The following is a 131,127-nucleotide window of genomic DNA, read 5'->3' as shown; positions in this document are numbered from 1 at the left end:
GTCCGACCATAGTTTGTAAAAGGCGGGTAAGAAAAGGTTCGAATGCCCGAACATACACAATCAAAAGAGGGAGCGGAGGTGTTTCACTGCAAGAAGGTGTGAATGTCCGAGCATAGTTTGTAAAAAGTGGGTAAGAAAAGGTTCGAATGCCAGAACATACACCATCAAAAGAGGGAGCGGAGGTGTTCCGCTGTAAGAAGGTGTGAATGTCCGACCATAGTTGGTAAAAAGCGGGTAAGAAAAGGCTAAAATACCCAACTCTACACAATCAATAGCGGGAGCGGAGTTGTTCGGCTAAAAGAAGGTATGAAAGTCCGACCATGGTTTGTAAAAAGCGGGTAAGAAAAGGTTCGAATGCCAAAATATACACCATCAAAAGCGGAAGCCGAGGTGTTCGGCTGCAAGTAGGTGTGAATGTCAGATCATAATTTGTAAAAAGCTGATGAGAAAGGTGTGAATGACCAACAATAATTGCTGAAAAATGTGTTAGAAAAGGTAAGAATGCCGGACCATTCATCATCAAAAGCGGGAGAAGAGGATTTCGGCTGCAAGAAGCTGTGAATGTCCAGTCATAATAACTCAAAAACGGGTAAGAAAAGGTAGTATTGCCAGACCATAAATGATCAAAACAGGGAGCGGAGGTGTTCCGCTGTAAGAAGGTGTGAATGTCCCACCATAATTGGTAAAAAGCGGGTAAGAAAAGGTTAAAATATCCGACTGTACACAATCAATAGCGGGAGCGGAGTTGTTTGGCTACTAAAAGGTGTGAAAGTCCGACCATGGTTTGTAAAAAGCGGGTAAGAAAAGTTGCGAATGCCGGACAATGTATGATCAAAAGAGGGAACGGAGGTTTTCGGCTGCAAGAAGGTCTAAATGTCCAACCATAATTTGTAAAAACCGGGGAAGAAAAGGCTCGGAAGCCCGACTATACACCATCAAAAGCGGGAGCGGAGGTGTTCAGCTGCAAGAAGGTCTGAATGTCCATCAATAATTGCTAGAAAACATGAAAAAAAATGTTCGAATATCCAACCGCACATGATCATAAGTGGGAGAGGAGGTGTTCAGCTGCAAGAAGGTGTGAATGTCCACCCATAATTCCTCAAAAATGGGTAAAAAAAAAAGGTGCGAATGCCCAACCATACATCATCAAAAGCAGGACTGGATGTGTTCGGCTACAAGAAGGTTTGAATGTCCGAGCATAGTTTGTAAAAAGCGGGTAAGAAAAGGTTCGAATGCCCGAACCTACACCATCAAAAGAGGGAGCGGAGGTGTTCCGCCATAAGAAGGTGTGAATGTCCGACCGTAGTTGGTAAAAAGCGGGTAAGAAAAGGTTAAAATACCCGACTGTACACAATCAATAGCGGGAAGGGATGTGTTCGGCTACAAGAAAGTGTGAAAGTCCAACCATGTTTTGTAAAAAGTGGTTAAGAAAAGGTGCGAATGCCCGACAATGTATGATCAAAAGAGGGAGCGAAGGTTTTCGGCTGCAAGAAGGTCTGAATGTCCAACCATAATTTGTAAAAACCGGGGAAGAAAAGGCTCGAAAGCCCGACTATACACCATCAAAAGCGGGAGCAGAGGTGTTCAGCTTCAAGAAGGTCTCAATGTCCATCAATAATTGCTAGAAAACATGAAAGAAAATTTTCGAATATCAAACCGCCCATGATCATATGCGGGAGAGGACGTGTTCAGCTGCAAGATGGTGTGAATGTCCACCCATAATTGCTGAAAAATGGGTAAAAAAAGGTGCGAATGCCCAACCATACAACATCAAAAGCAGGTGTGAATGTCAGATCATAATTTGCAAAAACCTGATGAGAAATGGTGAGAATGCCCGACTATACACCATCAAATGCGGGAGCGGAGGTGTTCGGCTGTGAGTAGGTGTGAATGTCCGAACATACTTGCTGAAAAATATGACAAAGCAGTTTTCACTTGGTTTGAGTGAAGGAATTCATTTTATATCAAAATCCGAAAATGTGTAGAACTCGTAGAAATAAGTTTATTCTCGGATTCCTAAAGGTTTAGTGTTGTTCTTTGGTATACTGCAAAGTAATACTTTCTATTTTGTTGAAACCGATTCAGACATGGATAAATATGAAGGACAAAGCAGTTTTAACTTGGTTTGAGTGAAGGAATTCATTTTATATCAAAATCCGAAATTGTGTAGAACTGGTGAAAAGAAGCTTATTCTTGGATTCCTAAAGGTTTAGTGTTGTTCTTTGGTATACTGCAAAGTAATACTTTCTATTTTGTTGAAACCAATTCAGACATGGATAAATATGAAGGACAAAGCAGTTTTAACTTGGTTTGAGTGAAGGAATTCATTTTATATCAAAATCCGAAATTGTGTAGAACTGGTGATAAGAAGCTTATTTTCGGATTCCTAAAGGTTTAGTGTTGTTCTTTGGTATACTGCAAAGTACAACGTTCTTTTTTGTTTAAAGCTATTTAGACATGAATAAATATGAAGGACAAAGCAGTTTTAACTTGGTTTGAGTGAAGGAATTCATTTTATATCAAAATCCGAAATTGTGTAGAACTGGTGAAAAGAAGCTTATTCTCGGATTCCTAAAGGTTTAGTGTTGTTCTTTGGTATACTGCAAAGTAATACTTTCTTTTTTGTTGAAACCTATTCAGACATGGATAAATATTAAGGACAAAGCAGTTTTAACTTGGTTTGAGTGAAGGAATTCATTTTATATCAAAATCCGAAATTGTGTAGAACTGGTGAAAAGAAGCTTATTCTCGGATTCCTAAAGGTTTGGTGTTGTTCTTTGGTATACTGCAAAGTAATACTTTCTTTTTTGTTGAAACCTATTCAGACATGGATACATATTAAGGACAAAGCAGTTTTAACTTAATCGGTTTCAACAAAATAGAAAGTATTACTTTGCAGTATACCAAAGAACAACACTAAACCTTTAGGAATCCGAGAATAAACTTATTTCTACGAGTTCTACACAATTTCGGATTTTGATATAAAATGAATTCCTTCACTCAAACCAAGTGAAAACTGCTTTGTCATATTTTTCAGCAAGTATGGTCGGACATTCACACCTACTCACAGCCGAACACCTCCGCTCCCGCATTTGATGGTGTATAGTCGGGCATTCTCACCATTTAGGTTTAAGGTTTAGTGTTGTTCTTTGGTATACTGCAAAGTAATACTTTCTTTTTTGTTGAAACCTATTCAGACATGGATAAATATTAAGGACAAAGCAGTTTTAACTTGGTTTGAGTGAAGGAATTCATTTTATATCAAAATCCGAAATTGTGTAGAACTGGTGATAAGAAGCTTATTTTCGGATTCCTAAAGGTTTAGTGTTGTTCTTTGGTATACTGCAAAGTACAACGTTCTTTTTTGTTTAAAGCTATTTAGACATGAATAAATATGAAGGACAAAGCAGTTTTAACTTGGTTTGAGTGAAGGAATTCATTTTATATCAAAATCCGAAATTGTGTAAAACTGGTGAAAAGAAGCTTATTCTCGGATTCCTAAAGGTTTAGTGTTGTTCTTTGGTATACTGCAAAGTAATACTTTCTTTTTTGTTGAAACCTATTCAGACATGGATAAATATTAAGGACAAAGCAGTTTTAACTTGGTTTGAGTGAAGGAATTCATTTTATATCAAAATCCGAAATTGTGTAGAACTGGTGAAAAGAAGCTTATTCTCGGATTCCTAAAGGTTTAGTGTTGTTCTTTGGTATACTGCAAAGTAATACTTTCTTTTTTGTTGAAACCTATTCAGACATGGATAAATATTAAGGACAAAGCAGTTTTAACTTAATCGGTTTCAACAAAATAGAAAGTATTACTTTGCAGTATACCAAAGAACAACACTAAACCTTTAGGAATCCGAGAATAAACTTATTTCCACGAGTTCTACACAATTTCGGATATCTATATAAAATGAAATCCTTCACTCAAACCAAGTGAAAACTGCTTTGTCATATTTTTCAGCAAGTATGGTCGGACATTCACACCTACTCACAGCCGAACACCTCCGCTGCCGCATTTGATGGTGTATAGTCGGGCATTCTCACCATTTCTCATCAGGTTTTTGCAAATTATGATCTGACATTCACACCTGCTTTTGATGATGTATGGTTGGGCATTCGCACCTTTTTTTACCCATTTTTCAGGAATTATGGGTGGACATTCACACCTTCTTGCAGCTGAACACCTCCTCTCCCGCATATGATCATGTGCGGTTTGATATTCGAAAATTTTCTTTCATGTTTTTTAGCAATTATTGATGGACATTGAGACCTTCTTGCAGCTGAACACCTCTGCTCCCGCTTTTGATGGTGTATAGTCGGGCTTCCGAGCCTTTTCTTCCCCGGTTTTTACAAATTATGGTTGGACATTCAGACCTTCTTGCAGCCGAAAACCTCCGCTCCCTCTTTTGATCATACATTGTCGGGCATTCACACCTTTTCTTAACCGCTTTTTACAAAACATGGTCTGACTTTCACACCTTCTTGTAGCCGAACACATCCCTTCCCGCTATTGATTGTGTACAGACGGCCATTTTAACCTTTTCTTACCCGCTTTTTACCAACTACGGTCGGACATTCACACCTTCTTATGGCGGAAAACCTCCGCTCCCTCTTTTGATGGTGTATGTTCGGGCATTCGAACCTTTTCTTACCCGCTTTTAACAAACTATGCTCGGACATTCAAACCTTCTTGTGGCTGAACACATCCACTTCTGCTTTTTATGATGTATAGTTGGGCATTCACACCTTTTCTTACCCATTTTTCAGTAATTATTGGTTGGAAATTCAGACCTTGCAGCCGAACACCTCCGCTCCCTCTTTTGATCATACATTGTCGGGCATTCGCACCTTGTCTTACCCGCGTTTTACAAAACATGGTCTGACTTTCACACCTTCTTGTAGCCGAACAACTCCGCTCCCGCTAATGATTGTGTAGAGTCGGGTATTTTAACCTTTTCTTACCCGCTTTTTACCAATTATGGTCGGACTTTCACACCGTCTTACAGCGGAACACCTCCGCTCCCTCTTTTGATGGTGTATGTTCGGGCATTCGAACTTTTTCTTACCCACTTTTTACTAACTATGGTCGGACATTCAAACCTTCTTGTAGCAGAACACATCCACTTCTTCTTTTGATGATGTATGGTTGGGCATTCGCACCTTTTCTTACCCATTTTTCAGGAATTATGGGTGGACATTCACACCTACTTGCAGTCGAACAGCTCTGCTCCCACTTTTGATTATGTTTGGTTGGATATTCGAACCTTTTCTTAACTGCTTTTTACAAACTTTGGTCGGACGTTCACACCTTCTTGCAGCCGAACACCTCCGTTTCCGCTTTTGATGGTATATATTCGGGCATTCGAACCTTTTCTTACCCGCTTTTTACCAACTATGGTCGGACATTCGCACCATCTTACAGCGGAACACCTCCGCTCCCTCTTTTGATGGTGTATTTTCGGGCATTCGCACCTTTTCTTACCCGCTTTTTACAAACTATGGTTGGACATTCAAACCTTCTTGTAGCCGAAAACCTCCACTCCCTCTTTTGATTATACATTGTCGGGCATTCGCACCTTTTCTTACCCGCTTTTTACAAACTATGCTCGGACATTCAAACCTTCTTGTAGCCAAACACATCCACTCCTGCTTTTGTTGATGTATGGTTGGGCATTCGAACCTACTTGTTGCCCGCTTTTCATTAATTATGGGTGGACATTCACACCTACTTGCAGCCGAACACCTCGGCTTCCGCTTTTGATGGTGTGTATTTTTGCATTCGAACCTTTTCTTACCCGCTTTTTACAAACCATGGTCGGACTTTCACACCTTCTTTTAGCCGAACAACTCCGCTCCCGCTATTGATTGTGTAGAGTTGGGTATTTTAACCTTTTCTTACCCGCTTTTTACCAACTATGGTCGGACATTCACACCTTCTTACAGCGGAAAACCTCCGCTCCCTCTTTTGATGGTGTATGTTCTGGCATTCGAACCTTTTCTTACCCACTTTTTACAAACTATGCTCGGACATTCACACCTTCTTGCAGCGAAACACCTCCGCTCCCTCTTTTGATTGTGTATGTTCGGGCATTCAAACCTTTTCTTACCCGCCTTTTACAAACTATGGTCGGACATTCAAACCTTCTTGTGGCCGAACACATCCACTTCTGCTTGTGATGATGTATAGTTGGGCATTCACACCTTTTCTTACCCATTTCTCAGTAATTATTGGTGGACATTCAGACCTTCTTGCAGCTGAACACCTCTGCTCCCGCTTTTGATGGTGTATAGTCGGGCTTTCGAGGCTTTTCTTCAACGGTGTTTACAAATTATGGTTGGAAATTCAGACCTTGCAGCCGAACACCTCCGCTCCCTCTTTTGATCATACATTGTCGGGCATTCGCACCTTGTCTTACCCGCGTTTTACAAACCATGGTCGGACTTTCACACCTTCTTGTAGCCGAACAACTCCGCTCCCGCTATTGATTGTGTACAGTCGGGTATTTTAACCTTTTCTTACCCGCTTTTTACCAATTATGGTCGGACATTCACACCGTCTTACAGCGGAACACCTCCGCTCCCAATTTTGATGGTGTATGTTCGAGCATTCGAACTTTTTCTTACCCACTTTTTACAAGCTATGGTCGGACATTCAAACCTTCTTGTAGCAGAACACATCCACTTCTTCTTTTGATGATGTATGGTTGGGCATTCGCACCTTTTCTTACCCATTTTTCAGGAATTATGGGTGGAAATTCACACCTACTTGCAGTCGAACAGCTCTGCTCCCACTTTTGATTATGTTTGGTTGGATATTCGAACCTTTTCTTAACTGCTTTTTACAAACTTTGGTCGGACGTTCACACCTTCTTGCAGCCGAACACCTCCGCTTCCGCTTATGATGGTATATATTCGGGCATTCGAACCTTTTCTTACCCGCTTTTTACCAACTATGGTCGGACATTCGCACCATCTTACAGCGGAACACCTCCGCTCCGTCTTTTGATGGTGTATTTTCGGGCATTCGCACCTTTTCTTACCCGCTTTTTACAAACTATGGTTGGACATTCAAACCTTCTTGTAGCCGAAAACCTCCACTCCCTCTTTTGATCATACATTGTCGGGCATTCGCACCTTTTCTTACCCGCTTTTTACAAACTATGCTCGGACATTCAAACCTTCTTGTAGCCAAACACATCCACTCCTGCTTTTGTTGATGTATGGTTGGGCATTCGAACCTACCTGTTGCCCGCTTTTCATTAATTATGGGTGGACATTCAGACATACTTGCAGCCGAACACCTCTGCTTCCGCTTTTGATGGTGTATATTTTTGCATTCGAACCTTTTCTTACCCGCTTTTTACAAACCATGGTCGGACTTTCACACCTTCTTTTAGCCGAACAACTCCGCTCCCGCTATTGATTGTGTAGAGTCGGGTATTTTAACCTTTTCTTACCCGCTTTTTACCAACTATGGTTGGACATTCACACCTTCTTACAGCGGAACACCTCCGCTCCCTCTTTTGATGGTGTATGTTCGGGCATTCGAACCTTTTCTTACCCGCTTTTTACAAACTATGCTTGGACATTCACACCTTCTTGCAGCGAAACACCTCCGCTCCCTCTTTTGATTGTGTATGTTCGGGCATTCAAACCTTTTCTTACCCGCCTTTTACAAACTATGGTCGGACATTCAAACCTTCTTGTGGCCGAACACATCCACTTCTGCTTTTGATGATGTATAGTTGGGCATTCACACCTCTTCTTACCCATTTTTCAGTAATTATTGGTGGACATTCAGACCTTCTTGCAGCTGAACACCTCTGCTCCCGCTTTTGATGGTGTATAGTCGGGCTTTCGAGGCTTTTCTTCAACGGTGTTTACAAATTATGGTTGGAAATTCAGACCTTGGAGCCGAACACCTCCGCTCCCTCTTTTGATCATACATTGTCGGACATTCGCACCTTGTCTTACCCGCGTTTTACAAACCATGGTCGGACATTCACAGCTTCCTCTCCACCATACTTGTATGGTGGGATAGTCACACCCACTTGCATCCGAAGACCTCCGCCCCCACTTTTGTTGATATTTAGTCGGTCATTCGCACCTTACCCGCTTTTGGCAAACTATGGCCTTCTTGCAGCCAAAAACCTCTGATCTCGCTTTTGATGATGTAAGGTTGGGCATTCAGACCTTGCTTCACCTGCTTTTCACCAAATATAGTCGGACATTCACACCTTCTTGCAGCCGAACACTTCCGCTCCACCTTTTAGTTTTCTATGGGGCATTCACACCTTTTTTTTCACCGCATTTTATAAAAACACCACAGGAACACCGTATTGAGGCTTTGTTCTGACCGCTCATTCGGTGTCGCGTTTCTTTCAAGCAATTCTCCTGGTTAGCCCGCACTCGGCTCGCTCCCAGAGCCGTGTTAAAGTCTACTTCGCATTCACTCTCTTTTCTCAGCAGACTAAAAGAAAGTTTCATCTTGGGCTCCCTGAAACTTCCATCCTGCACCGCTGTTTGCTTTTTCACAAGAGCAGAGGAGAGCGCACCGTTCCCAGGGGCACTACAGTACCGGGTCGATGCTTGGAGTGAATGGAGCAAGCTCCTTTTTCAACTCCTATTGATACAAATCCATTTAATATGTAGTCCTCGCATAGAGGACACATCAGACATTAAACTGATAAGAACAGATACTACACTTGATCTTAGCCAAAAGGCCGAGAAGCGATAACTGTCCACTGGTTCACGTCCGAGGGCCCTTCCTGGCACAATGCGCACTTGTAGCGGTGTTCTTTTTATGGCCATAGTGTCACTTTGCACCTCGGCCCACCCGCTGCACTGAGCACTCTTCAGCCCTTTTAAATGGTATAACTTTACACTACCGCACGCTCCAGCGAGCACCATTCAAGCAACAACTTTGCACTCCAGCTTCGAACATTGGCACAGTCGCAACAAGTAAGGCGACTCTACTCAGAGAAGTCACTCTGCACAGTAACAAGATTTCTTTTGCACAGACAGAAAGGGCTTCATCCGCAAAGGTAAAGCCTGCCAAAAATAGAAACAACTCATTAGTGCTGCTCAACGTTGTACTTTGCAGTAAAAGAAAGAGCAAATCTAAAGATTCAGGAATCCGAGAATAAGCTTACTTCCATGAGTTCTTCACGATTTCGGATTTTGCTATAAAATGAATTCCTTCACTCAAACTAAATTAAAACTGCTAAACCGCTAATCTGTTACATGCAAGGCAGATGTCAAATTCACCGAAATAGGATCTAAGGGTATTTGGCCAATCGAGCTGTAGCAGCTTCGGTAAAAGAGTATAAGTTGAAGAGTTTGTGAATAAAGGTGTGCGCACACATAGTGAGTTGTAGGAAAATAGGCAGGGAGCAATGCCGGCTGGGGTATAGGTTCTTGTATGTTGTCTGACTGTTTGATTTGAATGTGTTGTGTAAGTGTCCTGTTGAATGTTACATGTTTGGGCTTTGACACGCTTCACTGTGGTTGTTAACTGTGTGGTGTGTCCTGAAATGTTATATGTTTGGGCTGTGTGACATGCTTAATGCTTTTCAGTAGCAACCCACTTATTCATATATAGCAACTGACAACATAAGAAGTCCGGACATACTTTGATAGTAGTTGTAGAAGTATCCTTATTGATAATAGATAAACTAATTCATAGTGATAGAACAGTAGATGAACAGGTGCCTGCACGTCTCATGAAAATAAAATGGGTGTATGATTGCTGACGGCAGAGCAATACTGCCAAACTTATGAGTTCTTGTGGCAAACTTGATTCAGTGTCTTGACGTGTATACGCTGTTTCGCTGACTTGTCACAAGAAACAAAGTGTGTTTGATAAGATCCGACCATTTTATTACGGGAGGATCAGTATGTATGGATTCTGATGTGACTGATAAACTGATAAACGCCCTGGCACACAATCAAAAAAAAAAAAAGAGAGAGCGGTTTTGTGTCCCCACAGTCCATAATGTAGAAAAGAGAGAAAAAAGCCTTTCTGATTTGTTGTGTGTGCTCACAGTGCAGAGTGTAGAGAAAAGAGAGAAAAGAAAGCCGTTTTGGTGTCACGGGTGTTGTGACTTACACACACACATTTCTGAATTGAGAAAGGAAATTATTTTAGAGGAAGCACTAGAGTTTAGATCCCACATTTGTTGATAGGCATTCATTTAATTTTTCTTTTAATCAGTTTTAAAGTGAATACTAACTGAGAAATGAAAAAGGTGAAGAGTTTAGAAGCTTGGTTCAAGAGCAAAACTTGGTTTATGATCAGCTGAGTCTCTAAACAGAACAGCAAAGGGCTTCATCGAACATTTAAAAAAGATTCAGATTGTTAGAATATCCAGAATTTATAGGAATGGTGGTGATTACTCTTATTTTCTAGAATGGAAATAACTGCACCATGTCTGTTTTATGAATTTAAGGGGCTAAAAAGTTTTGTTCTCGTTTTTCTATGATTAACCGAATGTATGTGAGAGTCCAAACAGACAGAAGGGTTACGGCCGAGCGCTGGACCTTCCAAAAAAGATGAGACAGGCTGGACCCGTACCATACTAGTTAAGGCCTGCCTGTGGATAACAGGTTCTTTAAACTCTCACACACACAAACTCACACACGTTCGCACACATACACCCATACACACACACATTCTTGAACTTGCTGCAAGATTAAACCTTTGCATTAACTGACTCCAGCAACTCTGAGTCTCATTGAGAGACTTTTCTCAACAATTGGGTCCTCAAACCAGATCTCAACGTTTTTTCCGCTGTCCAGGGTCGGAGCTGAAACCGTGCACGGGGGATTCCAGTACTCCTAATGAAAGACCCCCTGCTGAATTGCGGTAATTAGGGGCCAGTGTCCACTGAAAGGGGGAAAAAGGGACGAGATCGTACTTTTGAATCAATGGCCAGAAGCCATTGGCAGTGCAGGCATCAACAATAATGGTGTTATTTCACCCATTAACACTTAAGGTACCTCATGCAGTGGCTGTGATATGGTTACTTAACAAAATATCTTTACCAGACATCTCTCCTACATAACAGTTCTTCTTTCACAGCCACACCTTGTTGTCGAGAGATGTGCTACACTTAATCCATCCACACTGCTACCTACCCCACAGATGGAAAGCCTCATGATTGCATGTCAGAAATAACCATCAGTGTTTTACCCAGGCCAGACTTAACTGATATACATTATGAAAATGCAGAAATAACTATATTTATTCAACAGATCAAGGAAAAAAACCCTGATGGCACAAATGCTACAGGATTTGCAGTAGTAACAGAAACTGAAGTTTTCTTAAAACAACCACTACCAAAAAATTACTCTATTCAAGCAGTCGTATTTGGTAGCTTTAACTGAAGCTTGTAAATTAAATAACAAAAAGGTTGTTAACGTTTACACTGACAGTCAGTATGCCTTCTCAACTGTACATGTGTTAAAACAGCATTGGAAAAACAGGTATGTTGACATCCACAGCTAAATGTATAAACTACAAATATTTTAGCATTATTAGATGTTATTCAATTGCCATCTACAATAGACTCGTATGAATGACCGGAAGGAAAACCATACTGCCAAAGAATTTGTTTAAATATGCTGCAGTATTGAGCCACGGACCATGTCATGTCTCAACAGGAGGGATGGAAGCAATAATGAACCAGGTTTTTACAGCATATGGTTTTACTAATTATTAAAAACATTTTTTTAGAATAAATAAATGAATAAAGTTTTGTCTAGCAGGTCAAATATGTGCAAAATACATTCCACAGGGCAATCTAAGACCAAAACGAAGATAATTCCCTAAGCCAGTGTATCTTTTTCAACATATTTGTTTGGATTTCATTATTTCATTATTTTGTAGATTTCATTGAACTAAATTAATGTTAAGGGAAACAATTCTGCTCAGTGACAACAGAGGTTTTTACCAAATGGTCTGAAATATTTCCATATGCACAAGCAGATGCACTCTCAGTAGCAAAATCACGCGTAAAATAACTCATTTCTAGATTTGAAATTCCTGAAAAGATCTTCAGTGATAATTTGACACACTTTGTAAACAATGTCATTTCACTGATGGCAAAGAACTTAAAATAGACCTTAGAAACCACTTTGATATAGAAGGTTTCGCTAACACATTGGAATTGTTTTACTATTTACATATGCATGTGCAGTGAAGAATTGCTTGCTGCTGATAAATGCAAAGAAGAACAGCTTACACATAAATGCTCACATATAGGCTGCTGAATGCAATGAAGACCTGCTTATCCAGTAAAGTTCAATGTCAATGTGTAATATTCAATTAGGATTTGCAAAACAGTGAAGTTAAACAATGAATGGGTCCATAGTCGGTATGAGAAGACTACAGGAATATTTACCTGGGTGTACGTTCAAACAGAGATGAGAAAATTGCGATAAATTATTGTTTGTTTGTTTGTTAGTATGTATATGAATGTTATGTGTATAAACTGTGTTGAGTTGTAGTTACTCAGTAGTGTCTCAGTGAAACAACCGACGGGGGAAGCCTTGCGGTGACAACAAAAGCAGTGTTTTACTGATCAGTCAAGTTGCTCCAGTGTACTCCATACAAACTGGTTGGCTACTGAAGGGATAGAAAATGGGGAATACTTGTTTTAAAGCAAACAAGGAATTAGATGGGAAAAATACATGTTTTAACGGGACCCAGACAATATTAAATACGCAGACAGATGGGAGAAGAAGTGTAGTTTTGTAGGAAATCACAAAATTATTACATAAAATTAGTGAAATCAATTGAAGAATGCCTTTCTGAAGAGCTGTTTACCACAGATGAGCAGCTTTGCGACCAAGCACATTGTAGATCGCTTTACTGCCAAAATGATCTAGTTTAATGGATTGGTTTAGACATGCATAACAGCATTTTAAGAACAAAGAGAGAAACAAAAAGGGACAACGCTTCATGGTGGAAGGTGATGTATAAATAACTGTGTATATGATGAAGGAGAGACCATTTGAGCAGCACAGCCATTTCGCAGCACAGGGACAGCAGTCCAAGTTAAAGGATCTCCCATGTGGTATCACCTGTCACACTGTGTCAAGGCATCAAAAGAAGAAAAAATCACCAAACTCAAGGACAAAGAGACGAAGACTCCGGTGAACGAAGAGAGAGGACTTACAAACCAGAAATACAAAAGGATGCTCGATATCAAGATCCAGAAGAAGAGGCTAACAATGCCAAAAACACTTACGATGCTGGGAATGATGCCAGCAATGAACAGAGAAGAAGATTCAGTGTCATCAATCTGCAACACGTGCCTCTAATGAGGGGGTGAATATAGAATCCTCAACGATTACAACGTCTCTGGGAACTGTGACAACAACAAGGTTTAAACCATTTTGATATATATTGTAACCTATTGGCTAAGGAATAGTGCTGAAAATGAGGTAAATCTAATCCACCACTGTCCTTGGTCTTCTGTAGGGTTTTTAAACTAATACGTGGTGGTTTGTTTTTCCACAGAAATTTGGAGATGCATGAATCTAGTGACTTAAACCAAGTAGCAGATGGTTTTATGGGGATCATTGAGAACAAATAGTTAACTTTTGGTAGTATCATCATTTTAATGGTTGTAACTCTCCCCATAAGTGATATAGGTAAGGACTTCCAACGAGAGAGATCGTCCTCTACTCTCTTTACTAATTGCACATAATCCATCTGTACTTATCAGTTTAATATGTGATTTGTCTATGCAAGGACTACATATTAAATGGATTTTTATCAATAGGAGTTGAAAAAGGAGCTTGCTCCGTTCACTCCAAGCATCGACCCGGTACTGCAGTGCCGCTGGGAACGGTGCGCTCTCCTCTGCTCTTGTGAAAAAGCTAACAGCGGTGCAGGATGGAAGTTTCTTTTAGTCTGCTGAGAAAAGAGAGTGAATGCGAAGTAGACTTTAACACGGCTCTGGGAGCGAGCCGAGTGCGGGCTAACCAGGAGAAATGCTTGAAAGAAACGCGACACCGAATGAGCGGTCAGAACAAAGCCTCAATACGGTGTTCCTGTGGTGTTTTTATAAAATGCGGTGAAAATAAAGGTGTGAATGCCCCGTAGAAAACTAAAAGGTGGAGCGGAAGTGTTCGGCTGCAAGAAGGTGTGAATGTCCGACTATATTTGGTGAAAAGCAGGTGAAGCAAGGTCTGAATGCCCAACCTTACATCATCAAAAGCGAGATCAGAGGTTTTTGGCTGCAAGAAGGCCATAGTTTGCCAAAAGCGGGTAAGGTGCGAATGACCGACTAAATATCAACAAAAGTGGGGGCGGAGGTCTTCGGATGCAAGTGGGTGTGAATATCCCACCATACAAGTATGGTGGAGAGGAAGCTGTGAATGGCCGACCATAGTTTGCAAAAAGCGGGTGAGAAAAGGTGCGAATGTCCAACCATACATGATCGAAACAGGGAGCGGAGGTATTTGGCTGCGACAAGGTGTGAATGTCCACCCATAATTAATGAAAAGTGGGCAACAAGTAGGTTCGAATGCCATACCATACATCATCAAAAGCAGGAGTGGATGTGTTCGGCTACAAGAAGGTTTGAATGTCCGAGCATAGTTTGTAAAAAGCGGGTAAGAAAAGGTTCGAATGCCCGAACATACACCATCAAAAGAGGGAGCGGAGGTGTTCCGCTGTAAGACGGTGTGAATGTCCGACCATAGTTGGTAAAAAGTGGGTATGAAAAGGTGCGAATGCCCAAATTCGGCTGCAAAAAACTGTGTTCGGCTGCAAAAAGGTGTGAATGTTCGACTAAATATCAACAAAAGTGGGGGCGGAGATCTTCGGATGCAAGTGGGTGTGAATATCCCACCATACATGTATGGTGGAGAGGAAGCTGTGATTGGCCGACCATAGTTTGCAAAAAGCGGGTGAGAAAAGGTGCGAATGTCCAACCATACATGATCAAAACAGGGAGCGGAGGTGTTTGGCTGTGACAAGGTGTGAATGTCCACCCATAATTAATGAAAAGCGGGCAACAAGTAGGTTCGAATGCCCAACCATACATCAACAAAAGCAGGAGTGGATGTGTTTGGCTACAAGAAGGTTTGAATGTCCGATCATAGTTTGTAAAAAGCGGGTAAGAAAAGGTGCGAATGCCCGACAAAGTATGATCAAAAGAGGGAGTGGAGGTTTTCGGCTACAAGAAGGTTTGAATGTACGACCATAGTTTGTAAAAAGCGGGTAAGAAAAGGTGCGAATGCCCGAACATACACCATCAAAAGAGGGAGCGGAGGTGTTACACTTGAAAGACGGTGTGAATGTCCGACCATAGTTGGTAAAAAGTGGGTAAGAAAAGGTTCGAATGCCCGAATATATACCATCAAAAGCGGAAGCGGAGGTGTTCGGCTGCAAGAAGGTGTGAACGTCCGACCAAAGTTTGTAAAAAGCAGTTAAGAAAAGGTTCGAATATCCAACCAAACATAATCAAAAGTGGGAGCAGAGCTGTTCGACTGCAAGTAGGTGTGAATATCCACCCATAATTCCTGAAAAATGGGTAAGAAAAGGTGCGAATGCCCAACCATACATCATCAAAAGAAGAAGTGGATGTGTTCTGCTACAAGAAGGTTTGAATGTCCAACCATAGTTTGTAAAAAGCGGGTAAGAAAAAGTTCGAATGCCCGAACATACACCATCAAAAGAGGGAGCGGAGGTGTTCCGCTGTAAGATGCTGCGAATGTCCGACCATAGTTGGTAAAAAGCGGGTAAGAAAAGGTTAAAAAACCGGACTGTACACAATCAATAGCGGGAGCGGAGTTGTTCGGCTACAAGAAGGTGTGAAAGTCCGACCATGGTTTGTAAAAAGCGGGTAAGACAAGGTGCGAATGCCCGACAATGTATGATCAAAAGAGGGAGCGGAGTTGTTCGGCTGCAAGGTCTGAATTTCCAACCATAATTTGTAAACACCGTTGAAGAAAAGGCTCGAAAGCCCGACTATACACCATCAAAAGCGGGAGCGGAGGTTTTCAGCTGCAAGAAGGTCTGAATGTCCACCAATAATTACTGAAAAATGGGTAAGAAAAGGTGTGAATGCCCAACTATACATCATCACAAGCAGAAGTGGATGTGTTCGGCCACAAGAAGGTTTGAATGTCCGACCATAGTTTGTAAAAGGCGGGTAAGAAAAGGTTCGAATGCCCGAACATACACAATCAAAAGAGGGAGCGGAGGTGTTTCACTGCAAGAAGGTGTGAATGTCCGAGCATAGTTTGTAAAAAGTGGGTAAGAAAAGGTTCGAATGCCAGAACATACACCATCAAAAGAGGGAGCGGAGGTGTTCCGCTGTAAGAAGGTGTGAATGTCCGACCATAGTTGGTAAAAAGCGGGTAAGAAAAGGCTAAAATACCCAACTCTACACAATCAATAGCGGGAGCGGAGTTGTTCGGCTAAAAGAAGGTATGAAAGTCCGACCATGGTTTGTAAAAAGCGGGTAAGAAAAGGTTCGAATGCCAAAATATACACCATCAAAAGCGGAAGCCGAGGTGTTCGGCTGCAAGTAGGTGTGAATGTCAGATCATAATTTGTAAAAAGCTGATGAGAAAGGTGTGAATGACCGACAATAATTGCTGAAAAATGTGTTAGAAAAGGTAAGAATGCCGGACCATTCTACATCAAAAGCGGGAGAAGAGGTGTTCGGCTGCAAGAAGCTGTGAATGTCCAGCCATAATAACTCAAAAACGGGTAAGAAAAGGTAGTATTGCCAGACCATAAATGATCAAAACAGGGAGCGGAGGTGTTCCGCTGTAAGAAGGTGTGAATGTCCCACCATAATTGGTAAAAAGCGGGTAAGAAAAGGTTAAAATACCAGATTGTACACAATCAATAGCGGGAGCGGAGTTGTTTGGCTACTAAAAGGTGTGAAAGTCCGACCATGGTTTGTAAAAAGCGGGTAAGAAAAGGTGCGAATGCCGGACAATGTATGATCAAAAGAGGGAACGGAGGTTTTCGGCTGCAAGAAGGTCTAAATGTCCAACCATAATTTGTAAAAACCGGGGAAGAAAAGGCTCGGAAGCCCGACTATACACCATCAAAAGCGGGAGCGGAGGTGTTCAGCTGCAAGAAGGTCTGAATGTCCATCAATAATTGCTAGAAAACATGAAAAAAAATGTTCGAATATCCAACCGCACATGATCATAAGTAGGAGAGGAGGTGTTCAGCTGCAAGAAGGTGTGAATGTCCACCCATAATTCCTTAAACATGGGTAAAAAAAAAAGGTGCGAATGCCCAACCATACATCATCAAAAGCAGGACTGGATGTGTTCGGCTACAAGAAGGTTTGAATGTCCGAGCATAGTTTGTAAAAAGCGGGTAAGAAAAGGTTCGAATGCCCGAACCTACACCATCAAAAGAGGGAGCGGAGGTTTTCGGCTGCAAGAAGGTCTGAATGTCCAACGATAATTTGTAAAAACCGGGGAAGAAAAGGCTCGAAAGCCCAACTATACACCATCAAAAGCGGGAGCAGAGGTGTTCAGCTGCAAGAAGGTCTCAATGTCCATCACTAATTGCTAGAAAACATGAAAGAAAATTTTTCGAATATCAAACCGCACATGATCATATGCGGGAGAGGAGGTGTTCAGCTGTAAGATGGTGTGAATGTCCACCCATAATTCCTGAAAAATGGGTAAAAAAAGGTGCGAATGCCCAACCATACAACATCAAAAGCAGGTGTGAATGTCATCATAATTTGCAAAAACCTGATGAGAAATGGTGAGAATGCCCGACTATACACCATCAAATGCGGGAGCGGAGGTGTTCGGCTGTGAGTAGGTGTGAATGTCCGACCATACTTGCTGAAAAATATGACAAAGCAGTTTTCACTTGGTTTGAGTGAAGGAATTCATTTTATATCAAAATCCGAAATTGTGTAGAACTCGTGGAAATAAGTTTATTCTCGGATTCCTAAAGGTTTAGTGTTGTTCTTTGGTATACTGCAAAGTAATACTTTCTATTTTTTGAAACCGATTCAGACATGGATAAATATGAAGGACAAAGCAGTTTTAACTTGGTTTGAGTGAAGGAATTCATTTTATATCAAAATCCGAAATTGTGTAGAACTCGTGGAAATAAGTTTATTCTCGGATTCCTAAAGGTTTAGTGTTGTTCTTTGGTATACTGCAAAGTAATACTTTCTATTTTGTTGAAACCGATTCAGACATGGATAAATATGAAGGACAAAGCAGTTTTAACTTGGTTTGAGTGAAGGAATTCATTTTATATCAAAATCCAAAATTGTGTAGAACTGGTGAAAAGAAGCTTATTCTCGGATTCCTAAAGGTTTAGTGTTGTTCTTTGGTATACTGCAAAGTAATACTTTCTATTTTGTTGAAACCAATTCAGACATGGATAAATATGAAGGACAAAGCAGTTTTAACTTGGTTTGAGTGAAGGAATTCATTTTATATCAAAATCCGAAATTGTGTAGAACTGGTGATAAGAAGCTTATTCTCGGATTCCTAAAGTTTTAGTGTTGTTCTTTGGTATACTGCAAAGTAATACTTTCTTTTTTGTTGAAACCTATTCAGACATGGATAAATATTAAGGACAAAGCAGTTTTAACTTGGTTTGAGTGAAGGAATTCATTTTATATCAAAATCCGAAATTGTGTAGAACTGGTGATAAGAAGCTTATTCTCGGATTCCTAAAGGTTTAGTGTTGTTCTTTGGTATGCTGCAAATTAATACTTTCTTTTTTATTGAAACCTATTCAGACATGGATAAATATGAAGGACAAAGCAGTTTTAACTTGGTTTGAGTGAAGGAATTAATTTTATATCAAAATCCGAAATTGTGTAGAACTGGTGATAAGAAGCTTATTCTCGGATTCCTGAAAAGGTTTAGAGTTGTTCTTTCCTATCCTGCAAAGTACAACGTTCTTTTTTGTTTAAAGCTATTTAGACATGAATAAATATGAAGGACAAAGCAGTTTTAACTTGGTTTGAGTGAAGGAATTCATTTTATATCAAAATCCGAAATTGTGTAGAACTCGTGAAAAGAAGATTATTCTCGGATTCCTAAAGGTTTAGTGTTGTTCTTTCCTATCCTGCAAAGTACAACGTTCTTTTTTGTTTAAAGCTATTATGACATGGATAAATATGAAGGACAAAGCAGTTTTAACTTAATCGGTTTCAACAAAATAGAAAGTATTACTTTGCAGTATACCAAAGAACAACACTAAACCTTTAGGAATCCGAGAATAAACTTATTTCCACGAGTTCTACACAATTTCGGATTTTGATATAAAATGAATTCTTTCACTCAAACCAAGTGAAAACTGCTTTGTCATATTTTTCAGCAAGTATGGTCGGACATTCACACCTACTCACAGCCGAAAACCTCCGCTCCCGCATTTGATGGTGTATAGTCGGGCATTCTCACCATTTCTCATCAGGTTTTTGCAAATTATGATCTGACATTCACACCTGCTTTTGATGATGTATGGTTGGGCATTCGCACCTTTTTTTTTACCCATTTTTGAGGAATTATGGGTGGACATTCACACCTTCTTGCAGCTAAACACCTCCGCTCCCACTTATGATCATGTGCGGTTTGATATTCGAAAATTTTCTTTCATGTTTTCTAGCAATTATTGATGGACATTTCAGACCTTCTTGCAGCTGAACCCCTCTGCTCCCGCTTTTGATGGTGTATAGTCGGGCTTTCAAGCCTTTTCTTCCCCGGTTTTTACAAATTATGGTCGGACATTCACACCTTCTTATGGCGGAACACCTCCGCTCCCTCTATTGATGGTGTATGTTTGGGCATTCGAACCTTTTCTTACCCGCTTTTTACAAACTATGGTCGGACATTCAAACCTTCTTGTTGCCGAACACATCCAGTTCTGCTTTTGAGGATGTATGGTCGGACTTTCACACCTTTTAGTAGCCAAACAACTCCGCTCCCGCTATTGATTGTGTACAGTCGGGTATTTTAACCTTTTCTTACCCGCTTTTTACCAATTATGGTCGGACATTCACACCTTCTTACAGCGGAACACCTCCGCTCCCTGTTTTGATCATTTATGGTCTGGCAATACTACCTTTTCTTACCCGTTTTTGAGTAATTATGGCTGGACATTCACAGCTTCTTGCATCCGAACACCTCTTCTCTGCTTTTGATGATGAATAGTCCGGCATTCTTACCTCTTCTAACACATTTTTCAGTAATTATTGTCGGTCATTCACACCTTTCTCATCAGCTTTTTGCAAATTATGATCTGACATTCACACCTACTTGCAGCCGAACACCTCGGCTTCCGTTTTTGATGGTGTATATTTTGGCATTCGAACCTTTTCTTACCCACTTTTTACAAACTATGCTCGGACATTCACACCTTCTTGCAGCGAAACACCTCCGCTCCCTCTTTTGATTGTGTATGTTCGGGCATTCGAACCTTTTCTTACCCGCTTTTTACAAACTATGGTCGGACATTCAAACCTTCTTGTGGCCGAACACATCCACTTCTGCTTTTGATGATGTATAGTTGGGCATTCACACCTTTTCTTACCCATTTTTCAGTAATTATTGGTGGACATTCAGACCTTCTTGCAGCTGAACCCCTCTGCTCCCGCTTTTGATGGTGTATAGTCGGGCTTTCGAGGCTTTTCTTCAACGGTGTTTACAAATTATGGTTGGAAAATCAGACCTTGCAGCCGAACACCTCCGCTCCCTCTTTTGATCATACATTGTCGGGCATTCGCACCTTGTCTTACCCGCGTTTTACAAACCATGGTCGGACTTTCACACCTTCTTGTAGCCGAACAACTCCGCTCCCGCTATTGATTGTGTACAGTTGGGTATTTTAACCTTTTCTTACCCGCTTTTTACCAATTATGGTCCGACTTTCACACCGTCTTACAGCGGAACACCTCCGCTCCCTCTTTTGATGGTGTATGTTCGGGCATTCGAACTTTTTCTTACCCACTTTTTACAAACTATGGTCGGACATTCAAACCTTCTTGTAGCAGAACACATCCACTTCTTCTTTTGATGATGTATGGTTGGGCATTCGCACCTTTTCTTACCCATTTTTCAGGAATTATGGGTGGACATTCACACCTATTTGCAGTCGAACAGCTCTGCTCCCACTTTTGATTATGTTTGGTTGGATATTCGAACCTTTTCTTAACTGCTTTTTACAAACTTTGGTCGGACGTTCACACCTTCTTGCAGCCGAACACCTCCGTTTCCGCTTTTGATGGTATATATTCAGGCATTCGAACCTTTTCTTACCCGCTTTTTACCAACTATGGTCGGACATTCGCACCATCTTACAGCGGAACACCTCCGCTCCCTCTTTTGATGGTGTATGTTCGGGCATTCGCACCTTTTCTTACCCGCTTTTTACAAACTATGGTTGGACATTCAAACCTTCTTGTAGCCGAAAACCTCCACTCCCTCTTTTGATCATACATTGTCGGGCATTCGCACCTTTTCTTACCCGCTTTCTACAAACTATGCTCGGACATTCAAACCCTCTTGTAGCCAAACACATCCACTCCTGCTTTTGTTGATGTATGGTTGGGCTTTCGAACCTACTTGTTGCCCGCTTTTCATTAATTATGGGTGGACATTCAGACCTACTTGCAGCCGAACACCTCGGCTTCCGCTTTTGATGGTGTATATTCTGGCATTCGAACCTTTTCTTACCCACTTTTTACAAACTATGCTCGGACATTCACACCTTCTTGCAGCGAAACACCTCCGCTCCCTCTTTTGATTGTGTATGTTCGGGCATTCAAACCTTTTCTTACCCGCCTTTTACAAACTATGGTCGGACATTCAAACCTTAATGTGGCCGAACACATCCACTTCTGCTTTTGATGATGTATAGTTGGGCATTCACACCTTTTCTTACCCATTTTTCAGTAATTATTGGTGGACATTCAGACCTTCTTGCAGCTGAACACCTCTGCTCCCGCTTTTGATGGTGTATAGTCGGGCTTTCGAGGCTTTTCTTCAACGGTGTTTACAAATTATGGTTGGAAATTCAGACCTTGCAGCCGAACACCTCCGCTCCCTCTTTTGATCATACATTGTCGGACATTCGCACCTTGTCTTACCCGCGTTTTACAAACCATGGTCGGACATTCACAGCTTCCTCTCCACCATACTTGTATGGTGGGATATTCACACCCACTTGCATCCGAAGACCTCCGCCCCCACTTTTGTTGATATTTAGTCGGTCATTCACACCTTACCCGTTTTCTTGCAGCCAAACACCTCTGATCTCGCTTTTGATGATGTAAGATTGGGCATTCAGACCTTGCTTTTCCTGCTTTTCACCAACTATAGACGGACATTCACACCTTCTTGCAGCCGAACACTTCCGCTCCACCTTTTAGGTTTCTATCACACCTTTTTTTTCACCGCATTTTATAGATTATGGTTGGAAATTCTCAACCACTCATCCGAAGACCTCTCCTCCCGCTTTTGTTAATATATTTGAACTTTAGTCAGACATTCACACCTACTTGCAGCCGAACACCACCTCTCTAGCTTTTGATGATGTATGGTCCGGCATTCCTACCGTTTCTAACACATTTTTCAGCAATTATGGTAGGACATTCACACCTTCTTCCAGCTGAACACCTCCTCTCCCACTTATGATCATATGCAGATTGATTTTCGAAAATTTTCTTTCATGTTTTCTAGCAATTAATGATGGACATTTAGACCTTCTTGCAGCTGAATACCTCCGCTCCCGCTTTTGATCATACATTGTCAGGCATTCGAACCTTGTCTTACAAACTTTAGTCAAACATTCACACCTTTTTGCAGCCGAACACAGTTTTTTTCAGCCGATTTTGGGCATTCGAACCTTTTCATACCCACTTTTTACCAACTATGGTCGGACATTCAAACCTTCTTGTAGCCGAACACATCCAGTCCTGCTTTTGATGATGTATGTTCAGGCATTAGAACCTTTTCTTACCCGCTTTTTACAAACTATGCTCGGACATTCAAACCTTCTTGTAGCCGAACACATCCACTCCTGCTTTTGATGATGTATGGTTGGGCATTCGAACCTACTTGTTGCCCGCTTTTCATTAATTATGGGTGGACATTCACACCTTGTCGCAGCCAAACACCTCCGCTCCCTCAAAAATCAAAACGATCATGTATGGTTGGACATTCGCACCTTTTCTCACCCGCTTTTTGCAAACTATGGTCGGCCATTCACAGCTTCCTCTCCACCATACTTCTATGGTGGGATATTCACACCCACTTGCATCCGAAGACCTCCGCCCCCACTTTTGTTGATATTTAGTCGGTCATTCGCACCTTACCCACTTTTGGCAAACTATGGCCTTCTTGCAGCCAAAAACCTCTGATCTCGCTTTTGATGATGTAAGGTTGGGCATTCAGACCTTGCTTCACCTGCTTTTCACCAAATATAGTCGGACATTCACACCTTCTTGCAGCCGAACACTTCCGCTCCACCTTTTAGTTTTCTATGGGGCATTCACACCTTTTTTTTCACCGCATTTTATAAAAACACCACAGGAACACCGTATTGAGGCTTTGTTCTGACCGCTCATTCGGTGTCGCGTTTCTTTCAAGCAATTCTCCTGGTTAGCCCGCACTCGGCTCGCTCCCAGAACCGTGTTAAAGTCTACTTCGCATTCACTCTCTTTTCTCAGCAGACTAAAAGAAAGTTTCATCTTGGGCTCCCTGAAACTTCCATCCTGCACCGCTGTTTGCTTTTTCACAAGAGCAGAGGAGAGCGCACCGTTCCCAGGGGCACTACAGTACCGGGTCGATGCTTGGAGTGAACGGAGCAAGCTCCTTTTTCAACTCCTATTGATACAAATCCATTTAATATGTAGTCCTCGCATAGAGGACACATCAGACATTAAACTAATAAGAACAGATACTACACTTGATCTTAGCCAAAAGGCCGAGAAGCGATAACTGTCCGCTGGTTCACGTCCGAGGGCCCTTCCTGGCACAATGCGCACTTGTAGCGGTGTTCTTTTTATGGCCATAGTGTCACTTTGCACCTCGGCCCACCCGCTGCACTGAGCACTCTTCAGCCCTTTTAAATGGTATAACTTTACACTACCGCACGCTCCAGCGAGCACCATTCAAGCAACAACTTTGCACTCCAGCTTCGAACATTGGCACAGTCGCAACAAGTAAGGTGACTCTACTCAGAGAAGTCACTCTGCACAGTAACAAGATTTCTTTTGCACAGACAGAAAGGGCTTCATCCGCAAAGGTAAAGCCTGCCAAAAATAGAAACAACTCATTAGTGCTGCTCAACGTTGTACTTTGCAGTAAAAGAAAGAGCAAATCTAAAGATTCAGGAATCCGAGAATAAGCTTACTTCCATGAGTTCTTCACGATTTCGGATTTTGCTATAAAATGAATTCCTTCACTCAAACTAAATTAAAACTGCTAAACCGCTAATCTGTTACATGCAAGGCAGATGTCAAATTCACCGAAATAGGATCTAAGGGTATTTGGCCAATCGAGCTGTAGCAGCTTCGGTAAAAGAGTATAAGTTGAAGAGTTTGTGAATAAAGGTGTGCGCACACATAGTGAGTTGTAGGAAAAAAGGCAGGGAGCAATGCCGGCTGGGGTATAGGTTCTTGTATGTTGTCTGACTGTTTGATTTGAATGTGTTGTGTAAGTGTCCTGTTGAATGTTACATGTTTGGGCTTTGACACGCTTCACTGTGGTTGTTAACTGTGTGGTGTGTCCTGAAATGTTATATGTTTGGGCTGTGTGACATGCTTAATGCTTTTCAGTAGCAACCCACTTATTCATATATAGCAACTGACAACATAAGAAGTCCGGACATACTTTGATAGTAGTTGTAGAAGTATCCTTATTGATAATAGATAAACTAATTCATAGTGATAGAACAGTAGATGAACAGGTGCCTGCACATGTCTCATGAAAATAAAATGGGTGTATGATTGCTGACGGCAGAGCAATACTGCCAAACTTATGAGTTCTTGTGGCAAACTTGATTCAGTGTCTTGACGTGTATACGCTGTTTCGCTGACTTGTCACAAGAAACAAAGTGTGTTTGATAAGATCCGACCATTTTATTACGGGAGGATCAGTATGTATGGATTCTGATGTGACTGATAAACTCATTCGTATCTTAAGCATAATCTAATACGTGAGACAACGCCCTGGCACACAATCAAAAAAAAAAAAAAGAGAGAGCGGTTTTGTGTCCCCACAGTCCATAATGTAGAAAAGAGAGAAAAAAGCCTTTCTGATTTGTTTTGTGTGCTCACAGTGCAGAGTGTAGAGAAAAGAGAGAAAAGAAAGCCGTTTTGGTGTCACGGGTGTTGTGACTTACACACACACATTTCTGAATTGAGAAAGGAAATTATTTTAGAGGAAGCACTAGAGTTTAGATCCCACATTTGTTGATAGGCATTCATTTAATTTTTCTTTTAATCAGTTTTAAAGTGAATACTAACTGAGAAATGAAAAAGGTGAAGAGTTTAGAAGCTTGGTTGAAGAGCAAAACTTGGTTTATGATCAGCTGAGTCTCTAAACAGAACAGCAAAGGGCTTCATCGAACATTTAAAAAAGATTCAGATTGTTAGAATATCCAGAATTTATAGGAATGGTGGTGATTACTCTTATTTTCTAGAATGGAAATAACTGCACCATGTCTGTTTTATGAATTTAAGGGGCTAAAAAGTTTTGTTCTCGTTTTTCTATGATTAACCGAATGTATGTGAGAGTCCAAACAGACAGAAGGGTTACGGCCGAGCGCTGGATCTTCCAAAAAAGATGAGACAGGCTGGACCCGTGCCATACTAGTTAAGGCCTGCCTGTGGATAACAGGTTCTTTAAACTCTCACACACACAAACTCACACACGTTCGCACACATACACCCATACACACACACATTCTTGAACTTGCTGCATGATTAAACCTTTGCATTAACTGACTCCAGCAACTCTGAGTCTCATTGAGAGACTTTTCTCAACAATTGGGTCCTCAAACCAGATCTCAACGTTTTTTCCGCTGTCCAGGGTCGGAGCTGAAACCGTGCACGGGGGAGTCCAGTACTCCTAATGAAAGACCCCCTGCTGAATTGCGGTAATTAGGGGCCAGTGTCCACTGAAAGGGGGAAAAAGGGACGAGATCGTACTTTTGAATCAATGGCCAGAAGCCATTGGCAGTGCAGGCATCAACAATAATGGTGTTATTTCACCCATTAACACTTAAGGTACCTCATGCAGTGGCTGTGATATGGTTACTTAACAAAATATCTTTACCAGACATCTCTTCTACATAACAGTTCTTCTTTCACAGCCACACCTTGTTGTCGAGAGATGTGCTACACTTAATCCATCCACACTGCTACCTACCCCACAGATGGAAAGCCAGAAATAACCATCAGTGTTTTACCCAGGCCAGACTTAACTGATATACGTTATGAAAATGCAGAAATAACTATATTTATTCAACAGATCAAGGAAAAAAACCCTGATGGCACAAATGCTACAGGATTTGCAGTAGTAACAGAAACTGAAGCTTTCTTAAAACAACCACTACCAAAAAATTACTCTGTTCAAGCAGTCGAATTGGTAGCTTTAACTGAAGCTTGTAAATTAAATAACAAAAAGGTTGTTAACGTTTACACTGACAGTCAGTATGCCTTCTCAACTGTACATGTGTTAACACAGCATTGGAAAAACAGGTATGTTGACATCCACAGCTAAATGTATAAACTACAAATATTTTAGCATTATTAGATGTTATTCAATTGCCATCTACAATAGACTCGTATGAATGACCGGAAGGAAAACCATACTGCCAAAGAATTTGTTTAAATATGCTGCAGTATTGAGCCACGGACCATGTCATGTCTCAACAGGAGGGATGGAAGCAATAATGAACCAGGTTTTTACAGCATATGGTTTTACTAATTATTAAAAACATTTTTTTAGAATAAATAAATGAATAAAGTTTTGTCTAGCAGGTCAAATATGTGCAAAATACATTCCACAGGGCAATCTAAGACCAAAACGAAGATAATTCCCTAAGCCAGTGTATCTTTTTCAACATATTTGTTTGGATTTCATTATTTCATTATTTTGTAGATTTCATTGAACTAAATTAATGTTAAGGGAAACGATTCTGCTCAGTGACAACAGAGGTTTTTACCAAATGGTCTGAAATATTTCCATGTGCACAAGCAGATGCACTCTCAGTAGCAAAATCACGCGTAAAATAACTCATTTCTAGATTTGAAATTCCTGAAAAGATCTTCAGTGATAATTTGACACACTTTGTAAACAATGTCATCTCACTGATGGCAAAGAACTTAAAATAGACCTTAGAAACCACTGTGATATAGAAGGTTTCGCTAACACATTGGAATTGTTTTACTATTTACATATGCATGTGCAGTGAAGAATTGCTTGCTGCTGATAAATGCAAAGAAGAACAGCTTACACATAAATGCTCACATATAGGCTGCTGAATGCAATGAAGACCTGCTTATCCAGTAAAGTTCAATGTCAATGTGTAATATTCAATTAGGATTTGCAAAACAGTGAAGTTAAACAATGAATGGGTCCATAGTCGGTATGAGAAGACTACAGGAATATTTACCTGGGTGTACGTTCAAACAGAGATGAGAAAATTGCGATAAATTATTGTTTGTTTGTTTGTTAGTATGTATATGAATGTTATGTGTATAAACTGTGTTGAGTTGTAGTTACTCAGTAGTGTCTCAGTGAAACAACCGACGGGGGAAGCCTTGCGGTGACAACAAAAGCAGTGTTTTACTGATCAGTCAAGTTGCTCCAGTGTACTCCATACAAACTGGTTGGCTACTGAAGGGATAGAAAATGGGGAATACTTGTTTTAAAGCAAACAAGGAATTAGATGGGAAAAATACATGTTTTAACGGGACCCAGACAATATTAAATACTCAGACAGATGGGAGAAGAAGTGTAGTTTTGTAGGAAATCACAAAATTATTACATAAAATGAGTGAAATCAATTGAAGAATGCCTTTCTGAAGAGCTGTTTACCACAGATGAGCAGCTTTGCGACCAAGCACATTGTAGATCGCTTTACTGCCAAAATGATCTAGTTTAATGGATTGGTTTAGACATTTATAACAGCATTTTAAGAACAAAGAGAGAAACAAAAAGGGACAACGCTTCATGGTGGAAGGTGATGTATAAATAACTGTGTATATGATGAAGGAGAGACCATTTGAGCAGCACAGCCATTTCGCAGCACAGGGACAGCAGTCCAAGTTAAAGGATCTCCCATGTGGTATCACCTGTCACACTGTGTCAAGGCATCAAAAGAAGAAAAAATCACCAAACTCAAGGACAAAGAGACGAAGACTCCGGTGAACGAAGAGAGAGGACTTACAAACCAGAAATACAAAAGGATGCTCGATATCAAGATCCAGAAGAAGAGGCTAACAATGCCACGAACACTTACGATGCTGGGAATGATGCCAGCAATGAACAGAGAAGAAGATTCAGTGTCATCAATCTGCAACACGTGCCTCTAATGAGGGGGTGAATATAGAATCCTCAACGATTACAACGTCTCTGGGAACTGTGACAACAACAAGGTTTAAACCATTTTGATATATATTGTAACCTATTGGCTAAGGAATAGTGCTGAAAATGAGGTAAATCTAATCCACCACTGTCCTTGGTCTTCTGTAGGGTTTTTAAACTAATACGTGGTGGTTTGTTTTTCCACAGAAATTTGGAGATGCATGAATCTAGTGACTTAAACCAAGTAGCAGATGGTTTTATGGGGATCATTGAGAACAAATAGTTAACTTTTGGTAGTATCATCATTTTAATGGTTGTAACTCTCCCCATAAGTGATATAGGTAAGGACTTCCAACGAGAGAGATCGTCCTCTACTCTCTTTACTAATTGCACATAATCCATCTGTACTTATCAGTTTAATATGTGATATGTCTATGCAAGGACTACATATTAAATGGATTTTTATCAATAGGAGTTGAAAAAGGAGCTTGCTCCGTTCACTCCAAGCATCGACCCGGTACTGCAGTGCCGCTGGGAACGGTGCGCTCTCCTCTGCTCTTGTGAAAAAGCTAACAGCGGTGCAGGATGGAAGTTTCTTTTAGTCTGCTGAGAAAAGAGAGTGAATGCGAAGTAGACTTTAACACGGCTCTGGGAGCGAGCCGAGTGCGGGCTAACCAGGAGAAATGCTTGAAAGAAACGCGACACCGAATGAGCGGTCAGAACAAAGCCTCAATACGGTGTTCCTGTGGTGTTTTTATAAAATGCGGTGAAAATAAAGGTGTGAATGCCCCATAGAAAACTAAAAGGTGGAGCGGAAGGGTTCGGCTGCAAGAAGGTGTGAATGTCCGACTATATTTGGTGAAAAGCAGGTGAAGCAAGGTCTGAATGCCCAACCTTACATCATCAAAAGCGAGATCAGAGGTTTTTGGCTGCAAGAAGGCCATAGTTTGCCAAAAGCGGGTAAGGTGCGAATGACCGACTAAATATCAACAAAAGTGGGGGCGGAGGTCTTCGGATGCAAGTGGGTGTGAATATCCCTCCATACAAGTATGGTGGAGAGGAAGCTGTGAATGGCCGACCATAGTTTGCAAAAAGCGGGTGAGAAAAGGTGCGAATGTCCAACCATACATGATCGAAACAGGGAGCGGAGGTGTTTGGCTGCGACAAGGTGTGAATGTCCACCCATAATTAATGAAAAGCGGGCAACAAGTAGGTTCGAATGCCATACCATACATCATCAAAAGCAGGAGTGGATGTGTTCGGCTACAAGAAGGTTTGAATGTCCGAGCATAGTTTGTAAAAAGCGGGTAAGAAAAGGTTCGAATGCCCGAACATACACCATCAAAAGAGGGAGCGGAGGTGTTCCGCTGTAAGACGGTGTGAATGTCCGACCATAGTTGGTAAAAAGTGGGTATGAAAAGGTGCGAATGCCCAAATTCGGCTGCAAAAAACTGTGTTCGGCTGCAAAAAGGTGTGAATGTTCGACTAAAGTTTGTAAAAAGCGGGTAAGACAAGGTGCGAATGCCTGACAATGTATGATCAAAAGCGGGAGCGGAGGTGTTCAGCTGCAAGAAGGTCTAAATGTCCATAATTAATTGCTAGAAAACATGAAAGAAAATTTTCGAAAATCAATCCGCACATGATCATAAGTGGGAGAGGAGGTGTTCAGCTGCAAGAAGGTGTGAATATCCTACCATAATTGCTGAAAAATGTGTTAGAAACGGTAAGAATCCCGGACCATACCTCATCAAAAGCTAGAGAGGTGGTGTTCGGCTACAAGTAGGTGTGAATGTCTGACTAAAGTTCAAATATATTAACAAAAGCGGGAGGAGAGGTCTTCGGATGAGTGGTTGAGAATTTCCAACCATAATCTATAAAATGCGGTGAAAAAAAAGGTGTGATAGAAACCTAAAAGGTGGAGCGGAAGTGTTCGGCTGCAAGAAGGTGTGAATGTCCATCTATAGTTGGTGAAAAGCAGGAAAAGCAAGGTCTGAATGCCCAATCTTACATCATCAAAAGCGAGATCAGAGGTTTTTGGCGGCAAGAAAACGGGTAAGGAGTGAATGACCGACTAAATATCAACAAAAGTGGGGGCGGAGATCTTCGGATGCAAGTGGGTGTGAATATCCCACCATACAAGTATGGTGGAGAGGAAGCTGTGAATGGCCGACCATAGTTTGCAAAAAGCGGGTGAGAAAAGGTGCGAATGTCCAACCATACATGATCAAAACAGGGAGCGGAGGTGTTTGGCTGTGACAAGGTGTGAATGTCCACCCATAATTAATGAAAAGCGGGCAACAAGTAGGTTCGAATGCCCAACCATACATCAACAAAAGCAGGAGTGGATGTGTTTGGCTACAAGAAGGTTTCAATGTCCGAGCATAGTTTGTAAAAAGCGGGTAAGAAAAGGTGCGAATGCCCGACAAAGTATGATCAAAAGAGGGAGAGGAGGTTTTCGGCTACAAGAAGGTTTGAATGTACGACCATAGTTTGTAAAAAGCGGGTAAGAAAAGGTGCGAATGCCCGAACATACACCATCAAAAGAGGGAGCGGAGGTGTTACACTTGAAAGACGGTGTGAATGTACGACCATAGTTTGTAAAAAGCGGGTAAGAAAAGGTGCGAATGCCCGAACATACACCATCAAAAGAGGGAGCGGAGGTGTTACACTTGAAAGACGGTGTGAATGTCCGACCATAGTTGGTAAAAAGTGGGTAAGAAAAGGTTCGAATGCCCGAATATATACCATCAAAAGCGGAAGCGGAGGTGTTCGGCTGCAAGAAGGTGTGAACGTCCGACCAAAGTTTGTAAAAAGCAGTTAAGAAAAGGTTCGAATATCCAACCAAACATAATCAAAAGCGGGAGCAGAGCTGTTCGACTGCAAGTAGGTGTGAATATCCACCCATAATTCCTGAAAAATGGGTAAGAAAAGGTGCGAATGCCCAACCATACATCATCAAAAGAAGAAGTGGATGTGTTCGGCCACAAGAAGGTTTGAATGTCCGACCATAGTTTGTAAAAGGCGGGTAAGAAAAGGTTCGAATAACCGAACATACACAATCAAAAGAGGGAGCGGAGGTGTTTCACTGCAAGAAGGTTTGAATGTCCGAGCATAGTTTGTAAAAAGTGGGTAAGAAAAGGTTCGAATGCCAGAACATACACCATCAAAAGAGGGAGCGGAGGTGTTCCGCTGTAAGAAGGTGTGAATGTCCGACCATAGTTGGTAAAAAGCGGGTAAGAAAAGGCTAAAATACCCAACTCTACACAATCAATAGCGGGAGCGGAGTTGTTCGGCTAAAAGAAGGTATGAAAGTCCGACCATGGTTTGTAAAAAGCGGGTAAGAAAAGGTTCGAATGCCAAAATATACACCATCAAAAGCGGAAGCCGAGGTGTTCGGCTGCAAGTAGGTGTGAATGTCAGATCATAATTTGTAAAAAGCTGATGAGAAAGGTGTGAATGACCGACAATAATTGCTGAAAAATGTGTTAGAAAAGGTAAGAATGCCGGACCATTCATCATCAAAAGCGGGAGAAGAGGTGTTCGGCTGCAAGAAGCTGTGAATGTCCAGCCATAATAACTCAAAAACGGGTAAGAAAAGGTAGTATTGCCAGACCATAAATGATCAAAACAGGGAGCGGAGGTGTTCCGCTGTAAGAAGGTGTGAATGTCCCACCATAATTGGTAAAAAGCGGGTAAGAAAAGGTTAAAATACCCGACTGTACACAATCAATAGCGGGAGCGGAGTTGTTTGGCTACTAAAAGGTGTGAAAGTCCGACCATGGTTTGTAAAAAGTGGTTAAGAAAAGGTGCGAATGCCCAACAATGTATGATCAAAAGAGGGAGCGGAGGTTGCCCGAACATACACCATCAAAAGAGGGAGCGGAGGTGTTCCGCTGTAAGATGCTGCGAATGTCCGACCATAGTTGGTAAAAAGCGGGTAAGAAAAGGTTAAAAAACCGGACTGTACACAATCAATAGCGGGAGCGGAGTTGCTCGGCTACAAGAAGGTGTGAAAGTCCGACCATGGTTTGTAAAAAGCGGGTAAGACAAGGTGCGAATGCCCGACAATGTATCAAAAGAGGGAGCGGAGTTGTTCAGCTGCAAGGTCTGAATTTCCAACCATAATTTGTAAACACCGTTGAAGAAAAGGCTCGAAAGCCCGACTATACACCATCAAAAGCGGCAGCGGAGGTGTTCAGCTGCAAGAAGGTCTGAATGTCCACCAATAATTACTGAAAAATGGGTAAGAAAAGGTGTGAATGCCCAACTATACATCATCACAAGCAGAAGTGGATGTGTTCGGCCACAAGAAGGTTTGAATGTCCGACCATAGTTTGTAAAAGTATACCAGAGACCAACACTAAACCTTTAGGAATCCGAGAATAAACTTATTTCCACGAGTTCTACACAATTTCGGATTTTGATATAAAATGAATTCCTTCACTCAAACCAAGTTAAAACTGCTTTTTCCTTGATATTTATCCATGTCTGAATCGGTTTCAACAAAATAAAAAGTATTACTTTGCAGTATACCAAAGAACAACACTAAACCTTTAGGAATCCGAGAATAAACTTATTTCTACGAGTTCTACACAATTTCGGATTTCTATATAAAATGAAATCCTTCACTCAAACCAAGTGAAAACTGCTTTGTCATATTTTTCAGCAAGTATGGTCGGACATTCACACCTACTCACAGCCGAACACCTCCGCTCCCGCATTTGATGGTGTATAGTCGGGCATTCTCACCATTTCTCATCAGGTTTTTGCAAATTATGATCTGATATTCACACCTGCTTTTGATGATGTATGGTTGGGCATTCGCACCTTTTTTTACCCATTTTTCAGGAATTATGGGTGGAAATTCACACCTTCTTGCAGCTGAACACCTCCTCTCCCGCATATGATCATGTGCGGTTTGATATTCGAAAATTTTCTTTCATGTTTTTTAGCAATTATTGATGGACATTGAGACCTTCTTGCAGCTGAACACCTCTGCTCCCGCTTTTGATGGTGTATAGTCGGGCTTCCGAGCCTTTTCTTCCCCGGTTTTTACAAATTATGGTTGGACATTCAGACCTTCTTGCAGCCGAAAACCTCCGCTCCCTCTTTTGATCATACATTGTCGGGCATTCACACCTTTTCTTAACCGCTTTTTACAAAACATGGTCGGACTTTCACGCATTCTTGTAGCCGAACACATCCCTTCCCGCTATTGATTGTGTACAGACGGCCATTTTAACCTTTTCTTACCCGCTTTTTACCAACTACGGTCGGACATTCACACCTTCTTATGGCGGAACACCTCCGTTCCCTCTTTTGATGGTGTATGTTCGGGCATTCGAACCTTTTCTTACCCGCTTTTAACAAACTATGCTCGGACATTCAAACCTTGTAGCCGAACACATCCAGTCCTGCTTTTGATGATGTATGGTTGGGCATTCGCACCTTTTTTTTTTACCCATTTTTGAGGAATTATGGGTGGACATTCACACCTTCTTGCAGCTAAACACCTCCGCTCCCACTTATGATCATGTGCGGTTTGATATTCAAAAATTTTCTTTCATGTTTTCTAGCAATTATTGATGGACATTCAGACCTTCTTGCAGCTGAACCCCTCTGCTCCCGCTTTTGATGGTGTATAGTCGGGCTTTCGAGCCTTTTCTTCCCCGGTTTTTACAAATTATGGTTGGACATTCAGACCTTCTTTTAGCCGAAAACCTCCGCTCCCTCTTTTGATCATACATTGTCGGGCATTCGCACCTTTTCTTACCCGCTATTTACAAAACATGGTCGGACTTTCACACCTTCTTGTAGCCGAACACATTCGCTCCCGCTATTGATTGTGTACAGTCGGGTATTTTAACCTTTTCTTACCCACTTTTTAGCAACTACGGTCGGACATCCACACCTTCTTATGGCGGAACACCTCCGCTCCCTCTTTTGATGGTGTATGTTTGGGCATTCGAACTTTTTCTTACCCGCTTTTTACAAACTATGGTCGGACATTCAAACCTTCTTGTGGCTGAACACATACACTTCTGCTTTTTATGATGTATAGTTGGGCATTCACACCTTTTCTTACCCATTTTTCAGTAATTATTGGTTGGAAATTCAGACCTTGCAGCCGAACACATCCGCTCCCTCTTTTGATCATACATTGTCGGGCATTCGCACCTTGTCTTACCCGCGTTTTACAAACCATGGTCGGACTTTCACACCTTCTTGTAGCCGAACAACTCCGCTCCCGCTATTGATTGTGTAGAGTCGGGTATTTTAACCTTTTCTTACCCGCTTTTTACCAATTATGGTCGGACTTTCACACCGTCTTACAGCGGAACACCTCCGCTCCCTCTTTTGATGGTGTATGTTCGGGCATTCGAACTTTTTCTTACCCACTTTTTACAAACTATGGTCGGACATTCAAACCTTCTTGTAGCAGAACACATCCACTTCTTCTTTTGATGATGTATGGTTGGGCATTCGCACCTTTTCTTACCCATTTTTCAGGAATTATGGGTGGAAATTCACACCTACTTGCAGTCGAACAGCTCTGCTCCCACTTTTGATTATGTTTGGTTGGATATTCGAACCTTTTCTTAACTGCTTTTTACAAACTTTGGTCGGACGTTCACACCTTCTTGCAGCCGAACACCTCCGCTTCCGCTTATGATGGTATATATTCGGGCATTCGAACCTTTTCTTACCCGCTTTTTACCAACTATGGTCGGACATTCGCACCATCTTACAGCGGAACACCTCCGCTTCCTCTTTTGATGGTGTATTTTCGGGCATTCGCACCTTTTCTTACCCGCTTTTTACAAACTATGGTTGGACATTCAAACCTTCTTGTAGCCGAAAACCTCCACTCCCTCTTTTGATCATACATTGTCGGGCATTCGCACCTTTTCTTACCCGCTTTTTACAAACTATGCTCGGACATTCAAAGCTTCTTGTAGCCAAACACATCCACTCCTGCTTTTGTTGATGTATGGTTGGGCATTCGAACCTACTTGTTGCCCGCTTTTCATTAATTATGGGTGGACATTCAGACCTACTTGCAGCCGAACACCTCCGCTCCCTCTTTTGATCATACATTGTCGGGCATTCACACCTTTTCTTAACCGCTTTTTACAAAACATGGTCGGACTGTCACGCATTCTTGTAGCCGAACACATCCCTTCCCGCTATTGATTGTGTACAGACGGCCATTTTAACCTTTTCTTACCCGCTTTTTACCAACTACGGTCGGACATTCACACCTTCTTATGGCGGAACACCTCCGTTCCCTCTTTTGATGGTGTATGTTCGGGCATTCGAACCTTTTCTTACCCGCTTTTAACAAACTATGCTCGGACATTCAAACCTTGTAGCCGAACACATCCAGTCCTGCTTTTGATGATGTATGGTTGGGCATTCGCACCTTTTTTTTTTACCCATTTTTGAGGAATTATGGGTGGACATTCACACCTTCTTGCAGCTAAACACCTCCGCTCCCACTTATGATCATGTGCGGTTTGATATTCAAAAATTTTCTTTCATGTTTTCTAGCAATTATTGATGGACATTCAGACCTTCTTGCAGCTGAACCCCTCTGCTCCCGCTTTTGATGGTGTATAGTCGGGCTTTCGAGCCTTTTCTTCCCCGGTTTTTACAAATTATGGTTGGACATTCAGACCTTCTTTTAGCCGAAAACCTCCGCTCCCTCTTTTGATCATACATTGTCGGGCATTCGCACCTTTTCTTACCCGCTATTTACAAAACATGGTCGGACTTTCACACCTTCTTGTAGCCGAACACATTCGCTCCCGCTATTGATTGTGTACAGTCGGGTATTTTAACCTTTTCTTACCCACTTTTTAGCAACTACGGTCGGACATCCACACCTTCTTATGGCGGAACACCTCCGCTCCCTCTTTTGATGGTGTATGTTTGGGCATTCGAACCTTTTCTTACCCGCTTTTTACAAACTATGGTCGGACATTCAAACCTTCTTGTGGCTGAACACATACACTTCTGCTTTTTATGATGTATAGTTGGGCATTCACACCTTTTCTTACCCATTTTTCAGTAATTATTGGTTGGAAATTCAGACCTTGCAGCCGAACACATCCGCTCCCTCTTTTGATCATACATTGTCGGGCATTCGCACCTTGTCTTACCCGCGTTTTACAAACCATGGTCGGACTTTCACACCTTCTTGTAGCCGAACAACTCCGCTCCCGCTATTGATTGTGTAGAGTCGGGTATTTTAACCTTTTCTTACCCGCTTTTTACCAATTATGGTCGGACTTTCACACCGTCTTACAGCGGAACACCTCCGCTCCCTCTTTTGATGGTGTATGTTCGGGCATTCGAACTTTTTCTTACCCACTTTTTACAAACTATGGTCGGACATTCAAACCTTCTTGTAGCAGAACACATCCACTTCTTCTTTTGATGATGTATGGTTGGGCATTCGCACCTTTTCTTACCCATTTTTCAGGAATTATGGGTGGAAATTCACATCTACTTGCAGTCGAACAGCTCTGCTCCCACTTTTGATTATGTTTGGTTGGATATTCGAACCTTTTCTTAACTGCTTTTTACAAACTTTGGTCGGACGTTCACACCTTCTTGCAGCCGAACACCTCCGCTTCCGCTTATGATGGTATATATTCGGGCATTCGAACCTTTTCTTACCCGCTTTTTACCAACTATGGTCGGACATTCGCACCATCTTACAGCGGAACACCTCCGCTTCCTCTTTTGATGGTGTATTTTCGGGCATTCGCACCTTTTCTTACCCGCTTTTTACAAACTATGGTTGGACATTCAAACCTTCTTGTAGCCGAAAACCTCCACTCCCTCTTTTGATCATACATTGTCGGGCATTCGCACCTTTTCTTACCCGCTTTTTACAAACTATGCTCGGACATTCAAAGCTTCTTGTAGCCAAACACATCCACTCCTGCTTTTGTTGATGTATGGTTGGGCATTCGAACCTACTTGTTGCCCGCTTTTCATTAATTATGGGTGGACATTCAGACCTACTTGCAGCCGAACACCTCGGCTTCCGCTTTTGATGGTGTATATTTTTGCATTCGAACCTTTTCTTACCCGCTTTTTACAAACCATGGTCGGACTTTCACACCTTCTTTTAGCCGAACAACTCCGCTCCCGCTATTGATTGTGTAGAGTCGGGTATTTTAACCTTTTCTTACCCGCTTTTTACAAACTATGCTCGGACATTCACACCTTCTTGCAGCGAAACACCTCCGCTCCCTCTTTTGATTGTGTATGTTCGGGCATTCAAACCTTTTCTTACCCGCCTTTTACAAACTATGGTCGGACATTCAAACCTTCTTGTGGCCGAACACATCCACTTCTGCATTTGATGATGTATAGTTGGGCATTCACACCTCTTCTTACCCATTTTTCAGTAATTATTGGTGGACATTCAGACCTTCTTGCAGCTGAACACCTCTGCTCCCGCTTTTGATGGTGTATAGTCGGGCTTTCGAGGCTTTTCTTCAACGGTGTTTACAAATTATGGTTGGAAATTCAGACCTTACAGCCGAACACCTCCGCTCCCTCTTTTGATCATACATTGTCGGACATTCGCACCTTGTCTTACCCGCGTTTTACAAACCATGGTCGGACATTCACAGCTTCCTCTCCACCATACTTGTATGGTGGGATATTCACACCCACTTGCATCCGAAGACCTCCGCCCCCACTTTTGTTGATATTTAGTCGGTCATTCACACCTTACCCGTTTTCTTGCAGCCAAACACCTCTGATCTCGCTTTTGATGATGTAAGATTGGGCATTCAGACCTTGCTTTTCCTGCTTTTCACCAACTATAGACGGACATTCACACCTTCTTGCAGCCGAACACTTCCGCTCCACCTTTTAGGTTTCTATCACACCTTTTTTTTCACCGCATTTTATAGATTATGGTTGGAAATTCTCAACCACTCATCCGAAGACCTCTCCTCCCGCTTTTGTTAATATATTTGAACTTTAGTCAGACATTCACACCTACTTGCAGCCGAACACCACCTCTCTAGCTTTTGATGATGTATGGTCCGGCATTCTTACCGTTTCTAACACATTTTTCAGCAATTATGGTAGGACATTCACACCTTCTTGCAGCTGAACACCTCCTCTCCCACTTATGATCATGTGCAGATTGATTTTCGAAAATTTTCTTTCATGTTTTCTAGCAATTAATGATGGACATTTAGACCTTCTTGCAGCTGAACACCTCCGCTCCCGCTTTTGATCATACATTGTCAGGCATTCGAACCTTGTCTTACAAACTTTAGTCAAACATTCACACCTTTTTGCAGCCGAACACAGTTTTTTTCAGCCGAACTTGGGCATTCGAACCTTTTCATACCCACTTTTTACCAACTATGGTCGGACATTCAAACTTTCTTGTAGCTGAACACTTCCAGTCCTGCTTTTGATGATGTATGTTCAGGCATTCGAACCTTTTCTTACCAGCTTTTTACAAACTATGCTCGGACATTCAAACCTTCTTGTAGCCGAACACATCCACTCCTGCTTTTGATGATGTATGGTTGGGCATTCGAACCTACTTGTTGCCCGCTTTTCATTAATTATGGGTGGACATTCACACCTTGTCGCAGCCAAACACCTCCGCTCCCTGTTTTGATCATGTATGATTGGACATTCGCACCTTTTCTCACCCGCTTTTTGCAAACTATGGTCGGCCATTCACAGCTTCCTCTCCACCATACTTCTATGGTGGGATATTCACACCCACTTGCATCCGAAGACCTCCGCCCCCACTTTTGTTGATATTTAGTCGGTCATTCGCACCTTACCCACTTTTGGCAAACTATGGCCTTCTTGCAGCCAAAAACCTCTGATCTCGCTTTTGATGATGTAAGGTTGGGCATTCAGACCTTGCTTCACCTGCTTTTCACCAAATATAGTCGGACATTCACACCTTCTTGCAGCCGAACACTTCCGCTCCACCTTTTAGTTTTCTATGGGGCATTCACACCTTTTTTTTCACCGCAGTTTATAAAAACACCACAGGAACACCGTATTGAGGCTTTGTTCTGACCGCTCATTCGGTGTCGCGTTTCTTTCAAGCAATTCTCCTGGTTAGCCAGCACTCGGCTCGCTCCCAGAGCCGTGTTAAAGTCTACTTCGCATTCACTCTCTTTTCTCAGCAGACTAAAAGAAAGTTTCATCTTGGGCTCCCTGAAACTTCCATCCTGCACCGCTGTTTGCTTTTTCACAAGAGCAGAGGAGAGCGCACCATTCCCAGGGGCACTACAGTACCGGGTCGATGCTTGGAGTGAACGGAGCAAGCTCCTTTTTCAACTCCTATTGATACAAATCCATTTAATATGTAGTCCTCGCATAGAGGACACATCAGACATTAAACTGATAAGAACAGATACTACACTTGATCTTAGCCAAAAGGCCGAGAAGCGATAACTGTCCACTGGTTCACGTCCGAGGGCCCTTCCTGGCACAATGCGCACTTGTAGCGGTGTTCTTTTTATGGCCATAGTGTCACTTTGCACCTCGGCCCACCCGCTGCACTGAGCACTCTTCAGCCCTTTTAAATGGTATAACTTTACACTACCGCACGCTCCAGCGAGCACCATTCAAGCAACAACTTTGCACTCCAGCTTCGAACATTGGCACAGTCGCAACAAGTAAGGCGACTCTACTCAGAGAAGTCACTCTGCACAGTAACAAGATTTCTTTTGCACAGACAGAAAGGGCTTCATCCGCAAAGGTAAAGCCTGCCAAAAATAGAAACAACTCATTAGTGCTGCTCAACGTTGTACTTTGCAGTAAAAGAAAGAGCAAATCTAAAGATTCAGGAATCCGAGAATAAGCTTACTTCCATGAGTTCTTCACGATTTCGGATTTTGCTATAAAATGAATTCCTTCACTCAAACTAAATTAAAACTGCTAAACCGCTAATCTGTTACATGCAAGGCAGATGTCAAATTCACCGAAATAGGATCTAAGGGTATTTGGCCAATCGAGCTGTAGCAGCTTCGGTAAAAGAGTATAAGTTGAAGAGTTTGTGAATAAAGGTGTGCGCACACATAGTGAGTTGTAGGAAAATAGGCAGGGAGCAATGCCGGCTGGGGTATAGGTTCTTGTATGTTGTCTGACTGTTTGATTTGAATGTGTTGTGTAAGTGTCCTGTTGAATGTTACATGTTTGGGCTTTGACACGCTTCACTGTGGTTGTTAACTGTGTGGTGTGTCCTGAAATGTTATATGTTTGGGCTGTGTGACATGCTTAATGCTTTTCAGTAGCAACCCACTTATTCATATATAGCAACATAAGAAGTCCGGACATACTTTGATAGTAGTTGTAGAAGTATCCTTATTGATAATAGATAAACTAATTCATAGTGATAGAACAGTAGATGAACAGGTGCCTGCACATGTCTCATGAAAATAAAATGGGTGTATGATTGCTGACGGCAGAGCAATACTGCCAAACTTATGAGTTCTTGTGGCAAACTTGATTCAGTGTCTTGACGTGTATACGCTGTTTCGCTGACTTGTCACAAGAAACAAAGTGTGTTTGATAAGATCCGACCATTTTATTACGGGAGGATCAGTATGTATGGATTCTGATGTGACTGATAAACTCATTCGTATCTTAAGCATAATCTAATACGTGAGACAACGCCCTGGCACACAATCAAAAAAAAAAAAAGAGAGAGCGGTTTTGTGTCCCCACAGTCCATAATGTAGAAAAGAGAGAAAAAAGCCTTTCTGATTTGTTGTGTGTGCTCACAGTGCAGAGTGTAGAGAAAAGAGAGAAAAGAAAGCCGTTTTGGTGTCACGGGTGTTGTGACTTACACACACACATTTCTGAATTGAGAAAGGAAATTATTTTAGAGGAAGCACTAGAGTTTAGATCCCACATTTGTTGATAGGCATTCATTTAATTTTTCTTTTAATCAGTTTTAAAGTGAATACTAACTGAGAAATGAAAAAGGTGAAGAGTTTAGAAGCTTGGTTCAAGAGCAAAACTTGGTTTATGATCAGCTGAGTCTCTAAACAGAACAGCAAAGGGCTTCATCGAACATTTAAAAAAGATTCAGATTGTTAGAATATCCAGAATTTATAGGAATGGTGGTGATTACTCTTATTTTCTAGAATGGAAATAACTGCACCATGTCTGTTTTATGAATTTAAGGGGCTAAAAAGTTTTGTTCTCGTTTTTCTATGATTAACCGAATGTATGTGAGAGTCCAAACAGACAGAAGGGTTACGGCCGAGCGCTGGACCTTCCAAAAAAGATGAGACAGGCTGGACCCGTGCCATACTAGTTAAGGCCTGCCTGTGGATAACAGGTTCTTTAAACTCTCACACACACAAACTCACACACGTTCGCACACATACACCCATACACACACACATTCTTGAACTTGCTGCAAGATTAAACCTTTGCATTAACTGACTCCAGCAACTCTGAGTCTCATTGAGAGACTTTTCTCAACAATTGGGTCCTCAAACCAGATCTCAACGTTTTTTCCGCTGTCCAGGGTCGGAGCTGAAACCGTGCACAGGGGAGTCCAGTACTCCTAATGAAAGACCCCCTGCTGAATTGCGGTAATTAGGGGCCAGTGTCCACTGAAAGGGGAAAAAGGGACGAGATCGTACTTTTGAATCAATGGCCAGAAGCCATTGGCAGTGCAGGCATCAACAATAATGGTGTTATTTCACCCATTAACACTTAAGGTACCTCATGCAGTGGCTGTGATATGGTTACTTAACAAAATATCTTTACCAGACATCTCTCCTACATAACAGTTCTTCTTTCACAGCCACACCTTGTTGTCGAGAGATGTGCTACACTTAATCCATCCACACTGCTACCTACCCCACAGATGGAAAGCCTCATGATTGCATGTCAGAAATAACCATCAGTGTTTTACCCAGGCCAGACTTAACTGATATACATTATGAAAATGCAGAAATAACTATATTTATTCAACAGATCAAGGAAAAAAACCCTGATGGCACAAATGCTACAGGATTTGCAGTAGTAACAGAAACTGAAGTTTTCTTAAAACAACCACTACCAAAAAATTACTCTGTTCAAGCAGTCGAATTGGTAGCTTTAACTGAAGCTTGTAAATTAAATAACAAAAAGGTTGTTAACGTTTACACTGACAGTCAGTATGCCTTCTCAACTGTACATGTGTTAATACAGCATTGGAAAAACAGGTATGTTGACATCCACAGCTAAATGTATAAACTACAAATATTTTAGCATTATTAGATGTTATTCAATTGCCATCTACAATAGACTCGTATGAATGACCGGAAGGAAAACCATACTGCCAAAGAATTTGTTTAAATATGCAGCAGTATTGAGCCACGGACCATGTCATGTCTCAACAGGAGGGATGGAAGCAATAATGAACCAGGTTTTTACAGCATATGGTTTTACTAATTATTAAAAACATTTTTTTAGAATAAATAAATGAATAAAGTTTTGTCTAGCAGGTCAAATATGTGCAAAATACATTCCACAGGGCAATCTAAGACCAAAACGAAGATAATTCCCTAAGCCAGTGTATCTTTTTCAACATATTTGTTTGGATTTCATTATTTCATTATTTTGTAGATTTCATTGAACTAAATTAATGTTAAGGGAAACGATTCTGCTCAGTGACAACAGAGGTTTTTACCAAATGGTCTGAAATATTTCCATGTGCACAAGCAGATGCACTCTCAGTAGCAAAATCACGCGTAAAATAACTCATTTCTAGATTTGAAATTCCTGAAAAGATCTTCAGTGATAATTTGACACACTTTGTAAACAATGTCATCTCACTGATGGCAAAGAACTTAAAATAGACCTTAGAAACCACTGTGATATAGAAGGTTTCGCTAACACATTGGAATTGTTTTACTATTTACATATGCATGTGCAGTGAAGAATTGCTTGCTGCTGATAAATGCAAAGAAGAACAGCTTACACATAAATGCTCACATATAGGCTGCTGAATGCAATGAAGACCTGCTTATCCAGTAAAGTTCAATGTCAATGTGTAATATTCAATTAGGATTTGCAAAACAGTGAAGTTAAACAATGAATGGGTCCATAGTCGGTATGAGAAGACTACAGGAATATTTACCTGGGTGTACGTTCAAACAGAGATGAGAAAATTGCGATAAATTATTGTTTGTTTGTTTGTTAGTATGTATATGAATGTTATGTGTATAAACTGTGTTGAGTTGTAGTTACTCAGTAGTGTCTCAGTGAAACAACCGACGGGGGAAGCCTTGCGGTGACAACAAAAGCAGTGTTTTACTGATCAGTCAAGTTGCTCCAGTGTACTCCATACAAACTGGTTGGCTGCTGAAGGGATAGAAAATGGGGAATACTTGTTTTAAAGCAAACAAGGAATTAGATGGGAAAAATACATGTTTTAACGGGACCCAGACAATATTAAATACTCAGACAGATGGGAGAAGAAGTGTAGTTTTGTAGGAAATCACAAAATTATTACATAAAATTAGTGAAATCAATTGAAGAATGCCTTTCTGAAGAGCTGTTTACCACAGATGAGCAGCTTTGCGACCAAGCACATTGTAGATCGCTTTACTGCCAAAATGATCTAGTTTAATGGATTGGTTTAGACATGCATAACAGCATTTTAAGAACAAAGAGAGAAACAAAAAGGGACAACGCTTCATGGTGGAAGGTGATGTATAAATAACTGTGTATATGATGAAGGAGAGACCATTTGAGCAGCACAGCCATTTCGCAGCACAGGGACAGCAGTCCAAGTTAAAGGATCTCCCATGTGGTATCACCTGTCACACTGTGTCAAGGCATCAAAAGAAGAAAAAATCACCAAACTCAAGGACAAAGAGACGAAGACTCCGGTGAACGAAGAGAGAGGACTTACAAACCAGAAATACAAAAGGATGCTCGATATCAAGATCCAGAAGAAGAGGCTAACAATGCCACGAACACTTACGATGCTGGGAATGATGCCAGCAATGAACAGAGAAGAAGATTCAGTGTCATCAATCTGCAACACGTGCCTCTAATGAGGGGGTGAATATAGAATCCTCAACGATTACAACGTCTCTGGGAACTGTGACAACAACAAGGTTTAAACCATTTTGATATATATTGTAACCTATTGGCTAAGGAATAGTGCTGAAAATGAGGTAAATCTAATCCACCACTGTCCTTGGTCTTCTGTAGGGTTTTTAAACTAATACGTGGTGGTTTGTTTTTCCACAGAAATTTGGAGATGCATGAATCTAGTGACTTAAACCAAGTAGCAGATGGTTTTATGGGGATCATTGAGAACAAATAGTTAACTTTTGGTAGTATCATCATTTTAATGGTTGTAACTCTCCCCATAAGTGATATAGGTAAGGACTTCCAACGAGAGAGATCGTCCTCTACTCTCTTTACTAATTGCACATAATCCATCTGTACTTATCAGTTTAATATGTGATATGTCTATGCAAGGACTACATATTAAATGGATTTTTATCAATAGGAGTTGAAAAAGGAGCTTGCTCCGTTCACTCCAAGCATCGACCCGGTACTGCAGTGCCGCTGGGAACGGTGCGCTCTCCTCTGCTCTTGTGAAAAAGCTAACAGCGGTGCAGGATGGAAGTTTCTTTTAGTCTGCTGAGAAAAGAGAGTGAATGCGAAGTAGACTTTAACACGGCTCTGGGAGCGAGCCGAGTGCGGGCTAACCAGGAGAAATGCTTGAAAGAAACGCGACACCGAATGAGCGGTCAGAACAAAGCCTCAATACGGTGTTCCTGTGGTGTTTTTATAAAATGCGGTGAAAATAAAGGTGTGAATGCCCCATAGAAAACTAAAAGGTGGAGCGGAAGTGTTCGGCTGCAAGAAGGTGTGAATGTCCGACTATATTTGGTGAAAAGCAGGTGAAGCAAGGTCTGAATGCCCAACCTTACATCATCAAAAGCGAGATCAGAGGTTTTTGGCTGCAAGAAGGCCATAGTTTGCCAAAAGCGGGTAAGGTGCGAATGACCGACTAAATATCAACAAAAGTGGGGGCGGAGGTCTTCGGATGCAAGTGGGTGTGAATATCCCACCATACAAGTATGGTGGAGAGGAAGCTGTGAATGGCCGACCATAGTTTGCAAAAAGCGGGTGAGAAAAGGTGCGAATGTCCAACCATACATGATCGAAACAGGGAGCGGAGGTGTTTGGCTGCGACAAGGTGTGAATGTCCACCCATAATTAATGAAAAGCGGGCAACAAGTAGGTTCGAATGCCATACCATACATCATCAAAAGCAGGAGTGGATGTGTTCGGCTACAAGAAGGTTTGAATGTCCGAGCATAGTTTGTAAAAAGCGGGTAAGAAAAGGTTCGAATGCCCGAACATACACCATCAAAAGAGGGAGCGGAGGTGTTCCGCTGTAAGACGGTGTGAATGTCCGAACATAGTTGGTAAAAAGTGGGTATGAAAAGGTGCGAATGCCCAAATTCGGCTGCAAAAAACTGTGTTCGGCTGCAAAAAGGTGTGAATGTTCGACTAAAGTTTGTAAAAAGCGGGTAAGACAAGGTGCGAATGCCTGACAATGTATGATCAAAAGCGGGAGCGGAGGTGTTCAGCTGCAAGAAGGTCTAAATGTCCATAATTAATTGCTAGAAAACATGAAAGAAAATTTTCGAAAATCAATCCGCACATGATCATAAGTGGGAGAGGAGGTGTTCAGCTGCAAGAAGGTGTGAATATCCTACCATAATTGCTGAAAAATGTGTTAGAAACGGTAAGAATCCCGGACCATACCTCATCAAAAGCTAGAGAGGTGGTGTTCGGCTACAAGTAGGTGTGAATATCTGACTAAAGTTCAAATATATTAACAAAAGCGGGAGGAGAGGTCTTCGGATGAGTGGTTGAGAATTTCCAACCATAATCTATAAAATGCGGTGAAAAAAAAGGTGTGATAGAAACCTAAAAGGTGGAGCGGAAGTGTTCGGCTGCAAGAAGGTGTGAATGTCCATCTATAGTTGGTGAAAAGCAGGAAAAGCAAGGTCTGAATGCCCAATCTTACATCATCAAAAGCGAGATCAGAGGTGTTTGGCGGCAAGAAAACGGGTAAGGTGTGAATGACCGACTAAATATCAACAAAAGTGGGGGCGGAGAGCTTCGGATGCAAGTGGGTGTGAATATCCCACCATACAAGCTGTGATTGGCCGACCATAGTTTGCAAAAAGTGGGTGAGAAAAGGTGCGAATGTCCAACCATACATGATCAAAACAGGGAGCGGAGGTGTTTGGCTGTGACAAGGTGTGAATGTCCACCCATAATTAATGAAAAGCGGGCAACAAGTAGGTTCGAATGCCCAACCATACATCAACAAAAGCAGGAGTGGATGTGTTTGGCTACAAGAAGGTTTGAATGTCCGAGCATAGTTTGTAAAAAGCGGGTAAGAAAAGGTGCGAATGCCCGACAAAGTATGATCAAAAGAGGGAGTGGAGGTTTTCGGCTACAAGAAGGTTTGAATGTACGACCATAGTTTGTAAAAAGCGGGTAAGAAAAGGTGCGAATGCCCGAACATACACCATCAAAAGAGGGAGCAGAGGTGTTACACTTGAAAGACGGTGTGAATGTCCGACCATAGTTGGTAAAAAGTGGGTAAGAAAAGGTTCGAATGCCCGAATATATACCATCAAAAGCGAAAGCGGAGGTGTTCGGCTGCAAGAAGGTGTGAACGTCCGACCAAAGTTTGTAAAAAGCAGTTAAGAAAAGGTTCGAATATCCAACCAAACATAATCAAAAGTGGGAGCAGAGCTGTTCGACTGCAAGTAGGTGTGAATATCCACCCATAATTCCTGAAAAATGGGTAAGAAAAGGTGCGAATGCCCAACCATACATCATCAAAAGAAGAAGTGGATGTGTTCTGCTACAAGAAGGTTTGAATGTCCGAGCATAGTTTGTAAAAAGTGGGTAAGAAAAGGTTCGAATGCCAAAATATACACCATCAAAAGCGGAAGCCGAGGTGTTCGGCTGCAAGTAGGTTTGAATGTCAGATCATAATTTGTAAAAAGCTGATGAGAAAGGTGTGAATGACCGACAATAATTGCTGAAAAATGTGTTAGAAAAGGTAAGAATGCCGGACCATTCATCATCAAAAGCGGGAGAAGAGGTGTTCGGCTGCAAGAAGCTGTGAATGTCCAGCCATAATAACTCAAAAACGGGTAAGAAAAGGTAGTATTGCCAGACCATAAATGATCAAAACAGGGAGCGGAGGTGTTCCGCTGTAAGAAGGTGTGAATGTCCCACCATAATTGGTAAAAAGCGGGTAAGAAAAGGTTAAAATACCCGACTGTACACAATCAATAGCGGGAGCGGAGTTGTTTGGCTACTAAAAGGTGTGAAAGTCCGACCATGGTTTGTAAAAAGCGGGTAAGAAAAGGTGCGAATGCCGGACAATGTATGATCAAAAGAGGGAACGGAGGTTTTCGGCTGCAAGAAGGTCTAAATGTCCAACCATAATTTGTAAAAACCGGGGAAGAAAAGGCTCGGAAGCCCGACTATACACCATCAAAAGCGGGAGCGGAGGTGTTCAGCTGCAAGAAGGTCTGAATGTCCATCAATAATTGCTAGAAAACATGAAAAAAAATGTTCGAATATCCAACCGCACATGATCATAAGTGGGAGAGGAGGTGTTCAGCTGCAAGAAGGTGTGAATGTCCACCCATAATTCCTCAAAAATGGGTAAATAAAAGGTGCGAATGCCCAACCATATATCATCAAAAGCAGGACTGGATGTGTTCGGCTACAAGAAGGTTTGAATGTCCGAGCATAGTTTGTAAAAAGCGGGTAAGAAAAGGTTCGAATGCCCGAACCTACACCATCAAAAGAGGGAGCGGAGGTGTTCCGCCATAAGAAGGTGTGAATATCCGACCGTAGTTGGTAAAAAGCGGGTAAGAAAAGGTTAAAATACCCGACTGTACACAATCAATAGCGGGAAGGGATGTGTTCGGCTACAAGAAAGTGTGAAAGTCCAACCATGTTTTGTAAAAAGTGGTTAAGAAAAGGTGCGAATGCCCGACAATGTATGATCAAAAGAGGGAGCGGAGGTTTTCGGCTGCAAGAAGGTCTGAATGTCCAACGATAATTTGTAAAAACTGGGGAAGAAAAGGCTCGAAAGCCCAACTATACACCATCAAAAGCGGGAGCAGAGGTGTTCAGCTGCAAGAAGGTCTCAATGTCCATCAATAATTGCTAGAAAACATGAAAGAAAATTTTTCGAATATCAAACCGCACATGATCATATGCGGGAGAGGAGGTGTTCAGCTGTAAGATGGTGTGAATGTCCACCCATAATTCCTGAAAAATGGGTAAAAAAAGGTGCGAATGCCCAACCATACAACATCAAAAGCAGGTGTGAATGTCATCATAATTTGCAAAAACCTGATGAGAAATGGTGAGAATGCCCGACTATACACCATCAAATGCGGGAGCGGAGGTGTTCGGCTGTGAGTAGGTGTGAATGTCCGACCATACTTGCTGAAAAATATGACAAAGCAGTTTTCACTTGGTTTGAGTGAAGGAATTCATTTTATATCAAAATCCGAAATTGTGTAGAACTCGTGGAAATAAGTTTATTCTCAGATTCCTAAAGGTTTAGTGTTGTTCTTTGGTATACTGCAAAGTAATACTTTCTATTTTGTTGAAACCCATTCAGACATGGATAAATATGAAGGACAAAGCAGTTTTAACTTGGTTTGAGTGAAGGAATTCATTTTATATCAAAATCCGAAATTGTGTAGAACTGGTGATAAGAAGCTTATTCTCGGATTCCTAAAGGTTTAGTGTTGTTCTTTGGTATACTGCAAATTAATACTTTCTTTTTTGTTGAAACCTATTCAGACATGGATAAATATGAAGGACAAAGCAGTTTTAACTTGGTTTGAGTGAAGGAATTCATTTTATATCAAAATCCGAAATTGTGTAGCTGGTGATAAGAAGCTTATTCTGGGATTCCTGAAAAGGTTTAGAGTTGCTCTTTCCTATCCTGCAAAGTACAACGTTCTTTTTTGTTTAAAGCTATTTAGACATGAATAAATATGAAGGACAAAGCAGTTTTAACTTGGTTTGAGTGAAGGAATTCATTTTATATCAAAATCCGAAATTGTGTAGAACTGGCGATAAGAAGCTTATTCTCGGACTCCTAAAGGTTTAGTGTTGTTCTTTGGTATACTGCAAAGTAATACTTTCTTTTTTGTTGAAACCTATTCAGACATGGATAAATATTAAGGACAAAGCAGTTTTAACTTGGTTTGAGTGAAGGAATTCATTTATATCAAAATCCGAAATTGTGTAGAACTGGTGATAAGAAGCTTATTCTCGGATTCCTAAAGGTTTAGTGTTGTTCTTTGGTATACTGCAAATTAATACTTTCTTTTTTCTTGAAACCTATTCAGACATGGATAAATATGAAGGACAAAGCAGTTTTAACTTGGTTTGAGTGAAGGAATTCATTTTATATCAAAATCCGAAATTGTGTAGAACTGGTGATAAGAAGCTTATTCTCGGATTCCTGAAAAGGTTTAGAGTTGTTCTTTCCTATCCTGCAAAGTACAACGTTCTTTTTTGTTGAAACCTATTCAGACATGAATAAATATTAAGGACAAAGCAGTTTTAACTTGGTTTGAGTGAAGGAATTCATTTTATATCAAAATCCGAAATTGTGTAGAACTGGTGATAAGAAGCTTATTTTCGGATTCCTAAAGGTTTAGTGTTGTTCTTTGGTATACTGCAAAGTAATACTTTCTTTTTTGTTGAAACCTATTCAGACATGGATAAATATGAAGGACAAAAGCAGTTTTAACTTGGTTTGAGTGAACGAATTCATTTTATATCAAAATCCGAAATTGTGTAGAACTCGTCAATCGACGCTTATTCTCGGATTCCTGAAAAGGTTTAGAGTTGTTCTTTCCTATCCTGCAAAGTACAACGTTCTTTTTTGTTTAAAGCTATTTAGACATGAATAAATATGAAGGACAAAGAACTTGGTTTGAGTGAAGGAATTCATTTTATATCAAAATCCGAAATTGTGTAGAACTCGTGAAAAGAAGATTATTCTCGGATTCCTAAAGGTTTAGTGTTGTTCTTTCCTATCCTGCAAAGTACAACGTTCTTTTTTGTTTAAAGCTATTATGACAATTAGCAATTCTCCTGGTTAGCCCGCACTCGGCTCGCTCCCAGAACTGTGTTAAAGTCTACTTCGCATTCACTCTCTTTTCTCAGCAGACTAAAAGAAAGTTTCATCTTGGGCTCCCTGAAACTTCGATCCTGCACCGTTGTTTGCTTTTTCACAAGAGCAGAGGAGAGCGCACCGTTCCCAGGGGCACTACAGTACCGGGTCGATGCTTGGAGTGAACGGAGCAAGCTCCTTTTACAACTCCTATTGATACAAATCCATTTAATATGTAGTCCTCGCATAGAGGACACATCAGACATTAAACTAATAAGAACAGATACTACACTTGATCTTAGCCAAAAGGCCGAGAAGCGATAACTGTCCACTGGTTCACGTCTGAGGGCCCTTCCTGGCACAATGCGCACTTGTAGCGGTGTTCTTTTTATGGCCATAGTTTCACTTTGCACCTCGGCCCACCCGCTGCACTGAGCACTCTTCAGCCCTTTTAAATGGTATAACTTTACACTACCGCACGCTCCAGCGAGCACCATTCAAGCAACAACTTTGCACTCCAGCTTCGAACATTGGCACAGTCGCAACAAGTAAGGCGACTCTACTCAGAGAAGTCACTCTGCACAGTAACAAGATTTCTTTTGCACAGACAGAAAGGGCTTCATCCGCAAAGGTAAAGCCTGCCAAAAATAGAAACAACTCATTAGTGCTGCTCAACGTTGTACTTTGCAGTAAAAGAAAGAGCAAATCTAAAGATTCAGGAATCCGAGAATAAGCTTACTTCCATGAGTTCTTCACGATTTCGGATTTTGCTATAAAATGAATTCCTTCACTCAAACTAAATTAAAACTGCTAAACCGCTAATCTGTTACATGCAAGGCAGATGTCAAATTCTCCGAAATAGGATCTAAGGGTATTTGGCCAATCGAGCTGTAGCAGCTTCGGTAATAGAGTATAAGTTGAAGAGTTTGTGAATAAAGGTGTGCGCACACATAGTGAGTTGTAGGAAAATAGGCAGGGAGCAATGCCGGCTGGGGTATAGGTTCTTGTATGTTGTCTGACTGTTTGATTTGAATGTGTTGTGTAAGTGTCCTGTTGAATGTTACATGTTTGGGCTTTGACACGCTTCACTGTGGTTGTTAACTGTGTGGTGTGTCCTGAAATGTTATATGTTTGGGCTGTGTGACATGCTTAATGCTTTTCAGTAGCAACCCACTTATTGATATATAGCAACTGACAACATAAGAAGTCCGGACATACTTTGATAGTAGTTGTAGAAGTATCCTTATTGATAATAGATAAACTAATTCATAGTGATAGAACAGTAGATGAACAGGTGCCTGCACATGTCTCATGAAAATAAAATGGGTGTATGATTGCTGACGGCAGAGCAATACTGCCAAACTTATGAGTTCTTGTGGCAAACTTGATTCAGTGTCTTGACGTGTATACGCTGTTTCGCTGACTTGTCACAAGAAACAAAGTATGTTTGATAAGATCCGACCATTTTATTACGGGAGGATCAGTATGTATGGATTCTGATGTGACTGATAAACTCATTCGTATCTTAAGCATAATCTAATACGTGAGACAACGCCCTGGCACACAATCAAAAAAAAAAAAAAGAGAGAGCGGTTTTGTGTCCCCACAGTCCATAATGTAGAAAAGAGAGAAAAAAGCCTTTCTGATTTGTTGTGTGTGCTCACAGTGCAGAGTGTAGAGAAAAGAGAGAAAAGAAAGCCGTTTTGGTGTCACGGGTGTTGTGACTTACACACACACATTTCTGAATTGAGAAAGGAAATTATTTTAGAGGAAGCACTAGAGTTTAGATCCCACATTTGTTGATAGGCATTCATTTAATTTTTCTTTTAATCAGTTTTAAAGTGAATACTAACTGAGAAATGAAAAAGGTGAAGAGTTTAGAAGCTTGGTTCAAGAGCAAAACTTGGTTTATGATCAGCTGAGTCTCTAAACAGAACAGCAAAGGGCTTCATCGAACATTTAAAAAAGATTCAGATTGTTAGAATATCCAGAATTTATAGGAATGGTGGTGATTACTCTTATTTTCTAGAATGGAAATAACTGCACCATGTCTGTTTTATGAATTTAAGGGGCTAAAAAGTTTTGTTCTCGTTTTTCTATGATTAACCGAATGTATGTGAGAGTCCAAACAGACAGAAGGGTTACGGCCGAGCGCTGGACCTTCCAAAAAAGATGAGACAGGCTGGACCCGTGCCATACTAGTTAAGGCCTGCCTGTGGATAACAGGTTCTTTAAACTCTCACACACACAAACTCACACACGTTCGCACACATACACCCATACACACACACATTCTTGAACTTGCTGCAAGATTAAACCTTTGCATTAACTGACTCCAGCAACTCTGAGTCTCATTGAGAGACTTTTCTCAACAATTGGGTCCTCAAACCAGATCTCAACGTTTTTTCCGCTGTCCAGGGTCGGAGCTGAAACCGTGCACGGGGGAGTCCAGTACTCCTAATGAAAGACCCCCTGCTGAATTGCGGTAATTAGGGGCCAGTGTCCACTGAAAGGGGGAAAAAGGGACGAGATCGTACTTTTGAATCAATGGCCAGAAGCCATTGGCAGTGCAGGCATCAACAATAATGGTGTTATTTCACCCATTAACACTTAAGGTACCTCATGCAGTGGCTGTGATATGGTTACTTAACAAAATATCTTTACCAGACATCTCTTCTACATAACAGTTCTTCTTTCACAGCCACACCTTGTTGTCGAGAGATGTGCTACACTTAATCCATCCACACTGCTACCTACCCCACAGATGGAAAGCCAGAAATAACCATCAGTGTTTTACCCAGGCCAGACTTAACTGATATACGTTATGAAAATGCAGAAATAACTATATTTATTCAACAGATCAAGGAAAAAAACCCTGATGGCACAAATGCTACAGGATTTGCAGTAGTAACAGAAACTGAAGTTTTCTTAAAACAACCACTACCAAAAAATTACTCTGTTCAAGCAGTCGAATTGGTAGCTTTAACTGAAGCTTGTAAATTAAATAACAAAAAGGTTGTTAACGTTTACACTGACAGTCAGTATGCCTTCTCAACTGTACATGTGTTAACACAGCATTGGAAAAACAGGTATGTTGACATCCACAGCTAAATGTATAAACTACAAATATTTTAGCATTATTAGATGTTATTCAATTGCCATCTACAATAGACTCGTATGAATGACCGGAAGGAAAACCATACTGCCAAAGAATTTGTTTAAATATGCTGCAGTATTGAGCCACGGACCATGTCATGTTTCAACAGGAGGGATGGAAGCAATAATGAACCAGGTTTTTACAGCATATGGTTTTACTAATTATTAAAAACATTTTTTTAGAATAAATAAATGAATAAAGTTTTGTCTAGCAGGTCAAATATGTGCAAAATACATTCCACAGGGCAATCTAAGACCAAAACGAAGATAATTCCCTAAGCCAGTGTATCTTTTTCAACATATTTGTTTGGATTTCATTATTTCATTATTTTGTAGATTTCATTGAACTAAATTAATGTTAAGGGAAATGATTCTGCTCAGTGACAACAGAGGTTTTTACCAAATGGTCTGAAATATTTCCATGTGCACAAGCAGATGCACTCTCAGTAGCAAAATCACGCGTAAAATAACTCATTTCTAGATTTGAAATTCCTGAAAAGATCTTCAGTGATAATTTGACACACTTTGTAAACAATGTCATCTCACTGATGGCAAAGAACTTAAAATAGACCTTAGAAACCACTGTGATATAGAAGGTTTCGCTAACACATTGGAATTGTTTTACTATTTACATATGCATGTGCAGTGAAGAATTGCTTGCTGCTGATAAATGCAAAGAAGAACAGCTTACACATAAATGCTCACATATAGGCTGCTGAATGCAATGAAGACCTGCTTATCCAGTAAAGTTCAATGTCAATGTGTAATATTCAATTAGGATTTGCAAAACAGTGAAGTTAAACAATGAATGGGTCCATAGTCGGTATGAGAAGACTACAGGAATATTTACCTGGGTGTACGTTCAAACAGAGATGAGAAAATTGCGATAAATTATTGTTTGTTTGTTTGTTAGTATGTATATGAATGTTATGTGTATAAACTGTGTTGAGTTGTAGTTACTCAGTAGTGTCTCAGTGAAACAACCGACGGGGGAAGCCTTGCGGTGACAACAAAAGCAGTGTTTTACTGATCAGTCAAGTTGCTCCAGTGTACTCCATACAAACAGGTTGGCTACTGAAGGGATAGAAAATGGGGAATACTTGTTTTAAAGCAAACAAGGAATTAGATGGGAAAAATACATGTTTTAACGGGACCCAGACAATATTAAATACTCAGACAGATGGGAGAAGAAGTGTAGTTTTGTAGGAAATCACAAAATTATTACATAAAATGAGTGAAATCAATTGAAGAATGCCTTTCTGAAGAGCTGATTACCACAGATGAGCAGCTTTGCGACCAAGCACATTGTAGATCGCTTTACTGCCAAAATGATCTAGTTTAATGGATTGGTTTAGACATTTATAACAGCATTTTAAGAACAAAGAGAGAAACAAAAAGGGACAACGCTTCATGGTGGAAGGTGATGTATAAATAACTGTGTATATGATGAAGGAGAGACCATTTGAGCAGCACAGCCATTTCGCAGCACAGGGACAGCAGTCCAAGTTAAAGGATCTCCCATGTGGTATCACCTGTCACACTGTGTCAAGGCATCAAAAGAAGAAAAAATCACCAAACTCAAGGACAAAGAGACGAAGACTCCGGTGAACGAAGAGAGAGGACTTACAAACCAGAAATACAAAAGGATGCTCGATATCAAGATCCAGAAGAAGAGGCTAACAATGCCACGAACACTTACGATGCTGGGAATGATGCCAGCAATGAACAGAGAAGAAGATTCAGTGTCATCAATCTGCAACACGTGCCTCTAATGAGGGGGTGAATATAGAATCCTCAACGATTACAACGTCTCTGGGAACTGTGACAACAACAAGGTTTAAACCATTTTGATATATATTGTAACCTATTGGCTAAGGAATAGTGCTGAAAATGAGGTAAATCTAATCCACCACTGTCCTTGGTCTTCTGTAGGGTTTTTAAACTAATACGTGGTGGTTTGTTTTTCCACAGAAATTTGGAGATGCATGAATCTAGTGACTTAAACCAAGTAGCAGATGGTTTTATGGGGATCATTGAGAACAAATAGTTAACTTTTGGTAGTATCATCATTTTAATGGTTGTAACTCTCCCCATAAGTGATATAGGTAAGGACTTCCAACGAGAGAGATCGTCCTCTACTCTCTTTACTAATTGCACATAATCCATCTGTACTTATCAGTTTAATATGTGATATGTCTATGCAAGGACTACATATTAAATGGATTTTTATCAATAGGAGTTGAAAAAGGAGCTTGCTCCGTTCACTCCAAGCATCGACCCGGTACTGCAGTGCCGCTGGGAACGGTGCGCTCTCCTCTGCTCTTGTGAAAAAGCTAACAGCGGTGCAGGATGGAAGTTTCTTTTAGTCTGCTGAGAAAAGAGAGTGAATGCGAAGTAGACTTTAACACGGCTCTGGGAGCGAGCCGAGTGCGGGCTAACCAGGAGAAATGCTTGAAAGAAACGCGACACCGAATGAGCGGTCAGAACAAAGCCTCAATACGGTGTTCCTGTGGTGTTTTTATAAAATGCGGTGAAAATAAAGGTGTGAATGCCCCATAGAAAACTAAAAGGTGGAGCGGAAGTGTTCGGCTGCAAGAAGGTGTGAATGTCCGACTATATTTGGTGAAAAGCAGGTGAAGCAAGGTCTGAATGCCCAACCTTACATCATCAAAAGCGAGATCAGAGGTTTTTGGCTGCAAGAAGGCCATAGTTTGCCAAAAGCGGGTAAGGTGCGAATGACCGACTAAATATCAACAAAAGTGGGGGCGGAGGTCTTCGGATGCAAGTGGGTGTGAATATCCCACCATACAAGTATGGTGGAGAGGAAGCTGTGAATGGCCGACCATAGTTTGCAAAAAGCGGGTGAGAAAAGGTGCGAATGTCCAACCATACATGATCGAAACAGGGTGTTTGGCTGCGACAAGGTGTGAATGTCCACCCATAATTAATGAAAAGCGGGCAACAAGTAGGTTCGAATGCCATACCATACATCATCAAAAGCAGGAGTGGATGTGTTCGGCTACAAGAAGGTTTGAATGTCCGAGCATAGTTTGTAAAAAGCGGGTAAGAAAAGGTTCGAATGCCCGAACATACACCATCAAAAGAGGGAGCGGAGGTGTTCCGCTGTAAGACGGTGTGAATGTCCGACCATAGTTGGTAAAAAGTGGGTATGAAAAGGTGCGAATGCCCAAATTCGGCTGCAAAAAACTGTGTTCGGCTGCAAAAAGGTGTGAATGTTCGACTAAAGTTTGTAAAAAGCGGGTAAGACAAGGTGCGAATGCCTGACAATGTATTATCAAAAGCGGGAGCGGAGGTGTTCAGCTGCAAGAAGGTCTAAATGTCCATAATTAATTGCTAGAAAACATGAAAGAAAATTTTCGAAAATCAATCCGCACATGATCAAAAGCTAGAGAGGTGGTGTTCGGCTACAAGTAGGTGTGAATGTCTGACTAAAGTTCAAATATATTAACAAAAGCGGGAGGAGAGGTCTTCGGATGAGTGGTTGAGAATTTCCAACCATAATCTATAAAATGCGGTGAAAAAAAAGGTGTGATAGAAACCTAAAAGGTGGAGCGGAAGTGTTCGGCTGCAAGAAGGTGTGAATGTCCATCTATAGTTGGTGAAAAGCAGGAAAAGCAAGGTCTGAATGCCCAATCTTACATCATCAAAAGCGAGATCAGAGGTGTTTGGCGGCAAGAAAACGGGTAAGGTGTGAATGACCGACTAAATATCAACAAAAGTGGGGGCGGAGATCTTCGGATGCAAGTGGGTGTGAATATCCCACCATACAAGTATGGTGGAGAGGAAGCTGTGAATGGCCGACCATAGTTTGCAAAAAGCGGGTGAGAAAAGGTGCGAATGTCCAACCATACATGATCAAAACAGGGAGCGGAGGTGTTTGAGTGTGACAAGGTGTGAATGTCCACCCATAATTAATGAAAAGCGGGCAACAAGTAGGTTCGAATGCCCAACCATACATCAATAAAAGCAGGAGTGGATGTGTTTGGCTACAAGAAGGTTTGAATGTCCGAGCATAGTTTGTAAAAAGCGGGTAAGAAAAGGTGCGAATGCCCGACAAAGTATGATCAAAAGAGGGAGTTGAGGTTTTCGGCTACAAGAAGGTTTGAATGTACGACCATAGTTTGTAAAAAGCGGGTAAGAAAAGGTGCGAATGCCCGAACATACACCATTAAAAGAGGGAGCGGAGGCGTTACACTTGAAAGACGGTGTGAATGTCCGACCATAGTTGGTAAAAAGTGGGTAAGAAAAGGTTCGAATGCCCGAATATATACCATCAAAAGCGGAAGCGGAGGTGTTCGGCTGCAAGAAGGTGTGAACGTCCGACCAAAGTTTGTAAAAAGCAGTTAAGAAAAGGTTCGAATATCCAACCAAACATAATCAAAAGTGGGAGCAGAGCTGTTCGACTGCAAGTAGGTGTGAATATCCACCCATAATTCCTGAAAAATGGGTAAGAAAAGGTGCGAATGCCCAACCATACATCATCAAAAGAAGAAGTGGATGTGTTCTGCAACAAGAAGGTTTGAATGTCCAACCATAGTTTGTAAAAAGCGGGTAAGAAAAATTTCGAATGCCCGAACATACACCATCAAAAGAGGGAGCGGAGGTGTTCCGCTGTAAGATGCTGCGAATGTCCGACCATAGTTGGTAAAAAGCGGGTAAGAAAAGGTTAAAAAACCGGACTGTACACAATCAATAGCGGGAGCGGAGTTGTTCGGCTACAAGAAGGTGTGAAAGTCCGACCATGGTTTGTAAAAAGCGGGTAAGACAAGGTGCGAATGCCCGACAATGTATGATCAAAAGAGGGAGCGGAGTTGTTCGGCTGCAAGGTCTGAATTTCCAACCATAATTTGTAAACACCGTTGAAGAAAAGGCTCGAATGCCCGACTATAAACCATCAAAAGCGGGAGCGGAGGTGTTCAGCTGCAAGAAGGTCTGAATGTCCACCAATAATTACTGAAAAATGGGTAAGAAAAGGTGTGAATGCCCAACTATACATCATCACAAGCAGAAGTGGATGTGTTCGGCCACAAGAAGGTTTGAATGTCCGACCATAGTTTGTAAAAGGCGGGTAAGAAAAGGTTGGAATGCCCGAACATACACCATCAAAAGAGGGAGCGGAGGTGTTCCGCTGTAAGACGGTGTGAATGTCCAACCATAGTTGGTAAAAAGTGGGTATGAAAAGGTGCGAATGCCCAAATTCGGCTGCAAAAAACTGTGTTCGGCTGCAAAAAGGTGTGAATGTTCGACTAAATATCAACAAAAGTGGGGGCGGAGATCTTCGGATGCAAGTGGGTGTGAATATCCCACCATACATGTATGGTGGAGAGGAAGCTGTGATTGGCCGACCATAGTTTGCAAAAAGCGGGTGAGAAAAGGTGCGAATGTCCAACCATACATGATCGAAACAGGGAGCGGAGGTGTTTGGCTGCGACAAGGTGTGAATGTCCACCCATAATTAATGAAAAGCGGGCAACAAGTAGGTTCGAATGCCCAACCATACATCAACAAAAGCAGGAGTGGATGTGTTTGGCTACAAGAAGGTTTGAATGTCCGATCATAGTTTGTAAAAAGCGGGTAAGAAAAGGTGCGAATGCCCGACAAAGTATGATCAAAAGAGGGAGTGGAGGTTTTCGGCTACAAGAAGGTTTGAATGTACGACCATAGTTTGTAAAAAGCGGGTAAGAAAAGGTGCGAATGCCCGAACATACACCATCAAAAGAGGGAGCGGAGGTGTTACACTTGAAAGACGGTGTGAATGTCCGACCATAGTTGGTAAAAAGTGGGTAAGAAAAGGTTCGAATGCCCGAATATATACCATCAAAAGCGGAAGCGGAGGTGTTCGGCTGCAAGAAGGTGTGAACGTCCGACCAAAGTTTGTAAAAAGCAGTTAAGAAAAGGTTCGAATATCCAACCAAACATAATCAAAAGTGGGAGCAGAGCTGTTCGACTGCAAGTAGGTGTGAATATCCACCCATAATTCCTGAAAAATGGGTAAGAAAAGGTGCGAATGCCCAACCATACATCATCAAAAGAAGAAGTGGATGTGTTCTGCTACAAGAAGGTTTGAATGTCCAACCATAGTTTGTAAAAAGCGGGTAAGAAAAAGTTCGAATGCCCGAACATACACCATCAAAAGAGGGAGCGGAGGTGTTCCGCTGTAAGATGCTGCGAATGTCCGACCATAGTTGGTAAAAAGCGGGTAAGAAAAGGTTAAAAAACCGGACTGTACACAATCAATAGCGGGAGCGGAGTTGTTCGGCTACAAGAAGGTGTGAAAGTCCGACCATGGTTTGTAAAAAGCGGGTAAGACAAGGTGCGAATGCCCGACAATGTATGATCAAAAGAGGGAGCGGAGTTGTTCGGCTGCAAGGTCTGAATTTCCAACCATAATTTGTAAACACCGTTGAAGAAAAGGCTCGAAAGCCCGACTATACACCATCAAAAGCGGGAGCGGAGGTTTTCAGCTGCAAGAAGGTCTGAATGTCCACCAATAATTACTGAAAAATGGGTAAGAAAAGGTGTGAATGCCCAACTATACATCATCACAAGCAGAAGTGGATGTGTTCGGCCACAAGAAGGTTTGAATGTCCGACCATAGTTTGTAAAAGGCGGGTAAGAAAAGGTTCGAATGCCCGAACATACACAATCAAAAGAGGGAGCGGAGGTGTTTCACTGCAAGAAGGTGTGAATGTCCGAGCATAGTTTGTAAAAAGTGGGTAAGAAAAGGTTCGAATGCCAGAACATACACCATCAAAAGAGGGAGCGGAGGTGTTCCGCTGTAAGAAGGTGTGAATGTCCGACCATAGTTGGTAAAAAGCGGGTAAGAAAAGGCTAAAATACCCAACTCTACACAATCAATAGCGGGAGCGGAGTTGTTCGGCTAAAAGAAGGTATGAAAGTCCGACCATGGTTTGTAAAAAGCGGGTAAGAAAAGGTTCGAATGCCAAAATATACACCATCAAAAGCGGAAGCCGAGGTGTTCGGCTGCAAGTAGGTGTGAATGTCAGATCATAATTTGTAAAAAGCTGATGAGAAAGGTGTGAATGACCGACAATAATTGCTGAAAAATGTGTTAGAAAAGGTAAGAATGCCGGACCATTCTACATCAAAAGCGGGAGAAGAGGTGTTCGGCTGCAAGAAGCTGTGAATGTCCAGCCATAATAACTCAAAAACGGGTAAGAAAAGGTAGTATTGCCAGACCATAAATGATCAAAACAGGGAGCGGAGGTGTTCCGCTGTAAGAAGGTGTGAATGTCCCACCATAATTGGTAAAAAGCGGGTAAGAAAAGGTTAAAATACCAGATTGTACACAATCAATAGCGGGAGCGGAGTTGTTTGGCTACTAAAAGGTGTGAAAGTCCGACCATGGTTTGTAAAAAGCGGGTAAGAAAAGGTGCGAATGCCGGACAATGTATGATCAAAAGAGGGAACGGAGGTTTTCGGCTGCAAGAAGGTCTAAATGTCCAACCATAATTTGTAAAAACCGGGGAAGAAAAGGCTCGGAAGCCCGACTATACACCATCAAAAGCGGGAGCGGAGGTGTTCAGCTGCAAGAAGGTCTGAATGTCCATCAATAATTGCTAGAAAACATGAAAAAAAATGTTCGAATATCCAACCGCACATGATCATAAGTAGGAGAGGAGGTGTTCAGCTGCAAGAAGGTGTGAATGTCCACCCATAATTCCTTAAACATGGGTAAAAAAAAAAGGTGCGAATGCCCAACCATACATCATCAAAAGCAGGACTGGATGTGTTCGGCTACAAGAAGGTTTGAATGTCCGAGCATAGTTTGTAAAAAGCGGGTAAGAAAAGGTTCGAATGCCCGAACCTACACCATCAAAAGAGGGAGCGGAGGTTTTCGGCTGCAAGAAGGTCTGAATGTCCAACGATAATTTGTAAAAACCGGGGAAGAAAAGGCTCGAAAGCCCAACTATACACCATCAAAAGCGGGAGCAGAGGTGTTCAGCTGCAAGAAGGTCTCAATGTCCATCACTAATTGCTAGAAAACATGAAAGAAAATTTTTCGAATATCAAACCGCACATGATCATATGCGGGAGAGGAGGTGTTCAGCTGTAAGATGGTGTGAATGTCCACCCATAATTCCTGAAAAATGGGTAAAAAAAGGTGCGAATGCCCAACCATACAACATCAAAAGCAGGTGTGAATGTCATCATAATTTGCAAAAACCTGATGAGAAATGGTGAGAATGCCCGACTATACACCATCAAATGCGGGAGCGGAGGTGTTCGGCTGTGAGTAGGTGTGAATGTCCGACCATACTTGCTGAAAAATATGACAAAGCAGTTTTAACTTGGTTTGAGTGAAGGAATTCATTTTATATCAAAATCCGAAATTGTGTAGAACTCGTGGAAATAAGTTTATTCTCGGATTCCTAAAGGTTTAGTGTTGTTCTTTGGTATACTGCAAAGTAATACTTTCTATTTTGTTGAAACCGATTCAGACATGGATAAATATGAAGGACAAAGCAGTTTTAACTTGGTTTGAGTGAAGGAATTCATTTTATATCAAAATCCAAAATTGTGTAGAACTGGTGAAAAGAAGCTTATTCTCGGATTCCTAAAGGTTTAGTGTTGTTCTTTGGTATACTGCAAAGTAATACTTTCTATTTTGTTGAAACCAATTCAGACATGGATAAATATGAAGGACAAAGCAGTTTTAACTTGGTTTGAGTGAAGGAATTCATTTTATATCAAAATCCGAAATTGTGTAGAACTGGTGATAAGAAGCTTATTCTCGGATTCCTAAAGTTTTAGTGTTGTTCTTTGGTATACTGCAAAGTAATACTTTCTTTTTTGTTGAAACCTATTCAGACATGGATAAATATGAAGGACAAAGCAGTTTTAACTTGGTTTGAGTGAAGGAATTCATTTTATATCAAAATCCGAAATTGTGTAGAACTGGCGATAAGAAGCTTATTCTCGGACTCCTAAAGGTTTAGTGTTGTTCTTTGGTATACTGCAAAGTAATACTTTCTTTTTTGTTGAAACCTATTCAGACATGGATAAATATTAAGGACAAAGCAGTTTTAACTTGGTTTGAGTGAAGGAATTCATTTTATATCAAAATCCGAAATTGTGTAGAACTGGTGATAAGAAGCTTATTCTCGGATTCCTAAAGGTTTAGTGTTGTTCTTTGGTATGCTGCAAATTAATACTTTCTTTTTTATTGAAACCTATTCAGACATGGATAAATATGAAGGACAAAGCAGTTTTAACTTGGTTTGAGTGAAGGAATTAATTTTATATCAAAATCCGAAATTGTGTAGAACTGGTGATAAGAAGCTTATTCTCGGATTCCTGAAAAGGTTTAGAGTTGTTCTTTCCTATCCTGCAAAGTACAACGTTCTTTTTTGTTTAAAGCTATTTAGACATGAATAAATATGAAGGACAAAGCAGTTTTAACTTGGTTTGAGTGAAGGAATTCATTTTATATCAAAATCCGAAATTGTGTAGAACTCGTGAAAAGAAGATTATTCTCGGATTCCTAAAGGTTTAGTGTTGTTCTTTCCTATCCTGCAAAGTACAACGTTCTTTTTTGTTTAAAGCTATTATGACATGGATAAATATGAAGGACAAAGCAGTTTTAACTTAATCGGTTTCAACAAAATAGAAAGTATTACTTTGCAGTATACCAAAGAACAACACTAAACCTTTAGGAATCCGAGAATAAACTTATTTCCACGAGTTCTACACAATTTCGGATTTTGATATAAAATGAATTCTTTCACTCAAACCAAGTGAAAACTGCTTTGTCATATTTTTCAGCAAGTATGGTCGGACATTCACACCTACTCACAGCCGAAAACCTCCGCTCCCGCATTTGATGGTGTATAGTCGGGCATTCTCACCATTTCTCATCAGGTTTTTGCAAATTATGATCTGACATTCACACCTGCTTTTGATGATGTATGGTTGGGCATTCGCACCTTTTTTTTTACCCATTTTTGAGGAATTATGGGTGGACATTCACACCTTCTTGCAGCTAAACACCTCCGCTCCCACTTATGATCATGTGCGGTTTGATATTCGAAAATTTTCTTTCATGTTTTCTAGCAATTATTGATGGACATTTCAGACCTTCTTGCAGCTGAACCCCTCTGCTCCCGCTTTTGATGGTGTATAGTCGGGCTTTCAAGCCTTTTCTTCCCCGGTTTTTACAAATTATGGTCGGACATTCACACCTTCTTATGGCGGAACACCTCCGCTCCCTCTATTGATGGTGTATGTTTGGGCATTCGAACCTTTTCTTACCCGCCTTTTACAAACTATGGTCGGACATTCAAACCTTCTTGTTGCCGAACACATCCAGTTCTGCTTTTGAGGATGTATGGTCGGACTTTCACACCTTTTAGTAGCCAAACAACTCCGCTCCCGCTATTGATTGTGTACAGTCGGGTATTTTAACCTTTTCTTACCCGCTTTTTACCAATTATGGTCGGACATTCACACCTTCTTACAGCGGAACACCTCCGCTCCCTGTTTTGATCATTTATGGTCTGGCAATACTACCTTTTCTTACCCGTTTTTGAGTAATTATGGCTGGACATTCACAGCTTCTTGCATCCGAACACCTCTTCTCTGCTTTTGATGATGAATAGTCCGGCATTCTTACCTCTTCTAACACATTTTTCAGTAATTATTGTCGGTCATTCACACCTTTCTCATCAGCTTTTTGCAAATTATGATCTGACATTCACACCTACTTGCAGCCGAACACCTCGGCTTCCGTTTTTGATGGTGTATATTTTGGCATTCGAACCTTTTCTTACCCACTTTTTACAAACTATGCTCGGACATTCACACCTTCTTGCAGCGAAACACCTCCGCTCCCTCTTTTGATTGTGTATGTTCGGGCATTCGAACCTTTTCTTACCCGCTTTTTACAAACTATGGTCGGACATTCAAACCTTCTTGTGGCCGAACACATCCACTTCTGCTTTTGATGATGTATAGTTGGGCATTCACACCTTTTCTTACCCATTTTTCAGTAATTATTGGTGGACATTCAGACCTTCTTGCAGCTGAACCCCTCTGCTCCCGCTTTTGATGGTGTATAGTCGGGCTTTCGAGGCTTTTCTTCAACGGTGTTTACAAATTATGGTTGGAAAATCAGACCTTGCAGCCGAACACCTCCGCTCCCTCTTTTGATCATACATTGTCGGGCATTCGCACCTTGTCTTACCCGCGTTTTACAAACCATGGTCGGACTTTCACACCTTCTTGTAGCCGAACAACTCCGCTCCCGCTATTGATTGTGTACAGTTGGGTATTTTAACCTTTTCTTACCCGCTTTTTACCAATTATGGTCGGACTTTCACACCGTCTTACAGCGGAACACCTCCGCTCCCTCTTTTGATGGTGTATGTTCGGGCATTCAAACTTTTTCTTACCCACTTTTTACAAACTATGGTCGGACCTTCAAACCTTCTTGTAGCAGAACACATCCACTTCTTCTTTTGATGATGTATGGTTGGGCATTCGCACCTTTTCTTACCCATTTTTCAGGAATTATGGGTGGACATTCACACCTATTTGCAGTCGAACAGCTCTGCTCCCACTTTTGATTATGTTTGGTTGGATATTCGAACCTTTTCTTAACTGCTTTTTACAAACTTTGGTCGGACGTTCACACCTTCTTGCAGCCGAACACCTCCGTTTCCGCTTTTGATGGTATATATTCAGGCATTCGAACCTTTTCTTACCCGCTTTTTACCAACTATGGTCGGACATTCGCACCATCTTACAGCGGAACACCTCCGCTCCCTCTTTTGATGGTGTATGTTCGGGCATTCGCACCTTTTCTTACCCGCTTTTTACAAACTATGGTTGGACATTCAAACCTTCTTGTAGCCGAAAACCTCCACTCCCTCTTTTGATCATACATTGTCGGGCATTCGCACCTTTTCTTACCCGCTTTCTACAAACTATGCTCGGACATTCAAACCCTCTTGTAGCCAAACACATCCACTCCTGCTTTTGTTGATGTATGGTTGGGCATTCGAACCTACTTGTTGCCCGCTTTTCATTAATTATGGGTGGACATTCAGACCTACTTGCAGCCGAACACCTCGGCTTCCGCTTTTGATGGTGTATATTCTGGCATTCGAACCTTTTCTTACCCACTTTTTACAAACTATGCTCGGACATTCACACCTTCTTGCAGCGAAACACCTCCGCTCCCTCTTTTGATTGTGTATGTTCGGGCATTCAAACCTTTTCTTACCCGCCTTTTACAAACTATGGTCGGACATTCAAACCTTCTTGTGGCCGAACACATCCACTTCTGCTTTTGATGATGTATAGTTGGGCATTCACACCTTTTCTTACCCATTTTTCAGTAATTATTGGTGGACATTCAGACCTTCTTGCAGCTGAACACCTCTGCTCCCGCTTTTGATGGTGTATAGTCGGGCTTTCGAGGCTTTTCTTCAACGGTGTTTACAAATTATGGTTGGAAATTCAGACCTTGCAGCCGAACACCTCCGCTCCCTCTTTTGATCATACATTGTCGGACATTCGCACCTTGTCTTACCCGCGTTTTACAAACCATGGTCGGACATTCACAGCTTCCTCTCCACCATACTTGTATGGTGGGATATTCACACCCACTTGCATCCGAAGACCTCCGCCCCCACTTTTGTTGATATTTAGTCGGTCATTCACACCTTACCCGTTTTCTTGCAGCCAAACACCTCTGATCTCGCTTTTGATGATGTAAGATTGGGCATTCAGACCTTGCTTTTCCTGCTTTTCACCAACTATAGACGGACATTCACACCTTCTTGCAGCCGAACACTTCCGCTCCACCTTTTAGGTTTCTATCACACCTTTTTTTTCACCGCATTTTATAGATTATGGTTGGAAATTCTCAACCACTCATCCGAAGACCTCTCCTCCCGCTTTTGTTAATATATTTGAACTTTAGTCAGACATTCACACCTACTTGCAGCCGAACACCACCTCTCTAGCTTTTGATGATGTATGGTCCGGCATTCCTACCGTTTCTAACACATTTTTCAGCAATTATGGTAGGACATTCACACCTTCTTGCAGCTGAACACCTCCTCTCCCACTTATGATCATATGCAGATTGATTTTCGAAAATTTTCTTTCATGTTTTCTAGCAATTAATGATGGACATTTAGACCTTCTTGCAGCTGAATACCTCCGCTCCCGCTTTTGATCATACATTGTCAGGCATTCGAACCTTGTCTTACAAACTTTAGTCAAACATTCACACCTTTTTGCAGCCGAACACAGTTTTTTTCAGCCGATTTTGGGCATTCGAACCTTTTCATACCCACTTTTTACCAACTATGGTCGGACATTCAAACCTTCTTGTAGCCGAACACATCCAGTCCTGCTTTTGATGATGTATGTTCAGGCATTCGAACCTTTTCTTACCCGCTTTTTACAAACTATGCTCGGACATTCAAACCTTCTTGTAGCCGAACACATCCACTCCTGCTTTTGATGATGTATGGTTGGGCATTCGAACCTACTTGTTGCCCGCTTTTCATTAATTATGGGTGGACATTCACACCTTGTCGCAGCCAAACACCTCCGCTCCCTCAAAAATCAAAACGATCATGTATGGTTGGACATTCGCACCTTTTCTCACCCGCTTTTTGCAAACTATGGTCGGCCATTCACAGCTTCCTCTCCACCATACTTCTATGGTGGGATATTCACACCCACTTGCATCCGAAGACCTCCGCCCCCACTTTTGTTGATATTTAGTCGGTCATTCGCACCTTACCCACTTTTGGCAAACTATGGCCTTCTTGCAGCCAAAAACCTCTGATCTCGCTTTTGATGATGTAAGGTTGGGCATTCAGACCTTGCTTCACCTGCTTTTCACCAAATATAGTCGGACATTCACACCTTCTTGCAGCCGAACACTTCCGCTCCACCTTTTAGTTTTCTATGGGGCATTCACACCTTTTTTTTCACCGCATTTTATAAAAACACCACAGGAACACCGTATTGAGGCTTTGTTCTGACCGCTCATTCGGTGTCGCGTTTCTTTCAAGCAATTCTCCTGGTTAGCCCGCACTCGGCTCGCTCCCAGAACCGTGTTAAAGTCTACTTCGCATTCACTCTCTTTTCTCAGCAGACTAAAAGAAAGTTTCATCTTGGGCTCCCTGAAACTTCCATCCTGCACCGCTGTTTGCTTTTTCACAAGAGCAGAGGAGAGCGCACCGTTCCCAGGGGCACTACAGTACCGGGTCGATGCTTGGAGTGAACGGAGCAAGCTCCTTTTTCAACTCCTATTGATACAAATCCATTTAATATGTAGTCCTCGCATAGAGGACACATCAGACATTAAACTAATAAGAACAGATACTACACTTGATCTTAGCCAAAAGGCCGAGAAGCGATAACTGTCCGCTGGTTCACGTCCGAGGGCCCTTCCTGGCACAATGCGCACTTGTAGCGGTGTTCTTTTTATGGCCATAGTGTCACTTTGCACCTCGGCCCACCCGCTGCACTGAGCACTCTTCAGCCCTTTTAAATGGTATAACTTTACACTACCGCACGCTCCAGCGAGCACCATTCAAGCAACAACTTTGCACTCCAGCTTCGAACATTGGCACAGTCGCAACAAGTAAGGTGACTCTACTCAGAGAAGTCACTCTGCACAGTAACAAGATTTCTTTTGCACAGACAGAAAGGGCTTCATCCGCAAAGGTAAAGCCTGCCAAAAATAGAAACAACTCATTAGTGCTGCTCAACGTTGTACTTTGCAGTAAAAGAAAGAGCAAATCTAAAGATTCAGGAATCCGAGAATAAGCTTACTTCCATGAGTTCTTCACGATTTCGGATTTTGCTATAAAATGAATTCCTTCACTCAAACTAAATTAAAACTGCTAAACCGCTAATCTGTTACATGCAAGGCAGATGTCAAATTCACCGAAATAGGATCTAAGGGTATTTGGCCAATCGAGCTGTAGCAGCTTCGGTAAAAGAGTATAAGTTGAAGAGTTTGTGAATAAAGGTGTGCGCACACATAGTGAGTTGTAGGAAAAAAGGCAGGGAGCAATGCCGGCTGGGGTATAGGTTCTTGTATGTTGTCTGACTGTTTGATTTGAATGTGTTGTGTAAGTGTCCTGTTGAATGTTACATGTTTGGGCTTTGACACGCTTCACTGTGGTTGTTAACTGTGTGGTGTGTCCTGAAATGTTATATGTTTGGGCTGTGTGACATGCTTAATGCTTTTCAGTAGCAACCCACTTATTCATATATAGCAACTGACAACATAAGAAGTCCGGACATACTTTGATAGTAGTTGTAGAAGTATCCTTATTGATAATAGATAAACTAATTCATAGTGATAGAACAGTAGATGAACAGGTGCCTGCACATGTCTCATGAAAATAAAATGGGTGTATGATTGCTGACGGCAGAGCAATACTGCCAAACTTATGAGTTCTTGTGGCAAACTTGATTCAGTGTCTTGACGTGTATACGCTGTTTCGCTGACTTGTCACAAGAAACAAAGTGTGTTTGATAAGATCCGACCATTTTATTACGGGAGGATCAGTATGTATGGATTCTGATGTGACTGATAAACTCATTCGTATCTTAAGCATAATCTAATACGTGAGACAACGCCCTGGCACACAATCAAAAAAAAAAAAAAGAGAGAGCGGTTTTGTGTCCCCACAGTCCATAATGTAGAAAAGAGAGAAAAAAGCCTTTCTGATTTGTTTTGTGTGCTCACAGTGCAGAGTGTAGAGAAAAGAGAGAAAAGAAAGCCGTTTTGGTGTCACGGGTGTTGTGACTTACACACACACATTTCTGAATTGAGAAAGGAAATTATTTTAGAGGAAGCACTAGAGTTTAGATCCCACATTTGTTGATAGGCATTCATTTAATTTTTCTTTTAATCAGTTTTAAAGTGAATACTAACTGAGAAATGAAAAAGGTGAAGAGTTTAGAAGCTTGGTTCAAGAGCAAAACTTGGTTTATGATCAGCTGAGTCTCTAAACAGAACAGCAAAGGGCTTCATCGAACATTTAAAAAAGATTCAGATTGTTAGAATATCCAGAATTTATAGGAATGGTGGTGATTACTCTTATTTTCTAGAATGGAAATAACTGCACCATGTCTGTTTTATGAATTTAAGGGGCTAAAAAGTTTTGTTCTCGTTTTTCTATGATTAACCGAATGTATGTGAGAGTCCAAACAGACAGAAGGGTTACGGCCGAGCGCTGGACCTTCCAAAAAAGATGAGACAGGCTGGACCCGTGCCATACTAGTTAAGGCCTGCCTGTGGATAACAGGTTCTTTAAACTCTCACACACACAAACTCACACACGTTCGCACACATACACCCATACACACACACATTCTTGAACTTGCTGCATGATTAAACCTTTGCATTAACTGACTCCAGCAACTCTGAGTCTCATTGAGAGACTTTTCTCAACAATTGGGTCCTCAAACCAGATCTCAACGTTTTTTCCGCTGTCCAGGGTCGGAGCTGAAACCGTGCACGGGGGAGTCCAGTACTCCTAATGAAAGACCCCCTGCTGAATTGCGGTAATTAGGGGCCAGTGTCCACTGAAAGGGGGAAAAAGGGACGAGATCGTACTTTTGAATCAATGGCCAGAAGCCATTGGCAGTGCAGGCATCAACAATAATGGTGTTATTTCACCCATTAACACTTAAGGTACCTCATGCAGTGGCTGTGATATGGTTACTTAACAAAATATCTTTACCAGACATCTCTTCTACATAACAGTTCTTCTTTCACAGCCACACCTTGTTGTCGAGAGATGTGCTACACTTAATCCATCCACACTGCTACCTACCCCACAGATGGAAAGCCAGAAATAACCATCAGTGTTTTACCCAGGCCAGACTTAACTGATATACGTTATGAAAATGCAGAAATAACTATATTTATTCAACAGATCAAGGAAAAAAACCCTGATGGCACAAATGCTACAGGATTTGCAGTAGTAACAGAAACTGAAGCTTTCTTAAAACAACCACTACCAAAAAATTACTCTGTTCAAGCAGTCGAATTGGTAGCTTTAACTGAAGCTTGTAAATTAAATAACAAAAAGGTTGTTAACGTTTACACTGACAGTCAGTATGCCTTCTCAACTGTACATGTGTTAACACAGCATTGGAAAAACAGGTATGTTGACATCCACAGCTAAATGTATAAACTACAAATATTTTAGCATTATTAGATGTTATTCAATTGCCATCTACAATAGACTCGTATGAATGACCGGAAGGAAAACCATACTGCCAAAGAATTTGTTTAAATATGCTGCAGTATTGAGCCACGGACCATGTCATGTCTCAACAGGAGGGATGGAAGCAATAATGAACCAGGTTTTTACAGCATATGGTTTTACTAATTATTAAAAACATTTTTTTAGAATAAATAAATGAATAAAGTTTTGTCTAGCAGGTCAAATATGTGCAAAATACATTCCACAGGGCAATCTAAGACCAAAACGAAGATAATTCCCTAAGCCAGTGTATCTTTTTCAACATATTTGTTTGGATTTCATTATTTCATTATTTTGTAGATTTCATTGAACTAAATTAATGTTAAGGGAAACGATTCTGCTCAGTGACAACAGAGGTTTTTACCAAATGGTCTGAAATATTTCCATGTGCACAAGCAGATGCACTCTCAGTAGCAAAATCACGCGTAAAATAACTCATTTCTAGATTTGAAATTCCTGAAAAGATCTTCAGTGATAATTTGACACACTTTGTAAACAATGTCATCTCACTGATGGCAAAGAACTTAAAATAGACCTTAGAAACCACTGTGATATAGAAGGTTTCGCTAACACATTGGAATTGTTTTACTATTTACATATGCATGTGCAGTGAAGAATTGCTTGCTGCTGATAAATGCAAAGAAGAACAGCTTACACATAAATGCTCACATATAGGCTGCTGAATGCAATGAAGACCTGCTTATCCAGTAAAGTTCAATGTCAATGTGTAATATTCAATTAGGATTTGCAAAACAGTGAAGTTAAACAATGAATGGGTCCATAGTCGGTATGAGAAGACTACAGGAATATTTACCTGGGTGTACGTTCAAACAGAGATGAGAAAATTGCGATAAATTATTGTTTGTTTGTTTGTTAGTATGTATATGAATGTTATGTGTATAAACTGTGTTGAGTTGTAGTTACTCAGTAGTGTCTCAGTGAAACAACCGACGGGGGAAGCCTTGCGGTGACAACAAAAGCAGTGTTTTACTGATCAGTCAAGTTGCTCCAGTGTACTCCATACAAACTGGTTGGCTACTGAAGGGATAGAAAATGGGGAATACTTGTTTTAAAGCAAACAAGGAATTAGATGGGAAAAATACATGTTTTAACGGGACCCAGACAATATTAAATACTCAGACAGATGGGAGAAGAAGTGTAGTTTTGTAGGAAATCACAAAATTATTACATAAAATGAGTGAAATCAATTGAAGAATGCCTTTCTGAAGAGCTGATTACCACAGATGAGCAGCTTTGCGACCAAGCACATTGTAGATCGCTTTACTGCCAAAATGATCTAGTTTAATGGATTGGTTTAGACATTTATAACAGCATTTTAAGAACAAAGAGAGAAACAAAAAGGGACAACGCTTCATGGTGGAAGGTGATGTATAAATAACTGTGTATATGATGAAGGAGAGACCATTTGAGCAGCACAGCCATTTCGCAGCACAGGGACAGCAGTCCAAGTTAAAGGATCTCCCATGTGGTATCACCTGTCACACTGTGTCAAGGCATCAAAAGAAGAAAAAATCACCAAACTCAAGGACAAAGAGACGAAGACTCCGGTGAACGAAGAGAGAGGACTTACAAACCAGAAATACAAAAGGATGCTCGATATCAAGATCCAGAAGAAGAGGCTAACAATGCCACGAACACTTACGATGCTGGGAATGATGCCAGCAATGAACAGAGAAGAAGATTCAGTGTCATCAATCTGCAACACGTGCCTCTAATGAGGGGGTGAATATAGAATCCTCAACGATTACAACGTCTCTGGGAACTGTGACAACAACAAGGTTTAAACCATTTTGATATATATTGTAACCTATTGGCTAAGGAATAGTGCTGAAAATGAGGTAAATCTAATCCACCACTGTCCTTGGTCTTCTGTAGGGTTTTTAAACTAATACGTGGTGGGTTTTTTTCCACAGAAATTTGGAGATGCATGAATCTAGTGACTTAAACCAAGTAGCAGATGGTTTTATGGGGATCATTGAGAACAAATAGTTAACTTTTGGTAGTATCATCATTTTAATGGTTGTAACTCTCCCCATAAGTGATATAGGTAAGGACTTCCAACGAGAGAGATCGTCCTCTACTCTCTTTACTAATTGCACATAATCCATCTGTACTTATCAGTTTAATATGTGATATGTCTATGCAAGGACTACATATTAAATGGATTTTTATCAATAGGAGTTGAAAAAGGAGCTTGCTCCGTTCACTCCAAGCATCGACCCGGTACTGCAGTGCCGCTGGGAACGGTGCGCTCTCCTCTGCTCTTGTGAAAAAGCTAACAGCGGTGCAGGATGGAAGTTTCTTTTAGTCTGCTGAGAAAAGAGAGTGAATGCGAAGTAGACTTTAACACGGCTCTGGGAGCGAGCCGAGTGCGGGCTAACCAGGAGAAATGCTTGAAAGAAACGCGACACCGAATGAGCGGTCAGAACAAAGCCTCAATACGGTGTTCCTGTGGTGTTTTTATAAAATGCGGTGAAAATAAAGGTGTGAATGCCCCATAGAAAACTAAAAGGTGGAGCGGAAGTGTTCGGCTGCAAGAAGGTGTGAATGTCCGACTATATTTGGTGAAAAGCAGGTGAAGCAAGGTCTGAATGCCCAACCTTACATCATCAAAAGCGAGATCAGAGGTTTTTGGCTGCAAGAAGGCCATAGTTTGCCAAAAGCGGGTAAGGTGCGAATGACCGACTAAATATCAACAAAAGTGGGGGCGGAGGTCTTCGGATGCAAGTGGGTGTGAATATCCCACCATACAAGTATGGTGGAGAGGAAGCTGTGAATGGCCGACCATAGTTTGCAAAAAGCGGGTGAGAAAAGGTGCGAATGTCCAACCATACATGATCGAAACAGGGTGTTTGGCTGCGACAAGGTGTGAATGTCCACCCATAATTAATGAAAAGCGGGCAACAAGTAGGTTCGAATGCCATACCATACATCATCAAAAGCAGGAGTGGATGTGTTCGGCTACAAGAAGGTTTGAATGTCCGAGCATAGTTTGTAAAAAGCGGGTAAGAAAAGGTTCGAATGCCCGAACATACACCATCAAAAGAGGGAGCGGAGGTGTTCCGCTGTAAGACGGTGTGAATGTCCGACCATAGTTGGTAAAAAGTGGGTATGAAAAGGTGCGAATGCCCAAATTCGGCTGCAAAAAACTGTGTTCGGCTGCAAAAAGGTGTGAATGTTCGACTAAAGTTTGTAAAAAGCGGGTAAGACAAGGTGCGAATGCCTGACAATGTATTATCAAAAGCGGGAGCGGAGGTGTTCAGCTGCAAGAAGGTCTAAATGTCCATAATTAATTGCTAGAAAACATGAAAGAAAATTTTCGAAAATCAATCCGCACATGATCAAAAGCTAGAGAGGTGGTGTTCGGCTACAAGTAGGTGTGAATGTCTGACTAAAGTTCAAATATATTAACAAAAGCGGGAGGAGAGGTCTTCGGATGAGTGGTTGAGAATTTCCAACCATAATCTATAAAATGCGGTGAAAAAAAAGGTGTGATAGAAACCTAAAAGGTGGAGCGGAAGTGTTCGGCTGCAAGAAGGTGTGAATGTCCATCTATAGTTGGTGAAAAGCAGGAAAAGCAAGGTCTGAATGCCCAATCTTACATCATCAAAAGCGAGATCAGAGGTGTTTGGCGGCAAGAAAACGGGTAAGGTGTGAATGACCGACTAAATATCAACAAAAGTGGGGGCGGAGATCTTCGGATGCAAGTGGGTGTGAATATCCCACCATACAAGTATGGTGGAGAGGAAGCTGTGAATGGCCGACCATAGTTTGCAAAAAGCGGGTGAGAAAAGGTGCGAATGTCCAACCATACATGATCAAAACAGGGAGCGGAGGTGTTTGAGTGTGACAAGGTGTGAATGTCCACCCATAATTAATGAAAAGCGGGCAACAAGTAGGTTCGAATGCCCAACCATACATCAACAAAAGCAGGAGTGGATGTGTTTGGCTACAAGAAGGTTTGAATGTCCGAGCATAGTTTGTAAAAAGCGGGTAAGAAAAGGTGCGAATGCCCGACAAAGTATGATCAAAAGAGGGAGTTGAGGTTTTCGGCTACAAGAAGGTTTGAATGTACGACCATAGTTTGTAAAAAGCGGGTAAGAAAAGGTGCGAATGCCCGAACATACACCATTAAAAGAGGGAGCGGAGGCGTTACACTTGAAAGACGGTGTGAATGTCCGACCATAGTTGGTAAAAAGTGGGTAAGAAAAGGTTCGAATGCCCGAATATATACCATCAAAAGCGGAAGCGGAGGTGTTCGGCTGCAAGAAGGTGTGAACGTCCGACCAAAGTTTGTAAAAAGCAGTTAAGAAAAGGTTCGAATATCCAACCAAACATAATCAAAAGTGGGAGCAGAGCTGTTCGACTGCAAGTAGGTGTGAATATCCACCCATAATTCCTGAAAAATGGGTAAGAAAAGGTGCGAATGCCCAACCATACATCATCAAAAGAAGAAGTGGATGTGTTCTGCAACAAGAAGGTTTGAATGTCCAACCATAGTTTGTAAAAAGCGGGTAAGAAAAATTTCGAATGCCCGAACATACACCATCAAAAGAGGGAGCGGAGGTGTTCCGCTGTAAGATGCTGCGAATGTCCGACCATAGTTGGTAAAAAGCGGGTAAGAAAAGGTTAAAAAACCGGACTGTACACAATCAATAGCGGGAGCGGAGTTGTTCGGCTACAAGAAGGTGTGAAAGTCCGACCATGGTTTGTAAAAAGCGGGTAAGACAAGGTGCGAATGCCCGACAATGTATGATCAAAAGAGGGAGCGGAGTTGTTCGGCTGCAAGGTCTGAATTTCCAACCATAATTTGTAAACACCGTTGAAGAAAAGGCTCGAATGCCCGACTATAAACCATCAAAAGCGGGAGCGGAGGTGTTCAGCTGCAAGAAGGTCTGAATGTCCACCAATAATTACTGAAAAATGGGTAAGAAAAGGTGTGAATGCCCAACTATACATCATCACAAGCAGAAGTGGATGTGTTCGGCCACAAGAAGGTTTGAATGTCCGACCATAGTTTGTAAAAGGCGGGTAAGAAAAGGTTCGAATGCCCGAACATACACCATCAAAAGAGGGAGCGGAGGTGTTCCGCTGTAAGACGGTGTGAATGTCCGACCATAGTTGGTAAAAAGTGGGTATGAAAAGGTGCGAATGCCCAAATTCGGCTGCAAAAAACTGTGTTCGGTTGCAAAAAGGTGTGAATGTTCGACTAAATATCAACAAAAGTGGGGGCGGAGATCTTCGGATGCAAGTGGGTGTGAATATCCCACCATACATGTATGGTGGAGAGGAAGCTGTGATTGGCCGACCATAGTTTGCAAAAAGCGGGTGAGAAAAGGTGCGAATGTCCAACCATACATGATCAAAACAGGGAGCGGAGGTGTTTGGCTGTGACAAGGTGTGAATGTCCACCCATAATTAATGAAAAGCGGGCAACAAGTAGGTTCGAATGCCCAACCATACATCAACAAAAGCAGGAGTGGATGTGTTTGGCTACAAGAAGGTTTGAATGTCCGATCATAGTTTGTAAAAAGCGGGTAAGAAAAGGTGCGAATGCCCGACAAAGTATGATCAAAAGAGGGAGTGGAGGTTTTCGGCTACAAGAAGGTTTGAATGTACGACCATAGTTTGTAAAAAGCGGGTAAGAAAAGGTGCGAATGCCCGAACATACACCATCAAAAGAGGGAGCGGAGGTGTTACACTTGAAAGACGGTGTGAATGTCCGACCATAGTTGGTAAAAAGTGGGTAAGAAAAGGTTCGAATGCCCGAATATATACCATCAAAAGCGGAAGCGGAGGTGTTCGGCTGCAAGAAGGTGTGAACGTCCGACCAAAGTTTGTAAAAAGCAGTTAAGAAAAGGTTCGAATATCCAACCAAACATAATCAAAAGTGGGAGCAGAGCTGTTCGACTGCAAGTAGGTGTGAATATCCACCCATAATTCCTGAAAAATGGGTAAGAAAAGGTGCGAATGCCCAACCATACATCATCAAAAGAAGAAGTGGATGTGTTCTGCTACAAGAAGGTTTGAATGTCCAACCATAGTTTGTAAAAAGCGGGTAAGAAAAAGTTCGAATGCCCGAACATACACCATCAAAAGAGGGAGCGGAGGTGTTCCGCTGTAAGATGCTGCGAATGTCCGACCATAGTTGGTAAAAAGCGGGTAAGAAAAGGTTAAAAAACCGGACTGTACACAATCAATAGCGGGAGCGGAGTTGTTCGGCTACAAGAAGGTGTGAAAGTCCGACCATGGTTTGTAAAAAGCGGGTAAGACAAGGTGCGAATGCCCGACAATGTATGATCAAAAGAGGGAGCGGAGTTGTTCGGCTGCAAGGTCTGAATTTCCAACCATAATTTGTAAACACCGTTGAAGAAAAGGCTCGAAAGCCCGACTATACACCATCAAAAGCGGGAGCGGAGGTTTTCAGCTGCAAGAAGGTCTGAATGTCCACCAATAATTACTGAAAAATGGGTAAGAAAAGGTGTGAATGCCCAACTATACATCATCACAAGCAGAAGTGGATGTGTTCGGCCACAAGAAGGTTTGAATGTCCGACCATAGTTTGTAAAAGGCGGGTAAGAAAAGGTTCGAATGCCCGAACATACACAATCAAAAGAGGGAGCGGAGGTGTTTCACTGCAAGAAGGTGTGAATGTCCGAGCATAGTTTGTAAAAAGTGGGTAAGAAAAGGTTCGAATGCCAGAACATACACCATCAAAAGAGGGAGCGGAGGTGTTCCGCTGTAAGAAGGTGTGAATGTCCGACCATAGTTGGTAAAAAGCGGGTAAGAAAAGGCTAAAATACCCAACTCTACACAATCAATAGCGGGAGCGGAGTTGTTCGGCTAAAAGAAGGTATGAAAGTCCGACCATGGTTTGTAAAAAGCGGGTAAGAAAAGGTTCGAATGCCAAAATATACACCATCAAAAGCGGAAGCCGAGGTGTTCGGCTGAAAGTAGGTGTGAATGTCAGATCATAATTTGTAAAAAGCTGATGAGAAAGGTGTGAATGACCGACAATAATTGCTGAAAAATGTGTTAGAAAAGGTAAGAATGCCGGACCATTCTACATCAAAAGCGGGAGAAGAGGTGTTCGGCTGCAAGAAGCTGTGAATGTCCAGCCATAATAACTCAAAAACGGGTAAGAAAAGGTAGTATTGCCAGACCATAAATGATCAAAACAGGGAGTGGAGGTGTTCCGCTGTAAGAAGGTGTGAATGTCCCACCATAATTGGTAAAAAGCGGGTAAGAAAAGGTTAAAATACCAGATTGTACACAATCAATAGCGGGAGCGGAGTTGTTTGGCTACTAAAAGGTGTGAAAGTCCGACCATGGTTTGTAAAAAGCGGGTAAGAAAAGGTGCGAATGCCGGACAATGTATGATCAAAAGAGGGAACGGAGGTTTTCGGCTGCAAGAAGGTCTAAATGTCCAACCATAATTTGTAAAAACCGGGGAAGAAAAGGCTCGGAAGCCCGACTATACACCATCAAAAGCGGGAGCGGAGGTGTTCAGCTGCAAGAAGGTCTGAATGTCCATCAATAATTGCTAGAAAACATGAAAAAAAATGTTCGAATATCCAACCGCACATGATCATAAGTAGGAGAGGAGGTGTTCAGCTGCAAGAAGGTGTGAATGTCCACCCATAATTCCTTAAACATGGGTAAAAAAAAAAGGTGCGAATGCCCAACCATACATCATCAAAAGCAGGACTGGATGTGTTCGGCTACAAGAAGGTTTGAATGTCCGAGCATAGTTTGTAAAAAGCGGGTAAGAAAAGGTTCGAATGCCCGAACCTACACCATCAAAAGAGGGAGCGGAGGTTTTCGGCTTCAAGAAGGTCTGAATGTCCAACGATAATTTGTAAAAACCGGGGAAGAAAAGGCTCGAAAGCCCAACTATACACCATCAAAAGCGGGAGCAGAGGTGTTCAGCTGCAAGAAGGTCTCAATGTCCATCACTAATTGCTAGAAAACATGAAAGAAAATTTTTCGAATATCAAACCGCACATGATCATATGCGGGAGAGGAGGTGTTCAGCTGTAAGATGGTGTGAATGTCCACCCATAATTCCTGAAAAATGGGTAAAAAAAGGTGCGAATGCCCAACCATACAACATCAAAAGCAGGTGTGAATGTCATCATAATTTGCAAAAACCTGATGAGAAATGGTGAGAATGCCCGACTATACACCATCAAATGCGGGAGCGGAGGTGTTCGGCTGTGAGTAGGTGTGAATGTCCGACCATACTTGCTGAAAAATATGACAAAGCAGTTTTCACTTGGTTTGAGTGAAGGAATTCATTTTATATCAAAATCCGAAATTGTGTAGAACTCGTGGAAATAAGTTTATTCTCGGATTCCTAAAGGTTTAGTGTTGTTCTTTGGTATACTGCAAAGTAATACTTTCTATTTTTTGAAACCGATTCAGACATGGATAAATATGAAGGACAAAGCAGTTTTAACTTGGTTTGAGTGAAGGAATTCATTTTATATCAAAATCCGAAATTGTGTAGAACTCGTGGAAATAAGTTTATTCTCGGATTCCTAAAGGTTTAGTGTTGTTCTTTGGTATACTGCAAAGTAATACTTTCTTTTTTGTTGAAACCGATTCAGACATGGATAAATATGAAGGACAAAGCAGTTTTAACTTGGTTTGAGTGAAGGAATTCATTTTATATCAAAATCCAAAATTGTGTAGAACTGGTGAAAAGAAGCTTATTCTCGGACTCCTAAAGGTTTAGTGTTGTTCTTTGGTATACTGCAAAGTAATACTTTCTTTTTTGTTGAAACCTATTCAGACATGGATAAATATTAAGGACAAAGCAGTTTTAACTTGGTTTGAGTGAAGGAATTCATTTTATATCAAAATCCGAAATTGTGTAGAACTGGTGATAAGAAGCTTATTCTCGGATTCCTAAAGGTTTAGTGTTGTTCTTTGGTATGCTGCAAATTAATACTTTCTTTTTTATTGAAACCTATTCAGACATGGATAAATATGAAGGACAAAGCAGTTTTAACTTGGTTTGAGTGAAGGAATTAATTTTATATCAAAATCCGAAATTGTGTAGAACTGGTGATAAGAAGCTTATTCTCGGATTCCTGAAAAGGTTTAGAGTTGTTCTTTCCTATCCTGCAAAGTACAACGTTCTTTTTTGTTTAAAGCTATTTAGACATGAATAAATATGAAGGACAAAGCAGTTTTAACTTGGTTTGAGTGAAGGAATTCATTTTATATCAAAATCCGAAATTGTGTAGAACTCGTGAAAAGAAGATTATTCTCGGATTCCTAAAGGTTTAGTGTTGTTCTTTCCTATCCTGCAAAGTACAACGTTCTTTTTTGTTTAAAGCTATTATGACATGGATAAATATGAAGGACAAAGCAGTTTTAACTTAATCGGTTTCAACAAAATAGAAAGTATTACTTTGCAGTATACCAAAGAACAACACTAAACCTTTAGGAATCCGAGAATAAACTTATTTCCACGAGTTCTACACAATTTCGGATTTTGATATAAAATGAATTCTTTCACTCAAACCAAGTGAAAACTGCTTTGTCATATTTTTCAGCAAGTATGGTCGGACATTCACACCTACTCACAGCCGAAAACCTCCGCTCCCGCATTTGATGGTGTATAGTCGGGCATTCTCACCATTTCTCATCAGGTTTTTGCAAATTATGATCTGACATTCACACCTGCTTTTGATGATGTATGGTTGGGCATTCGCACCTTTTTTTTTTACCCATTTTTGAGGAATTATGGGTGGACATTCACACCTTCTTGCAGCTAAACACCTCCGCTCCCACTTATGATCATGTGCGGTTTGATATTCGAAAATTTTCTTTCATGTTTTCTAGCAATTATTGATGGACATTTCAGACCTTCTTGCAGCTGAACCCCTCTGCTCCCGCTTTTGATGGTGTATAGTCGGGCTTTCAAGCCTTTTCTTCCCCGGTTTTTACAAATTATGGTCGGACATTCACACCTTCTTATGGCGGAACACCTCCGCTCCCTCTATTGATGGTGTATGTTTGGGCATTCGAACCTTTTCTTACCCGCTTTTTACAAACTATGGTCGGACATTCAAACCTTCTTGTTGCCGAACACATCCAGTTCTGCTTTTGAGGATGTATGGTCGGACTTTCACACCTTTTAGTAGCCAAACAACTCCGCTCCCGCTATTGATTGTGTACAGTCGGGTATTTTAACCTTTTCTTACCCGCTTTTTACCAATTATGGTCGGACATTCACACCTTCTTACAGCGGAACACCTCCGCTCCCTGTTTTGATCATTTATGGTCTGGCAATACTACCTTTTCTTACCCGTTTTTGAGTAATTATGGCTGGACATTCACAGCTTCTTGCATCCGAACACCTCTTCTCTGCTTTTGATGATGAATAGTCCGGCATTCTTACCTCTTCTAACACATTTTTCAGTAATTATTGTCGGTCATTCACACCTTTCTCATCAGCTTTTTGCAAATTATGATCTGACATTCACACCTACTTGCAGCCGAACACCTCGGCTTCCGTTTTTGATGGTGTATATTTTGGCATTCGAACCTTTTCTTACCCACTTTTTACAAACTATGCTCGGACATTCACACCTTCTTGCAGCGAAACACCTCCGCTCCCTCTTTTGATTGTGTATGTTCGGGCATTCGAACCTTTTCTTACCCGCTTTTTACAAACTATGGTCGGACATTCAAACCTTCTTGTGGCCGAACACATCCACTTCTGCTTTTGATGATGTATAGTTGGGCATTCACACCTTTTCTTACCCATTTTTCAGTAATTATTGGTGGACATTCAGACCTTCTTGCAGCTGAACCCCTCTGCTCCCGCTTTTGATGGTGTATAGTCGGGCTTTCGAGGCTTTTCTTCAACGGTGTTTACAAATTATGGTTGGAAAATCAGACCTTGCAGCCGAACACCTCCGCTCCCTCTTTTGATCATACATTGTCGGGCATTCGCACCTTGTCTTACCCGCGTTTTACAAACCATGGTCGGACTTTCACACCTTCTTGTAGCCGAACAACTCCGCTCCCGCTATTGATTGTGTACAGTTGGGTATTTTAACCTTTTCTTACCCGCTTTTTACCAATTATGGTCCGACTTTCACACCGTCTTACAGCGGAACACCTCCGCTCCCTCTTTTGATGGTGTATGTTCGGGCATTCGAACTTTTTCTTACCCACTTTTTACAAACTATGGTCGGACATTCTAACCTTCTTGTAGCAGAACACATCCACTTCTTCTTTTGATGATGTATGGTTGGGCATTCGCACCTTTTCTTACCCATTTTTCAGGAATTATGGGTGGACATTCACACCTATTTGCAGTCGAACAGCTCTGCTCCCACTTTTGATTATGTTTGGTTGGATATTCGAACCTTTTCTTAACTGCTTTTTACAAACTTTGGTCGGACGTTCACACCTTCTTGCAGCCGAACACCTCCGTTTCCGCTTTTGATGGTATATATTCAGGCATTCGAACCTTTTCTTACCCGCTTTTTACCAACTATGGTCGGACATTCGCACCATCTTACAGCGGAACACCTCCGCTCCCTCTTTTGATGGTGTATGTTCGGGCATTCGCACCTTTTCTTACCCGCTTTTTACAAACTATGGTTGGACATTCAAACCTTCTTGTAGCCGAAAACCTCCACTCCCTCTTTTGATCATACATTGTCGGGCATTCGCACCTTTTCTTACCCGCTTTCTACAAACTATGCTCGGACATTCAAACCCTCTTGTAGCCAAACACATCCACTCCTGCTTTTGTTGATGTATGGTTGGGCATTCGAACCTACTTGTTGCCCGCTTTTCATTAATTATGGGTGGACATTCAGACCTACTTGCAGCCGAACACCTCGGCTTCCGCTTTTGATGGTGTATATTCTGGCATTCGAACCTTTTCTTACCCACTTTTTACAAACTATGCTCGGACATTCACACCTTCTTGCAGCGAAACACCTCCGCTCCCTCTTTTGATTGTGTATGTTCGGGCATTCAAACCTTTTCTTACCCGCCTTTTACAAACTATGGTCGGACATTCAAACCTTCTTGTGGCCGAACACATCCACTTCTGCTTTTGATGATGTATAGTTGGGCATTCACACCTTTTCTTACCCATTTTTCAGTAATTATTGGTGGACATTCAGACCTTCTTGCAGCTGAACACCTCTGCTCCCGCTTTTGATGGTGTATAGTCGGGCTTTCGAGGCTTTTCTTCAACGGTGTTTACAAATTATGGTTGGAAATTCAGACCTTGCAGCCGAACACCTCCGCTCCCTCTTTTGATCATACATTGTCGGACATTCGCACCTTGTCTTACCCGCTTTTTACAAACCATGGTCGGACATTCACAGCTTCCTCTCCACCATACTTGTATGGTGGGATATTCACACCCACTTGCATCCGAAGACCTCCGCCCCCACTTTTGTTGATATTTAGTCGGTCATTCACACCTTACCCGTTTTCTTGCAGCCAAACACCTCTGATCTCGCTTTTGATGATGTAAGATTGGGCATTCAGACCTTGCTTTTCCTGCTTTTCACCAACTATAGACGGACATTCACACCTTCTTGCAGCCGAACACTTCCGCTCCACCTTTTAGGTTTCTATCACACCTTTTTTTTCACCGCATTTTATAGATTATGGTTGGAAATTCTCAACCACTCATCCGAAGACCTCTCCTCCCGCTTTTGTTAATATATTTGAACTTTAGTCAGACATTCACACCTACTTGCAGCCGAACACCACCTCTCTAGCTTTTGATGATGTATGGTCCGGCATTCCTACCGTTTCTAACACATTTTTCAGCAATTATGGTAGGACATTCACACCTTCTTGCAGCTGAACACCTCCTCTCCCACTTATGATCATATGCAGATTGATTTTCGAAAATTTTCTTTCATGTTTTCTAGCAATTAATGATGGACATTTAGACCTTCTTGCAGCTGAATACCTCCGCTCCCGCTTTTGATCATACATTGTCAGGCATTCGAACCTTGTCTTACAAACTTTAGTCAAACATTCACACCTTTTTGCAGCCGAACACAGTTTTTTTCAGCCGATTTTGGGCATTCGAACCTTTTCATACCCACTTTTTACCAACTATGGTCGGACATTCAAACCTTCTTGTAGCCGAACACATCCAGTCCTGCTTTTGATGATGTATGTTCAGGCATTCGAACCTTTTCTTACCCGCTTTTTACAAACTATGCTCGGACATTCAAACCTTCTTGTAGCCGAACACATCCACTCCTGCTTTTGATGATGTATGGTTGGGCATTCGAACCTACTTGTTGCCCGCTTTTCATTAATTATGGGTGGACATTCACACCTTGTCGCAGCCAAACACCTCCGCTCCCTCAAAAATCAAAACGATCATGTATGGTTGGACATTCGCACCTTTTCTCACCCGCTTTTTGCAAACTATGGTCGGCCATTCACAGCTTCCTCTCCACCATACTTCTATGGTGGGATATTCACACCCACTTGCATCCGAAGACCTCCGCCCCCACTTTTGTTGATATTTAGTCGGTCATTCGCACCTTACCCACTTTTGGCAAACTATGGCCTTCTTGCAGCCAAAAACCTCTGATCTCGCTTTTGATGATGTAAGGTTGGGCATTCAGACCTTGCTTCACCTGCTTTTCACCAAATATAGTCGGACATTCACACCTTCTTGCAGCCGAACACTTCCGCTCCACCTTTTAGTTTTCTATGGGGCATTCACACCTTTTTTTTCACCGCATTTTATAAAAACACCACAGGAACACCGTATTGAGGCTTTGTTCTGACCGCTCATTCGGTGTCGCGTTTCTTTCAAGCAATTCTCCTGGTTAGCCCGCACTCGGCTCGCTCCCAGAACCGTGTTAAAGTCTACTTCGCATTCACTCTCTTTTCTCAGCAGACTAAAAGAAAGTTTCATCTTGGGCTCCCTGAAACTTCCATCCTGCACCGCTGTTTGCTTTTTCACAAGAGCAGAGGAGAGCGCACCGTTCCCAGGGGCACTACAGTACCGGGTCGATGCTTGGAGTGAACGGAGCAAGCTCCTTTTTCAACTCCTATTGATACAAATCCATTTAATATGTAGTCCTCGCATAGAGGACACATCAGACATTAAACTAATAAGAACAGATACTACACTTGATCTTAGCCAAAAGGCCGAGAAGCGATAACTGTCCGCTGGTTCACGTCCGAGGGCCCTTCCTGGCACAATGCGCACTTGTAGCGGTGTTCTTTTTATGGCCATAGTGTCACTTTGCACCTCGGCCCACCCGCTGCACTGAGCACTCTTCAGCCCTTTTAAATGGTATAACTTTACACTACCGCACGCTCCAGCGAGCACCATTCAAGCAACAACTTTGCACTCCAGCTTCGAACATTGGCACAGTCGCAACAAGTAAGGTGACTCTACTCAGAGAAGTCACTCTGCACAGTAACAAGATTTCTTTTGCACAGACAGAAAGGCTTCATCCGCAAAGGTAAAGCCTGCCAAAAATAGAAACAACTCATTAGTGCTGCTCAACGTTGTACTTTGCAGTAAAAGAAAGAGCAAATCTAAAGATTCAGGAATCCGAGAATAAGCTTACTTCCATGAGTTCTTCACGATTTCGGATTTTGCTATAAAATGAATTCCTTCACTCAAACTAAATTAAAACTGCTAAACCGCTAATCTGTTACATGCAAGGCAGATGTCAAATTCACCGAAATAGGATCTAAGGGTATTTGGCCAATCGAGCTGTAGCAGCTTCGGTAAAAGAGTATAAGTTGAAGAGTTTGTGAATAAAGGTGTGCGCACACATAGTGAGTTGTAGGAAAAAAGGCAGGGAGCAATGCCGGCTGGGGTATAGGTTCTTGTATGTTGTCTGACTGTTTGATTTGAATGTGTTGTGTAAGTGTCCTGTTGAATGTTACATGTTTGGGCTTTGACACGCTTCACTGTGGTTGTTAACTGTGTGGTGTGTCCTGAAATGTTATATGTTTGGGCTGTGTGACATGCTTAATGCTTTTCAGTAGCAACCCACTTATTCATATATAGCAACTGACAACATAAGAAGTCCGGACATACTTTGATAGTAGTTGTAGAAGTATCCTTATTGATAATAGATAAACTAATTCATAGTGATAGAACAGTAGATGAACAGGTGCCTGCACATGTCTCATGAAAATAAAATGGGTGTATGATTGCTGACGGCAGAGCAATACTGCCAAACTTATGAGTTCTTGTGGCAAACTTGATTCAGTGTCTTGACGTGTATACGCTGTTTCGCTGACTTGTCACAAGAAACAAAGTGTGTTTGATAAGATCCGACCATTTTATTACGGGAGGATCAGTATGTATGGATTCTGATGTGACTGATAAACTCATTCGTATCTTAAGCATAATCTAATACGTGAGACAACGCCCTGGCACACAATCAAAAAAAAAAAAAAGAGAGAGCGGTTTTGTGTCCCCACAGTCCATAATGTAGAAAAGAGAGAAAAAAGCCTTTCTGATTTGTTTTGTGTGCTCACAGTGCAGAGTGTAGAGAAAAGAGAGAAAAGAAAGCCGTTTTGGTGTCACGGGTGTTGTGACTTACACACACACATTTCTGAATTGAGAAAGGAAATTATTTTAGAGGAAGCACTAGAGTTTAGATCCCACATTTGTTGATAGGCATTCATTTAATTTTTCTTTTAATCAGTTTTAAAGTGAATACTAACTGAGAAATGAAAAAGGTGAAGAGTTTAGAAGCTTGGTTCAAGAGCAAAACTTGGTTTATGATCAGCTGAGTCTCTAAACAGAACAGCAAAGGGCTTCATCGAACATTTAAAAAAGATTCAGATTGTTAGAATATCCAGAATTTATAGGAATGGTGGTGATTACTCTTATTTTCTAGAATGGAAATAACTGCACCATGTCTGTTTTATGAATTTAAGGGGCTAAAAAGTTTTGTTCTCGTTTTTCTATGATTAACCGAATGTATGTGAGAGTCCAAACAGACAGAAGGGTTACGGCCGAGCGCTGGACCTTCCAAAAAAGATGAGACAGGCTGGACCCGTACCATACTAGTTAAGGCCTGCCTGTGGATAACAGGTTCTTTAAACTCTCACACACACAAACTCACACACGTTCGCACACATACACCCATACACACACACATTCTTGAACTTGCTGCAAGATTAAACCTTTGCATTAACTGACTCCAGCAACTCTGAGTCTCATTGAGAGACTTTTCTCAACAATTGGGTCCTCAAACCAGATCTCAACGTTTTTTCCGCTGTCCAGGGTCGGAGCTGAAACCGTGCACGGGGGATTCCAGTACTCCTAATGAAAGACCCCCTGCTGAATTGCGGTAATTAGGGGCCAGTGTCCACTGAAAGGGGGAAAAAGGGACGAGATCGTACTTTTGAATCAATGGCCAGAAGCCATTGGCAGTGCAGGCATCAACAATAATGGTGTTATTTCACCCATTAACACTTAAGGTACCTCATGCAGTGGCTGTGATATGGTTACTTAACAAAATATCTTTACCAGACATCTCTCCTACATAACAGTTCTTCTTTCACAGCCACACCTTGTTGTCGAGAGATGTGCTACACTTAATCCATCCACACTGCTACCTACCCCACAGATGGAAAGCCTCATGATTGCATGTCAGAAATAACCATCAGTGTTTTACCCAGGCCAGACTTAACTGATATACATTATGAAAATGCAGAAATAACTATATTTATTCAACAGATCAAGGAAAAAAACCCTGATGGCACAAATGCTACAGGATTTGCAGTAGTAACAGAAACTGAAGTTTTCTTAAAACAACCACTACCAAAAAATTACTCTATTCAAGCAGTCGTATTTGGTAGCTTTAACTGAAGCTTGTAAATTAAATAACAAAAAGGTTGTTAACGTTTACACTGACAGTCAGTATGCCTTCTCAACTGTACATGTGTTAACACAGCATTGGAAAAACAGGTATGTTGACATCCACAGCTAAATGTATAAACTACAAATATTTTAGCATTATTAGATGTTATTCAATTGCCATCTACAATAGACTCGTATGAATGACCGGAAGGAAAACCATACTGCCAAAGAATTTGTTTAAATATGCTGCAGTATTGAGCCACGGACCATGTCATGTCTCAACAGGAGGGATGGAAGCAATAATGAACCAGGTTTTTACAGCATATGGTTTTACTAATTATTAAAAACATTTTTTTAGAATAAATAAATGAATAAAGTTTTGTCTAGCAGGTCAAATATGTGCAAAATACATTCCACAGGGCAATCTAAGACCAAAACGAAGATAATTCCCTAAGCCAGTGTATCTTTTTCAACATATTTGTTTGGATTTCATTATTTCATTATTTTGTAGATTTCATTGAACTAAATTAATGTTAAGGGAAACAATTCTGCTCAGTGACAACAGAGGTTTTTACCAAATGGTCTGAAATATTTCCATATGCACAAGCAGATGCACTCTCAGTAGCAAAATCACGCGTAAAATAACTCATTTCTAGATTTGAAATTCCTGAAAAGATCTTCAGTGATAATTTGACACACTTTGTAAACAATGTCATTTCACTGATGGCAAAGAACTTAAAATAGACCTTAGAAACCACTTTGATATAGAAGGTTTCGCTAACACATTGGAATTGTTTTACTATTTACATATGCATGTGCAGTGAAGAATTGCTTGCTGCTGATAAATGCAAAGAAGAACAGCTTACACATAAATGCTCACATATAGGCTGCTGAATGCAATGAAGACCTGCTTATCCAGTAAAGTTCAATGTCAATGTGTAATATTCAATTAGGATTTGCAAAACAGTGAAGTTAAACAATGAATGGGTCCATAGTCGGTATGAGAAGACTACAGGAATATTTACCTGGGTGTACGTTCAAACAGAGATGAGAAAATTGCGATAAATTATTGTTTGTTTGTTTGTTAGTATGTATATGAATGTTATGTGTATAAACTGTGTTGAGTTGTAGTTACTCAGTAGTGTCTCAGTGAAACAACCGACGGGGGAAGCCTTGCGGTGACAACAAAAGCAGTGTTTTACTGATCAGTCAAGTTGCTCCAGTGTACTCCATACAAACTGGTTGGCTACTGAAGGGATAGAAAATGGGGAATACTTGTTTTAAAGCAAACAAGGAATTAGATGGGAAAAATACATGTTTTAACGGGACCCAGACAATATTAAATACGCAGACAGATGGGAGAAGAAGTGTAGTTTTGTAGGAAATCACAAAATTATTACATAAAATTAGTGAAATCAATTGAAGAATGCCTTTCTGAAGAGCTGTTTACCACAGATGAGCAGCTTTGCGACCAAGCACATTGTAGATCGCTTTACTGCCAAAATGATCTAGTTTAATGGATTGGTTTAGACATGCATAACAGCATTTTAAGAACAAAGAGAGAAACAAAAAGGGACAACGCTTCATGGTGGAAGGTGATGTATAAATAACTGTGTATATGATGAAGGAGAGACCATTTGAGCAGCACAGCCATTTCGCAGCACAGGGACAGCAGTCCAAGTTAAAGGATCTCCCATGTGGTATCACCTGTCACACTGTGTCAAGGCATCAAAAGAAGAAAAAATCACCAAACTCAAGGACAAAGAGACGAAGACTCCGGTGAACGAAGAGAGAGGACTTACAAACCAGAAATACAAAAGGATGCTCGATATCAAGATCCAGAAGAAGAGGCTAACAATGCCAAAAACACTTACGATGCTGGGAATGATGCCAGCAATGAACAGAGAAGAAGATTCAGTGTCATCAATCTGCAACACGTGCCTCTAATGAGGGGGTGAATATAGAATCCTCAACGATTACAACGTCTCTGGGAACTGTGACAACAACAAGGTTTAAACCATTTTGATATATATTGTAACCTATTGGCTAAGGAATAGTGCTGAAAATGAGGTAAATCTAATCCACCACTGTCCTTGGTCTTCTGTAGGGTTTTTAAACTAATACGTGGTGGTTTGTTTTTCCACAGAAATTTGGAGATGCATGAATCTAGTGACTTAAACCAAGTAGCAGATGGTTTTATGGGGATCATTGAGAACAAATAGTTAACTTTTGGTAGTATCATCATTTTAATGGTTGTAACTCTCCCCATAAGTGATATAGGTAAGGACTTCCAACGAGAGAGATCGTCCTCTACTCTCTTTACTAATTGCACATAATCCATCTGTACTTATCAGTTTAATATGTGATTTGTCTATGCAAGGACTACATATTAAATGGATTTTTATCAATAGGAGTTGAAAAAGGAGCTTGCTCCGTTCACTCCAAGCATCGACCCGGTACTGCAGTGCCGCTGGGAACGGTGCGCTCTCCTCTGCTCTTGTGAAAAAGCTAACAGCGGTGCAGGATGGAAGTTTCTTTTAGTCTGCTGAGAAAAGAGAGTGAATGCGAAGTAGACTTTAACACGGCTCTGGGAGCGAGCCGAGTGCGGGCTAACCAGGAGAAATGCTTGAAAGAAACGCGACACCGAATGAGCGGTCAGAACAAAGCCTCAATACGGTGTTCCTGTGGTGTTTTTATAAAATGCGGTGAAAATAAAGGTGTGAATGCCCCATAGAAAACTAAAAGGTGGAGCGGAAGTGTTCGGCTGCAAGAAGGTGTGAATGTCCGACTATATTTGGTGAAAAGCAGGTGAAGCAAGGTCTGAATGCCCAACCTTACATCATCAAAAGCGAGATCAGAGGTTTTTGGCTGCAAGAAGGCCATAGTTTGCCAAAAGCGGGTAAGGTGCGAATGACCGACTAAATATCAACAAAAGTGGGGGCGGAGGTCTTCGGATGCAAGTGGGTGTGAATATCCCACCATACAAGTATGGTGGAGAGGAAGCTGTGAATGGCCGACCATAGTTTGCAAAAAGCGGGTGAGAAAAGGTGCGAATGTCCAACCATACATGATCGAAACAGGGAGCGGAGGTATTTGGCTGCGACAAGGTGTGAATGTCCACCCATAATTAATGAAAAGTGGGCAACAAGTAGGTTCGAATGCCATACCATACATCATCAAAAGCAGGAGTGGATGTGTTCGGCTACAAGAAGGTTTGAATGTCCGAGCATAGTTTGTAAAAAGCGGGTAAGAAAAGGTTCGAATGCCCGAACATACACCATCAAAAGAGGGAGCGGAGGTGTTCCGCTGTAAGACGGTGTGAATGTCCGACCATAGTTGGTAAAAAGTGGGTATGAAAAGGTGCGAATGCCCAAATTCGGCTGCAAAAAACTGTGTTCGGCTGCAAAAAGGTGTGAATGTTCGACTAAATATCAACAAAAGTGGGGGCGGAGATCTTCGGATGCAAGTGGGTGTGAATATCCCACCATACATGTATGGTGGAGAGGAAGCTGTGATTGGCCGACCATAGTTTGCAAAAAGCGGGTGAGAAAAGGTGCGAATGTCCAACCATACATGATCAAAACAGGGAGCGGAGGTGTTTGGCTGTGACAAGGTGTGAATGTCCACCCATAATTAATGAAAAGCGGGCAACAAGTAGGTTCGAATGCCCAACCATACATCAACAAAAGCAGGAGTGGATGTGTTTGGCTACAAGAAGGTTTGAATGTCCGATCATAGTTTGTAAAAAGCGGGTAAGAAAAGGTGCGAATGCCCGACAAAGTATGATCAAAAGAGGGAGTGGAGGTTTTCGGCTACAAGAAGGTTTGAATGTACGACCATAGTTTGTAAAAAGCGGGTAAGAAAAGGTGCGAATGCCCGAACATACACCATCAAAAGAGGGAGCGGAGGTGTTACACTTGAAAGACGGTGTGAATGTCCGACCATAGTTGGTAAAAAGTGGGTAAGAAAAGGTTCGAATGCCCGAATATATACCATCAAAAGCGGAAGCGGAGGTGTTCGGCTGCAAGAAGGTGTGAACGTCCGACCAAAGTTTGTAAAAAGCAGTTAAGAAAAGGTTCGAATATCCAACCAAACATAATCAAAAGTGGGAGCAGAGCTGTTCGACTGCAAGTAGGTGTGAATATCCACCCATAATTCCTGAAAAATGGGTAAGAAAAGGTGCGAATGCCCAACCATACATCATCAAAAGAAGAAGTGGATGTGTTCTGCTACAAGAAGGTTTGAATGTCCAACCATAGTTTGTAAAAAGCGGGTAAGAAAAAGTTCGAATGCCCGAACATACACCATCAAAAGAGGGAGCGGAGGTGTTCCGCTGTAAGATGCTGCGAATGTCCGACCATAGTTGGTAAAAAGCGGGTAAGAAAAGGTTAAAAAACCGGACTGTACACAATCAATAGCGGGAGCGGAGTTGTTCGGCTACAAGAAGGTGTGAAAGTCCGACCATGGTTTGTAAAAAGCGGGTAAGACAAGGTGCGAATGCCCGACAATGTATGATCAAAAGAGGGAGCGGAGTTGTTCGGCTGCAAAGTCTGAATTTCCAACCATAATTTGTAAACACCGTTGAAGAAAAGGCTCGAAAGCCCGACTATACACCATCAAAAGCGGGAGCGGAGGTTTTCAGCTGCAAGAAGGTCTGAATGTCCACCAATAATTACTGAAAAATGGGTAAGAAAAGGTGTGAATGCCCAACTATACATCATCACAAGCAGAAGTGGATGTGTTCGGCCACAAGAAGGTTTGAATGTCCGACCATAGTTTGTAAAAGGCGGGTAAGAAAAGGTTCGAATGCCCGAACATACACAATCAAAAGAGGGAGCGGAGGTGTTTCACTGCAAGAAGGTGTGAATGTCCGAGCATAGTTTGTAAAAAGTGGGTAAGAAAAGGTTCGAATGCCAGAACATACACCATCAAAAGAGGGAGCGGAGGTGTTCCGCTGTAAGAAGGTGTGAATGTCCGACCATAGTTGGTAAAAAGCGGGTAAGAAAAGGCTAAAATACCCAACTCTACACAATCAATAGCGGGAGCGGAGTTGTTCGGCTAAAAGAAGGTATGAAAGTCCGACCATGGTTTGTAAAAAGCGGGTAAGAAAAGGTTCGAATGCCAAAATATACACCATCAAAAGCGGAAGCCGAGGTGTTCGGCTGCAAGTAGGTGTGAATGTCAGATCATAATTTGTAAAAAGCTGATGAGAAAGGTGTGAATGACCGACAATAATTGCTGAAAAATGTGTTAGAAAAGGTAAGAATGCCGGACCATTCTACATCAAAAGCGGGAGAAGAGGTGTTCGGCTGCAAGAAGCTGTGAATGTCCAGCCATAATAACTCAAAAACGGGTAAGAAAAGGTAGTATTGCCAGACCATAAATGATCAAAACAGGGAGCGGAGGTGTTCCGCTGTAAGAAGGTGTGAATGTCCCACCATAATTGGTAAAAAGCGGGTAAGAAAAGGTTAAAATACCAGATTGTACACAATCAATAGCGGGAGCGGAGTTGTTTGGCTACTAAAAGGTGTGAAAGTCCGACCATGGTTTGTAAAAAGCGGGTAAGAAAAGGTGCGAATGCCGGACAATGTATGATCAAAAGAGGGAACGGAGGTTTTCGGCTGCAAGAAGGTCTAAATGTCCAACCATAATTTGTAAAAACCGGGGAAGAAAAGGCTCGGAAGCCCGACTATACACCATCAAAAGCGGGAGCGGAGGTGTTCAGCTGCAAGAAGGTCTGAATGTCCATCAATAATTGCTAGAAAACATGAAAAAAAATGTTCGAATATCCAACCGCACATGATCATAAGTAGGAGAGGAGGTGTTCAGCTGCAAGAAGGTGTGAATGTCCACCCATAATTCCTTAAACATGGGTAAAAAAAAAAGGTGCGAATGCCCAACCATACATCATCAAAAGCAGGACTGGATGTGTTCGGCTACAAGAAGGTTTGAATGTCCGAGCATAGTTTGTAAAAAGCGGGTAAGAAAAGGTTCGAATGCCCGAACCTACACCATCAAAAGAGGGAGCGGAGGTTTTCGGCTGCAAGAAGGTCTGAATGTCCAACGATAATTTGTAAAAACCGGGGAAGAAAAGGCTCGAAAGCCCAACTATACACCATCAAAAGCGGGAGCAGAGGTGTTCAGCTGCAAGAAGGTCTCAATGTCCATCACTAATTGCTAGAAAACATGAAAGAAAATTTTTCGAATATCAAACCGCACATGATCATATGCGGGAGAGGAGGTGTTCAGCTGTAAGATGGTGTGAATGTCCACCCATAATTCCTGAAAAATGGGTAAAAAAAGGTGCGAATGCCCAACCATACAACATCAAAAGCAGGTGTGAATGTCATCATAATTTGCAAAAACCTGATGAGAAATGGTGAGAATGCCCGACTATACACCATCAAATGCGGGAGCGGAGGTGTTCGGCTGTGAGTAGGTGTGAATGTCCGACCATACTTGCTGAAAAATATGACAAAGCAGTTTTCACTTGGTTTGAGTGAAGGAATTCATTTTATATCAAAATCCGAAATTGTGTAGAACTCGTGGAAATAAGTTTATTCTCGGATTCCTAAAGGTTTAGTGTTGTTCTTTGGTATACTGCAAAGTAATACTTTCTATTTTTTGAAACCGATTCAGACATGGATAAATATGAAGGACAAAGCAGTTTTAACTTGGTTTGAGTGAAGGAATTCATTTTATATCAAAATCCGAAATTGTGTAGAACTCGTGGAAATAAGTTTATTCTCGGATTCCTAAAGGTTTAGTGTTGTTCTTTGGTATACTGCAAAGTAATACTTTCTATTTTGTTGAAACCGATTCAGACATGGATAAATATGAAGGACAAAGCAGTTTTAACTTGGTTTGAGTGAAGGAATTCATTTTATATCAAAATCCAAAATTGTGTAGAACTGGTGAAAAGAAGCTTATTCTCGGATTCCTAAAGGTTTAGTGTTGTTCTTTGGTATACTGCAAAGTAATACTTTCTATTTTGTTGAAACCAATTCAGACATGGATAAATATGAAGGACAAAGCAGTTTTAACTTGGTTTGAGTGAAGGAATTCATTTTATATCAAAATCCGAAATTGTGTAGAACTGGTGATAAGAAGCTTATTCTCGGATTCCTAAAGTTTTAGTGTTGTTCTTTGGTATACTGCAAAGTAATACTTTCTTTTTTGTTGAAACCTATTCAGACATGGATAAATATGAAGGACAAAGCAGTTTTAACTTGGTTTGAGTGAAGGAATTCATTTTATATCAAAATCCGAAATTGTGTAGAACTGGCGATAAGAAGCTTATTCTCGGACTCCTAAAGGTTTAGTGTTGTTCTTTGGTATACTGCAAAGTAATACTTTCTTTTTTGTTGAAACCTATTCAGACATGGATAAATATTAAGGACAAAGCAGTTTTAACTTGGTTTGAGTGAAGGAATTCATTTTATATCAAAATCCGAAATTGTGTAGAACTGGTGATAAGAAGCTTATTCTCGGATTCCTAAAGGTTTAGTGTTGTTCTTTGGTATGCTGCAAATTAATACTTTCTTTTTTATTGAAACCTATTCAGACATGGATAAATATGAAGGACAAAGCAGTTTTAACTTGGTTTGAGTGAAGGAATTAATTTTATATCAAAATCCGAAATTGTGTAGAACTGGTGATAAGAAGCTTATTCTCGGATTCCTGAAAAGGTTTAGAGTTGTTCTTTCCTATCCTGCAAAGTACAACGTTCTTTTTTGTTTAAAGCTATTTAGACATGAATAAATATGAAGGACAAAGCAGTTTTAACTTGGTTTGAGTGAAGGAATTCATTTTATATCAAAATCCGAAATTGTGTAGAACTCGTGAAAAGAAGATTATTCTCGGATTCCTAAAGGTTTAGTGTTGTTCTTTCCTATCCTGCAAAGTACAACGTTCTTTTTTGTTTAAAGCTATTATGACATGGATAAATATGAAGGACAAAGCAGTTTTAACTTAATCGGTTTCAACAAAATAGAAAGTATTACTTTGCAGTATACCAAAGAACAACACTAAACCTTTAGGAATCCGAGAATAAACTTATTTCCACGAGTTCTACACAATTTCGGATTTTGATATAAAATGAATTCTTTCACTCAAACCAAGTGAAAACTGCTTTGTCATATTTTTCAGCAAGTATGGTCGGACATTCACACCTACTCACAGCCGAAAACCTCCGCTCCCGCATTTGATGGTGTATAGTCGGGCATTCTCACCATTTCTCATCAGGTTTTTGCAAATTATGATCTGACATTCACACCTGCTTTTGATGATGTATGGTTGGGCATTCGCACCTTTTTTTTTACCCATTTTTGAGGAATTATGGGTGGACATTCACACCTTCTTGCAGCTAAACACCTCCGCTCCCACTTATGATCATGTGCGGTTTGATATTCGAAAATTTTCTTTCATGTTTTCTAGCAATTATTGATGGACATTTCAGACCTTCTTGCAGCTGAACCCCTCTGCTCCCGCTTTTGATGGTGTATAGTCGGGCTTTCAAGCCTTTTCTTCCCCGGTTTTTACAAATTATGGTCGGACATTCACACCTTCTTATGGCGGAACACCTCCGCTCCCTCTATTGATGGTGTATGTTTGGGCATTCGAACCTTTTCTTACCCGCTTTTTACAAACTATGGTCGGACATTCAAACCTTCTTGTTGCCGAACACATCCAGTTCTGCTTTTGAGGATGTATGGTCGGACTTTCACACCTTTTAGTAGCCAAACAACTCCGCTCCCGCTATTGATTGTGTACAGTCGGGTATTTTAACCTTTTCTTACCCGCTTTTTACCAATTATGGTCGGACATTCACACCTTCTTACAGCGGAACACCTCCGCTCCCTGTTTTGATCATTTATGGTCTGGCAATACTACCTTTTCTTACCCGTTTTTGAGTAATTATGGCTGGACATTCACAGCTTCTTGCATCCGAACACCTCTTCTCTGCTTTTGATGATGAATAGTCCGGCATTCTTACCTCTTCTAACACATTTTTCAGTAATTATTGTCGGTCATTCACACCTTTCTCATCAGCTTTTTGCAAATTATGATCTGACATTCACACCTACTTGCAGCCGAACACCTCGGCTTCCGTTTTTGATGGTGTATATTTTGGCATTCGAACCTTTTCTTACCCACTTTTTACAAACTATGCTCGGACATTCACACCTTCTTGCAGCGAAACACCTCCGCTCCCTCTTTTGATTGTGTATGTTCGGGCATTCGAACCTTTTCTTACCCGCTTTTTACAAACTATGGTCGGACATTCAAACCTTCTTGTGGCCGAACACATCCACTTCTGCTTTTGATGATGTATAGTTGGGCATTCACACCTTTTCTTACCCATTTTTCAGTAATTATTGGTGGACATTCAGACCTTCTTGCAGCTGAACCCCTCTGCTCCCGCTTTTGATGGTGTATAGTCGGGCTTTCGAGGCTTTTCTTCAACGGTGTTTACAAATTATGGTTGGAAAATCAGACCTTGCAGCCGAACACCTCCGCTCCCTCTTTTGATCATACATTGTCGGGCATTCGCACCTTGTCTTACCCGCGTTTTACAAACCATGGTCGGACTTTCACACCTTCTTGTAGCCGAACAACTCCGCTCCCGCTATTGATTGTGTACAGTTGGGTATTTTAACCTTTTCTTACCCGCTTTTTACCAATTATGGTCCGACTTTCACACCGTCTTACAGCGGAACACCTCCGCTCCCTCTTTTGATGGTGTATGTTCGGGCATTCGAACTTTTTCTTACCCACTTTTTACAAACTATGGTCGGACATTCAAACCTTCTTGTAGCAGAACACATCCACTTCTTCTTTTGATGATGTATGGTTGGGCATTCGCACCTTTTCTTACCCATTTTTCAGGAATTATGGGTGGACATTCACACCTATTTGCAGTCGAACAGCTCTGCTCCCACTTTTGATTATGTTTGGTTGGATATTCGAACCTTTTCTTAACTGCTTTTTACAAACTTTGGTCGGACGTTCACACCTTCTTGCAGCCGAACACCTCCGTTTCCGCTTTTGATGGTATATATTCAGGCATTCGAACCTTTTCTTACCCGCTTTTTACCAACTATGGTCGGACATTCGCACCATCTTACAGCGGAACACCTCCGCTCCCTCTTTTGATGGTGTATGTTCGGGCATTCGCACCTTTTCTTACCCGCTTTTTACAAACTATGGTTGGACATTCAAACCTTCTTGTAGCCGAAAACCTCCACTCCCTCTTTTGATCATACATTGTCGGGCATTCGCACCTTTTCTTACCCGCTTTCTACAAACTATGCTCGGACATTCAAACCCTCTTGTAGCCAAACACATCCACTCCTGCTTTTGTTGATGTATGGTTGGGCATTCGAACCTACTTGTTGCCCGCTTTTCATTAATTATGGGTGGACATTCAGACCTACTTGCAGCCGAACACCTCGGCTTCCGCTTTTGATGGTGTATATTCTGGCATTCGAACCTTTTCTTACCCACTTTTTACAAACTATGCTCGGACATTCACACCTTCTTGCAGCGAAACACCTCCGCTCCCTCTTTTGATTGTGTATGTTCGGGCATTCAAACCTTTTCTTACCCGCCTTTTACAAACTATGGTCGGACATTCAAACCTTAATGTGGCCGAACACATCCACTTCTGCTTTTGATGATGTATAGTTGGGCATTCACACCTTTTCTTACCCATTTTTCAGTAATTATTGGTGGACATTCAGACCTTCTTGCAGCTGAACACCTCTGCTCCCGCTTTTGATGGTGTATAGTCGGGCTTTCGAGGCTTTTCTTCAACGGTGTTTACAAATTATGGTTGGAAATTCAGACCTTGCAGCCGAACACCTCCGCTCCCTCTTTTGATCATACATTGTCGGACATTCGCACCTTGTCTTACCCGCGTTTTACAAACCATGGTCGGACATTCACAGCTTCCTCTCCACCATACTTGTATGGTGGGATATTCACACCCACTTGCATCCGAAGACCTCCGCCCCCACTTTTGTTGATATTTAGTCGGTCATTCACACCTTACCCGTTTTCTTGCAGCCAAACACCTCTGATCTCGCTTTTGATGATGTAAGATTGGGCATTCAGACCTTGCTTTTCCTGCTTTTCACCAACTATAGACGGACATTCACACCTTCTTGCAGCCGAACACTTCCGCTCCACCTTTTAGGTTTCTATCACACCTTTTTTTTCACCGCATTTTATAGATTATGGTTGGAAATTCTCAACCACTCATCCGAAGACCTCTCCTCCCGCTTTTGTTAATATATTTGAACTTTAGTCAGACATTCACACCTACTTGCAGCCGAACACCACCTCTCTAGCTTTTGATGATGTATGGTCCGGCATTCCTACCGTTTCTAACACATTTTTCAGCAATTATGGTAGGACATTCACACCTTCTTCCAGCTGAACACCTCCTCTCCCACTTATGATCATATGCAGATTGATTTTCGAAAATTTTCTTTCATGTTTTCTAGCAATTAATGATGGACATTTAGACCTTCTTGCAGCTGAATACCTCCGCTCCCGCTTTTGATCATACATTGTCAGGCATTCGAACCTTGTCTTACAAACTTTAGTCAAACATTCACACCTTTTTGCAGCCGAACACAGTTTTTTTCAGCCGATTTTGGGCATTCGAACCTTTTCATACCCACTTTTTACCAACTATGGTCGGACATTCAAACCTTCTTGTAGCCGAACACATCCAGTCCTGCTTTTGATGATGTATGTTCAGGCATTAGAACCTTTTCTTACCCGCTTTTTACAAACTATGCTCGGACATTCAAACCTTCTTGTAGCCGAACACATCCACTCCTGCTTTTGATGATGTATGGTTGGGCATTCGAACCTACTTGTTGCCCGCTTTTCATTAATTATGGGTGGACATTCACACCTTGTCGCAGCCAAACACCTCCGCTCCCTCAAAAATCAAAACGATCATGTATGGTTGGACATTCGCACCTTTTCTCACCCGCTTTTTGCAAACTATGGTCGGCCATTCACAGCTTCCTCTCCACCATACTTCTATGGTGGGATATTCACACCCACTTGCATCCGAAGACCTCCGCCCCCACTTTTGTTGATATTTAGTCGGTCATTCGCACCTTACCCACTTTTGGCAAACTATGGCCTTCTTGCAGCCAAAAACCTCTGATCTCGCTTTTGATGATGTAAGGTTGGGCATTCAGACCTTGCTTCACCTGCTTTTCACCAAATATAGTCGGACATTCACACCTTCTTGCAGCCGAACACTTCCGCTCCACCTTTTAGTTTTCTATGGGGCATTCACACCTTTTTTTTCACCGCATTTTATAAAAACACCACAGGAACACCGTATTGAGGCTTTGTTCTGACCGCTCATTCGGTGTCGCGTTTCTTTCAAGCAATTCTCCTGGTTAGCCCGCACTCGGCTCGCTCCCAGAACCGTGTTAAAGTCTACTTCGCATTCACTCTCTTTTCTCAGCAGACTAAAAGAAAGTTTCATCTTGGGCTCCCTGAAACTTCCATCCTGCACCGCTGTTTGCTTTTTCACAAGAGCAGAGGAGAGCGCACCGTTCCCAGGGGCACTACAGTACCGGGTCGATGCTTGGAGTGAACGGAGCAAGCTCCTTTTTCAACTCCTATTGATACAAATCCATTTAATATGTAGTCCTCGCATAGAGGACACATCAGACATTAAACTAATAAGAACAGATACTACACTTGATCTTAGCCAAAAGGCCGAGAAGCGATAACTGTCCGCTGGTTCACGTCCGAGGGCCCTTCCTGGCACAATGCGCACTTGTAGCGGTGTTCTTTTTATGGCCATAGTGTCACTTTGCACCTCGGCCCACCCGCTGCACTGAGCACTCTTCAGCCCTTTTAAATGGTATAACTTTACACTACCGCACGCTCCAGCGAGCACCATTCAAGCAACAACTTTGCACTCCAGCTTCGAACATTGGCACAGTCGCAACAAGTAAGGTGACTCTACTCAGAGAAGTCACTCTGCACAGTAACAAGATTTCTTTTGCACAGACAGAAAGGGCTTCATCCGCAAAGGTAAAGCCTGCCAAAAATAGAAACAACTCATTAGTGCTGCTCAACGTTGTACTTTGCAGTAAAAGAAAGAGCAAATCTAAAGATTCAGGAATCCGAGAATAAGCTTACTTCCATGAGTTCTTCACGATTTCGGATTTTGCTATAAAATGAATTCCTTCACTCAAACTAAATTAAAACTGCTAAACCGCTAATCTGTTACATGCAAGGCAGATGTCAAATTCACCGAAATAGGATCTAAGGGTATTTGGCCAATCGAGCTGTAGCAGCTTCGGTAAAAGAGTATAAGTTGAAGAGTTTGTGAATAAAGGTGTGCGCACACATAGTGAGTTGTAGGAAAAAAGGCAGGGAGCAATGCCGGCTGGGGTATAGGTTCTTGTATGTTGTCTGACTGTTTGATTTGAATGTGTTGTGTAAGTGTCCTGTTGAATGTTACATGTTTGGGCTTTGACACGCTTCACTGTGGTTGTTAACTGTGTGGTGTGTCCTGAAATGTTATATGTTTGGGCTGTGTGACATGCTTAATGCTTTTCAGTAGCAACCCACTTATTCATATATAGCAACTGACAACATAAGAAGTCCGGACATACTTTGATAGTAGTTGTAGAAGTATCCTTATTGATAATAGATAAACTAATTCATAGTGATAGAACAGTAGATGAACAGGTGCCTGCACATGTCTCATGAAAATAAAATGGGTGTATGATTGCTGACGGCAGAGCAATACTGCCAAACTTATGAGTTCTTGTGGCAAACTTGATTCAGTGTCTTGACGTGTATACGCTGTTTCGCTGACTTGTCACAAGAAACAAAGTGTGTTTGATAAGATCCGACCATTTTATTACGGGAGGATCAGTATGTATGGATTCTGATGTGACTGATAAACTCATTCGTATCTTAAGCATAATCTAATACGTGAGACAACGCCCTGGCACACAATCAAAAAAAAAAAAAAGAGAGAGCGGTTTTGTGTCCCCACAGTCCATAATGTAGAAAAGAGAGAAAAAAGCCTTTCTGATTTGTTTTGTGTGCTCACAGTGCAGAGTGTAGAGAAAAGAGAGAAAAGAAAGCCGTTTTGGTGTCACGGGTGTTGTGACTTACACACACACATTTCTGAATTGAGAAAGGAAATTATTTTAGAGGAAGCACTAGAGTTTAGATCCCACATTTGTTGATAGGCATTCATTTAATTTTTCTTTTAATCAGTTTTAAAGTGAATACTAACTGAGAAATGAAAAAGGTGAAGAGTTTAGAAGCTTGGTTGAAGAGCAAAACTTGGTTTATGATCAGCTGAGTCTCTAAACAGAACAGCAAAGGGCTTCATCGAACATTTAAAAAAGATTCAGATTGTTAGAATATCCAGAATTTATAGGAATGGTGGTGATTACTCTTATTTTCTAGAATGGAAATAACTGCACCATGTCTGTTTTATGAATTTAAGGGGCTAAAAAGTTTTGTTCTCGTTTTTCTATGATTAACCGAATGTATGTGAGAGTCCAAACAGACAGAAGGGTTACGGCCGAGCGCTGGATCTTCCAAAAAAGATGAGACAGGCTGGACCCGTGCCATACTAGTTAAGGCCTGCCTGTGGATAACAGGTTCTTTAAACTCTCACACACACAAACTCACACACGTTCGCACACATACACCCATACACACACACATTCTTGAACTTGCTGCATGATTAAACCTTTGCATTAACTGACTCCAGCAACTCTGAGTCTCATTGAGAGACTTTTCTCAACAATTGGGTCCTCAAACCAGATCTCAACGTTTTTTCCGCTGTCCAGGGTCGGAGCTGAAACCGTGCACGGGGGAGTCCAGTACTCCTAATGAAAGACCCCCTGCTGAATTGCGGTAATTAGGGGCCAGTGTCCACTGAAAGGGGGAAAAAGGGACGAGATCGTACTTTTGAATCAATGGCCAGAAGCCATTGGCAGTGCAGGCATCAACAATAATGGTGTTATTTCACCCATTAACACTTAAGGTACCTCATGCAGTGGCTGTGATATGGTTACTTAACAAAATATCTTTACCAGACATCTCTTCTACATAACAGTTCTTCTTTCACAGCCACACCTTGTTGTCGAGAGATGTGCTACACTTAATCCATCCACACTGCTACCTACCCCACAGATGGAAAGCCAGAAATAACCATCAGTGTTTTACCCAGGCCAGACTTAACTGATATACGTTATGAAAATGCAGAAATAACTATATTTATTCAACAGATCAAGGAAAAAAACCCTGATGGCACAAATGCTACAGGATTTGCAGTAGTAACAGAAACTGAAGCTTTCTTAAAACAACCACTACCAAAAAATTACTCTGTTCAAGCAGTCGAATTGGTAGCTTTAACTGAAGCTTGTAAATTAAATAACAAAAAGGTTGTTAACGTTTACACTGACAGTCAGTATGCCTTCTCAACTGTACATGTGTTAACACAGCATTGGAAAAACAGGTATGTTGACATCCACAGCTAAATGTATAAACTACAAATATTTTAGCATTATTAGATGTTATTCAATTGCCATCTACAATAGACTCGTATGAATGACCGGAAGGAAAACCATACTGCCAAAGAATTTGTTTAAATATGCTGCAGTATTGAGCCACGGACCATGTCATGTCTCAACAGGAGGGATGGAAGCAATAATGAACCAGGTTTTTACAGCATATGGTTTTACTAATTATTAAAAACATTTTTTTAGAATAAATAAATGAATAAAGTTTTGTCTAGCAGGTCAAATATGTGCAAAATACATTCCACAGGGCAATCTAAGACCAAAACGAAGATAATTCCCTAAGCCAGTGTATCTTTTTCAACATATTTGTTTGGATTTCATTATTTCATTATTTTGTAGATTTCATTGAACTAAATTAATGTTAAGGGAAACGATTCTGCTCAGTGACAACAGAGGTTTTTACCAAATGGTCTGAAATATTTCCATGTGCACAAGCAGATGCACTCTCAGTAGCAAAATCACGCGTAAAATAACTCATTTCTAGATTTGAAATTCCTGAAAAGATCTTCAGTGATAATTTGACACACTTTGTAAACAATGTCATCTCACTGATGGCAAAGAACTTAAAATAGACCTTAGAAACCACTGTGATATAGAAGGTTTCGCTAACACATTGGAATTGTTTTACTATTTACATATGCATGTGCAGTGAAGAATTGCTTGCTGCTGATAAATGCAAAGAAGAACAGCTTACACATAAATGCTCACATATAGGCTGCTGAATGCAATGAAGACCTGCTTATCCAGTAAAGTTCAATGTCAATGTGTAATATTCAATTAGGATTTGCAAAACAGTGAAGTTAAACAATGAATGGGTCCATAGTCGGTATGAGAAGACTACAGGAATATTTACCTGGGTGTACGTTCAAACAGAGATGAGAAAATTGCGATAAATTATTGTTTGTTTGTTTGTTAGTATGTATATGAATGTTATGTGTATAAACTGTGTTGAGTTGTAGTTACTCAGTAGTGTCTCAGTGAAACAACCGACGGGGGAAGCCTTGCGGTGACAACAAAAGCAGTGTTTTACTGATCAGTCAAGTTGCTCCAGTGTACTCCATACAAACTGGTTGGCTACTGAAGGGATAGAAAATGGGGAATACTTGTTTTAAAGCAAACAAGGAATTAGATGGGAAAAATACATGTTTTAACGGGACCCAGACAATATTAAATACTCAGACAGATGGGAGAAGAAGTGTAGTTTTGTAGGAAATCACAAAATTATTACATAAAATGAGTGAAATCAATTGAAGAATGCCTTTCTGAAGAGCTGTTTACCACAGATGAGCAGCTTTGCGACCAAGCACATTGTAGATCGCTTTACTGCCAAAATGATCTAGTTTAATGGATTGGTTTAGACATTTATAACAGCATTTTAAGAACAAAGAGAGAAACAAAAAGGGACAACGCTTCATGGTGGAAGGTGATGTATAAATAACTGTGTATATGATGAAGGAGAGACCATTTGAGCAGCACAGCCATTTCGCAGCACAGGGACAGCAGTCCAAGTTAAAGGATCTCCCATGTGGTATCACCTGTCACACTGTGTCAAGGCATCAAAAGAAGAAAAAATCACCAAACTCAAGGACAAAGAGACGAAGACTCCGGTGAACGAAGAGAGAGGACTTACAAACCAGAAATACAAAAGGATGCTCGATATCAAGATCCAGAAGAAGAGGCTAACAATGCCACGAACACTTACGATGCTGGGAATGATGCCAGCAATGAACAGAGAAGAAGATTCAGTGTCATCAATCTGCAACACGTGCCTCTAATGAGGGGGTGAATATAGAATCCTCAACGATTACAACGTCTCTGGGAACTGTGACAACAACAAGGTTTAAACCATTTTGATATATATTGTAACCTATTGGCTAAGGAATAGTGCTGAAAATGAGGTAAATCTAATCCACCACTGTCCTTGGTCTTCTGTAGGGTTTTTAAACTAATACGTGGTGGTTTGTTTTTCCACAGAAATTTGGAGATGCATGAATCTAGTGACTTAAACCAAGTAGCAGATGGTTTTATGGGGATCATTGAGAACAAATAGTTAACTTTTGGTAGTATCATCATTTTAATGGTTGTAACTCTCCCCATAAGTGATATAGGTAAGGACTTCCAACGAGAGAGATCGTCCTCTACTCTCTTTACTAATTGCACATAATCCATCTGTACTTATCAGTTTAATATGTGATATGTCTATGCAAGGACTACATATTAAATGGATTTTTATCAATAGGAGTTGAAAAAGGAGCTTGCTCCGTTCACTCCAAGCATCGACCCGGTACTGCAGTGCCGCTGGGAACGGTGCGCTCTCCTCTGCTCTTGTGAAAAAGCTAACAGCGGTGCAGGATGGAAGTTTCTTTTAGTCTGCTGAGAAAAGAGAGTGAATGCGAAGTAGACTTTAACACGGCTCTGGGAGCGAGCCGAGTGCGGGCTAACCAGGAGAAATGCTTGAAAGAAACGCGACACCGAATGAGCGGTCAGAACAAAGCCTCAATACGGTGTTCCTGTGGTGTTTTTATAAAATGCGGTGAAAATAAAGGTGTGAATGCCCCATAGAAAACTAAAAGGTGGAGCGGAAGGGTTCGGCTGCAAGAAGGTGTGAATGTCCGACTATATTTGGTGAAAAGCAGGTGAAGCAAGGTCTGAATGCCCAACCTTACATCATCAAAAGCGAGATCAGAGGTTTTTGGCTGCAAGAAGGCCATAGTTTGCCAAAAGCGGGTAAGGTGCGAATGACCGACTAAATATCAACAAAAGTGGGGGCGGAGGTCTTCGGATGCAAGTGGGTGTGAATATCCCTCCATACAAGTATGGTGGAGAGGAAGCTGTGAATGGCCGACCATAGTTTGCAAAAAGCGGGTGAGAAAAGGTGCGAATGTCCAACCATACATGATCGAAACAGGGAGCGGAGGTGTTTGGCTGCGACAAGGTGTGAATGTCCACCCATAATTAATGAAAAGCGGGCAACAAGTAGGTTCGAATGCCATACCATACATCATCAAAAGCAGGAGTGGATGTGTTCGGCTACAAGAAGGTTTGAATGTCCGAGCATAGTTTGTAAAAAGCGGGTAAGAAAAGGTTCGAATGCCCGAACATACACCATCAAAAGAGGGAGCGGAGGTGTTCCGCTGTAAGACGGTGTGAATGTCCGACCATAGTTGGTAAAAAGTGGGTATGAAAAGGTGCGAATGCCCAAATTCGGCTGCAAAAAACTGTGTTCGGCTGCAAAAAGGTGTGAATGTTCGACTAAAGTTTGTAAAAAGCGGGTAAGACAAGGTGCGAATGCCTGACAATGTATGATCAAAAGCGGGAGCGGAGGTGTTCAGCTGCAAGAAGGTCTAAATGTCCATAATTAATTGCTAGAAAACATGAAAGAAAATTTTCGAAAATCAATCCGCACATGATCATAAGTGGGAGAGGAGGTGTTCAGCTGCAAGAAGGTGTGAATATCCTACCATAATTGCTGAAAAATGTGTTAGAAACGGTAAGAATCCCGGACCATACCTCATCAAAAGCTAGAGAGGTGGTGTTCGGCTACAAGTAGGTGTGAATGTCTGACTAAAGTTCAAATATATTAACAAAAGCGGGAGGAGAGGTCTTCGGATGAGTGGTTGAGAATTTCCAACCATAATCTATAAAATGCGGTGAAAAAAAAGGTGTGATAGAAACCTAAAAGGTGGAGCGGAAGTGTTCGGCTGCAAGAAGGTGTGAATGTCCATCTATAGTTGGTGAAAAGCAGGAAAAGCAAGGTCTGAATGCCCAATCTTACATCATCAAAAGCGAGATCAGAGGTTTTTGGCGGCAAGAAAACGGGTAAGGAGTGAATGACCGACTAAATATCAACAAAAGTGGGGGCGGAGATCTTCGGATGCAAGTGGGTGTGAATATCCCACCATACAAGTATGGTGGAGAGGAAGCTGTGAATGGCCGACCATAGTTTGCAAAAAGCGGGTGAGAAAAGGTGCGAATGTCCAACCATACATGATCAAAACAGGGAGCGGAGGTGTTTGGCTGTGACAAGGTGTGAATGTCCACCCATAATTAATGAAAAGCGGGCAACAAGTAGGTTCGAATGCCCAACCATACATCAACAAAAGCAGGAGTGGATGTGTTTGGCTACAAGAAGGTTTCAATGTCCGAGCATAGTTTGTAAAAAGCGGGTAAGAAAAGGTGCGAATGCCCGACAAAGTATGATCAAAAGAGGGAGAGGAGGTTTTCGGCTACAAGAAGGTTTGAATGTACGACCATAGTTTGTAAAAAGCGGGTAAGAAAAGGTGCGAATGCCCGAACATACACCATCAAAAGAGGGAGCGGAGGTGTTACACTTGAAAGACGGTGTGAATGTACGACCATAGTTTGTAAAAAGCGGGTAAGAAAAGGTGCGAATGCCCGAACATACACCATCAAAAGAGGGAGCGGAGGTGTTACACTTGAAAGACGGTGTGAATGTCCGACCATAGTTGGTAAAAAGTGGGTAAGAAAAGGTTCGAATGCCCGAATATATACCATCAAAAGCGGAAGCGGAGGTGTTCGGCTGCAAGAAGGTGTGAACGTCCGACCAAAGTTTGTAAAAAGCAGTTAAGAAAAGGTTCGAATATCCAACCAAACATAATCAAAAGCGGGAGCAGAGCTGTTCGACTGCAAGTAGGTGTGAATATCCACCCATAATTCCTGAAAAATGGGTAAGAAAAGGTGCGAATGCCCAACCATACATCATCAAAAGAAGAAGTGGATCTGTTCTGCTACAAGAAGGTTTGAATGTCCAACCATAGTTTGTAAAAAGCGGGTAAGAAAAAGTTCGAATGCCCGAACATACACCATCAAAAGAGGGAGCGGAGGTGTTCCGCTGTAAGATGCTGCGAATGTCCGACCATAGTTGGTAAAAAGCGGGTAAGAAAAGGTTAAAAAACCGGACTGTACACAATCAATAGCGGGAGCGGAGTTGCTCGGCTACAAGAAGGTGTGAAAGTCCGACCATGGTTTGTAAAAAGCGGGTAAGACAAGGTGCGAATGCCCGACAATGTATGATCAAAAGAGGGAGCGGAGTTGTTCAGCTGCAAGGTCTGAATTTCCAACCATAATTTGTAAACACCGTTGAAGAAAAGGCTCGAAAGCCCGACTATACACCATCAAAAGCGGCAGCGGAGGTGTTCAGCTGCAAGAAGGTCTGAATGTCCACCAATAATTACTGAAAAATGGGTAAGAAAAGGTGTGAATGCCCAACTATACATCATCACAAGCAGAAGTGGATGTGTTCGGCCACAAGAAGGTTTGAATGTCCGACCATAGTTTGTAAAAGGCGGGTAAGAAAAGGTTCGAATAACCGAACATACACAATCAAAAGAGGGAGCGGAGGTGTTTCACTGCAAGAAGGTTTGAATGTCCGAGCATAGTTTGTAAAAAGTGGGTAAGAAAAGGTTCGAATGCCAGAACATACACCATCAAAAGAGGGAGCGGAGGTGTTCCGCTGTAAGAAGGTGTGAATGTCCGACCATAGTTGGTAAAAAGCGGGTAAGAAAAGGCTAAAATACCCAACTCTACACAATCAATAGCGGGAGCGGAGTTGTTCGGCTAAAAGAAGGTATGAAAGTCCGACCATGGTTTGTAAAAAGCGGGTAAGAAAAGGTTCGAATGCCAAAATATACACCATCAAAAGCGGAAGCCGAGGTGTTCGGCTGCAAGTAGGTGTGAATGTCAGATCATAATTTGTAAAAAGCTGATGAGAAAGGTGTGAATGACCGACAATAATTGCTGAAAAATGTGTTAGAAAAGGTAAGAATGCCGGACCATTCATCATCAAAAGCGGGAGAAGAGGTGTTCGGCTGCAAGAAGCTGTGAATGTCCAGCCATAATAACTCAAAAACGGGTAAGAAAAGGTAGTATTGCCAGACCATAAATGATCAAAACAGGGAGCGGAGGTGTTCCGCTGTAAGAAGGTGTGAATGTCCCACCATAATTGGTAAAAAGCGGGTAAGAAAAGGTTAAAATACCCGACTGTACACAATCAATAGCGGGAGCGGAGTTGTTTGGCTACTAAAAGGTGTGAAAGTCCGACCATGGTTTGTAAAAAGTGGTTAAGAAAAGGTGCGAATGCCCAACAATGTATGATCAAAAGAGGGAGCGGAGGTTTTCGGCTGCAAGAAGGTCTGAATGTCCAACCATAATTTGTAAAAACCGGGGAAGAAAAGGCTCGAAAGCCCGACTATACACCATCAAAAGCGGGAGCAGAGGTGTTCAGCTGCAAGAAGGTCTCAATGTCCATCAATAATTGCTAGAAAACATGAAAGAAAATTTTCGAATATCAAACCGCACATGATCATATGCGGGAGAGGAGGTGTTCAGCTGCAAGATGGTGTGAATGTCCACCCATAATTCCTGAAAAATGGGTAAAAAAAGGTGCGAATGCCCAACCATACAACATCAAAAGCAGGCGTGAATGTCAGATCATAATTTGCAAAAACCTGATGAGAAATGGTGAGAATGCCCGACTATACACCATCAAATGCGGGAGCGGAGGTGTTCGGCTGTGAGTAGGTGTGAATGTCCGACCATACTTGCTGAAAAATATGACAAAGCAGTTTTCACTTGGTTTGAGTGAAGGAATTCATTTTATATCAAAATCCGAAATTGTGTAGAACTCGTGGAAATAAGTTTATTCTCGGATTCCTAAAGGTTTAGTGTTGTTCTTTGGTATACTGCAAAGTAATACTTTCTATTTTGTTGAAACCTATTCAGACATGGATAAATATGAAGGACAAAGCAGTTTTAACTTGGTTTGAGTGAAGGAATTCATTTTATATCAAAATCCAAAATTGTGTAGAACTGGTGAAAAGAAGCTTATTCTCGGATTCCTAAAGGTTTAGTGTTGTTCTTTGGTATACTGCAAAGTAATACTTTCTATTTTGTTGAAACCCATTCAGACATGGATAAATATGAAGGACAAAGCAGTTTTAACTTGGTTTGAGTGAAGGAATTCATTTTATATCAAAATCCAAAATTGTGTAGAACTGGTGAAAAGAAGCTTATTCTCGGATTCCTAAAGGTTTAGTGTTGTTCTTTGGTATACTGCAAAGTAATACTTTCTTTTTTGTTGAAACCTATTCAGACATGGATAAATATTAAGGACAAAGCAGTTTTAACTTGGTTTGAGTGAAGGAATTCATTTTATATCAAAATCCGAAATTGTGTAGAACTGGTGATAAGAAGCTTATTTTCGGATTCCTAAAGGTTTAGTGTTGTTCTTTGGTATACTGCAAAGTAATACTTTCTTTTTTGTTGAAACCTATTCAGACATGGATAAATATGAAGGACAAAAGCAGTTTTAACTTGGTTTGAGTGAACGAATTCATTTTATATCAAAATCCGAAATTGTGTAGAACTCGTCAATCGACGCTTATTCTCGGATTCCTGAAAAGGTTTAGAGTTGTTCTTTCCTATCCTGCAAAGTACAACGTTCTTTTTTGTTTAAAGCTATTTAGACATGAATAAATATGAAGGACAAAGAACTTGGTTTGAGTGAAGGAATTCATTTTATATCAAAATCCGAAATTGTGTAGAACTCGTGAAAAGAAGATTATTCTCGGATTCCTAAAGGTTTAGTGTTGTTCTTTCCTATCCTGCAAAGTACAACGTTCTTTTTTGTTTAAAGCTATTATGACATGGATAAATATGAAGGACAAAGCAGTTTTAACTTAATCGGTTTCAACAAAATAGAAAGTATTACTTTGCAGTATACCAAAGACCAACACTAAACCTTTAGGAATCCGAGAATAAACTTATTTCCACGAGTTCTACACAATTTCGGATTTTGATATAAAATGAATTCCTTCACTCAAACCAAGTTAAAACTGCTTTTTCCTTGATATTTATCCATGTCTGAATCGGTTTCAACAAAATAAAAAGTATTACTTTGCAGTATACCAAAGAACAACACTAAACCTTTAGGAATCCGAGAATAAACTTATTTCTACGAGTTCTACACAATTTCGGATTTCTATATAAAATGAAATCCTTCACTCAAACCAAGTGAAAACTGCTTTGTCATATTTTTCAGCAAGTATGGTCGGACATTCACACCTACTCACAGCCGAACACCTCCGCTCCCGCATTTGATGGTGTATAGTCGGGCATTCTCACCATTTCTCATCAGGTTTTTGCAAATTATGATCTGATATTCACACCTGCTTTTGATGATGTATGGTTGGGCATTCGCACCTTTTTTTACCCATTTTTCAGGAATTATGGGTGGAAATTCACACCTTCTTGCAGCTGAACACCTCCTCTCCCGCATATGATCATGTGCGGTTTGATATTCGAAAATTTTCTTTCATGTTTTTTAGCAATTATTGATGGACATTGAGACCTTCTTGCAGCTGAACACCTCTGCTCCCGCTTTTGATGGTGTATAGTCGGGCTTCCGAGCCTTTTCTTCCCCGGTTTTTACAAATTATGGTTGGACATTCAGACCTTCTTGCAGCCGAAAACCTCCGCTCCCTCTTTTGATCATACATTGTCGGGCATTCACACCTTTTCTTAACCGCTTTTTACAAAACATGGTCGGACTTTCACGCATTCTTGTAGCCGAACACATCCCTTCCCGCTATTGATTGTGTACAGACGGCCATTTTAACCTTTTCTTACCCGCTTTTTACCAACTACGGTCGGACATTCACACCTTCTTATGGCGGAACACCTCCGTTCCCTCTTTTGATGGTGTATGTTCGGGCATTCGAACCTTTTCTTACCCGCTTTTAACAAACTATGCTCGGACATTCAAACCTTGTAGCCGAACACATCCAGTCCTGCTTTTGATGATGTATGGTTGGGCATTCGCACCTTTTTTTTTTACCCATTTTTGAGGAATTATGGGTGGACATTCACACCTTCTTGCAGCTAAACACCTCCGCTCCCACTTATGATCATGTGCGGTTTGATATTCAAAAATTTTCTTTCATGTTTTCTAGCAATTATTGATGGACATTCAGACCTTCTTGCAGCTGAACCCCTCTGCTCCCGCTTTTGATGGTGTATAGTCGGGCTTTCGAGCCTTTTCTTCCCCGGTTTTTACAAATTATGGTTGGACATTCAGACCTTCTTTTAGCCGAAAACCTCCGCTCCCTCTTTTGATCATACATTGTCGGGCATTCGCACCTTTTCTTACCCGCTATTTACAAAACATGGTCGGACTTTCACACCTTCTTGTAGCCGAACACATTCGCTCCCGCTATTGATTGTGTACAGTCGGGTATTTTAACCTTTTCTTACCCACTTTTTAGCAACTACGGTCGGACATCCACACCTTCTTATGGCGGAACACCTCCGCTCCCTCTTTTGATGGTGTATGTTTGGGCATTCGAACTTTTTCTTACCCGCTTTTTACAAACTATGGTCGGACATTCAAACCTTCTTGTGGCTGAACACATACACTTCTGCTTTTTATGATGTATAGTTGGGCATTCACACCTTTTCTTACCCATTTTTCAGTAATTATTGGTTGGAAATTCAGACCTTGCAGCCGAACACATCCGCTCCCTCTTTTGATCATACATTGTCGGGCATTCGCACCTTGTCTTACCCGCGTTTTACAAACCATGGTCGGACTTTCACACCTTCTTGTAGCCGAACAACTCCGCTCCCGCTATTGATTGTGTAGAGTCGGGTATTTTAACCTTTTCTTACCCGCTTTTTACCAATTATGGTCGGACTTTCACACCGTCTTACAGCGGAACACCTCCGCTCCCTCTTTTGATGGTGTATGTTCGGGCATTCGAACTTTTTCTTACCCACTTTTTACAAACTATGGTCGGACATTCAAACCTTCTTGTAGCAGAACACATCCACTTCTTCTTTTGATGATGTATGGTTGGGCATTCGCACCTTTTCTTACCCATTTTTCAGGAATTATGGGTGGAAATTCACACCTACTTGCAGTCGAACAGCTCTGCTCCCACTTTTGATTATGTTTGGTTGGATATTCGAACCTTTTCTTAACTGCTTTTTACAAACTTTGGTCGGACGTTCACACCTTCTTGCAGCCGAACACCTCCGCTTCCGCTTATGATGGTATATATTCGGGCATTCGAACCTTTTCTTACCCGCTTTTTACCAACTATGGTCGGACATTCGCACCATCTTACAGCGGAACACCTCCGCTTCCTCTTTTGATGGTGTATTTTCGGGCATTCGCACCTTTTCTTACCCGCTTTTTACAAACTATGGTTGGACATTCAAACCTTCTTGTAGCCGAAAACCTCCACTCCCTCTTTTGATCATACATTGTCGGGCATTCGCACCTTTTCTTACCCGCTTTTTACAAACTATGCTCGGACATTCAAAGCTTCTTGTAGCCAAACACATCCACTCCTGCTTTTGTTGATGTATGGTTGGGCATTCGAACCTACTTGTTGCCCGCTTTTCATTAATTATGGGTGGACATTCAGACCTACTTGCAGCCGAACACCTCCGCTCCCTCTTTTGATCATACATTGTCGGGCATTCACACCTTTTCTTAACCGCTTTTTACAAAACATGGTCGGACTGTCACGCATTCTTGTAGCCGAACACATCCCTTCCCGCTATTGATTGTGTACAGACGGCCATTTTAACCTTTTCTTACCCGCTTTTTACCAACTACGGTCGGACATTCACACCTTCTTATGGCGGAACACCTCCGTTCCCTCTTTTGATGGTGTATGTTCGGGCATTCGAACCTTTTCTTACCCGCTTTTAACAAACTATGCTCGGACATTCAAACCTTGTAGCCGAACACATCCAGTCCTGCTTTTGATGATGTATGGTTGGGCATTCGCACCTTTTTTTTTTACCCATTTTTGAGGAATTATGGGTGGACATTCACACCTTCTTGCAGCTAAACACCTCCGCTCCCACTTATGATCATGTGCGGTTTGATATTCAAAAATTTTCTTTCATGTTTTCTAGCAATTATTGATGGACATTCAGACCTTCTTGCAGCTGAACCCCTCTGCTCCCGCTTTTGATGGTGTATAGTCGGGCTTTCGAGCCTTTTCTTCCCCGGTTTTTACAAATTATGGTTGGACATTCAGACCTTCTTTTAGCCGAAAACCTCCGCTCCCTCTTTTGATCATACATTGTCGGGCATTCGCACCTTTTCTTACCCGCTATTTACAAAACATGGTCGGACTTTCACACCTTCTTGTAGCCGAACACATTCGCTCCCGCTATTGATTGTGTACAGTCGGGTATTTTAACCTTTTCTTACCCACTTTTTAGCAACTACGGTCGGACATCCACACCTTCTTATGGCGGAACACCTCCGCTCCCTCTTTTGATGGTGTATGTTTGGGCATTCGAACCTTTTCTTACCCGCTTTTTACAAACTATGGTCGGACATTCAAACCTTCTTGTGGCTGAACACATACACTTCTGCTTTTTATGATGTATAGTTGGGCATTCACACCTTTTCTTACCCATTTTTCAGTAATTATTGGTTGGAAATTCAGACCTTGCAGCCGAACACATCCGCTCCCTCTTTTGATCATACATTGTCGGGCATTCGCACCTTGTCTTACCCGCGTTTTACAAACCATGGTCGGACTTTCACACCTTCTTGTAGCCGAACAACTCCGCTCCCGCTATTGATTGTGTAGAGTCGGGTATTTTAACCTTTTCTTACCCGCTTTTTACCAATTATGGTCGGACTTTCACACCGTCTTACAGCGGAACACCTCCGCTCCCTCTTTTGATGGTGTATGTTCGGGCATTCGAACTTTTTCTTACCCACTTTTTACAAACTATGGTCGGACATTCAAACCTTCTTGTAGCAGAACACATCCACTTCTTCTTTTGATGATGTATGGTTGGGCATTCGCACCTTTTCTTACCCATTTTTCAGGAATTATGGGTGGAAATTCACATCTACTTGCAGTCGAACAGCTCTGCTCCCACTTTTGATTATGTTTGGTTGGATATTCGAACCTTTTCTTAACTGCTTTTTACAAACTTTGGTCGGACGTTCACACCTTCTTGCAGCCGAACACCTCCGCTTCCGCTTATGATGGTATATATTCGGGCATTCGAACCTTTTCTTACCCGCTTTTTACCAACTATGGTCGGACATTCGCACCATCTTACAGCGGAACACCTCCGCTTCCTCTTTTGATGGTGTATTTTCGGGCATTCGCACCTTTTCTTACCCGCTTTTTACAAACTATGGTTGGACATTCAAACCTTCTTGTAGCCGAAAACCTCCACTCCCTCTTTTGATCATACATTGTCGGGCATTCGCACCTTTTCTTACCCGCTTTTTACAAACTATGCTCGGACATTCAAAGCTTCTTGTAGCCAAACACATCCACTCCTGCTTTTGTTGATGTATGGTTGGGCATTCGAACCTACTTGTTGCCCGCTTTTCATTAATTATGGGTGGACATTCAGACCTACTTGCAGCCGAACACCTCGGCTTCCGCTTTTGATGGTGTATATTTTTGCATTCGAACCTTTTCTTACCCGCTTTTTACAAACCATGGTCGGACTTTCACACCTTCTTTTAGCCGAACAACTCCGCTCCCGCTATTGATTGTGTAGAGTCGGGTATTTTAACCTTTTCTTACCCGCTTTTTACAAACTATGCTCGGACATTCACACCTTCTTGCAGCGAAACACCTCCGCTCCCTCTTTTGATTGTGTATGTTCGGGCATTCAAACCTTTTCTTACCCGCCTTTTACAAACTATGGTCGGACATTCAAACCTTCTTGTGGCCGAACACATCCACTTCTGCATTTGATGATGTATAGTTGGGCATTCACACCTCTTCTTACCCATTTTTCAGTAATTATTGGTGGACATTCAGACCTTCTTGCAGCTGAACACCTCTGCTCCCGCTTTTGATGGTGTATAGTCGGGCTTTCGAGGCTTTTCTTCAACGGTGTTTACAAATTATGGTTGGAAATTCAGACCTTACAGCCGAACACCTCCGCTCCCTCTTTTGATCATACATTGTCGGACATTCGCACCTTGTCTTACCCGCGTTTTACAAACCATGGTCGGACATTCACAGCTTCCTCTCCACCATACTTGTATGGTGGGATATTCACACCCACTTGCATCCGAAGACCTCCGCCCCCACTTTTGTTGATATTTAGTCGGTCATTCACACCTTACCCGTTTTCTTGCAGCCAAACACCTCTGATCTCGCTTTTGATGATGTAAGATTGGGCATTCAGACCTTGCTTTTCCTGCTTTTCACCAACTATAGACGGACATTCACACCTTCTTGCAGCCGAACACTTCCGCTCCACCTTTTAGGTTTCTATCACACCTTTTTTTTCACCGCATTTTATAGATTATGGTTGGAAATTCTCAACCACTCATCCGAAGACCTCTCCTCCCGCTTTTGTTAATATATTTGAACTTTAGTCAGACATTCACACCTACTTGCAGCCGAACACCACCTCTCTAGCTTTTGATGATGTATGGTCCGGCATTCTTACCGTTTCTAACACATTTTTCAGCAATTATGGTAGGACATTCACACCTTCTTGCAGCTGAACACCTCCTCTCCCACTTATGATCATGTGCAGATTGATTTTCGAAAATTTTCTTTCATGTTTTCTAGCAATTAATGATGGACATTTAGACCTTCTTGCAGCTGAACACCTCCGCTCCCGCTTTTGATCATACATTGTCAGGCATTCGAACCTTGTCTTACAAACTTTAGTCAAACATTCACACCTTTTTGCAGCCGAACACAGTTTTTTTCAGCCGAACTTGGGCATTCGAACCTTTTCATACCCACTTTTTACCAACTATGGTCGGACATTCAAACTTTCTTGTAGCTGAACACTTCCAGTCCTGCTTTTGATGATGTATGTTCAGGCATTCGAACCTTTTCTTACCAGCTTTTTACAAACTATGCTCGGACATTCAAACCTTCTTGTAGCCGAACACATCCACTCCTGCTTTTGATGATGTATGGTTGGGCATTCGAACCTACTTGTTGCCCGCTTTTCATTAATTATGGGTGGACATTCACACCTTGTCGCAGCCAAACACCTCCGCTCCCTGTTTTGATCATGTATGATTGGACATTCGCACCTTTTCTCACCCGCTTTTTGCAAACTATGGTCGGCCATTCACAGCTTCCTCTCCACCATACTTCTATGGTGGGATATTCACACCCACTTGCATCCGAAGACCTCCGCCCCCACTTTTGTTGATATTTAGTCGGTCATTCGCACCTTACCCACTTTTGGCAAACTATGGCCTTCTTGCAGCCAAAAACCTCTGATCTCGCTTTTGATGATGTAAGGTTGGGCATTCAGACCTTGCTTCACCTGCTTTTCACCAAATATAGTCGGACATTCACACCTTCTTGCAGCCGAACACTTCCGCTCCACCTTTTAGTTTTCTATGGGGCATTCACACCTTTTTTTTCACCGCAGTTTATAAAAACACCACAGGAACACCGTATTGAGGCTTTGTTCTGACCGCTCATTCGGTGTCGCGTTTCTTTCAAGCAATTCTCCTGGTTAGCCAGCACTCGGCTCGCTCCCAGAGCCGTGTTAAAGTCTACTTCGCATTCACTCTCTTTTCTCAGCAGACTAAAAGAAAGTTTCATCTTGGGCTCCCTGAAACTTCCATCCTGCACCGCTGTTTGCTTTTTCACAAGAGCAGAGGAGAGCGCACCATTCCCAGGGGCACTACAGTACCGGGTCGATGCTTGGAGTGAACGGAGCAAGCTCCTTTTTCAACTCCTATTGATACAAATCCATTTAATATGTAGTCCTCGCATAGAGGACACATCAGACATTAAACTGATAAGAACAGATACTACACTTGATCTTAGCCAAAAGGCCGAGAAGCGATAACTGTCCACTGGTTCACGTCCGAGGGCCCTTCCTGGCACAATGCGCACTTGTAGCGGTGTTCTTTTTATGGCCATAGTGTCACTTTGCACCTCGGCCCACCCGCTGCACTGAGCACTCTTCAGCCCTTTTAAATGGTATAACTTTACACTACCGCACGCTCCAGCGAGCACCATTCAAGCAACAACTTTGCACTCCAGCTTCGAACATTGGCACAGTCGCAACAAGTAAGGCGACTCTACTCAGAGAAGTCACTCTGCACAGTAACAAGATTTCTTTTGCACAGACAGAAAGGGCTTCATCCGCAAAGGTAAAGCCTGCCAAAAATAGAAACAACTCATTAGTGCTGCTCAACGTTGTACTTTGCAGTAAAAGAAAGAGCAAATCTAAAGATTCAGGAATCCGAGAATAAGCTTACTTCCATGAGTTCTTCACGATTTCGGATTTTGCTATAAAATGAATTCCTTCACTCAAACTAAATTAAAACTGCTAAACCGCTAATCTGTTACATGCAAGGCAGATGTCAAATTCACCGAAATAGGATCTAAGGGTATTTGGCCAATCGAGCTGTAGCAGCTTCGGTAAAAGAGTATAAGTTGAAGAGTTTGTGAATAAAGGTGTGCGCACACATAGTGAGTTGTAGGAAAATAGGCAGGGAGCAATGCCGGCTGGGGTATAGGTTCTTGTATGTTGTCTGACTGTTTGATTTGAATGTGTTGTGTAAGTGTCCTGTTGAATGTTACATGTTTGGGCTTTGACACGCTTCACTGTGGTTGTTAACTGTGTGGTGTGTCCTGAAATGTTATATGTTTGGGCTGTGTGACATGCTTAATGCTTTTCAGTAGCAACCCACTTATTCATATATAGCAACATAAGAAGTCCGGACATACTTTGATAGTAGTTGTAGAAGTATCCTTATTGATAATAGATAAACTAATTCATAGTGATAGAACAGTAGATGAACAGGTGCCTGCACATGTCTCATGAAAATAAAATGGGTGTATGATTGCTGACGGCAGAGCAATACTGCCAAACTTATGAGTTCTTGTGGCAAACTTGATTCAGTGTCTTGACGTGTATACGCTGTTTCGCTGACTTGTCACAAGAAACAAAGTGTGTTTGATAAGATCCGACCATTTTATTACGGGAGGATCAGTATGTATGGATTCTGATGTGACTGATAAACTCATTCGTATCTTAAGCATAATCTAATACGTGAGACAACGCCCTGGCACACAATCAAAAAAAAAAAAAGAGAGAGCGGTTTTGTGTCCCCACAGTCCATAATGTAGAAAAGAGAGAAAAAAGCCTTTCTGATTTGTTGTGTGTGCTCACAGTGCAGAGTGTAGAGAAAAGAGAGAAAAGAAAGCCGTTTTGGTGTCACGGGTGTTGTGACTTACACACACACATTTCTGAATTGAGAAAGGAAATTATTTTAGAGGAAGCACTAGAGTTTAGATCCCACATTTGTTGATAGGCATTCATTTAATTTTTCTTTTAATCAGTTTTAAAGTGAATACTAACTGAGAAATGAAAAAGGTGAAGAGTTTAGAAGCTTGGTTCAAGAGCAAAACTTGGTTTATGATCAGCTGAGTCTCTAAACAGAACAGCAAAGGGCTTCATCGAACATTTAAAAAAGATTCAGATTGTTAGAATATCCAGAATTTATAGGAATGGTGGTGATTACTCTTATTTTCTAGAATGGAAATAACTGCACCATGTCTGTTTTATGAATTTAAGGGGCTAAAAAGTTTTGTTCTCGTTTTTCTATGATTAACCGAATGTATGTGAGAGTCCAAACAGACAGAAGGGTTACGGCCGAGCGCTGGACCTTCCAAAAAAGATGAGACAGGCTGGACCCGTGCCATACTAGTTAAGGCCTGCCTGTGGATAACAGGTTCTTTAAACTCTCACACACACAAACTCACACACGTTCGCACACATACACCCATACACACACACATTCTTGAACTTGCTGCAAGATTAAACCTTTGCATTAACTGACTCCAGCAACTCTGAGTCTCATTGAGAGACTTTTCTCAACAATTGGGTCCTCAAACCAGATCTCAACGTTTTTTCCGCTGTCCAGGGTCGGAGCTGAAACCGTGCACAGGGGAGTCCAGTACTCCTAATGAAAGACCCCCTGCTGAATTGCGGTAATTAGGGGCCAGTGTCCACTGAAAGGGGAAAAAGGGACGAGATCGTACTTTTGAATCAATGGCCAGAAGCCATTGGCAGTGCAGGCATCAACAATAATGGTGTTATTTCACCCATTAACACTTAAGGTACCTCATGCAGTGGCTGTGATATGGTTACTTAACAAAATATCTTTACCAGACATCTCTCCTACATAACAGTTCTTCTTTCACAGCCACACCTTGTTGTCGAGAGATGTGCTACACTTAATCCATCCACACTGCTACCTACCCCACAGATGGAAAGCCTCATGATTGCATGTCAGAAATAACCATCAGTGTTTTACCCAGGCCAGACTTAACTGATATACATTATGAAAATGCAGAAATAACTATATTTATTCAACAGATCAAGGAAAAAAACCCTGATGGCACAAATGCTACAGGATTTGCAGTAGTAACAGAAACTGAAGTTTTCTTAAAACAACCACTACCAAAAAATTACTCTGTTCAAGCAGTCGAATTGGTAGCTTTAACTGAAGCTTGTAAATTAAATAACAAAAAGGTTGTTAACGTTTACACTGACAGTCAGTATGCCTTCTCAACTGTACATGTGTTAATACAGCATTGGAAAAACAGGTATGTTGACATCCACAGCTAAATGTATAAACTACAAATATTTTAGCATTATTAGATGTTATTCAATTGCCATCTACAATAGACTCGTATGAATGACCGGAAGGAAAACCATACTGCCAAAGAATTTGTTTAAATATGCAGCAGTATTGAGCCACGGACCATGTCATGTCTCAACAGGAGGGATGGAAGCAATAATGAACCAGGTTTTTACAGCATATGGTTTTACTAATTATTAAAAACATTTTTTTAGAATAAATAAATGAATAAAGTTTTGTCTAGCAGGTCAAATATGTGCAAAATACATTCCACAGGGCAATCTAAGACCAAAACGAAGATAATTCCCTAAGCCAGTGTATCTTTTTCAACATATTTGTTTGGATTTCATTATTTCATTATTTTGTAGATTTCATTGAACTAAATTAATGTTAAGGGAAACGATTCTGCTCAGTGACAACAGAGGTTTTTACCAAATGGTCTGAAATATTTCCATGTGCACAAGCAGATGCACTCTCAGTAGCAAAATCACGCGTAAAATAACTCATTTCTAGATTTGAAATTCCTGAAAAGATCTTCAGTGATAATTTGACACACTTTGTAAACAATGTCATCTCACTGATGGCAAAGAACTTAAAATAGACCTTAGAAACCACTGTGATATAGAAGGTTTCGCTAACACATTGGAATTGTTTTACTATTTACATATGCATGTGCAGTGAAGAATTGCTTGCTGCTGATAAATGCAAAGAAGAACAGCTTACACATAAATGCTCACATATAGGCTGCTGAATGCAATGAAGACCTGCTTATCCAGTAAAGTTCAATGTCAATGTGTAATATTCAATTAGGATTTGCAAAACAGTGAAGTTAAACAATGAATGGGTCCATAGTCGGTATGAGAAGACTACAGGAATATTTACCTGGGTGTACGTTCAAACAGAGATGAGAAAATTGCGATAAATTATTGTTTGTTTGTTTGTTAGTATGTATATGAATGTTATGTGTATAAACTGTGTTGAGTTGTAGTTACTCAGTAGTGTCTCAGTGAAACAACCGACGGGGGAAGCCTTGCGGTGACAACAAAAGCAGTGTTTTACTGATCAGTCAAGTTGCTCCAGTGTACTCCATACAAACTGGTTGGCTGCTGAAGGGATAGAAAATGGGGAATACTTGTTTTAAAGCAAACAAGGAATTAGATGGGAAAAATACATGTTTTAACGGGACCCAGACAATATTAAATACTCAGACAGATGGGAGAAGAAGTGTAGTTTTGTAGGAAATCACAAAATTATTACATAAAATTAGTGAAATCAATTGAAGAATGCCTTTCTGAAGAGCTGTTTACCACAGATGAGCAGCTTTGCGACCAAGCACATTGTAGATCGCTTTACTGCCAAAATGATCTAGTTTAATGGATTGGTTTAGACATGCATAACAGCATTTTAAGAACAAAGAGAGAAACAAAAAGGGACAACGCTTCATGGTGGAAGGTGATGTATAAATAACTGTGTATATGATGAAGGAGAGACCATTTGAGCAGCACAGCCATTTCGCAGCACAGGGACAGCAGTCCAAGTTAAAGGATCTCCCATGTGGTATCACCTGTCACACTGTGTCAAGGCATCAAAAGAAGAAAAAATCACCAAACTCAAGGACAAAGAGACGAAGACTCCGGTGAACGAAGAGAGAGGACTTACAAACCAGAAATACAAAAGGATGCTCGATATCAAGATCCAGAAGAAGAGGCTAACAATGCCACGAACACTTACGATGCTGGGAATGATGCCAGCAATGAACAGAGAAGAAGATTCAGTGTCATCAATCTGCAACACGTGCCTCTAATGAGGGGGTGAATATAGAATCCTCAACGATTACAACGTCTCTGGGAACTGTGACAACAACAAGGTTTAAACCATTTTGATATATATTGTAACCTATTGGCTAAGGAATAGTGCTGAAAATGAGGTAAATCTAATCCACCACTGTCCTTGGTCTTCTGTAGGGTTTTTAAACTAATACGTGGTGGTTTGTTTTTCCACAGAAATTTGGAGATGCATGAATCTAGTGACTTAAACCAAGTAGCAGATGGTTTTATGGGGATCATTGAGAACAAATAGTTAACTTTTGGTAGTATCATCATTTTAATGGTTGTAACTCTCCCCATAAGTGATATAGGTAAGGACTTCCAACGAGAGAGATCGTCCTCTACTCTCTTTACTAATTGCACATAATCCATCTGTACTTATCAGTTTAATATGTGATATGTCTATGCAAGGACTACATATTAAATGGATTTTTATCAATAGGAGTTGAAAAAGGAGCTTGCTCCGTTCACTCCAAGCATCGACCCGGTACTGCAGTGCCGCTGGGAACGGTGCGCTCTCCTCTGCTCTTGTGAAAAAGCTAACAGCGGTGCAGGATGGAAGTTTCTTTTAGTCTGCTGAGAAAAGAGAGTGAATGCGAAGTAGACTTTAACACGGCTCTGGGAGCGAGCCGAGTGCGGGCTAACCAGGAGAAATGCTTGAAAGAAACGCGACACCGAATGAGCGGTCAGAACAAAGCCTCAATACGGTGTTCCTGTGGTGTTTTTATAAAATGCGGTGAAAATAAAGGTGTGAATGCCCCATAGAAAACTAAAAGGTGGAGCGGAAGTGTTCGGCTGCAAGAAGGTGTGAATGTCCGACTATATTTGGTGAAAAGCAGGTGAAGCAAGGTCTGAATGCCCAACCTTACATCATCAAAAGCGAGATCAGAGGTTTTTGGCTGCAAGAAGGCCATAGTTTGCCAAAAGCGGGTAAGGTGCGAATGACCGACTAAATATCAACAAAAGTGGGGGCGGAGGTCTTCGGATGCAAGTGGGTGTGAATATCCCACCATACAAGTATGGTGGAGAGGAAGCTGTGAATGGCCGACCATAGTTTGCAAAAAGCGGGTGAGAAAAGGTGCGAATGTCCAACCATACATGATCGAAACAGGGAGCGGAGGTGTTTGGCTGCGACAAGGTGTGAATGTCCACCCATAATTAATGAAAAGCGGGCAACAAGTAGGTTCGAATGCCATACCATACATCATCAAAAGCAGGAGTGGATGTGTTCGGCTACAAGAAGGTTTGAATGTCCGAGCATAGTTTGTAAAAAGCGGGTAAGAAAAGGTTCGAATGCCCGAACATACACCATCAAAAGAGGGAGCGGAGGTGTTCCGCTGTAAGACGGTGTGAATGTCCGAACATAGTTGGTAAAAAGTGGGTATGAAAAGGTGCGAATGCCCAAATTCGGCTGCAAAAAACTGTGTTCGGCTGCAAAAAGGTGTGAATGTTCGACTAAAGTTTGTAAAAAGCGGGTAAGACAAGGTGCGAATGCCTGACAATGTATGATCAAAAGCGGGAGCGGAGGTGTTCAGCTGCAAGAAGGTCTAAATGTCCATAATTAATTGCTAGAAAACATGAAAGAAAATTTTCGAAAATCAATCCGCACATGATCATAAGTGGGAGAGGAGGTGTTCAGCTGCAAGAAGGTGTGAATATCCTACCATAATTGCTGAAAAATGTGTTAGAAACGGTAAGAATCCCGGACCATACCTCATCAAAAGCTAGAGAGGTGGTGTTCGGCTACAAGTAGGTGTGAATATCTGACTAAAGTTCAAATATATTAACAAAAGCGGGAGGAGAGGTCTTCGGATGAGTGGTTGAGAATTTCCAACCATAATCTATAAAATGCGGTGAAAAAAAAGGTGTGATAGAAACCTAAAAGGTGGAGCGGAAGTGTTCGGCTGCAAGAAGGTGTGAATGTCCATCTATAGTTGGTGAAAAGCAGGAAAAGCAAGGTCTGAATGCCCAATCTTACATCATCAAAAGCGAGATCAGAGGTGTTTGGCGGCAAGAAAACGGGTAAGGTGTGAATGACCGACTAAATATCAACAAAAGTGGGGGCGGAGAGCTTCGGATGCAAGTGGGTGTGAATATCCCACCATACAAGCTGTGATTGGCCGACCATAGTTTGCAAAAATTGGGTGAGAAAAGGTGCGAATGTCCAACCATACATGATCAAAACAGGGAGCGGAGGTGTTTGGCTGTGACAAGGTGTGAATGTCCACCCATAATTAATGAAAAGCGGGCAACAAGTAGGTTCGAATGCCCAACCATACATCAACAAAAGCAGGAGTGGATGTGTTTGGCTACAAGAAGGTTTGAATGTCCGAGCATAGTTTGTAAAAAGCGGGTAAGAAAAGGTGCGAATGCCCGACAAAGTATGATCAAAAGAGGGAGTGGAGGTTTTCGGCTACAAGAAGGTTTGAATGTACGACCATAGTTTGTAAAAAGCGGGTAAGAAAAGGTGCGAATGCCCGAACATACACCATCAAAAGAGGGAGCAGAGGTGTTACACTTGAAAGACGGTGTGAATGTCCGACCATAGTTGGTAAAAAGTGGGTAAGAAAAGGTTCGAATGCCCGAATATATACCATCAAAAGCGAAAGCGGAGGTGTTCGGCTGCAAGAAGGTGTGAACGTCCGACCAAAGTTTGTAAAAAGCAGTTAAGAAAAGGTTCGAATATCCAACCAAACATAATCAAAAGTGGGAGCAGAGCTGTTCGACTGCAAGTAGGTGTGAATATCCACCCATAATTCCTGAAAAATGGGTAAGAAAAGGTGCGAATGCCCAACCATACATCATCAAAAGAAGAAGTGGATGTGTTCTGCTACAAGAAGGTTTGAATGTCCGAGCATAGTTTGTAAAAAGTGGGTAAGAAAAGGTTCGAATGCCAAAATATACACCATCAAAAGCGGAAGCCGAGGTGTTCGGCTGCAAGTAGGTTTGAATGTCAGATCATAATTTGTAAAAAGCTGATGAGAAAGGTGTGAATGACCGACAATAATTGCTGAAAAATGTGTTAGAAAAGGTAAGAATGCCGGACCATTCATCATCAAAAGCGGGAGAAGAGGTGTTCGGCTGCAAGAAGCTGTGAATGTCCAGCCATAATAACTCAAAAACGGGTAAGAAAAGGTAGTATTGCCAGACCATAAATGATCAAAACAGGGAGCGGAGGTGTTCCGCTGTAAGAAGGTGTGAATGTCCCACCATAATTGGTAAAAAGCGGGTAAGAAAAGGTTAAAATACCCGACTGTACACAATCAATAGCGGGAGCGGAGTTGTTTGGCTACTAAAAGGTGTGAAAGTCCGACCATGGTTTGTAAAAAGCGGGTAAGAAAAGGTGCGAATGCCGGACAATGTATGATCAAAAGAGGGAACGGAGGTTTTCGGCTGCAAGAAGGTCTAAATGTCCAACCATAATTTGTAAAAACCGGGGAAGAAAAGGCTCGGAAGCCCGACTATACACCATCAAAAGCGGGAGCGGAGGTGTTCAGCTGCAAGAAGGTCTGAATGTCCATCAATAATTGCTAGAAAACATGAAAAAAAATGTTCGAATATCCAACCGCACATGATCATAAGTGGGAGAGGAGGTGTTCAGCTGCAAGAAGGTGTGAATGTCCACCCATAATTCCTCAAAAATGGGTAAATAAAAGGTGCGAATGCCCAACCATATATCATCAAAAGCAGGACTGGATGTGTTCGGCTACAAGAAGGTTTGAATGTCCGAGCATAGTTTGTAAAAAGCGGGTAAGAAAAGGTTCGAATGCCCGAACCTACACCATCAAAAGAGGGAGCGGAGGTGTTCCGCCATAAGAAGGTGTGAATATCCGACCGTAGTTGGTAAAAAGCGGGTAAGAAAAGGTTAAAATACCCGACTGTACACAATCAATAGCGGGAAGGGATGTGTTCGGCTACAAGAAAGTGTGAAAGTCCAACCATGTTTTGTAAAAAGTGGTTAAGAAAAGGTGCGAATGCCCGACAATGTATGATCAAAAGAGGGAGCGGAGGTTTTCGGCTGCAAGAAGGTCTGAATGTCCAACGATAATTTGTAAAAACTGGGGAAGAAAAGGCTCGAAAGCCCAACTATACACCATCAAAAGCGGGAGCAGAGGTGTTCAGCTGCAAGAAGGTCTCAATGTCCATCAATAATTGCTAGAAAACATGAAAGAAAATTTTTCGAATATCAAACCGCACATGATCATATGCGGGAGAGGAGGTGTTCAGCTGTAAGATGGTGTGAATGTCCACCCATAATTCCTGAAAAATGGGTAAAAAAAGGTGCGAATGCCCAACCATACAACATCAAAAGCAGGTGTGAATGTCATCATAATTTGCAAAAACCTGATGAGAAATGGTGAGAATGCCCGACTATACACCATCAAATGCGGGAGCGGAGGTGTTCGGCTGTGAGTAGGTGTGAATGTCCGACCATACTTGCTGAAAAATATGACAAAGCAGTTTTCACTTGGTTTGAGTGAAGGAATTCATTTTATATCAAAATCCGAAATTGTGTAGAACTCGTGGAAATAAGTTTATTCTCAGATTCCTAAAGGTTTAGTGTTGTTCTTTGGTATACTGCAAAGTAATACTTTCTATTTTGTTGAAACCCATTCAGACATGGATAAATATGAAGGACAAAGCAGTTTTAACTTGGTTTGAGTGAAGGAATTCATTTTATATCAAAATCCGAAATTGTGTAGAACTGGTGATAAGAAGCTTATTCTCGGATTCCTAAAGGTTTAGTGTTGTTCTTTGGTATACTGCAAATTAATACTTTCTTTTTTGTTGAAACCTATTCAGACATGGATAAATATGAAGGACAAAGCAGTTTTAACTTGGTTTGAGTGAAGGAATTCATTTTATATCAAAATCCGAAATTGTGTAGCTGGTGATAAGAAGCTTATTCTGGGATTCCTGAAAAGGTTTAGAGTTGCTCTTTCCTATCCTGCAAAGTACAACGTTCTTTTTTGTTTAAAGCTATTTAGACATGAATAAATATGAAGGACAAAGCAGTTTTAACTTGGTTTGAGTGAAGGAATTCATTTTATATCAAAATCCGAAATTGTGTAGAACTGGCGATAAGAAGCTTATTCTCGGACTCCTAAAGGTTTAGTGTTGTTCTTTGGTATACTGCAAAGTAATACTTTCTTTTTTGTTGAAACCTATTCAGACATGGATAAATATTAAGGACAAAGCAGTTTTAACTTGGTTTGAGTGAAGGAATTCATTTATATCAAAATCCGAAATTGTGTAGAACTGGTGATAAGAAGCTTATTCTCGGATTCCTAAAGGTTTAGTGTTGTTCTTTGGTATACTGCAAATTAATACTTTCTTTTTTCTTGAAACCTATTCAGACATGGATAAATATGAAGGACAAAGCAGTTTTAACTTGGTTTGAGTGAAGGAATTCATTTTATATCAAAATCCGAAATTGTGTAGAACTGGTGATAAGAAGCTTATTCTCGGATTCCTGAAAAGGTTTAGAGTTGTTCTTTCCTATCCTGCAAAGTACAACGTTCTTTTTTGTTGAAACCTATTCAGACATGAATAAATATTAAGGACAAAGCAGTTTTAACTTGGTTTGAGTGAAGGAATTCATTTTATATCAAAATCCGAAATTGTGTAGAACTGGTGATAAGAAGCTTATTTTCGGATTCCTAAAGGTTTAGTGTTGTTCTTTGGTATACTGCAAAGTAATACTTTCTTTTTTGTTGAAACCTATTCAGACATGGATAAATATGAAGGACAAAAGCAGTTTTAACTTGGTTTGAGTGAACGAATTCATTTTATATCAAAATCCGAAATTGTGTAGAACTCGTCAATCGACGCTTATTCTCGGATTCCTGAAAAGGTTTAGAGTTGTTCTTTCCTATCCTGCAAAGTACAACGTTCTTTTTTGTTTAAAGCTATTTAGACATGAATAAATATGAAGGACAAAGAACTTGGTTTGAGTGAAGGAATTCATTTTATATCAAAATCCGAAATTGTGTAGAACTCGTGAAAAGAAGATTATTCTCGGATTCCTAAAGGTTTAGTGTTGTTCTTTCCTATCCTGCAAAGTACAACGTTCTTTTTTGTTTAAAGCTATTATGACAATTAGCAATTCTCCTGGTTAGCCCGCACTCGGCTCGCTCCCAGAACTGTGTTAAAGTCTACTTCGCATTCACTCTCTTTTCTCAGCAGACTAAAAGAAAGTTTCATCTTGGGCTCCCTGAAACTTCGATCCTGCACCGTTGTTTGCTTTTTCACAAGAGCAGAGGAGAGCGCACCGTTCCCAGGGGCACTACAGTACCGGGTCGATGCTTGGAGTGAACGGAGCAAGCTCCTTTTACAACTCCTATTGATACAAATCCATTTAATATGTAGTCCTCGCATAGAGGACACATCAGACATTAAACTAATAAGAACAGATACTACACTTGATCTTAGCCAAAAGGCCGAGAAGCGATAACTGTCCACTGGTTCACGTCTGAGGGCCCTTCCTGGCACAATGCGCACTTGTAGCGGTGTTCTTTTTATGGCCATAGTTTCACTTTGCACCTCGGCCCACCCGCTGCACTGAGCACTCTTCAGCCCTTTTAAATGGTATAACTTTACACTACCGCACGCTCCAGCGAGCACCATTCAAGCAACAACTTTGCACTCCAGCTTCGAACATTGGCACAGTCGCAACAAGTAAGGCGACTCTACTCAGAGAAGTCACTCTGCACAGTAACAAGATTTCTTTTGCACAGACAGAAAGGGCTTCATCCGCAAAGGTAAAGCCTGCCAAAAATAGAAACAACTCATTAGTGCTGCTCAACGTTGTACTTTGCAGTAAAAGAAAGAGCAAATCTAAAGATTCAGGAATCCGAGAATAAGCTTACTTCCATGAGTTCTTCACGATTTCGGATTTTGCTATAAAATGAATTCCTTCACTCAAACTAAATTAAAACTGCTAAACCGCTAATCTGTTACATGCAAGGCAGATGTCAAATTCTCCGAAATAGGATCTAAGGGTATTTGGCCAATCGAGCTGTAGCAGCTTCGGTAATAGAGTATAAGTTGAAGAGTTTGTGAATAAAGGTGTGCGCACACATAGTGAGTTGTAGGAAAATAGGCAGGGAGCAATGCCGGCTGGGGTATAGGTTCTTGTATGTTGTCTGACTGTTTGATTTGAATGTGTTGTGTAAGTGTCCTGTTGAATGTTACATGTTTGGGCTTTGACACGCTTCACTGTGGTTGTTAACTGTGTGGTGTGTCCTGAAATGTTATATGTTTGGGCTGTGTGACATGCTTAATGCTTTTCAGTAGCAACCCACTTATTGATATATAGCAACTGACAACATAAGAAGTCCGGACATACTTTGATAGTAGTTGTAGAAGTATCCTTATTGATAATAGATAAACTAATTCATAGTGATAGAACAGTAGATGAACAGGTGCCTGCACATGTCTCATGAAAATAAAATGGGTGTATGATTGCTGACGGCAGAGCAATACTGCCAAACTTATGAGTTCTTGTGGCAAACTTGATTCAGTGTCTTGACGTGTATACGCTGTTTCGCTGACTTGTCACAAGAAACAAAGTATGTTTGATAAGATCCGACCATTTTATTACGGGAGGATCAGTATGTATGGATTCTGATGTGACTGATAAACTCATTCGTATCTTAAGCATAATCTAATACGTGAGACAACGCCCTGGCACACAATCAAAAAAAAAAAAAAGAGAGAGCGGTTTTGTGTCCCCACAGTCCATAATGTAGAAAAGAGAGAAAAAAGCCTTTCTGATTTGTTGTGTGTGCTCACAGTGCAGAGTGTAGAGAAAAGAGAGAAAAGAAAGCCGTTTTGGTGTCACGGGTGTTGTGACTTACACACACACATTTCTGAATTGAGAAAGGAAATTATTTTAGAGGAAGCACTAGAGTTTAGATCCCACATTTGTTGATAGGCATT

The 131,127-nt window shown here is 41.4% G+C and overlaps 9 non-coding genes and 8 pseudogenes across 9 annotated transcripts; 8 read left to right on the top strand and 9 right to left on the bottom strand.

The window, feature by feature from the left end:
- Positions 1-8,547: 8,547 nt before the first annotated feature.
- On the bottom strand, positions 8,548-8,738 carry LOC140283524 (U2 spliceosomal RNA). The gene has a single exon (XR_011910122.1). It is a non-coding gene; the product is annotated as a U2 spliceosomal RNA (small nuclear RNA).
- A 4,954-nt stretch (positions 8,739-13,692) lies between these two features.
- LOC140283477 (U2 spliceosomal RNA) lies at positions 13,693-13,869 on the top strand (annotated as a pseudogene).
- Positions 13,870-23,768: 9,899 nt separating this feature from the next.
- LOC140283304 (U2 spliceosomal RNA) lies at positions 23,769-23,959 on the bottom strand. Its single transcript, XR_011910012.1, has one exon. It is a non-coding gene; the product is annotated as a U2 spliceosomal RNA (small nuclear RNA).
- A 4,972-nt stretch (positions 23,960-28,931) lies between these two features.
- Positions 28,932-29,108, top strand: LOC140283453 (U2 spliceosomal RNA; annotated as a pseudogene).
- Positions 29,109-39,824: 10,716 nt separating this feature from the next.
- On the bottom strand, positions 39,825-40,015 carry LOC140283583 (U2 spliceosomal RNA). Its single transcript, XR_011910176.1, has one exon. It is a non-coding gene; the product is annotated as a U2 spliceosomal RNA (small nuclear RNA).
- A 4,978-nt stretch (positions 40,016-44,993) lies between these two features.
- Positions 44,994-45,170, top strand: LOC140283451 (U2 spliceosomal RNA; annotated as a pseudogene).
- A 5,740-nt stretch (positions 45,171-50,910) lies between these two features.
- LOC140283317 (U2 spliceosomal RNA) lies at positions 50,911-51,101 on the bottom strand. The gene has a single exon (XR_011910024.1). It is a non-coding gene; the product is annotated as a U2 spliceosomal RNA (small nuclear RNA).
- Positions 51,102-56,073: 4,972 nt separating this feature from the next.
- Positions 56,074-56,250, top strand: LOC140283449 (U2 spliceosomal RNA; annotated as a pseudogene).
- An 11,918-nt stretch (positions 56,251-68,168) lies between these two features.
- LOC140283302 (U2 spliceosomal RNA) lies at positions 68,169-68,359 on the bottom strand. The gene has a single exon (XR_011910010.1). It is a non-coding gene; the product is annotated as a U2 spliceosomal RNA (small nuclear RNA).
- A 4,971-nt stretch (positions 68,360-73,330) lies between these two features.
- On the top strand, positions 73,331-73,507 carry LOC140283448 (U2 spliceosomal RNA; annotated as a pseudogene).
- An 11,733-nt stretch (positions 73,508-85,240) lies between these two features.
- Positions 85,241-85,431, bottom strand: LOC140283301 (U2 spliceosomal RNA). The gene has a single exon (XR_011910009.1). It is a non-coding gene; the product is annotated as a U2 spliceosomal RNA (small nuclear RNA).
- Positions 85,432-90,418: 4,987 nt separating this feature from the next.
- LOC140283476 (U2 spliceosomal RNA) lies at positions 90,419-90,595 on the top strand (annotated as a pseudogene).
- Positions 90,596-100,679: 10,084 nt separating this feature from the next.
- On the bottom strand, positions 100,680-100,870 carry LOC140283300 (U2 spliceosomal RNA). The gene has a single exon (XR_011910008.1). It is a non-coding gene; the product is annotated as a U2 spliceosomal RNA (small nuclear RNA).
- Positions 100,871-105,842: 4,972 nt separating this feature from the next.
- On the top strand, positions 105,843-106,019 carry LOC140283447 (U2 spliceosomal RNA; annotated as a pseudogene).
- A 12,342-nt stretch (positions 106,020-118,361) lies between these two features.
- On the bottom strand, positions 118,362-118,552 carry LOC140283582 (U2 spliceosomal RNA). Its single transcript, XR_011910175.1, has one exon. It is a non-coding gene; the product is annotated as a U2 spliceosomal RNA (small nuclear RNA).
- A 4,978-nt stretch (positions 118,553-123,530) lies between these two features.
- On the top strand, positions 123,531-123,707 carry LOC140283446 (U2 spliceosomal RNA; annotated as a pseudogene).
- A 5,740-nt stretch (positions 123,708-129,447) lies between these two features.
- LOC140283316 (U2 spliceosomal RNA) lies at positions 129,448-129,638 on the bottom strand. Its single transcript, XR_011910023.1, has one exon. It is a non-coding gene; the product is annotated as a U2 spliceosomal RNA (small nuclear RNA).
- Between the last annotated feature and the right edge of the window lie 1,489 nt (positions 129,639-131,127).

This window comes from Leuresthes tenuis, unplaced genomic scaffold (assembly GCF_036924035.1).
Source record: "Leuresthes tenuis unplaced genomic scaffold, fLeuTen1.0.hap1 SCAF_23, whole genome shotgun sequence".
NCBI lineage: Eukaryota > Metazoa > Chordata > Actinopteri > Atheriniformes > Atherinopsidae > Leuresthes > Leuresthes tenuis.
The sequence above is the reverse complement of the archived record's forward strand: the minus strand, read 5'-3'. Positions and strand labels throughout refer to the sequence as shown.